Source organism: Saccopteryx bilineata, chromosome 2 (assembly GCF_036850765.1).
Source record: "Saccopteryx bilineata isolate mSacBil1 chromosome 2, mSacBil1_pri_phased_curated, whole genome shotgun sequence".
Classification (NCBI taxonomy): Eukaryota; Metazoa; Chordata; class Mammalia; order Chiroptera; family Emballonuridae; genus Saccopteryx; species Saccopteryx bilineata.
The window spans coordinates 317,091,274-317,235,452 of record NC_089491.1 but is presented as its reverse complement, the minus strand read 5'-3'; the positions used below and the strand labels follow the sequence as shown (position 1 = coordinate 317,235,452).

The following is a 144,179-nucleotide window of genomic DNA, read 5'->3' as shown; positions in this document are numbered from 1 at the left end:
ATAAATTGGAAAAAGCTAAAAACTGTATGATTTCACACATAGGTGGGATATAAAGCTGAGACTCATGGACATAGATAAAAGTGAAGTGGTTACCAGGGGGAGGAGGACATAGGGGAGGTGGACAGGGGAAGAGGCAGGAAGAAGTTTGTAAAGAGGGGCAAATATAAGGTGGCGGAAAATGATTTGACTTTGGGTGATGTGTATATAACATAATCAACAAGTCAGCCTGACCAGGTGATTGCGCAGTGGATAGAGCATTGAACTGGGACTCAGAGGAACCAGGTTCAAAACCCAGAGGTTGCTGACTTGAGCAAAGGCTCATCTGCCTTGAGTGCAGGCTCACCAGCTTGAGTGCAGGGTTGCTGGCTTGAGCTTGGGATCATAGACATGACCCCATAGTCACTACCTTGAGCCCAAAGGTTGCTGGCTTGAACTGCAAGGTCGCTGGCTTGAGCCCAAGATCGCTGGCTTGAGCCCGAGGTCACTGGCTTGAGCAAGGGGGTCACTCGCTCTGCTGGAGCCCCCTCATCAAGACACATATGAGAAAGCAATCAATGAACAACTAAAGTGCCGCAACAAAGAATTAATGCTTCCCATCTCTCTCCCTTTCTGTCTGTCTGTCCCTATCTGTTCCTCTCTCTGTCCCTCTCTCTGTCTCTGTCACAAAATAAACAAACAGTTCAAATGCTATAGAAATGTTTATCTGAAACCTATGTCTTTTATTGATCAATGTCACCTTGTTAAATTTAATTTTCTAAATAAAAAAAGAGATCATAAAAAATAAAATAAAAGTTTAAAAAATCTATCTGTCTAATCTATCTAAAAGAAGAGACATGAACTGAGTTTTAGAGGAAATGAAGTAAGGGGAGCCAATATTTGATGTACGCTCTCGGGTTTTATAATTTCGTTCTGGATAGAGTGGTTGAGTAGAAGACACTTGGACTTCTGAATTAGTGGGTCTGACTTGAAATAGCCACTTTTCTGGTTACCAACTGTGTGGCTTTCAGGTAGTTTTTTAAACTTCTCTAACTCTCAATTTTGCAAGGTTGTTGTAGGGAAAGTCCCTGAAACATAGTAAGTAGGCATTAAGTAAATTTTTGTTTTTTTCCTTTAATTCACATGGGAATAAATAACACAAATATTTAATATTTTGTATTAAGTAGTAGAAGTAGACTAGAACTGTTTTTTTGATTCTCAGCTCTAGAGGACTCTAGAAGTAATAATGACTTTAAGCTGAGGGTAATCTGCCTGTACAATACTGTATCTGGGTCTTGAGCTCCTTAAATCTTGTTTTTTATTGATGTGTGTGTGTGTTTTTAGACCAAGCAGATCATTCCATTCATATATTTTAGAGCTTCTCTATATTTCATATTCTCTAATAGCCCCTTCTATGGAAAACTGCTTCTCCTGCCTTTCAAGTATATGTTTTAATAAAGAGCTGATAACCAGTCAAGCCTTAATCCTGGAGAAATTTGATAAAGCCAGAAACATATTTAAGTGATCAGGAATCAGTGGGTGATTCTTCTTTTATTCTTTTCCTAATTATTGTATTTTATCTGTAGACAGTAGGAGGACATAAAATTTTTGTCAGTGGAGAAATGAAAAAAAAAAATCAGCAATATAAGAGACAGTTTAATATATCTAAATAACATTTTTGAAATGGACATATTTTTTTGTGCAAATTCCATACTTTCTTATGCTAGGCTTCTTCATAATACAAAAAGAGTATTTGTAATCTTTTCCTAATGGTAACTCTATGTACTTGTAAGCAGAGCTTCACTCACTTTCATTTACCAAGCTTCCCTAATAATATTGGATAAGATGTTGCTTAAAATAGGTTTCCAGTCTGGGTGAATGGTTGGGATTTTTGCTGGTGACAAAGTTCATTATTAGAAAGGAAGGGAAAGATATCTATCCCTCTCTCTCTGACTCTCTCTCTCTGTCTCTGTAAAAAAATAAAAATAAATAAATTAAATAAATAGATAGAAAGGGAGGCGCCCTCTGCTGGCTTGATTCATTTTCAATCAAATCCAATGTGACATAAATTTCATCTTTTTCTGTTTTTGCTCATTGCCCCTACTGCTTATATATTCACTTTTGATTGCATTAGAGGGCTCAACACAGATTTTACTCAACATATAGTATTATTTTAAAAGGCCTTTCTGGTTATCAAAAACCCTTGGAACATTGGGGACTATGAAATATACTCCAACAAAGCAATTGATGCATGCAAGGAGCTTAGAACACAATGACCTTCAATTTCCCACATCCAAAGGTCATTTTTATCTAAAAAGTTAGGAGAAAGAAGAATTTTATCTTTTTTCCCCAATTTGGCCATTGAAAGTTTCTTCTCAGTCTAGTGTGCTCTCCTCTCTGATGGTTACAACCATGCTTTGACATCTTTTGGTATTCTTTGACACAGAGATATATTATCTGTAGGATCCTGGCACTAGGTGCTGATAGAGGAGAAATCTCTAACTGTACACACCATATGACTCTTTCTCTTTCCAGTAAAATAGCATCTAAGAAATTCAACTGTTCACAAGGGTTCCACATGGGGACACCTTTTTCCTTGTAGACCACACCTGCTCTCTCATGTTTATCTTTCCTTTTATCTTAGAAAGGGAGTGTGTAACTTTCTTTGAATTATTTTAGAATACTCTTTGTGTAATTTGTAAGGAACAATTGCCTTCAATTTGATTAAAACAAATTATTGAGGGTCTTAGCAGTTTGGAATATACAATTTTTCCATTGTATTTAAACTTCAAAAGATTGTGGTCAAGGGATTATGGGAATCACTCATAAATATTTGAGGGTAAAAGTAGGTGAAATTACTAGCCATCATTACCTAAAAAGTAAATCAAAGTTAAAAATACTAAATAATAATAAAAATAATAAACTAATACAAATAGATAATACAATAATAAATAATAAACTCTGTTCTGTATACTTGCAACTGTAAACCTACTTTTGCTCACCTTGTATTTAAACATATGCATTCACAGAAGCATTCATACAGTATAGGCAATTTAACATTGATTCAGGGGACTGGTGGAAATTTAGACATTCCTAAATTTAGATGTAGAGATTAAAGAATGTGGAATTGTAGATGTATACAATGAGTATAGACCCACTGGCAGGATTTGAGGATCAGAAAACCTATACCAGTGTTTCCCAACGTGGAGCCCACACCCCACAGGGGGGCAATTCGATAGTTAAGGGGGGCAATTTGAAAATGGACTCGACACGACTTTAACTCTTTCGCCCGGGCCATTTAAATGCAATGCTAGATATCGGTGCCAAATGTAACAAAAAATGCAATTCTTAAATAATTGCAGTAAATAATTATTAAGTATAATTTCGTTTGATGAGACCAAAATATCAACTGGGTGATTGGCGTCGTCAAGTAAACTTCGTCCTGGGTTCACCGCGAAGCTGCCGTCTGCCACGGGGAACCCCGGACGTTTTAAAAACTCGCTAAACAACGCAGTTATTCTCACCTAATTGGCCCATCACAACTTCTGTAGTGTTTCACATCATTCAGTTGGTGTTAATTTGAAATAAGTGTCAGTCAAAACTGTTGTAAAAGCTCATTGATTTAATAAGTATACATATATATATTGTATAGATATAATTGGTAAGTATTTGATTTTATTTTTATCAATATTAAACTCTTTATTAAGTACTTCTTGCATTGGGGCTAGAAAGCAATAATATTTTATAAATATTATTGGGGCTATAATAGTGCATGCACGACAATTTTAATTTTAGAAGCATAACTTTCCAGAAAATTTTGTCAAGTGGAAAAAATATAGATACCTTTTGATTTGCGGTGGTAGTGTAGTAAATGTGTTATATACATTTAAATAAATATGAATTTTTAGTATACGTTTACTCTATGTCACATTGAATATATTTTAACACATATTTTAATATTAGTTTTTAATTGATCTTATTTTTATTATAGCCCATAGTAAAATGAGTGGTGCAAGCAAGAAAAAAACTTGTTCAATATTCGGAGGAATATTTAAAATTTGGGTTTATACCCGCTGTTCACGATGAGCAGATTCCTTTTTGTCTTTTATGCCAGCAATGCTTGACCAACGAATCAATGAAATGAGGTCATCTTGAGGCGCATTTGAAGGCAAAACATAGTGCTCATATTAATTCAGATTGGAGTTACTTTAAAACTTTAAAGAAAAATTTTGAAAAAAGAACATTAAAGTCTCTATTTACTGCTCATACTTCAACTAATAATCGTGTTCTTGAGGCTAGTTATCAAATTTCTTTATTCATCGCTATAACTGGAGAAAATCACACTATAGGAGAGAATTTAATAAAACCATAAATATCACTGTTTCTTAAAACGGTTCTTGAAAAAGATGACAAAGATGTAAAAGCTATGCCACTCAGTAACAATTCTGTTAGCAGAAGAATAGATGAAATGGGTGAGGATATTGAAAAACAACTTATTGAAAAGCTGAAAACAAGAAAATTCTCCTTGCAAATGGATGAATCAACTTTGAGAGACAGTGAGGCAGTATTGATAACTTATGTAAGATATATTGATAAAGGACATTTTGCTGAAGAAATGTTGTTCTGTAAAAGATTAGAAAGCAGCACTACCTCCAAAGATATATATATATATATATATATTTATATAAGCTAAAAAACTACTTAGATGTCAATGATATACCAATGAAAAATATAATACTTTGTGCTGCAGATGGTGCTCCCAATATGATGGGCAAGAAAAATGGCTGCTTAAAATTGATGAAAGATGCGAATCCAGAAATGATTCTTGTGCATTGTGTTATTCATAGGAAAAACTTGGTAGCTAAAAACATCTCGCCTGTTCTGAATGAAGTATTACATACAGTAATAAAGTGTGTTAATGCTATTAAAGCTAGTGCCAAATGTGAGCGTCTTTTCAAGCTATTTTGTGAAGAACAAAATGAAGACCATGTGAGACTTTTACTTCATAGTGAAGTAAGATGGCTATCTAAAGGAAACTGTTTGAAAAGATTTATGGAACTGTTTGATACTCTTAGTGATTTTTTAAGCGACAAACCTGAAATGAAGTATCTGTTAACAATAGATGGTAAAGCATTTGTGAGTTATTTAGCCGATATCTTTGAAAAACTAAATATATTAAATAAGCAAATTCAAGGAACAAATAAAACTCTTGTTGATGCAAAAGCAAAGATATTTGGTTTCATTACCAATATTGAGTTATGTCAGAAACATATTAACAACAAAAACTTTAAACAGTTTCATTGGCTCTAAAAATGTGAAGTAACTGATACCGCTTTATTTGTCAATCATTTGAATATTCTATCAGCTGATTTAAAAGAAAGATTTTCTGATTTAAAACAAATTGATTTTCCAACATGGATGATGCAGCCAATGTTAGTGGATTTGTCTGATATATCAAATATGCAGTATCAAGAAGAACTCGCAGAATTGCAAAATGATGAGTCAGTTAAAGCTTTATTTAATATCAAAGGAGCGATGGCATGGCTTTGTGAGGAAACAGAAATCAAATACCCAAATTCAACCAAATGTGCAAGAAAACTATTGCTACCGTTTCCATCTTCATTTTTAGCTGAATGTGGATTTAGTGCTGTAAATGATTTACTGGTAAAAAAAAGAAATCGGCTGGATATAACACAATGTGGAGACTTGAGACTAAAGCTAACCAAATTGGAACCTAATATAAAACCTCTGTGCAGCAAGCATCAAGCGCAAGGATCACACTAAATTAAAATAATAAATGAATATAAAAAAATCTGTATTAAAATTATTTAGAATTTAAATTTCTGTTTTTCATTATATGTTTTGAAATTTTACTTACTGTGTTTTGTTAACAATTTCATAGTGATTTCTTCCTAGAACCTATCATTTATGTTTATTAAGTGAACAAATCAATTTTTTAATATTAAAAATTATGTATGTTACATAGGGGGGGACATAAAAATTTTAGAAAGGTTAAGGTGGGGCATGGCACAAAAAAGGCTGGGAAACACTGACCTATACGCTGGTCACAGTAGCACTTACTTCTAAATGGCTGCATGATTTGAGCAAGTTAATCTATTTGAATCTCATTTACCTATACTAAAAATTAGATGGGATTAACTACAGTGGTACCTTGATACACAAGTTTAATTTCTTTCATGGCCAAGCTCGTGACTCAATTTGCTCGTGTGTCAAATTGAATTTCCCCATTTAAATTAATGGGAATGCAATTAATCCATCCTGGCCCCCAAAAACCACACAAATTTTTTGTTCTATATGCTTTTAAATAAGAAAATGTACTTTATAAATAACAAATACATATATATAAACACATAATAAGAGAGAATGGAAAGAAATAAACTGGTTTATGCAGTGTATTTAACTTCAAGTTCAGGCAAAGATGCTGGTGGAGGGGGAGAAAATTGGCAGAAGAGGCTTTTTCATTTCGTATGCTATCGCTTAACACAACTTACTCTCTACACAGTTAACGCTACCATTTAATTGCAAAATTTAACTTACACACTAGTATGATATGTAACTTTATTGCTAAGCTTAAGTGCTATTTTTTTACTTTGCTTAATCATCATTGTATGGCTTCCTTCTCCTTCCTCTTCTCCTCTGCTCTTTTCAAAACTTTTTGTTGCAAAAACCCCTCCTCCAGCAACATTAGCATAACAGTGGCCCTTCCCAATCAGGAAGATAATTAGTAATTTTACAGACAGCTGTCCAGCACCATTTTTTACAATAAAAGTGAGCAAACTCAGAAAATACAAATTTTACAAACTCATTTGCCCAACAATCATTTTCTTCACTGACTTTTGGCTCTTCGCCACACTTTCCTTGCTTTCACTTAAAGGCCATTCCAACAAAAATCTTTCCATAGAAGTTTGTTTCTTCCTCCCTTTCAGAACGTTCGGCAGGCTATCTAGTGGAGGGTGGTGGAAGGTTGTGATTCAAATATCTGCTCGTGACTTAAAGTAAAAAATCCCGTGAGTGACTGCTTGTCTCTCAAATTGCTCGTGATTTAAAGTGTTTGTATGTCAAGGTACTGCTGTATATCTAATAATTTTTTGATATTAGATTTTATTCAGTTAATGAATGGTGATAGATTTGTATAACTTGGTTATATTTAGGGTTAACTACCATATACGCTGTTATCTTTTATGTTTATTATTAATAGTATAACAAAAATTTTATTTTCTTTCACTAATTAATATGACTAGTGTTCTGTTGATCATATACCATGGTTCAGAGTTCAACCTGATCAGTGGTGTCACAGTGAAAAGAGCGTCCGCCCAGGATGCTGAGGTCCCCAGTTTGAAAGCCCTAAATTGCCAGCTTGAGCACAGGCTCATAGGCTTGAGTGTGGGCTTGCCAGCTTGAGCACGGGGGTGGCTGGCTTGAGTGAAGGATCATTGACATGTTTCCAGGGTCACTGGCTTGAGCCTAAAGTTTCTAGCTTGAGCAAGGGGTCACTTGGTCTGCTGTAGCTCCCCAGTCAAGGCACATATGAGAAAACAACAACTAAAGTGAAGCAACTATGAGTTGATGCTTATTATCTACCTTCCCCTCTCTTTCTCTCAAATCAATAAAAAATATATAGATATATATAAATAAAGATGTGTCATATTTTTTTAAAAGTTCATATAGTCCTAAAAATAAAATATTATAAACTAGATAGAACATCTTCTGAGACTAGTCAGAAGAATGAGCCTGTCTTTTTGTTTTTTCATATAACATCTTCCCTCAATAGGAAAGAAGGGGCATGTAATTATAAATACCCATTGATGAATGTCACTTGAGTTTGAATTTCAAAATTTACAGTGAAAAAAAAAATGGCTTGAGTTTTTTGGGGAGGTGATGGTAAAGCACCAAATTCTGATTTAGGGAATTGTCACTCTTTTTTATTAGATAAAATGTGCTTTGCTTGCCTTTTTTTTTCTTTTTTCTTTTGAGGGTATGCTTTTTAAAGCTGGGGACGAGGAAAGGTTTAGAACAGAAGAAGCAACAAAGGGGGCCTTGGAGACAGATTCAGAGGTTAGCCTGGAACAAGCTGCTGCTGCCTATTGCTCCCCTGGTTTCAAGTGTTGTGGGGTCCTGAGAGTTTAGGAGATGCACGCCTGTGGGGAAGAGGAGGGAAGGGGAAAGGAAAGGCACAGACATGCTTCAGGGAAGGACAGCTTGCAGGGTTTTCTTTTAATGTGTAAACTGAGGGGGATGATCTTTAAAGTCCTTACTAGCTCTTACATTCTGGACATTTTCTGTGGGTCTTCTTATAGTAGTAACCTGCTACTGAAGTTAGTATTTTTTGTACATATTTTTCTACTTTTTGTTACTTCTTTTGCTAATCATAAAAAATTCATATATTTTTTTCCTCCTAGACAGGATTATATTTTTAACTGTTTTACTTTCACTGAAAAATTCAGGACCCTATTAGCTTCCACTGCCACTAGCCTACTTTGGCAGGGGTATTTCAGTTAATATCTTTGACAAAATTTGTGATACATAACTCATTTCCAGAGCTTTAGTTATCTCAGGGATTATGTTGGGATTATGTTTAATGATTGCTGTGATGATCATGATTAAACAAGCATCTGAGGTCAACCCATCAGTATAAAGCATTTCTTTCTGTAAATGCTTTGGACAGTATTAGAGTGAGGAAAAGATAAGATGTGATTGAGTTCTGCCTTCTTTGGATTCCTTATTATTGTTACCTGATGCTCTTTACTGCCATCTAGGGGCTCAGTGGCAGAAGGAAATGTGCACCTGACGTCATGACAGGGAGCTTAGTTTGTGTTTGTGAGGATGAAAGAAAAACGAAATTATACCTTGATGAAAAGTTTATTGTCAATTTTTATGCAATACAATTTTTTTTGGATTCTATATCCAGAAGGTCATGACAATAAATTCAGAAGTAGTAATACTGAGTTACAGTGATGGCACAAAAGAAGCAATTCTCTGAATCTTCAATACCATAATATTGTTTGCTTAGGACATGGAATATGTTACAACGTTATTAGAGAAATTTTGGCTCCTGAACCATGTTTCTCTGCTCTCTGGATAGGATTGTAAATAATTAATTAAAACAAAATTGGAAAATCTAAAATTTGAAATTCAGAAAAAATTTTAAAATGTTCATTTTATCCCAAAGCACCCATGTCACTTTTGTCATTTGTATTAAGCATAGTCCCAAATACTATTTATTTCTTCCATTCATTATTTTCCAACCAAAGAGCTCAATGGTTATGAAGCTTTACAAAAAAATCTTGCACCAAACCAGAGAAATACAGTATAATACCACAGCTAAAATACTTATACCACCCACTACCAAAAGAAGGGATCATGTAAAATATCTTAATTCCATGTGTGTATCTCATTTCTTCACTGGGTTAGTTCTTAAGTTAGTTTTCTATTGTCTTCAAATTATTATTCATAGTAGTAGTACTTTTGTTTTTGTACATATTTATACAGTGGGGTATTGCTATCTAAGTAAAAGTGACCCGAGTCTGTTCTCTCCCTTCCTTGGTAACCTCTGGCCTCAGAGTCTCTTGCCTGCTTATCATCCATATGCTGACTGTATCTTCTGATGCTCCCTAACATACTTGATCCTGACTCTTGCTTTTGCCTTTCTGTGCCCTGCCTTCTAGTTGAACTAGATTCTGGATTACTGTAAACTGAGATGGATTGTCCAAGGCAAGATACAGAGTGGTTTCTTAATTGACCAAGACTAGATCCCTGCCTTCCAGATTGAAAATGGGTGTCATTTGATTGTTCATGAGTTACTACTGAGTTCCCATTACTAGATTCCTGACTTCTAGTTATACCAGATCCAGGCTGATTATAGAAACCAATTGACTGTGCATGACTTGCTTCTGCTGGTCTGTGGCTTGAACCTTGTCTTCCTGTTCTTTCAGTTTCATTTGATCCTGTTTGGTCAGAAATAGAAACTGATTGCCCATGTCTAGACACTTCTGTGTCTCTAGTTGTATCTCTTGATGTAACAGGACTAGAATTGCGGCTACTTATTCTGCTGCCTCCAGAATGTCCATACCCTGAATGCCCATAGTCATATCCTGAACGTCCATAGCTACCATGTCTCAACCTCTGACTTGATCTATCATTTTGTCTTCCACTAACTTGTGATTGAGAATGACTATATTGAGCTTGGTCATCTCCATGATTGGATATTGAGTGTCTCTCTGATACACCAGAATGGTCTTCTCTTTGACTAGATTCTCTATGACTAGATCCCCTTCTTCCACCTCTGTCAGCCCCAGAGTGTGAAGATTGCCCATGACGAGACTGCACATTTCTGCTGGTGTCTCCTGACTGTCCGTGAGTAGTTCCCTGTCTCCCTCTAACAGAGGATCCTGACTCTCTGTGCTGAGATCCTGCCTGGTTTTGTCTGGACGCTGACTGTCTCCCAGAGACTCCTGACTGCTCTTCAGCATCACTGGCTTCACTATGACCAGATCCCCTTCTTCCTCTTTGGCCTGACCCTGACTCTCTGGATTGCCCACGACCCGACTGCACATGACTGTTGCTGTCCCCTGACTGTCCGTGAGTAGTTCCCTGTCTCCCTCTATCAGAGGATCTCGACTCTCTGTGCTGAGATCCTGACTGGCCCTGTCTGGACCCTGACTGTCTCCCAGAGACTCCTGAATGCCCTTCAGTGTCACTGGCATCAGCGTGACCAGATCCCCTTCTTCCCTTTTGGCCGGACCCAGACTCGACAGATTGCCCACGGCCAGACTGCACATGTCTGCTGGTGTCTCCTGACTGGCCATGACTACTTCCCTGTCTCCCTCTAACAGAGGATCCTGACTCTCTGTGCTGAGATCCTGCCTGGCCCCGGCTGGACCCTGACTGTCTCCCAGAGACTCCTGAATGCCCTTCAGTGTCACTGGCCTCACTCTGACCAGATCCCCTTCTTCCCTTTTGGCCGGACCCAGACTCGGCAGATTGCCCACGGCCAGACTGCACATGTCTGCTGGTGTCTCCTGACTGGCCATGACTACTTCCCTGTCTCCCTCTAACAGAGGATCCTGACTCTCTGTGCTGAGATCCTGACTGGCCCTGTCTGGACCCTGAATGTTCTTCAGTGTCACTGGCCTCACTCTGACCAGATCCTCTTCTTCCACTTCGGCCGGTCCCTGACTCTGCGGATTGCCCACGGCCAGACTGCACATGTCTGTTGGTGTCTCCTGACTGGCCATGACGACTTCCCTGTCTCCCTCTAACAGAGGATCCTGACTCTCTGTGCTGAGATCCTGCCTGGCCCCGGCTAGACCCTGACTGTCTCCCAGAGACTCCTGAATGCCCTTCAGTGTCACTGGCCTCACTCTGACCAGATCCTCTTCTTCCACTTCGGCCGGTCCCTGACTCTGCGGATTGCCCACGGCCAGACTGCACATGTCTGTTGGTGTCTCCTGACTGGCCATGACTACTTCCCTGTCTTCCTCTAACAGAGGATCCCGACTCTCTGTGCTGAGATCCTGACTGGCCCCGGCTGGACCCTGACTGTCTCCCAGAGACTCCTGAACGTTCTTCAGTGTCACTGGCCTCACTCTGACCAGATCCCCTTCTTCCCTTTTGGCCGGACCCAGACTCGGCAGATTGCCCACGGCCAGACTGCACATGTCTGCTGGTGTCTCCTGACTGGCCATGACTACTTCCCTGTCTCCCTCTAACAGAGGATCCTGACTCTCTGTGCTGAGATCCTGCCTGGCCCCGGCTAGACCCTGACTGTCTCCCAGAGACTCCTGAATGTTCTTCAGTGTCACTGGCTTCAGCACGACCAGATCCCCTTTGTCTACTTCTGCCGGACCCTGACTCTGCAGATTGCCCACGGCCAGACTGCACGTGTCTGCCTGTGTCTCCTGACTGGCCATAGGTAGTTCCCTGTCTCCCTCTAACAGAGGATCCCGATTCTCTGTGCTGAGATCCTGACTGGCCCTGTCTGGACCCTGACTGTCTCCCAGAGACTCCTGAATGCCCTTCAGTGTCACTGGCATCAGCGTGACCAGATCCCCTTCTTCCCTTTTGGCCGGACCCAGACTCGACAGATTGCCCACGGCCAGACTGCACATGTCTGCTGGTGTCTCCTGACTGGCCATGACTACTTCCCTGTCTTCCTCTAACAGAGGATCCTGACTCTCTGTGCTGAGATCCTGACTGGCCCCGTCTGGACCCTGAATGTTCTTCAGTGTCACTGGCCTCACTCTGACCAGATCCTCTTCTTCCACTTCGGCCGGTCCCTGACTCTGCGGATTGCCCACGGCCAGACTGCACATGTCTGTTGGTGTCTCCTGACTGGCCATGACTACTTCCCTGTCTTCCTCTAACAGAGGATCCTGACTCTCTGTGCTGAGATCCTGACTGGCCCCGGCTGGACCCTGACTGTCTCCCAGAGACTCCTGAACGTTCTTCAGTGTCACTGGCCTCACTCTGACCAGATCCCCTTCTTCCCTTTTGGCCGGACCCAGACTCGGCAGATTGCCCACGGCCAGACTGCACATGTCTGCTGGTGTCTCCTGACTGGCCATGACTACTTCCCTGTCTCCCTCTAACAGAGGATCCTGACTCTCTGTGCTGAGAACCTGACTGGCCCTGTCTGGACCCTGACTGTCTCCCAGAGACTCCTGAATGCCCTTCAGTGTCACTGGCATCAGCGTGACCAGAGCCTTTTCTTCCTGACTCAGCAGATTGCCCACGGCCAGACTGCACCTGTCTGCTGCTGTCTCCTGACTGTCCGTGAGTAGTTCCCTGTCTTCCTCTAACAGAGGATCCTGACTCTCTGTGCTGAGATCCTGCCTGGCCCCGGCTGGACCCTGACTGTCTCCCAGAGACTCCTGAATGCCCTTCAGTGTCACTGGCATCAGCGTGACCAGAGCCCCTTCTTCCTGACTCAGCAGATTGCCCATGGCCAGACTGCACCTGTCTGCTGGTGTCCCCTGACTGTCCCTGAGTAGCTCCCGGTCTCCCTCTAACAGAGGATCCTGACTCTCTGTGCTGAGATCCTGACTGACCCCGTCTAGACCCTGATTGTCTCCCAGAGACTCCTGAATGCCCTTCAGTGTCACTGGCATCAGCTTGACCAGATCTTCTTCGTTCACTTCTGCCCGACCCTGACTCTGTGGATTGCCCACGGCCAGACTGCACATGTCTGCTTGTGTCCCCTGACTGTCTGTGAGTAGTTCCCTGTCTCCCTCTATCAGAGGATCCCGACTCTCTGTGCTGTGATACTGCCTGGCTCTGGCTGGCTGCTGGCTGTCTCTGAGAGTCTCTTGAATACCCTTCATTGTCACTGGCTTCAGCACGACCAGGTCCCCTTTGTCCACCTCTGTTGGACCCTGACTCTGCAGATTGCCCAGACCCATATTGGCCATAACCAGAGGATTGCCCTGAGCCTGACCCATGTTGTCCAAAGCTAGAGGACTGACCTGAACCAGATCCCTGTTGGCCAAAGCCAGAAGACTGACCTGATCTAGGTCTTTGTTGTCCAAAGCCAGAAGACTGACTTGAACCAGACCCATGCTGGCCATAGCCAGACTGACTTGAGGTAGAGCCATGTTGGCCAAAACCAGAGGACTGGCCAGAACCTTGTTGTCCAGAGCCAGAGGTTTGGTGTGATCCAGACCCGTATTGGCCATAACCAGAGGATTGCCCCGAGCCTGACCCATGTTGCCCAAAGCTAGAGGACTGACCTGAACCAGATCCCTGTTGGCCAAAGCCAGAAGACTGACCTGATCTAGGTCTTTGTTGTCCAAAGCCAGAAGACTGACTTGAACCAGACCCATGCTGGCCATAGCCAGACTGACTTGAGGTAGAGCCATGTTGGCCAAAACCAGAGGCCTGGCCAGAACCTTGTTGTCCAGAGCTAGAGGTTTGGTGTGATCCAGACCCGTATTGGCCATAACCAGAGGATTGCCCCGAGCCTGACCCGTGTTGCCCAAAGCTAGAAGACTGACCTGTACCAGACCCATGTTGGCCATAGCCAGACTGACTTGAGGTAGAGCCATGTTGGCCAAAACCAGAGGACTGGCCAGAACCTTGTTGTCCAGAGCCAGAGGTTTGGTGTGATCCAGACCCGTATTGGCCATAACCAGAGGATTGCCCCGAGCCTGACCCATGTTGCCCAAAGCTAGAGGACTGACCTGAACCAGACCCCTGTTGGCCAAAGCCAGAAGACTGACCTGAACCAGACCCATGTTGGCCATAGCCAGACTGACTTGAGGTAGAGCCATGTTGGCCAAAACCAGAGGCCTGGCCAGAACCTTGTTGTCCAGAGCCAGAGGTTTGGTGTGATCCAGACCCGTATTGGCCATAACCAGAGGATTGCCCCGAGCCTGACCCATGTTGTTCAAAGCTAGAGGACTGACCTGAACCAGACCCATGTTGGCCATAGCCAGACTGACTTGAGGTAGAGCCATGTTGGCCAAAACCAGAGGCCTGGCCAGAACCTTGTTGTCCAGAGCCAGAGGTTTGGTGTGATCCAGACCCGTATTGGCCATAACCAGAGGATTGCCCTGAGCCTGACCCATGTTGCCCAAAGCTAGAGGACTGACCTGAACCAGACCCCTGTTGGCCAAAGCCAGAAGACTGACCTGATCTAGGTCTTTGTTGGCCAAAGCCAGAAGACTGACTTGAACCAGACCCACGCTGGCCATAGCCAGACTGACTTGAGGTAGAGCCATGTTGGCCAAAACCAGAGGACTGGCCAGAACCTTGTTGTCCAGAGCCAGAGGTTTGGTGTGATCCAGACCCATATTGGCCATAACCAGAGGATTGCCCTGAGCCTGACCCATGTTGCCCAAAGCTAGAAGACTGACCTGAACCAGACCCCTGTTGGCCAAAGCCAGAAGACTGACTTGAACCAGACCCACGCTGGCCATAGCCAGACTGACTTGAGGTAGACTCATGTTGGCCAAAACCAGAGGCCTGGCTAGAGCCATGTTGTCGAGAGCCAGAGGTTTGGTGTGATCCAGGCCCATATTGGCCATAACCAGAGGATTGCCCTGAGCCCGACCCATGTTGTCCAAAGCTAGAGGACTGACCTGAACCAGACCCATGTTTACCACATTTAGAATATTCATTTGGTGCACACCCTTTTTGATGAGAACTCACAGGGTATTTACAAGAACCATATCTTTGCTGACCAGAACTAGAACACTGACTTGCTCCAGAGCCATATCGTCCACAGCAAGAGGACTGACTTGATCTTCTTCCTTGTTGTCTTCCACAGTTTTGTGGTTGACAACATGTCCTAGATCTATGTCTTCTATGACAACCAGATTGACTACGGGAGCGAGGCTTACATTGGCCATATCCAGAGGACTGACTTCTTGAGATACATCTATGACCTTGTCCTCCACTATGTCCTGACTGACAACGTGACTGATTACAGCTAGATTTAGTTCCTTGGCCTCCAAATCTACCTGACCAACAAGAGCTAGAAACATATTGTGGTGTTCTACACCCATTTGAATTGATAGAACCACATACATAGCTTTGTCTTTCACTGTCTTCTGAACCATTAGAGATAGATGCAAACTTTTGTCTGCCACTTCTTCTTGATTGATTAGAATCTGATTCATACCAACTAGCCTCTAATCCATGTGACAGACCACTATGATCATTCCTTACCCCACTTTTAGATCCAGATCCAAGTTCATATTCCTCCCCAGATTCACTAGAAGAGCTAACATGTGAATTGTTTCTTCTTTCCTCTAACTCTCCAGAGCTGGAACCATGTCTTTCTTTGCCATCCCATGAGTAACTAGAGCTAGACCTATGGTGCCTTTTTTCAAATCCCTCTTGGCACCCTGAGCTAGGTAAACCACTTTGCATCCCCAGCCTCCTGGATTTGGATCCATATCTATGTTTTACACCTCCCCTCAAGCCCTCAGAGCCATAACCATTCTCTTCTTCCTCACTCCAATTTGGATTGCTGTAACCTGATTTTTGTCCTGGTGTATCCTCATCTTCTTCCTCTGTTTTACTTTCTTCCCTTTGGTGTCGACCATGCCTATGCTTCTGCTTCTTTGACCCTGAAGCTTTGCAGTATTCTTTGCTGAGAACCTTGTTGCAGGCCAAAACCAGCTTGAATACCATCAGAAGAAACTCAGTAAAGTCCAGTCTTCGGTCGTGATCTCGGTCCAGCATGTGCATAATAACATCCACTGTGTCTGGATCATCTGGGTTCTGCATATGAGCAACACATCAAAGGAGTCTTGGTTAGCCTATCCCATATACTCAGCTAAAATATTTAGGTAAGCCTGTGGAATTGTAGGTATTTGACACTGGATATTTTTAATCCAATCAAGGATTACTTTTGGTGAAGGCAGCCTAATAGGTCTCAGCAGGTGTGAAGAGGAAATAGAAAAAATAAAACTATTGTAATCCTCAGAAGTATACAGTTTAAGGACCTAAGCTAGAGAACTAGGTACCCAAGTATGGCATACAGGAAGGCATTCAGTAAATCAAGTTTAATACCTGGTGTGTTTTAGTTTTACATACAGTTTAGACATACATGTCTAATATATGGTATGTTAAAATTTATAATTTTGAAGTTAATAGCTGAATCATTTCCAAGTGGATGGAAAAAATCACATGAATTTTGTTTTTGGTCTTTAGTCATTCTGGCTACTTGGTCAAGTTCCCCAGGAGATTACTTCCCTCTCTCTATTTTTTCTTTCTCACTGGATAGGGTAATTTATTAATGCACGTCTTAGTACAAGTTTATTTTCTGCTTTTTCAGAATGGGAAGCCAGAGACACGAAGAAGTCTAAGGGTCCATATGTTGTGAATGAACAGTAAAGTGAGGAAAATTCCTTTACTTTTCTAAAAATTAACATTGCCTCCACAGCCTTTCTGATGTCCCCCAAAAGTACTACTCTTAAGGTTTGCTCAAAGACCACCGGAACTATGCACTTTTTAGCTAATGTTTGGTTACATAACAAAACATATCCAGTACCATAGGACCCTTCAGTCCTAGCACAGGGTCCTCACCTTCAGAATTGGCCGAAACTCTTTCTCCAGAAGTTCCTTCAGCTCATCCTTGCTCAGTGTGCCACACTCCCCATCTTGGTTGGTGTATTTGTAGAAAACGTCGATGACAGTGACAACGCTTCTCAAGAGGTCGCTCATCTTTCTGCACGTTTCAATGAACCTGAAGAGAAAAACAAAACAAAATATTCTATCGTTCATTTTCTTTCCTTTTAATTTATAAACTGTTCCGATTTTAATAATTTCCATCACGATTTTTTAAATCTTATCTCTTTAAACTTTAAAATACCTCAAAAAAGTAAAGATGGGTCAAGGATGATCCAAAATCTTTCAACAGAATGAAAAATCACTTTAACATTAGTCATGGCATGTTACTGGCTGAACTGGGATGACATTTCAGGTCTCCGTGTCCTGGGGGAATAGATCTTTTCCTAATGTCTCTATATTTTGTTTACTTTGGTGTCCTGGGTGTTGTCCTAGGGCTTCCAGAGTTTTCAGAACCACCCAGACATATTTCTCCAGTTTCTCTTGCTAATTTCACTGATTGTCTAGAGTCAAAAGTGACAGACCTTCTATCATGCATACCAAAAGCTAAACTTGACCCTTAAGGCTTTCAGAAAATAAAAAATGGATAAAGTGGGCCAATGCATTCTTGGTTTTTCAGAGGCCTGAGATAACCCTTGTGAGAGTTTAGGAACTATCTTATTCTCAGCCCTTGACCAAACAGTTCTTTTTCATTAATCAGGGACAAAGGCTCAGAAATCCAGGCAGCAATTTAACTAGTAGATGATTTGATCTGGAACCTCTGGGAACTGCCACTGAACAAGGAAGGGAATCTAAGACAGTGCCAGCCTCCTCCCTGTTTGAGCTGGACATCCCAGAAAAGATGACATGTGCAAAATAGGAAGAGAGTATGGGATGGCCTGTGAGAAGAGAAACTTCTACTTGAGTTATTCTCCACAATGACAAATTTATTCTAAAAAATGTCCCAGAATAAATTAAACTAGCTAAACAAATAAGCAAAGAAAAAGAAAAAAGAAACAAAAATGGAAAGGCCAAATATATATTAATTCTGCCTTAGCTCCAACTCTTAGATTTCTGCTGTGGACAATGACCAACCAAATATCCATCAGTATAGCTAGATGAATTTTTTCTCACCTGGTTCACCAAAGGAACAAGTAGGAAAAAAGCCTGATGAAGCTTGCAGGGTGACAATGATTGAGATAGTAGCCCTTTTATAGCTAACATGTGGGTGCTGCTCCCTGTGGATGGACTGATTCATTTCCAATCAAACATAACTCCACCCCTGTCCATGTTTACCTTCCTACTTCTTTGCATTCTCATCTTTGAGATGATTGCAAAAAGGCTGGTACCAACCTACCTTCCAGTGAGGACATGTTGCAGGGCACTTTGTTCAGGATAATATACTTTTGAAAAGCAGTTACTGTGTTTTAGAGGACTTGTGCAGTTCATTCCCTTTATCTGGTATCCACAAAAAGTAGCAAACTGTAAGCTACTTGGTGAGTATGCAATAAATTCTTATTTAATTGAAAATGAACCGAGGCTAATAGGCTCACATAACTCATGTCCTTTTTGCAGTAATAACTGCCATTTATTGTAAAGAATACTATGTGCAAGATATTATGCTGAATACTTTTCACATATCATCTATTTAATCTCCACCAACACTTCTATGAAGTACATATTGGTTTTTTCCCCTCCATTTTACAGATGAGGAAATAGGTTCAGATAACTTGAGTCATATCCAAGGTCACATAGCTAGTAGGTGGAGGAGCCAGGGTTTGAACCTATACCTTATCATAATGTCCTTTCTCTTAACCATTATAGTAGGTTATCTCTGTGTATTGATTACATATGCTTATTATACAAAAACTATGCACTGTATTAGGAGTGTCAGGTCCCCTCCCCCCCCACATAGAAAGAATAATATATAGAATATGAATATATATAATATAAAGAGTGGTATCAGCCAGTAAGAGAAGAAACATATTCTCTGGCCATTTGAAGGCTCTTTTCTAGATTATGAAAGTATAAGTTAATGGGCTAAACACAAAACTAATGTTTTCAGAAGTGTTCAGGGTGAATTTAGAGTGAGCTTTCTTCTTGGGATTTCTGCTATTCATTGGTAGTCAGTCTGGCAGCTTTGGACATGAACCCCTAGGAAAATGTCACTTATATACATAAAGTGTATCAAATGTAATACCCGAAGGAAGCAAAAATAGTCAGAAAGCTATGTGAGGCATGAAGAACCAGCTTTTCTGTACCTTGCCACCAGGTGATGAATATGATGATGATGATGATGATGATGATGATGATGATGAAGAAGAAGATAGCAGTTACCATTAAGTGCTTCTTATCTTCCAGACAACATGGTTTTACATGATCCTCTATTTATTTCTCACAGTAAACCTGTAAGGTCAATATTAATTTCATTCTCTTTGTACTAAGAAGGAAATGAAAACATAGATAAATGTAATAATTCATCCCAAATCACAGCTTCAAGTGGCAGCGCTAGGACAGAAACCCATGCTGTCTGAAGCAAAAGCCTTGAACTTACCACATATATTTTACATATATGGTGTCGACCGGTTCCTATCTGGGCACTCTTTTAGGGGAGCCATCATATCAGATTCACCCCTCTATCTCGACAGGGCATAGGACCTAGTAACACTTAGAATGGTGTTCACAAAATATTAATGGATATATCACTGAGTTATATCCATTGCTCGCAGAGCCAGGGAGTCGTAGAACAAAGTGACCACACAAAGAATTATGTTGTCCCTTGGATATTATGGTCATTTTCAATTGTATACTTTTTTTGGAATTATGCTTGTTTTTGTTGCAATGTCTGCTACACCAAGAGGACTTGGACACTCCCCAGTCTCCATACTGATATTTTTAAATACATCCTGCACTACAACTCCAAGATTCTAGTTCAGAACTTTGAAAGCAATTCCATAGTTTGACTCCTCATAGAACTCCACCATTCACTCTTTTCTATTCTTTGTGTTCAGATTTCTCTTCCCTTTATAAATTGCTTAGCATAATAGATAAAAGTATAAACCTAGCAGTTAGAAATATTTGAGCTCAAGTCTCAGCTGTCTTTTATAGGCTGTGTTCCTTGGGAAATTATCTAATCCTCTGAATCTCAGCTTTCTAAATTATTTAATAGGAATACTAGTACTTACCTAACTGGTGAATATTACTTAATAATATGTGAAATTGCTTAGTACCTACGTGGTACATATAAATGCTTAGTAAACTATATAATTATTGTAAGATTTTTTTTAAAGCCAGTGACATTTGGGCTCAAGCCAGTGATCATGGGGTCATGTCTATGATCCCACGCTCAAGCCAGCGACCCTACACTCAAGCTGGTGAGCCTACGCTCAATCCTGTGACCTTGGAATTTTGAACCTTGGTCCTCAGTGTCCCAAGTTGATGCTCTATCCACTGTGCCACCACCGGGTCAGACTGTGAGCTTTTTAAAAAATTATTTTATAGCATCTAACACAGTTTTTAAAAATTTATTTAGAAAATTAATTTTAACATTGATCAATAAGTGTACAGAGATTTCAGGCAAACATCACTCCATCATTTGATGAGTCAATTATGTTGTATGTGCATCATCTAATGCCAATTCATTTTCTGTCACTTTATATTTGTCTCTCTTTACACCCTTCCCCAGCCCCCCTCCCCTACATCTCCCTCCCCTTGGTAACCACTGCACTCTTATCCAGGTCCATGAGTCTCAGCTTTGTATCCCACCTATGAGTGAAATCATACAGTTTTTAGCTTTTTCTGATTTACTTATTTCACTTAGTATAATGTTCTCAAGGTCCATCCATGTTGTCGTAAATGATCCTATGTCATCATTTCTTATGGCTGAGTAGTATGCCATTGTGTGTGTGTGTGTGTGTGTGTGTGTGTGTGTGTGTGTGTGTGTATACCACATCTTCTTTATACAATCCTCTATTGAGGGGCACTTTGGTTGTTTCCATGTCTTGGCCACTGTGAATAATGCTGCAATGAACATGGGAGTGCATGTGTTTTAGGGACCAATGTTTTCAAGATTTTGAGGTAGATATCCAGTAGAGGGATTGCTGGGTCATATGGTAGTTCTATTCTTAATTTTTTGAGGAACCACCATACTTTCTTCCATAATGGATTACTACTTTGCATTCCCACCAGCAGTGAATGAGGTTTCCTTTTTCTCCACAGCCTCTCCAACACTTGTTGTTACCTGTCTTGTTGATAATAGCCAGTCTAACAGGAGTGAGGTTTTGATTTGCATTTCTCGAATAGCTAGTGAAGATGAGCACTTTTTCATATATATGTTTGCCATTTGTATGTCTTCCTGAGGGAAGTGTCTTTTCATGTCCTCTCCCTATTTCTTAACTGGATTGCTTGTTTGTTTGTTTCTGAGTGTTGTGAGTACTTTGTATATTTTGGATATTAACCCCTTATTGGAGCTGTCTAACATGGGGTTTTATACATAGGTCCCCCAATCATGTGATTAAAAATAAATTAGAATCCAACAAGGGACCTTCAAAGGCAAAAATACTACTTCTCTGTCAAAATCATCATGCCCCAGAAGGAAAGTCATTATTCTGTTTTATTTTTAAATAACACTTTTATTGAGATGTAATTCACATACCATAAAATTCAACTTTTTAAATATGTGGTTTAGTGGTTTTTAGTATATGCACACTTTTCAGTGCTTCAGTTTTCCCTCTATAATGACAATAAGGTATTAGTGCCAGGGTACAAGTGGACACACATCACATCATTTTCACTGAAATTCTGGAGAAGAGTTATAGTCCTACTAGAGACCCACACACCATCTGGAAAAGAACTAGAGTTTTTGAGGATCAACTTGATGACAACTGTAGAGATTTTTTGCCTGCCTGGGTTCTGAAAGGCTGTTTGGTCCAATGAGGCAGAGGCTTGGAGTCCGGAGCTAGTCTCAGCCACACCATTTCTCTGGATGAGAGCCTCGGCCCCATCTCTTCTATTCATCTCCTGATCCTCTGCCTGTTCCACATCCATACTGCTCTAGGTTCTCAGGAGCCACCAGAGTTTGATTTTAGACCCATGTGGTAAAACTTGTACATAACTGGCTACTGGGTTTTCTTGAGGGGGAAGCTATACCATACACAGAATGTTAAAAATCATTTTACTTGTACCTGTGAAAGTCTCAGATTTTGTTTTTTCCACTGAATGCCAGCTGAATTTTGTTTTCATGTCACATCCTATTCAAGAGGAACCTTCTTTAGGTTAAGGTTGGTGCCTATCATAAGAGCTGAACATTCTTTTTGTGCTGGAACCCCTATATCGAGGTTTCTCGATGAACTTAACTTAGAGCAGATAACAGAATTGATCTAGGGAAACAAATACATATTAAATGTCTCTTTCTCTAAAAGTTTAGGAAGCTGTTCTTGGCTCACAGTATGATGAAGTAGGAAGAATGTTGATTTTGCAGTCAGACAGATAGTCTTTTTATCACAGCTCTAACATAACCACCTGTAACACCTGGGGCAAGTTTCTAAATCTGAGTCTCTATTTCCACACCTGTGAAATGAGGATAATGTTAGCTATGTGAGAATTAGATGAGATCATATTACATTATTACTGAGCACAGGATAAGGGTTCAATATATTTTATTTTATTTCCTTATTCTCAAATTCAATCTGATTAGGAGAAAGTTATCAATAGGTTTCAGAGGCAATGGTTCCTGCAGATGATTCTTAACACTGTTTCTTCCTGGTAGTTTCTCTCCATAAGTGAAATCAAAGACCAATTGGGTTGAACTATTGGAACCCAGCCTTCCAAGGGGATTAAAATTTCTATTACAAGTGCATGAGGAAGATAAAATCACTTAGCTAGACCAGCTGAGAATGCTCCCACCCCCAGATTCCTTTCTTATTTTGTCACATCACTGTTGATATATCAAGTTCCAAGCAACAGTCTCACAAGAGATGCCTGCTGACACACCCAGGCATTCAGGCTGTGATTTGAGGCATCAGAGACTTGGTGTGTCCAGATGTAACTGAGAAGAACCATCTGGGACCTTCGGGCACTTGCTAAAATCTACTGAGGGCCACAAAAGGCTGGGTATCAGAAGCTCAAATGGTCCTTGTAGCCACAATATCAATAACCTATGTTGTCAATAGGGAGGAAAGATTGCCTCCTGATGGATTTGGAAACTCACTGACTTGATAAACCTCACTGGAGGGGGAGGAATTTAGATTAGCAAAGGAACTCTGGAATTCACTAGATGATATAGAATTTGTGTTTTGACAGTTTGCAATATGTGATTACTAATTCAGGCAACTTATTTTTTTAAAAATGGTTTAGAACCTGCACAATCAAAATTATTTCCCTGAAAGGATGTGAATGTATGTTCAAAATGTTGGGAAGAGCTGTTCTTTCAGAGGATTCAATGCTTTTCTTAGCAAATTCCCTATCATATGTTAGATGGAAATATTGGCATTTTAAGCACAAATCTGACTTTTGGAATCATACATTGGAGAATAATTCAGAAGGCTAAAAAAACAAATAAACAAACAAAAGAAAGGAATCCACTGTTAAGTATTAATTTAAAATAACCAGACTAATTTTTCCACCAGTGACTCTCAGCAATTCTGAACTAAATTTATGTGAAAACTTTCTGTGATCCCATGATTCTTCTCATTGTGGGAATGTGCTTCCAGTGGTAAGGCAGTCCAAGATTGTGTGAAACAGCATACTGAAGCTAGTTCAGGGTTAAAGCTTGTCTGGGTTTGGACATCAAGGGAAAATGGAAGATTTATGTATATCACACATGCACACACATGCACACACGCACCTCTACATTTACTTCCACATACAGTTAATATACATTATTGAAGATCTGTAATGTGCAAGGGCCTATGCTAATCACAGTGTCTTCAATAAAACTATATTGGTTTGGGATTATTTACAAGCCTGGAATTTTCCCTCACTTCCTTTCAATGACGTTGGTACTCTCCTGTTTGAAAGGGTATTGAGGGTTTGTCATTTGGGATTGCCCAGGATGCATTGTGCATGCATGTGCACACATACAAAAATATACATACAAATATACATCTATCCTTAAATCATCATAAATTTTAACTAGGGACAGACTTGCTCTATAATATCCAATAAGTCTGATTTTTCATGCCTTCAGGATGAAGAGAGAATTGACAAAAATGTATATCTTGGGCTATCTATCAATAGGATGACATCTTTCAATAGGACTAGGGAAAAACAAATCCAGGATCTCTATGAGTTATAGATGTCATGCTTAGATTTAATTTTAGATTAATTAATTTTATTGATTGTTGCCATTATCAATGATAATTTCATTTGTACTCTCTTTAAAAATCATGATTACTTATAAATAAAGTCACACTACACCTCTGTTCATTAGTTGCTTCTGGCGCTAATTATGCATCAGAGCTTGGATCTTCTGGGATTATTCGGTTTCAGTCACCTCTGAGCATTTGGACGCTAAGAGGAAGTATAGTAAAGTGGAATCTGTGGAAAACCATGTCTGCAGTGTCGCACTTTTGCCTCAGTAAAAGGTTTTCTTCCTTGGGGCCTGGTGTCTTGAACTAGGAACACAGCTTACCAGCTTAGCAAGATAATTGCAAAAGACAGAGTAATTATTTTATGGCACTATTATAAGGTGACTAAGATTAGAGGATCGACTGTGTCCTCTAATCCATTTGCCTCACCCACTGTCCCCAGTTTTGTGCAGGTCAAAGACATTTGGGCAGAATCTGATCCTTGAGGCTTCAGGACCCCTTACCTAGGGGGACTAAGTTATCGCTCTTTAAGATGTTCAAAGATGACATCTACTAATTTCTGAGATACATATGGCTTGAAAGGCAGGTGTACTCATGGAGAATGGAGCTTTTGGGGCCTTTGCTACAGGAGGAGAGGTTATTAGCTTAGATTTCTGCCAAGGCCTTTCTCACACCTGTTACATAAGCTTGTTACACATAGAATTCATAGCACACACAGGATAGAACTCAAAAGAATGTTTCTTTACTTCCCCCTAAAAACTAAAACAAAATATATAGCAAACTTGTTTAGCCCAAGAATTAAAAACATAAACCTTGCAATTTGACAGATCTGGGTTGAAATTCTGCCTCTCCCACATCTAGTTATATGAATTAATATCTATAAATATGAAGATTTTTTATAGAGTTGTTATAAAGCTTAAAATAATTAAGTCAAGTGCCAGGAACAAACCTGCCATTCAAGAAGAGATAGAAATAGCTGGATTTTTAAACTAAAAAATACTTTATTTTTACATTTGATTGAAATACTGAACTTTCTGTGTCTGTTTATAGATGATATCACTGTGAAAATCTCTCTTACCAGTTTTATTTTGAGAGCTGAAATATGCTAGACATTGTGTGTGGGTTTAATCAGCATCTCTGAGCATCTAATACTGTAAAAAGTAGCCTATGATTGGTCTGCTAGGAAGAGGGCCTTGGTTCTGGCTCAGTTGACTGGTGGGCTACATTGATTAAGGGTGATTATGATGCCAATATCTTGATGCTCTTTATGGTGATAATAATGATGAATTCTCAGATCAAACACATTTAATTTTACGGCATCAGGGAAAAACATAGGCCCTAGATCTGTTTGCAGGATACACAGATTGTATCTTTTTTTTTTCAATTTTCTTTATGACTGATCTACAGGGGAGAGGAGTTCTAGTGTGTACTTGTCTTATTTCTCCAGTCTATAACCTTTCTTTCTCTTGTTATACTCCAGCCCCTGGAAGCCCCTTCCTGGTTGTACATCATTCTTAGCCATCTCATCCTCACCAGGAAGGGTTACTCTTCCAAAATCTGGAGATATGAATTCTTTGGAGTTTTATAGATAGAAATTTCTTTCTGTCTCTTTCCTGAAGAAGCCATAGAGTCCCAGAAATCTCTAATGGATTGTGAATGTATGGATTTCTCTTCTTCTTGACAATCTGATTGGTTCAGGTTGGTCTAAGTGACAATTGCTTACTGAGGTATATTCTGCCACTTTACAATCTTCCTCCAGGTACATGTACAGCTAACCTATCAAATTCAACTGCTTCTTTCTCCTACAGACTTCCAGTGGCTAGAGTTCAGTTAAAACAAAGCCCAACCCAATTTAGGTCTTTATGTAAAGCCAGAGGCAAGTTGAATCAAGTACATACCAAACAAATTCATATCCTACCTACTGTAGGACTGGTTCCCTCACTAATAGTTCCACAACCCAATAATCTGGAGGCTAGGCTGAGCTATTTGCCAAACAGCATTGTGATTATAAGGCAGGCTGAATCTCTATTTTGAGAATGGTAGTGAAGGGAGGGCCCTTTGATATTAATTTAAATATAGATCCTGTGGCTCTCACCCTAGGAAACCCAGAGGTTGGCTACTCTGATCCACATCTGCACCAAGTCCATGGTACATCAACCTTTTAGCCAATTTGGAAAGAAATTCTTATACCCAAGAAATATCCATAAGACACAATTTGTGCTGAACCAGTGGAAAAGGAATAGGAGGAGAAAAAGTATCAAATACACATCCATTGCTTATTCTACACAGCATCAATAATAGGAGAACTAACCTCCAAACCTTTTTTAGAAAATAAAAAAGATGAATATGGTACAGAATAAGGCAAAGAACACTAGACCATTCTTGACTTCTTTCTTTTGTACCTCAAAGGCACTGAGGTGTGATTCTACCTTCAGATTATAACCAGAAACCAAACAATTCTCACCATCTCCATTACTACCATCCTGGTCCAACTGCCATCATTTTTTTTTGCCAGTACTCTTAGGCTCCGAACTGCCATGACTGCTTCTACTCTTAACTCTTTATAGTCTATACCAGCATAGTAGACAGAATCAGCATTTTAAAACAGAATTTTGAGCATGACACTCCTCTCCTTAACATCCTAGAGTGAATTCCATCTGGGTCAGAGGCCCAACAGGGACTAAAAGATCTCTGACCTCATTTCTCTAAACTCATCACTTATTTTACGTTAGCCACACTGGCCTCCTTGATAGTTTATGAACTCGCCAGGTACACTTCCACCTCAGAGTTTCTCTCTCTGGAGTGTGCTTTTCCAACTACTGCTCCCTTATCTCCTTCAACCCTATCCTCAGTTATTGCTTCCAGGATTTTCACTGCTGGCCAAGATGGAGTAATATGGATTGGCTTTACCCTCTTACTTTCATCAACTAAAATCTAATAAAAAAAGGAAATAAATGTTTCACCCATTGGACAACAGACAACACAAGGAAAATAAATGAGCATTATAACTGCCACAGCTTAAAGCCTGGAGGGAGTTGCCAGGCTGCAGCACAAGAGAAGAAACCTAGGCAGGGTTAATTAATCAAAAGGACATAATGGTTCTAAATGTTATATGAACCAAAGATAGAACTGCAAGAAGAATGAGTTTTTTATATTTAGAGATTTCAAAATTCCTTTCTCAATACTTGATAAAACAGGTAGACAAAAAAATCACTAAGAATATAAAAGTCTTAAAGAACACTCAGTTGACTTTATCTAAGTGACAGCTATAGAATACTTAACAGCAGAATATACATTCTTTTAAAGCACTCATGGAATATTTATCAATATAGATTAAATTCTGAACCATAAAACAAGTACCAATAAATTAAAATGATTCAAATACTACAAAGTATGTTCTTTGATCACAATAGAAGTAAATTAGAAACTAACAGAAATATCTGGAATTCTCAAATATTCAGAAATTAAAGCACACTTTAAAATAACTTATGGGTGGGGCAAAGAACAAATCAAAGAGAAAATTAGAAAGTATTTTGAAATGAGTATAAATGTAAAACAATATATTAAAATTTTTGAGTTGCTACTAAAGCAGTGTGTAGAGGAAAATTTATAGCACTAAAATGCCTATATTAGAAAAGAAGAAAGGTCTCAAATCAATGCCCTAAGCTTCTACATTAAGAAACTAGAAATAAAGAAGGACAAAATACATCCAAATAAAAACAAAAAAGGAGATAATAAAGATAAGAGAGTAAGGCAAAGAAATAGAAAACAAAAATATTAGAGAAAAATCAATGAAAACAGTATCTGGCTCTTAGAGATCAATAGAATTGAAAAACCTTTAGACAAACTATTTAGGGGTAAAAAAGAAAGATGACACAAAATTTTAATGTTAGGAATGAGAAAGAGGATGTCACAGATAGTCTGCATGCTTAAAAAGATAATAAGGAAATACTATGAACAACTTTATCCCAGTAATTTCAACCATTTAGATAAAATAGACAAATTCCTCAAGAGAGACCAACTGCTAAAGCTGACTAAACAATAAATGCCTAATCTGAATAGCTTTATGCCTAGTAAATTAATATGTTAGTAAGTTAAATATGTTAAAAATCCACAAAGAAAACTCTAGGAAACCCTGGCCGGTTGGCTTAGCAGAAGAGCATTGGCCCAGCATGTGAAAGTCCTGGGTTCAATTTCCAGTCAGGGCACACAGGAGAATCTGCTTCTCCACCCTAAAAAAAAATTGGAGGACTCATTGGTTGACTTCAAAGTGTTTTATTGTCAAAAGTTTAGTCATATAGAACAATGGGTTAGAGTGGAAAGTCTAGAAATTGACCTATCCTTATATGGTCAGTACATTTTCAATAGAGGTGTAAAGTTCATTTGAAAAAAAAAATGTTTTAACATATGATACTGGAACAATTGGATATCCTTATTTTTTAAAAAAGAAGAGCCCTAGCCGGTTGGCTCAGTGGTAGAGCATCAACTTGGTGTGCAGGAGTCCCAGGTTCAATTCCCAGCCAGGGCACACAGAAGAAGCATTCATCTATTTCTCCACCCCTCCCCCTCTCCTTCCTCTCTGTCTCTCCTTTCCCCTCCCGCAGCCAAGGCTCCATTGGAGCAAAGTTGTCCTAGGCACTGGGGATGGCTCCATGGCCTCTGCCTCAGGCGCTAGAATGGCTCTGGTTGTGACAGAGCAATGCCCCAGATGGGCAGAGCATCGCCCCCTGGTGGGCATGCCAGGTGGATCCCGGTCGGGCACATGTGGGAGTCTGTCTGACTGCCTCCCCGTTTCCAACTTCAGAAAAATACAAAAAAAAAAAAAAAAAAAAAAAAAAAGAAAATAAACTGATTTATACTTTGCACCATATACAAAAATTATCTTAAAATGGACCATAAGCCTAAATGTTAAACCTAAAAAAAAATATTTCTATAAGAAAACACAAGAAAAAAAACAAACCTTGTGACCTTGGATTAGGCAAGGTTTTTCAGATGGATTTTTTTTAAAAGATATGACACTGAAAGCATAATCCTTGAAAGAAAAAAAATAATAAATTAGGCTTCAAAATTTAGAATTTTGAAGACACTCTTAAGAAAATGATAGAACCAGCCACAGACTAGGAGGAAGTATATACAAATCACATGCCTGATAAAAGACTTGTATCCAGCATATATAAAGAACTCCCAAAACCCAGTAATAGGGAAAAGAGGACTCAATGAAAAAATTAGCAAAAAATTTGAATGGACCCTTCACTAAAGATACACTACTGGAAAATGAGCATTTGAAAAGATGTTCAACATCATTAGTCATCAGAGAAATGCAAATTAAAGCTGCAATGACATGCCACTTACCCATATATGAGAATATATTTTTTAAAGTTTTTATTCATTTTTAGAGAGGGGAGAGAGAGAGAGGGTGAGAGGGGGAGAGAGAGAGAGAGAGAGAGAGAGAGAGAGAGAGAGAGAAGGGGAACAGCAGGAAGCATCAACTCCCATATGTGCCTTGACCAGACAAGCCCAGGATTTTGAACCAGCAACCTCAGCATTCCAGGTCGATGCTTTATCCACTGTGCCACCACAGGTCAGGCAAGAATCATTTTTTTTTTTTTTTTAAATCTGGTAATACCAAGTGCTGGTTAGGATATAGAGCAACTGGAGGTCTTGGATGGGGGAAAAAAACAAAACAAAACAAAAAAACAACACCACCAAAAAAACGGTATAGCTACTTTGGAAAACTAACAGTTTCTTATAAGGGTAAATGTACAATTCTCCGTATAATCTAGCAATCCCTCTCCCAGATATTTACTCAAGGGAAGTAAAAATTTATATTTGTACCACAATCTGCATTCAGATGTTTATAGCAGCTTTACTCATGATAGACAAAAACTGGAAACAACTGAAATGTCCTTCGTTTGGTAATTATTCATTCAAATGAAACTGTGATATACTCACAGTTACATACAACAAAATTGCTAAGTCTCAAATTCAGTTTGCTAAGTGAAAGAAGCCAGGTTCAGAAGGCTGAATTCTGTATGATTACCTTTATATGATATTCTGAAAAAGACAAAACTATAGGGACAGAAATCTGATCAGATGTTGACAGATCCTGGGATTGGAGGGACAGGCTTTCCAAAAAGAGACAAGAAAAGTTTTTTGTTTGTTTGTTTTTATAATGGAACTATTTTATATCTTGATTATAATAGTAGTTATATTATTATTTGCATTGTCAAACCTCGCAGAACTGTACATTAAAAGATTAATCTATGTAAATTACATCTTAAAAAATTTTAAATAAATTTAAAAATACTGCCTAATGGAAGACCTTTTCTGACCACCATTTAACATCACCTTTCCTTTCCAGCACTCCCATTTCCATTTCACTTTGCTTTATTTTTTTTCCATAGTACTTATCATCCTACATACTATATAATTTACTTACCTGTTATGATGATTTTCTCTCCCAACACTGGTATACAAGTTCTATGAGGGTAGAGCTTTATCTCTTTTATTTACTACTGTATTCCAGGTACCTACATAGCAAGAAAAATATTTTGTCAAATCATGTGTTGATAGGTTTAGAAAATATGGTCATTTTTTTCTCTTTTGTTTAATTAACATGATAGACATTACAAGTGCTGAAGAGTTAGTCGGTAGATTTGAATTCCTGTATTACCAGGACAAAATGTCCTCTTGAACAGTATAAGTTCATCTCATTTTTGCCTTTGGGCCTGTGGGTAGAGACACACCTGGGACCTTTTCCAGCTGGATGTTTTAGTTGTGAAATGGCCAAGTTTTGTGGCATAATGCCTAGGGCTGCGGTTTCACAAACGCCCTTCTAGTGTTCTCGTGCTCTGGGCTTGTTTACCAGTCATGAGCACTCGGCCCAGCACGTGGAGACTCCTGTCAGTGTGCAGTGCTCATCCGGGCCTCTGCACAGACCAGGCCCTTGACCAGCACTCCCACCGGCTGCTTGGGGTACAGTTGGGTTCCCCACCATTGATTTACTTTTAGTGTCTGGAGAATTTTACTTATCAGGGAAATTCAGGCTTCCAGGGCAGCAGTGAGGGCCTCACCAGAAGTGAATTTTCTTCAGCACAAATACTGAAATCTGAAATGAACTAGATTTAGATTTGATTCTCCATTCTGCTACAGTGTCACCCTGGGAAAGTGACTGAACCTCCCTGACCTTGAGTTTCCTCAAATGTAAAATTGAGATTCTTTTATTCAATCAGTCACTCACACAAAATGTATTTGTTAACAGTAAGTTAGGCCTTGTGCTAGGTGCTAGGAAGAAAATGGTGAATGAGTAGACATGGTCTTTGCCATCAGCATTTACAGTGTGAGAGATAGTAATAATAAATACCTCATAGTATTTATCCTCTGAGGACAAATAAGAAAGGTTGTGTGTAGTGGATACTTTGTGTCATCTCCATTATTGCTACCTTTTTTGAGAACTGCCTGCTTTTTTCCAGGCCCTCTCCACAGTTATTTGGTCCAGGTTGTCTGCCTGATTAAAGCTAGGGCAATGAATATCTTCCCTTGGAATTCAGTATTAGTACTTTGTGATTCCATTCTTATCTCTGCTTTGAACGGAGGCAATATGAAGTATGAAGAGGCAGGTTGTGTGAGAAGCAGGAAAAAAGTCATCTCCAGCAAGAGAGAATAACGAACCAGGGAGCAGAGTCACAAAGAAGGCTGGGGACAAAGGGCCAAGAGTCCTGATGTCATGGCCCTCCCTGGCTCCAGTACCAACTGAGACCAGTTGCACCCCACCCAGCCCTTGAATGTATTGACACATCTATGTATCTCCTATCTATTTAGTAATTGTGCTTAAATTAGCTCTAGTTACTTCCAGCCAGTTCCAACAAACTGAAGGCACTCCAGAGTGTTCAGAAACATGCAGAAATTGTTCAGAAACATGCAACTTCCCATATTTCTTCCATCCCCTACACTTTTGTGCAGAATATCACTATCTCTGCAATTCTGACCTACCGCCAAGTTCTGGACAGTACCCGGGAGAGCTCCCTCTGGGTCTCTTACGGAAACATCGAACACAAACCAAACATATCCCAAACAGAAATTCCCTCTTCCAATCTACTCATTTAGCTTCCTTGTACTTCTGTGTGTCAGCATTAAAATCATTCAGTTGCTCAAAATCCTGTGTTATCTTAGATTTCTCCTGCTTCCTCATTTTTCACATTCAATCATTCAACAAGTTGTGTAGATTTTGATTTCTAAACATGTTGGGAATTCTTTCTCTCAACTCTAGCTTCCCCACAGTTACTGCTTCAGATTAGGTCCTCATCTCTCCCCAAGATTATAACTCTAGCCTCCTGTCAATATTTGTTCTTCTATCCTGCTGTTTTGTGGCTCAACCTCCTCATTTTAGCTCCAATGAATTGTATGGGAAGTAAATTGATCAAATCATGTCTCTTGCAGGGTGACCAATAATTCTAGTTTGCCCAGGATTCACTGATTTCCTGGATCACAGGACTGTCTGTGATAAAATCAGGACTTTCCCAAGCAGACTGAGACGGTTGGCCACCTCCCTGATTAAAACATTTAAATGAGTAATACTTATATTCCAATTACCTCAGGGGCTCAAGGAATGAAGACTATTAATTAGATTGAGCAAAGATTCTTTTTGAGTTAAAATTTATATCCTGACTTTGTAATTATATTTACAATTCTTTCAGTGTTTTTTTTTAATTATAGAATTTATTTTATTATTTTTTATTGATTTTAGGGGGAGGGAGAGAGAAACATAGAAAGGGAGAGAGAGGGAAGAGAGAGATAAGAAGCATCAACTTGCAGTTGCTTTACTTTAGTTCATTCATTTCTTCTCATACATGTCTTTACTGGGGGGTCTCAAGCCAAGCCAGTGACCCTTTGCTCAATCCAGCAACCTTGGGCTCCAGCCAGCGATGATCCCACACTCAAGCTGGCATGTCCATGCTCAAGATGACGTGCTAAGCCTAACCCAGTGATCTCGAGGTCTTGAACTGGGGACCTCAGCATTCCAGGTTGATGCTTTATTCACTGTGTCACCATAGGTCAGGCTCCTTTTTCCCCATCTGTCCTCTCCTCTCCTCTCCTCTCCTCTCCTCTCCTCTCCTCTCCTCTCCTCTCCTCTCCTCTCCTCTCCTCTCCTCTCCTCTCCTCTCCTCTCCTCTCCTCTCCTCTCTGCTCTTCCTTCCTCCCTCCCTCCTTTCCTCCCTCTGTTTCTCCCTTCCTTCCCTCCTTTCCTCCCTCCCTCCCTCCTTCCTTCCTTTCTTTCTTTCTTTCTTTCTTTCTTTCTTTCTTTCTTTCTTTCTTTCTTTCTTTCTTTCTTTCTTTCTTTCTTTCTTTCTTCCTTCCTTCCTTCCTTCCTTCCTTCCTTCCTTCCTTCCTTCCTTCCTTCTTTCTTTCTTTCTTTCTTTCTTTCTTTCTTTCTTTCTTTCTTTCTTTCTTTCTTTCAAAACAGACCAGGGGGGAGAGAGAGAGAGAGAGAGAGAGACAGAAACATTGTCTGGTTCCTGTATGTGCCTGGACTGGGGGTTGAACTGGCAACTTCTGCACCTCAGGAGGATGCTCCAACCGAGTTATCCAGCTAGGGATTAATTAATTAATTCATTCATTCATTCATTTATAGAGAGACAGAGCAAGGAAGGGAGAGAGAGGGGAGGGGGAAGGGAAGCATTCATTTGTTGTTCCACTCAGTTGTGCGTTCTTTGGTTGTTTCCCGTGTGTGCCCTGACGGGGGATCGAACCTGCAACCTTGTCATTTCAGAAGATGCTTTAACTGACTGAGCTAATCAGCCAGGGTGGATTCTCTCCAAAAGCCTCCAGAAGAAACACAGTTTTGCCAGTACCTTGATTTTAGCCTGTGAGACCCATTTTGGACTTTTTTCTTCTTTTCCCAGTGAGAAGAGGGGAGATAGAGAGACAGACTCCTGCATGTGCCCCACCAAGATCCACCTGGTGACCTGTCTGGTGCCATGCTTGCAACCAAGCTATTTTTAGCATCTGAGGCAGAGGCTTTAGGGAGCCATTCTCAGTGCCTGGAGCCAGTGCACTCAAACCAATTGAGCCATGGTTGCCACAGGAGAAGAGAGACAGAAGGGGGAGGGGGAGGAGTAGAGAAGCAGATGGTTCCTTCTCCTATGTGCCCTGACCAAGAATCAAACCCAGGACATCAACACATCAGGCTGACTCTCTACCATTAAGCCAACAGGCCAGGGCCCATTTTGGATTTCTGACCTCCAGAACTATAAGAGAAAATTTTAGTCCTGGCTGGATAGCTCAGTTGGTTAGAGCATTATTCTGATACACCAAGGTTGCAAGTTTGGTCTCTGGTCAGGGCATATAGGAACAAATTGATATTTATGTCTCTCTTTTTCCCTCCCTTCCCCTCTCTCTAAAATCAATCAATAAATTTTTTTAAGAAGAGAAACTTTTGTGGTGTTTAAAGCCACTAAATTTTTGGTAATTTATTTTAGTGGAAACAGGAAACTAATACAGTAGTAAATTTGTTCATCTGTGTCAGTGTTGCATATTCCCAGATGGCATGTTCCCTGCCTGTTCACTTCCCAGATCCTGTGTTGTCCTCAGCCATCAATTTTTAAAGTAGGAATGGTATAATTTGAGAATTACCTATTGATTGATTTCAGTAACATTGATGTAGACCAGCGATTTTCAACCTTTTTCATCTCGTGGCATACATAAAAATAACACTGGGGAACAAAATTTTTGTTGCATCCACAAAAACACTTGTACTTACCTAATTTGAGTGTGCTGATCTCAAATCTGACATCAGTTTTTCTCTGTAAGCTACAGTTTTTTTGCAACTCAAGATTTCAGGTTTTCATCTTATTGTAAAATTTTCAACATTTAGTTGAACATAATGAAGTAGAATGTCTTCTTGGGCATCATCTTTGTGAATATATAATAATTTATATAATGCAGTAAATACACGAATACACTAAAAGATATGATTGCATCAGAATTTGTCTACAATTTTGAAACAGAACATATTAAAACATTTTAATCATAAAATTTGCACAAAACTTATTTAAATTCTATTCAGGCAAAAATTTGCATTTGTAGCTCTTGCGTTTGTGTACTTGTTGAGGACAATCTCGTTTGATGCTCCAGCAGTAGTCTGCTCATCACTAACAGCTCCAAGATTTTCGGGAAACTTATCAAAGTGACTGTTCAGGAAGTGAATCTTAATGCTTATGTTACATCCAATGTTGCGAAAAGCCAACAGCATTCTTGGAACCAGAAGTTCATAGTTTTCTGCTTTTTTGTTGCCAAGGAAGTTCTTTGTAACTGCCACAAAAGACCGCCATGCTGCTTTCTCCTCCTTATTCATCTTCCTGGCAAATTCTTCATCACATATGAGGGTTTGAATTTGAGATTCATTGAATACACCTGCTTTTATCTTCTCAAAAGACAAGGCAGGAAAAGCAGAAATAATATGCTGAAAGCATTCACTTTCTCTATTCAAAGCCTGAAAAAACTGCTTCATTAAGCCAAGTTTGATGTGAAGTGGGGGGGGGGGGATGATCCTGCCTCAATTTACTACAGGTTCATTCACAATATTTTGCATCCCTACTTCCAGAGTTTCATGTTTTGGCCACTCCTTCTGTGCCCTGTGTTTCTCCCGAGCTCGGCTGTCCCACAAACACAGAAAGCAAGGATACTTTATAAAAACTCTGTTGTCCTAGCAGAAAATTTACCATTTTAAGATCCACACAAATGATCCAGTTATGTTCCTCATACTTCATAAAGTCGAGGACAATTTTTATGTCATTATAATCTTCTTGCAGATGAATTGAATAACCAATTGGAACTGCTGCATAAATATTACCTTTGTGTAGAAGAACACATTTCAGACTCCATTTAGAGCTGTCAAGAAATAGCCACCATTCTGTTGGACTGTAAGTGGTAATACCTAGCTGGCTGAGAAGACTACTGATATCATGACAGTAAAGTGTTTGTCTTCAGGAAAAAAGTCCACAAAAATTTGTTCACGCTTTCTGAAATGGGATACCTTAGCTGACCTAGGTAAAGTACATTCTTTTCTTGAAATGTGGAGGCTAATAACTCAGCTGCTTTCTTTGATAGGCCCAAATCTCTTATTAACTCATTCAATTCAGGTTGGCTAAACTGCTGAGGGGTTAATGACTGCTTGGCATCAGAAGAAGACCCTTCAGATTCTACAACCATTTCCTCATGCATCTTATCAAAATACACTTGAACACCATGTTCACTTTCTTCATCCTTAGAAGAAATAAAACCATTGAAAACTGGAACTGGGAGTGTCTCAGAGTGTGGGATAGGTCGTATTGCTGAAGGAATGCTAGGATATGTGATCATATGCTTTTTTTTTTTTATGCCAATGCCCTTTGTATGGATCAGACAGAAATAACAGTCACTGCTGTGGTCCTTAGGTTCACGCCAAACCATGGGAATACCAAAAGGCATTCCTTTGCATTTTCCTTTTACCCAGTCACAAAGCATTTCCTCACAATTATGACACAATATGAGGACCCCAATTCTTGTCTTGATCACCAAGGGGAACTTGAAAATAGGCAATATATGTATGTGTCACAAATGATGAAATATTGCACCTTTGATGTTGAAGTGTGTTAACAGCCACATATATAACAGAATTCTTACATTTACACCTACTCGAAGAAGCTATGATTCAATCTTAAAACAAAATAAAAAAGTGTTTTTATAAGATAATATTGATAATTTTTTACATTTAAAAACAACTACAGTTATGTAAAAGTGATGTTTGTAAAACATTAATTGCCTTGTGGTTATGTTCAATCCAAGAGTTGTTGCCCTTTAACTCCAATTTAAAAACCAATGCATGCCATTAACTGTAACAAAAAAAATTAAAATTGCATTAAAAACTAGAGCATGCACCAAAAAATGAATTTCAGATTTGGAATCAACAATGCAGAAATATATAGAAACAGTTCTAAAACCTCATGCAACAGAAAATGAAAAAAAAATTTGTTCCCCAGTGTAATTACTAAAATTCTGTGGCTATATATATATATATATATATATATATATATATATTGCCTCTCTGACAAAAAATGGGCATGATTTTCATTTATTTATTTAAAAAAACAATAACATCTACTCTTTTTGCTCCAAACTGACTTTTAAAAAAAATCTGGTACCTATACTTGTATATAAGGATTTCTGGTACCAAGAATTAACCGATCAGACACAACCTTATTATACAATGTAACAAATAAGATGAAACACTATTATATGACCAATATATTTATGGTTTGAGATGGGACATTCACTTCAGATGGCCATTGTTGTGTTGGCTGTTGTCATTTTTTTATTTGATAATCTAAGGGAAAAGATGTCAGTGCCCCTGACAAAATAGTTAGGTATTGCATGTTTTAAAAATTCTTGTGGCACACTGGTTGAAAATTTCTGATGTAGACATTCAGTAAGTATCTCCTGGTTAATTGACATACTTTCTAAATGCTATGGATGTGAATTTTTAAAATCAGATGCAGAAAGTGATCTCATGTTATTCATCTGAATCTCCCTGAGCTTTGGGACAAGGTTTGTTTTTCATTTCTTTATCAGAGAGATTTACTCAGTATGGAATGATCTCCAATAGGGAGATTAACGTAGTAGGCATGGACAGTATCACCAAGGCAGGTTTTCTAAGGAACCAATGATGAAATCTTTCTGCAGCCAATCCAGTGTGTTACCACTTTTGACTTTGGCATAAGTGAATTTGTACAATATCTCAACTTTAGATATCTGCTTATCAATATTCCTTATTCCTATAACTTATACACATATACAAATAGTCTTTTTCCCATGTAGTATGATATTTACCACTTCTTTCCACTGTATTCTTCTAGTTTCTCATTTAACTATTGGTAAAAGGTAAGAGAGTGACTATATTAGACAATACATTGTTTTGCCTGGTTTGGGAAGACTGAACTCTTCCACCACATTTTAAAAGGTATATTTGAGCCTGACCTATGGCAGTGCAGTGGATAAAGTATCCGACCTGGGATGCTAAGGTCACCTGTTTGAAACCCTGGGCTTGCCTGGTCAAAGCACATATGGAAGCAACTACTATGAGTTGATGCTTCTTCCTCCTCCCTACCCCCTTTCCCTGTCTTTCTCCTCTTTCTAAAAATCAATCAATAAAATATTTTTTTAAATGTATATTTTTCTTTGAAGAGGGAGAAATTAGAGGAGTCTGAAGAGCTGTGCCAAGTCCTATCCCAATATGCTATTACTGGATGGAGTGCAGTGTCCCCCTCCCCAGTGATATGTGTAGGCACAGAAGCTCTGTTAGGAATGGGAATGGAGAGAAATAGATGATTCAGTGAATAAATATATGATGTGACAGATGGTGATAAGAACTGTAGAGGAAACTAAAGCAGAGTAAGAAGAGTAAGGAGGAGTAGGAACTGAACTTGTGAGGTGTAAGGTGTCCGGGGAAGGACTGAGGTGACATTTGGGCAAAAGCAAAAGGGTGATGAGGACTCAGGCCATGCTGCCAGGGGGAGAGTTTTCTAGGCAGAAAAACAAGGGTAAACATGTGGTAGGAGTTGTTTGGTGGATTTAAGAAACAGCAAGAAGCCAGTGTGGCTGGAGTAGAGTGAGCAAGAAGAGAGGATGGAAGAGAAGGTTAGAAAGGGAGGCAAAATCTTGTGTCATAAAACAGTAATTGGATAGGAAAGTTTTGAAGTGTAAATTAGGCCACTTGGCCACACACAAATAAAAAAGCTCTTTCATGATATGTATCAGGTGGAGGGGAAGATAGAGAGTAAGCCTGGCAAGCCTAGGCTGAAATATCCTTATTTGCCCCACATTTGAAATAAAATAGATGGAATGGCAATAAGAATGCACCTTGGAAGAGAAAGCAGATTTTAGTGCAGAGCCAATGAAGTAATTATTACCGTGTGTTTATTATGTGCCAGGAATGTATTAAGCAATTAAATATAGCGTTTCTTGAATTCTCACTATTATTATCTTTATTTTACAGGTAAGTTATAGAGAAGATAAGCAGCTTTTCCCAAATCAAACCAGGATTTCACTTCAGGCAGTCTGGCTGAACAGTAGTCAGACTCTCTATTCAAAATAAGAAACAGACAGAACTGGCTGTCAAAGCCAATTCATAAGGTGACCACCTTTTTTACAATGAAGAAGACAAAAATAAATTGAAGAAAACTATCGTAAATAAAAGAAACATTTTATTCATTGCAACAATAATACACTATAATATGATAAATGCATAATAAAAACATTTGTAATATTTTATATGCTTACATGCCTATTAATTTTTAATAATAATTGTAAGAACATTCATTTCCATTGAATAAATACTTTTTGTCAATGTATCATCTTGGAACAGTATATTGGAAATATCTGAACAAGAAATATCCTTCATATTAAATTTTAAGGCAAGTGCTGCAGCTAGAGTATCAACATTCAATCTCGACTTCTCACTTGTCCAAAAATCAGAGCAATTGAAAAAACTCTTTCAACTGCTGCATTAGTTCCAGGACAGCACAATGTAAATTGAACAAGAATAAATAAATTTTCACATGGAATATGTTCATTTTTGAAGTGGCTGAATATTTCCACCCATCTTTTATCAATTTCAATGTGTTCATTTTCCCATTGTATTAATTTTTCAGAATTTAAATATATATACATTCAGTCTTCTAATTTCTTCAAAGAGACAATTGTCATCTATTTTGATGTCTGGCATTTCTTTAGATAAAAACTCAAGACAAGATTCAATATCTGCCCAATATACTTGCAATGAAGTAAAAAAAACACCATTGAAAACTGTTTTTTTCCCATGACCATTCTTTGATATATTGAAAACATATCTGGTAAGAATACTGCACTTCTTTGATAAACTTTTCCGTTATGCCTGGATTTGATTTCTCTAAGTCTGACAATTTTTTTTTTATAATTAAAGGAAGAAATTTTTCTTCAAAAGGAGATTTATATTGAAGGAAAAAGCCATTCAAGACTAACTTCTGTAGATAAATGTGTTCACCTTCAATCTTTTGAATCTTTTTGTGAAAAATAGATGTTTGATTATGTAAAAAGTACATTAATATCTCAGATATGTTACTACTGAAAAATTATTCCAGGATTTTAGGACATTTGTCTAAAAAAATATGAATGGAGAGGCTCAAATAATTGTAGAGCATGCTCTATAGCAGGTGTTAGAGCAAGCCATCTAACTTTTGAAAATCCTGCTCTATAGCAGGTGTTAGAGCAAGCCATATAACTTTTGAAAATCCTAAAAGTTTTTTGTATTTAACATTTGCTTCTTCACAAAATTGTTTTAAATTAGCAACAAAAGTAGTAAAATGACTAAAATGGAAATAAACTGTAGTTATTATTACTTCTACATCAATTGGCATGGCACATGACACTGTGTTGACTGCATTTGACAAAATATGTGCATTACAACCTATTCCTAGTATTTTCTTTTGGAGTAACTCTTGTAATTTTATTTTATTTATTTATTTATTTTTCTGTATTTTTCTGAAGCTGGAAATGAGGAGAGACAGTCAGACAGACTCCCACATGCGCCCAACCGGGATCCACCTGGCACGCCCACCAGGGGGCGACGCTCTGCCCACCAGGGGGCGATGCTCTGCCCCTCTGGTGCGTCACTCTGTTGTGACCAGAGCCACTCTAGCGTCTGGGGCAGAGGCCGAGGAGCCATCCCCAGCGCCCGGGACATCTTTGCTCCAGTGGAGCCTTGGCTGCGGGGAAGAGAGAGACAGAGAGGAAGGAGAGGGGGAGGGGTGGAGAAGCAGATGGGCGCTTCTCCTGTGTGCCCTGGCTGGGAATTGAACCCAGTACCTCTGCACACCAGGCCAACATTCTACCACTGAGCCAACCGGCCAGGGTCTGACTCTTGTAATTTTATATACACATTATTTACTCCTTTGCATCTTCACCCACAAAAATTTGTATTTGTATTATCAGCCATTAGTGCAACAACTTTGAATTTCAAATTGTTTTCATTTATTACTCTGTATAGATGGTTTGACAAAATTTCAGAAGTTTTGCTATCAATGGATTTTAAATTTAAAATTTTTACTTGAATGCCCTTGGTAACAATAAAATATCTTACTATTATTGGATGCAATTTAATTTTATTATAATTTGATGCATCAGATAAAATTATTACAAATGCTGCAGTTTCCAAGTCCTCTGTAAGTATTTTGTCACAGTATTTTTTTTTTTTTTTTGTATTTTTATGAAGTTGGAAATGGGGAGGCAATCAGACAGACTCCTGCATGCGCCTGAACGGGATCCACCCAGCACGCCCACCAGGGGTGATGCTCTGCCCATCTGGGGCATCGCTCTGTTGCAACCACAGCCATTCTAGCACCTGAGGCAGAAGCCATGGAGCCATCCTCAGTGCCCGGGCCAACTTTGTTCCAATGGAGCCTTGGCTGCAGGAGGGGAAGAGAGAGACAGAGAGGAAGGAGAGGGAGAGGGGTGGAGAAGCAGATGGATGCTTCTCCTGTGTGCCCTGGCCGGGAATCGAATCCAGGACTCTTGCATTCCAGGCCAATGCTCTACCACTGAGCCAACTGGCCAGGGCCTGTCACAGTAATTTTTAAACACTGATTTTAAAATAGCCTTGCATTTTGTTCCGGCACATGAAAATTTTGCACTGTGAAACTTTTTATAATTTAGTTGAACAATCCATACTACAAAAACTTTGATTGTGAATTATGGTATAAAATGCAAATGTTCCCTCCATTGCAGCCAGCTGTTTTTCATCTTCAGAATAATTTGAAGTTTTAAAAAAACTTGTTACTTTACAACTGGAAGCTGATGCATCTAATGATTTGCTTATGTTTGTTGGTGGTCAAGTGTTTTGTTATTGCTTCTCTGCCCCCAACTGCAATACAAAATTCTACACTGCAAATACTGCAGAAAATGATAGTATCTTTCTTTGATAGGAGGAATGGAAATTCCTTTTTCAATTTATCATTGAAATGGCATTTTCTCTTTTTTGATTTTTTCATCCTTTAAATAAAATCAAAAATTAAAAATAAAATATAGAGCTACACGAACAATGCAAGCACATTAGGAACTGAAAATGATACATCATAGTAGACAAATTTTCTGGAAACTACATTAACAAAACCAATAATCAAACAAAACCACTAATTTAGAGTGATATTCGGGTGTATTTATCAGTTTAATTAAAAAACGCCTGTTTTAGGCAACTATTTAATCAAAATGCATTATTAATAGATATGGTTTGAGGTTAGATTTCCACTTTAATACTCAAATTTTGGAAAAATACTTGTAAATAAAATTATATGTATTTGGAAATTATTAAAAGATAATGAATTAATAAAACGTGAATTGTGCTCACCTGTCTATGATTGACTATTCACTAGAAAGAAATAATTGTGAGTCTACAATGTTGTATATGTGCTGTGTCATGTTTCAGTAAGAAGAACATAAAGTCATTTGCACGCTCGGTATACTGCGTGCTCTCTCAAGGTCTCCTGTGCAGAGTGCATGCGTCTCATAATTGCGTCTTGTCGCACTGTACTGATCCTTGACGAATTGTCATGTCAAATACAAATATGTCACATCACATGCAATGGATCGAATCTGCATCGATTGAATACAGACATTTACAGATTAGTCTTCCAATATCAAAAAGGATGACATGTGGGACATTTTTTGAGGGAGGATGCAACTTACAAAAGAAGGACTGTCCTCCCTAAAGGAGGACAATTAGTCACCTTATGATTGAGAAACACAGGTTCTATACAACTCAGGTAAATTAGGCATTCACTGTGTGCCCAGAACTAAGGAGAACTTTATCTGTTATGCTAGACAAGTTGGCCCTTTACACTCGGCCACATCCTTGTAATTTGCCAAACTCTGTGTATACAGCTGGCTTTGGAGCCTGCACTGCCTGAGGAATGAGGTAGTAATGAATGGTGTAGTAAAGAGCCTTCTTGTTTTCTAAACAACTGGCTGAGTATGACCACAATGAATCACTATTTAAGATGCTGTTAAAGAGGATTCAGAGTCAGCCCCATGATGTGTCCAAATCCCATTCCCCTTGCCTGGTCTCATGTTAAGAAGCACTGCCAAGAATGCAGTGGTTTGTCTGAAATGACAGCACCCAATTATGTGGGAGCACTGTGAGAATGACAGCACCCAAGAAAAGCCCTGATCTCAAGAATTCAGGAAGTTGTTTAGGGTGACAGGATTCAAGAACTCAAGACAACAGTGTCTGAGGTGTCCCAGCTCTTTTCCCAAACATCATTGGCTAGGAAAACAAAGTTGAATGGAGGTCAGAATGATTAGATTTTTTTCTTTTCTCCTTTTAAAGAAGGTGGGGGCAACTATGTCAACACTAGACCTACTATACTACACTCATCTGTACCATGGGGAAACTCTAGAAGTTGTTATGTTGGACTGCTTTGAACTTCTAGGAATAATGGCTTCCTCTTCGCTCCAACCTTCCAAATTTCACATAGGTCTCTTTCATTGGCAACTATATAGAAAGGGGTTCCAGAAAATGTAGTTTTCAGACTTAGAAAAGCATGAGAGTGGTGATGATGCCAAATTTGTAGCAATGTGGCAAAAACTCATGTAAAATCTTTTTTTTTTTTTTTGAAGCTGGAAACAGGGAGAGACAGACAGACTCCCGCATGCGCCCAACCGGGATCCACCCGGCACGCCCACCAGGGGTGATGCTCTGCCCACCAGGGGGCGATGCTCTGCCCATCCTGAGCGTCGCCATGTTGCGACCAGAGCCACTCTAGCGCCTGAGGCAGAGGCCACAGAGCCATCCCCAGCGCCCAGGCCATCTTTGCTCCAATGGAGCCTTGGCTGCGGGAGGGGAAGAGAGAGACAGAGAAGAAAGCGCGGCGGAGGGGTGGAGAAGCAAATGGGCGCTTCTCCTGTGTGCCCTGGCCGGGAATCGAACCCGGGTCCTCCGCACGCTAGGCCGACGCTCTACCGCTGAGCCAACTGGCCAGGGCCATAAAATCTTGAAGACTGCAAGAATCAAGTGATTTAGAAAGAAATCCAACTCTTCACCAATATCCTCCACTGTTTGACCTGCTTTTTTTGTAATTAATTAATTTATTTTTATTTAGTGAGAAAAAGAGAGGCAGAGATGGACTCCCACATGCACCCTGACTGGGATCCACCCAGCAGGCCCACTAGGGTGCAATGCTCTGCCCATCTGGGGCCATTGCTCCATTGCATCCTGAGCCATTTTTTAGCACCTGAGGCAGAGGCCATGGAGACATCCTCAGCATCCAGGGCCAACTCAATCTAATTGAACCATGACTGCAGGAGGGGAGGAGAAGAGAAGAGAGAGAGAAAAGTGAGAGGGGAGGGGTGGAGAAGCAGATGGGTGTTTCTCCTCTGTGCCCTGACTGGAAATCAAACCTGACATCCACACACCTGGCCAATGCTCTACCACTGAGTCAACCAGCCAGGGGCTCACTTGCTTCTTATACCACATTGATATAAGAATCTCTATTGCAGCTCAGAATTCCTATTTCTAATTAGTCTTCCCATCTACACCTTCCTACTGTTTACACATGGAGGAAATCTTTCAGCTTGAGCTTTACATTAACATGTTTTTCCACCCCCTGTACTTGTTCTAAACTATTACCACTTTCACTGAGCTATAACTCAAACACCAACCTCACTCTTTACTTTTAGAGAAAATAATAATAATTTCTGAGTTTCTTGTGAAACCTTTAGAAACTTACCTTCTTGTGTACTCCTCCTGATCTCCTCACATTCTCCTGCAGTGGAAAAGGAGTTCCAACTCTGGCCCAAGGAGAATCCTTGCTATCCTGAATCTCATCATTTCCCATATTCTCGTGAAACTTATTCCTCCATCTGTCAGTCTCTCTCTCTCTGTGTGTGTGTGTGTGTGTATGTATATATATATATATATATATATATATATATATATATATATATATATCTTTTTATCCTTATCCTTAGCATAAAGGTGTCTGCCATTTTAAGAATAATTTCTTCCTTCCTCTCACTCCATTTCTTTATTTTCCTGCAGATGAAGCTTCTTGAAAGAGTAGTCTCCCCTAGACTCTTCTTCCTCTCCTTCTAATTTCACTACAGTCAATTCAGTATGACTTTAACTCCTTTTGTGTCACACTTCACTGTAGTTTTAAAATCAAAGTCACTCTAATTTCTAAATTTAATGTCCATTTACAACCCTAACATTTTTTTTTTGTTATTCTTTGTAGCATTTGAATACTTGACAGCTCCATTGTTGATACTGTCTCCTCTCTTGGCTTCTGTAATATACCACTGTCCTCTAATTCTTTTATTTTATCACTCAATATTGTGTGTAATTTTGTCTTCTTTCCTCCATGCACATTTTAAAGATTGTATTTCCCTGTGTTTCATCTGAAGCTCTCTTCTTTATCTTTACACTTTTTTATGACTTATTCATATCTATGACTTTGACCTTAACCAGCATAATTATCTTCCTTTGTGATTTGATATTGATTGATTGCTTTTAGAGAGAGAGAAAGGAGTCACACACAGAGAATGAGAGGTGGAGAGAGAGAGGGAAATGCTGACTTGTTCTATTTATGTATGCATTCAGTGGTTGATTCTTGTATGTGTTCTGATCAGGGATTGAACCCACTGCCTTGGCATATTTGGACGGTGGTCTAACCAACTTGGCTACCTAGCCAGGGCATGATTTGATGATTTTTAAATAGTGAGATACTTTCTTTTCTCTTTATCTTTAAAATCTGCTGTGCATTTTTTCCTCATGGTTACTTTGAAGCTTCTTTTGTTATAATAGTCTCTTTTGAGCTGATAACAATTCAGCTAACTTCAATTTCATAAAAAATTTTATGCTTTTACTGCCTCCCCTATACACTTTATATTATTGATGTCAGAAATTTCTTTTTGCATTATGTATTCATTACCCAATTTTTTAAATTATATTTTATGTTTCTTAATAGTCTTGACTTTTAACTAAATTCATACAAGTTGGTAGCAAAAACCCCCCAAACAATTCATATAAAAACATGGGTAGAAGATCTAACTATACATTTTCCAAAGACATATAGATGGTGAATAGATACATAAAAAAATACTCAACATCACCAATCTTCAGGGAAATGCAAATCAAAAACCACAATGAGATACCACCTCAGACCTATTAGAATAGTTATCAAAAAGACAAGATATACCAAGTGTTGGCAAGGATGTTGGTGGGAATGTAAATTGGTGCAACCACTATGGAAAACAGTATCGAGGTTCCTCAAAACGATGAAAATAAAACTACCATATAATTCAGCAATTCCACTTTTGAATATTTATCCAAAGAAAATAAAAATACTAGCTTGAAAAGATATATATATATATATATATATATATATATATATATACCTCTCAGTTCTTTGCAGCCTTATTTATAAGAACCAAAATACATGGTCATTGATAGATGAATGGATAAAGAAAATGTGATATATATATATATATATATATATACATATACACACACACACATATATATAATTCTAGTCAATATGAAATATTATTCAGTCACAAAAAGAATGAAATCTTGCCATTTGCAACAACATGGATGGTCCTTCAGGGCACTATGCTAAATAAAATGAGTTAAACAGATAAAGACAAATAGCAGTGTGATTTTACTTATATGTGGTATCTTAAAAACACAAAACAAAACAAAAACCAAGCTCATAGTACAGAGGACAGATTGGTGGTTACCAAAGGTAGAGGGTTAGAAAGTGAGTGAAATAAGTAAAGGGAGTCAAAAGATACAAACATCTAGTTATAAAATAAATGTCATGGGGATATAATGTACAGCATGGTAACTATAGTTAATAATACTGTATTGCATATTTGAAAGTTGCTAAAAGAGGAAGTTACTTAAAGTTCTTATCAGAAGCCCGGACTATGTAGCTCAATTGGTTACAGGATCATCCCAATATGCCAAGGTTGTGGGTTTAATCACCAATCAGGGCACATACAAGAATCAACCAATGAATGCATAAGTAAGTGGAACAACAATTCAACGTTTTTTTTTCCTCTCTCTTTTCTTTTCTCTCTCTCTTTAAAGTAAAAAAATAAAATGTTTAAAAAATACTCTTATCACAAGAAAAAGTATTTTGTAACTATGTATATTGACAGATGTTAACTAGGAGTGTTGTACTAATTATTTTGCATATACAAATATTGAATTTTTATGTTGTACACCTGAAACTAATATAATATGGTAAATGTTAATTATACTTCAAAAATTAAAAAGTGATTTATGTACTATCATTAAAGTTTTATATTCTGTATTTGTCTGTCTACTTACCTTTCCAGTCATATTTATACCTTCATATACCTTTATGTTGCTGCTTAGTATTCTTTTTTTCAACTTAAAGAGCTCCCTTTAGCCCTTCTAGTAAGGCATGTATGTATAGTGTTGACAAATTCAGCTTTTGTTTGACAAAGTCTTTATCTTTCTTTCATTTTTAAAGAATAGTTTTGCTGAGTATACTATTCTTTGTTGGTAGCATTTTCTTTCAGCATTTTTAATATATCATTTCACTTTCTTGGCATGCAAAATTTCTGCTGAGAAATCTGGCGATAGTCTTATAGAGGCTCCCTTGTATGTGAAGTGGAGTTTTCTTCTGCAGCCTTCATAATTCTCTTTGTCTTTCAATTTTGACAATTTAATTATAATGTACTATAGTATAGACCTCTTTAGATTAAATCTATTTTAGATATTTTGGGCTGCATGAATTTGGGTGCTTATTTATCTCCCTGGATTTGGGGAATTTCAACCATTATTTCCTTGAATAAGCTCTCTGCCTCTTTCTCACACTCTTCCTCCTCTAGGACTCCCATATGTGTATATTGATTCACTTAATGGGGTCTCATAAAGTCCTGTGGGACTTCTTCATTCTTTTTTTATTCTCTTTTTGTTCCTCTGACTAGGTAATTTCAGATGACTTGTCTTCAAGCTTGCTAAATATTTCTTCTACTTAATCAGGTATGCTGTGTGTGCTTTCTATTGAATATTTCAGTTCAGTCACTGTGTTCTTCAACTCCAGCATTTCTGCTTTTTTTTTTTAATTTATGGTTTTTGCCTCTTCATTGAATTTTTTATTTTTTCCATGCATTGTTTTACTGATTTTCTTTGGTTGTCTATCTGTGTTCTCTTGTAGATCACTGAACATCCTTCATATTATTATTTTGAATTCTTTGTCAGAGAGTTTGTAGATCTCCATTTCTCTAGGGTTGGTTATTAAAGCTTTATTTTATTCCTTTGGTGATATTATATTTCCCTAACTCTTCATGATCCTTGTAGTCTTACATCAGTGTCTGTGCATTTAAAGAAGTAGTCACCTCTTTTAGTCTTTACACACTAGCTTCAGCATGGAATACCCTTCATCATTCAGTCCAACCAGAGATTCTGGGCAGGCTGACTCTCAGGGTCTATGGGTAGACCTACTGCCAGAGTCCTTGGGTGGGAAGACCTGGTACCTGGATCTGAAGGCAGGCAGGTCCAGTGCCAGGTTTCTAGGCAAGTGAACCTGCTTGCCCAGTGCCTGGATCAATAAACAGGTTTGATACCTGGGTCTATGGTGTTAGGTTTGGACCCAGGATCCTTGAGATAGTTTGACACCAGGATCCACTGGAGTGGGCATGTTTCCAGGATCCACAGTGAAGTTAACACCCACTTTACTTTTTTTTTCCAGAGGAGAACTCCTGAGCTGAGTGAGTTCTGTCAGTTTTGTGCTGCACAAACTGGGGTTGGGGGAGGGTGATATAATTAAAGTGATATTTTTATACCTTCTTTAACACATTTTTTCTCATTTCTGTGCTCTACCCAGATGCTATTATCTCTCAATTGGATTCTGAAGCTCTCATGAAGATACTTTTGTCTTTGTATGGTTGCCAAATTGATGTTTTCACTAGGAGGTGCAGATGAGGGATGGGACCTTCTATTTTGCCATCTCCTGATATCACTCATTCAATCCAATTTGATTCTAACTAGTAAGTCTACCTCTTTCTTGAACTTTAGACTAGTATAGTCATATCTAGTGTGTGTGGCAGAAGCAGGATTTGAACAAAGGAATTTTGGCTCTGGATTCTACTCAGGCCACTGATGCTGCATTACTTCTTTAGGTGTCACCTCCTCTGTGAAGCCCTGTTGGATTCACCATCTGGGTTTCCATAGAACTAAATTATACTTTCGTAAATAATTACATTGTATCTTTAATTGCCTCACATTTTTTTCTCGTACAGATGTGAGCTTCTCAAGAGCAGGGTTAAAGCCTTGTATTGTAATGGAATGGCAGAATCAGCTTAAAATGGTCCTATGAGATTCTGAGTTACTTTTAAGATACAACAGACCAAAACCACATGTAATTCAGCCCAAGGATGTATAGAGGAAAGAACTTTGACCTTCTTCTGCACCCAGAACCAAAGTCTTATGTTTGTCACTGCTAATCGGGACATAACTGAAACTTGAGTACCATAACCCTTTCAGAAGCCAAGGGTCCATTGTCCAGGAAGATCCAGTGCTGACATCCCTTTAAAGTACATGGCCAAAACCCAGGGCCCTCCAATTAAAACTTGCCTCACCAGCACCTTCATGTACCTGCTCCCTGTAATCCCTTAAAAACCCTTCACCTAGTCCAGTGAGCAAGATGGATTTGAGACACTGTTAGGTCTCCCATCTTCCTGGTTGGCCCCTTCTCAATCAATAAACTTTACCTTACTGTACATGAATTTGGGTTCAGTAACAGTATTTTACCACCACTCTACACCAGCACAGTGCCTGGAATTTTGTGACACTCAATGGCGCTAGCTGCATAGATGTCTTATAAGCTAGGATTACTGGTTGTAAGCTATAGCTTACTTAGGAAAGATAGCATTTAATAGGAAGTATATTGAGTGGTTTATTGAATCAACTATAAGATGAAAGAACTTTGTTAAAAGACAGGCAGGGAATAAGGGAAGTTAGACTGCAGAAAAAAAACACTTGCTCAGGACTTGGTTGGTGTGCAAAAAAAAAAATATATATATATATGTATAATTATTGATATTATAGGCAAAACACTTAGAACATTCTAGGTCACATTTTAAAGACTTACCATGTTTGCTATTATTATATGAGCTGGGTCTTGAAGGGTATCAGGTTCGCTAACTGGAAGAAGGGCCACCATATGCAAAAATCCTTGCCTAACAGAACATGATGTGTTAAATGGATTTCTGAGCCAGGGCATATGGTATACCAAGGGGGGGAAAGCAGGGGTGAAGCAGAGCAAAAGCTGAGTATGGCATAGGGCTTCTGGGTCTATCACAATAAAGTATCTGTTTGTAATTTGTTTTAAGGGCAAAAGGGAACCAGTAGTGGCTTCTGAATAGGGCAAGTGAAGTGCTCAGTACACACAGGGCCTGAATATGAGTTGCCTAGAGCCCATTTAATAACAGATCATTGGAATTCTCTACTGGGAATGTCAGGGCAGGCAAAGACAGTAAGACTTTATGCCAACCCCTTAGCACTGCTGAGGACTCACATGAAAATCACTAATGAACTTGCATGCAAAGTTTAACAACAACTTTACAGAGGTGCTTTTGAAGCTATGACTACTGAAGTGACCCTTAGAATGCATAAAAGTTTATCATGGAAGGCTCCCTAGGGGAGGTGAATAGTGAGCTTGATTTGAAGGAAGGGGCTGTGATTTGCCTGATCCCCTCATCTTATGAATGAAGAGTCACAGAAAGAGAATGTCTGGCCTATGGGCACAGTGTCAAATTCAATGGCTGGCTTCTATTGTGGTACCTTCCACACTGCATTGTGGAAGCCTCAACATGACTGTGCTGGCTATAAGTCAGTGATAATGGTCCCAATATAACTTCTGGGGCCATCAAGAGGAATCCTACCTGTAAACAGCCATAAATTCATCTATGAGATTCAGAAAAACCTTGTAAATGCTCTCCAACAATGCCTATGTGTATGTAAGATACTCTTTATGGGCTCTGTAATGTTGAAACTACCTTGTAAAGACTTGGGTCAGGGCCTAGAAAGGAGAAATTTTCATTATGTGTTCATCTGTAGGGCTAGCCTCTTCCTTGACCAAAGCAAAGTGCCTGTTCAAGGAAACTCAAATGGATTTAAAGAAATACACTTTTTCTTTTTTCTTTTTCTTTCTTTCTTTCTTTTTTTTTTTTAGGTGAAAGGAAGGGAGATAGAGAGACAGACTCCCACATGCACCTTGACTGGGATCCACCAGCAACCTCATCTAGGGCCAATGCTGTAGTACTGAGCTATTTTTAGTGCCTGAGGCTATCATGCTCCATGGAGCTATCCTCAGCACCCAGGACCACATTGGAACCAATAGATCCACTGGCTGAGGGAGGGGAAGAGGGAGGGAATGGGGAGAGGTGGGGGATAGAAGCAGATGATCACTTCTCTTGTGTGCTCTGACCAATAATTGAACCTGGGATGTCCATATGTCCAATGCTCTATCCACTGAGCCACTGGCCAAGGCTGCTCCCACCTTTTGTCTATTGAGAATAATGTTGCTGTGAACCGGGGTGCACAAATATCTGAGTCCCTGCTTTCACCCCTTTTGGGTCTGTACCTAGAAGTGGGATTTCTGGCTCATATAGTAATTCTACTTCTTAAAATATATTTTAAAATTGAAGATATGCTCATAATTTTGTATCAAGTTGTGAGCATTTTCCAATGTCCTTATAATCTCTTTTAAAACCTGACTTCATTAATGGCTGCCTAGTCTCAGTATCCTATTCTTAGGTATTTTGATTGCTTTCAATTTTTTACTATTACAGACCTATAATACACAAAAAGAAATCTTATTTTCTTAATATGTTATATTCCTAAAGGTGAAATCATTGAGTAAAAATGTGTGAACATTTTTAAAACCCTCATGTATATTTATATACCTATTTTCATAAGTCTGCTCCAATTTTCCGCCCCTCCAGGACTGTTTACCCCACCTTCTCCAACACTTATTAAAAATAATTTATTCTTTTTGCAACCTGGAAACCTGGCACCCCGGGTAAATGAACTATCAATCAGTCATTTCTGGCCCTGGCTTCCCAAGAACTTTATTAAACTGTGGTTGTGGGTATACAGGTTAGAAAGAGGATTTGGGAAGTATTACTAGAAGGAAAGAGAAACTGACAGTTTCTTGTATAAGAAAGTAAGAGGTAGATTGGTGATGGTTGTATAGGGATAGTGTGGATGGGAAAAGGGAAGGCACAAGGTGCCAACATTTACTGAGCATCTCTATGTGAAAGTTGCTTTACGTGTATTATAAATCTCCAAACAACTCTGTAAGGGAGATATGATGATTCTCATTTTTCAGTGGGAAAACTGAGTTCAGAAAGAGCCTCAGTTCCACACAGATGGCAGGTGGCAGAGCCAGGAGTCAACCTAGTTCTGTCTGACACTCAGGATCCAGGCACTGGCTTTGCTGTCTTTCCATGATACTCTCAGGAAAAGACCAGAGCTCTGAGATATGAGACAGAGATGGTAGGCAAAACTTCAAAGTCAAAACTGGAAAGCTTGTACCACTTTCAGTTGTTTCCATGTCTTGACCACCATAAATAATGCTGCAATGAACACTGAAGTACTTGTATCTTTGTGAATAAATGTTTTTAAATTTTTTGGTTAGATACTCAGAAGAGGGATTTCTGATAGTAACTATCAGATGTCAGATAGTAACTCTATTTTTTTATTTTTTGAGAAACCTGCATACTGTTTTCCATAGTGTCTGTACCAGGTTACATTCCCACCAGCAGTGAATGAGGGTTCTTTTCTTCACAGGTTCTCCAACACTTGACATTACTTGTCTTGTTAAGAATAGCCATTCAAACAGGGGTGAGGTGATATCTCATCATAGTTTTGTTTTGCATTTCCTAATAGCTAGTGAGTTGAGCATCTTTTCATGCATCTGTTGACCTTTTGTATGTCTCCTCAGGAGAAGTGTCTGTTCAAGTGCTCTGCCTATTTTTTAATTGGATTGTTTTTGTTGTTGAGTTGTATATTTTGGATATTATATATTTTGGGTATTAAATCCTTGTCAGAACTGTTGTTTGCAAACATCTTCTTCCATTTGGTCGGTTGCCTTTTTGTTTGAGTGATGGTTTCTTTTGTGGCTCAGAAGCATTTTAGTTTAATATTGTCCCATTCATTTATATTTGCTTTAACTTCCCTTGCCTTTAGGGCCAAATTCATAATGTCTTCTCTAAGATCGAGGTCTACAAGTTTAGTACCTATAATTTCTTCTATATAATTTATTGTTTCAGGTCTTTATCCATTTTGAGTTAATTTTTGTATACGAGGACAATTAACAGTCTAGTTTCAGTATTTTGGAGGTGGCTTTCCAGTTGTTCCAGCACCATTTATTGAAGAGATATTTCATAAGAAAAGATGGAATTCTGCCATTTGTGACAACATGGATGGATCTTAATGATCTTGCTAAGGAAAATAAGTCAGAGAGAAAAAGTCAAGAACCATATGATTTCACTCATATATGGGATATAAAACTGAAAGCAACAAATAAATAAATAAGGCAAACAAATAAACACAACCTCATGGACACAGACAACAGTATGGTGGTTACCAGAGAGAAAGGAGGGGTGGGGTGGAGGAGTAGTAAAGGGTAAAGGGAATCAAATATATGGTATGAGAAGGAGATAATCAAATATATGGTTATATCTTCTCCTAATTCCAATCAAATATATCTCCCAGAAGGAGATATGACTTTGGGTGATGAACATACAATATACAGAAAATATATTATAGAATTATACACTTGAAAACTATATAATTTTATGAACCGATAACACCTCAGTAAATTTCATAAAGAATAGAATTTTAGAAACTGGAAAATCTTGGCATAGACAAATTTTATTATCAGTGCTTAGATCTAGGGAACTGTGAGGGTTGCCATTCTGTGTTAAGGGGAATGAAAGGTGCCTCCATGTGGTGGATGATCAGATTCCTTATTGGAGGTGTGTAGGTTCAGCACTCGTGGCATGCCACTGAACTGGATAATCTGATTGATTTCAACAGATACCACAAATCACAACAGAGGTACTGCAGGCCCCACATCCACCCAGGGGAGGTGCTCTGTAAAGGTGGGGAAGCAGCTTAATCTGATGGAAAAATTTTAGAGGGGTGGCAGAAGGTCAGAACCAGTTAAGCAAGAAAGAATAGGTCATGGGTGGAAAACCATAAATCTGTGGTTTACCTCAAATTATGGCATTGCTGCTTAGTTTGAAATAAATAATACCTTATGTTATGTTAAGGTGTGAGTTAATCTTTCATTGATTGTAGGTCAGGCAGTGTAATTAAATTTTACATCATCTACTCGTAGGACAAACAACCACTTCAAAAACAGCTATGGCTGCTGATATTATCACAAAGTAGATGATAATTAGAGCAGTGAGTTCCTGGCTGGCGTATCATGGAAAATGGAAGTGGATTTCAGTCCTCTGTCTTATAAAGGCAACTATGTGTTTATTGTTAGTGACAAACAGTGGAAAAGATCTCTGATGAGATGAAAGAGAGTATTTAATATGTATATTAATTTTGTGTTAGCCCCTTGATGAAGAGACCAGGTCTGGTTCATTTATAATATGCCCAACACAAAATTGGTGCTCAGTAAAGTCATAGTAGTATACAAATGAACATGTAACATACCATTCATTTTTATTATTAGTGATTATATTTGGAACTAGGATTAAAGATAAGGTAAATTTTAGCTTGTGTATGGAAATTTAACTCTTTGGATGGTGAACCCAAATGAAGTATATGTCATGATATATGATATAATGAACATATCATAAAACAAAAAATTGATTTCTCTGACTATGGCCCAGATTGTTTTAGTTTGTTAAATGTTCCTCTTTAAGTCAGATGCAATAGGTGAGGCACTAAAGAAGACTATGCCTTCCTCAACCACACACACACCCTCCATTCCTCTGCCTGAGTCTTATGGAAAAATAAGCCAATTAGAGATCTACTCCCTACCTGTTTCTTAGGTAACAGCCTAATAAGCTTAGAGGGAAAGATGGACCAGTGAAACACTGATTTTTCCCTGATAGGCAGGATGGGGGCTTGAGAGAAAAGGGGGGTGTGAGTGTTTTGTGAGTACATTAAAAATAATACTCTGACATTCAGTTATAATCCTTAGCTTTTCTTTGAGATGGAAACCTTCACGGGTGGAGTCATGGTCCAGAGCAGCTCCTAAAAGCTACAATTATCCTCACAGGATGAAAGCCCAGCTCCTGAGAATCTTCATACTGGGTCAAGGCCAGGCTGGCTGATTAGTACCATTTGTATCTCCTCCTAATTCCAACATCCTTTGCTTTATAAATGGCTGACCTTAAAGAGTCCTTCATTCGGTTCTTAATATGTTTTAATGTTTATCATGCCGTGTGCCAGGTATACATTTACTTTCATATGTATGCACTTATTTACCCTCATAACTACTGTGAGGAAATACCATTATTTTCTCCACTTTACAGGTGGGATAACTAATACAGGTACCTTGATCAAGGGCATACCTCATGTAAAATGCACAGTGGAGGTTTGAACTCTGATAACCTTGCTCCCTAACACTTGGTCTTGACCATCAAATGCAATTGACATGGGATGCTCTAAATCATTGAAAATAATCCATGGAAACTATTCTGTAATCATACATGTTTGTAAAATGTTTATGTGTATATAAATATAAATATAATGTATATAGTGGTATAATTGATATGTTTAAAAATAGATATATAATTCATTGATATAATTTGCATATACATTTTCACATCTAATCATACACATACATTTTTATATATAGTTATATGGTAATTTACAAATACAAGAGGGTCTGGAAGGGATTAAATAACAATGGTAATTTTGGGGCAAGGGTATTGGTGTTTTTTGTATTCATCTGTTTATTTATATCTTTTATGGTTTCCCTATAATAAACATATAATAGTTTAAAACTAAATTTTCTTAATTTTTAAAAAAAGATTTTTCTTTATTTAAGACATTTAAAAACAGGCATTGACTGAGTTCCTGCCTGCTCAGTACAAGATTACACAAAGCCCATGCAGAACCTGGGTCCAGAGCGACACCTACCTGTCTGGTTACCATAACTGATTCACTTCCTTTTCTAGGACGGAGAGTGCAGGCTTCCAATGTCTTACATTACTCTCTTGGCCTTCAGGGCACTCACCAACAAGCATTCCTCTTAGAGTGGGTTCCATTTTTTCTTTGTGATGTCAGCTCTTTTACAGAGAATCCTCAGGTAAATTAGAACAAGTGTCTTCTCCACATTTCACCCAGAGCTGTGAGCCTCAAAACTGCCTTATCTCCCCACATAGCTCCAAAGAATGAGGGCCTCTTCCTCTGGACATCTATCTGCTTAGTGCTGTAAGAATAAGATTCAGGGGTCCCTTTCACCATGATGGGTAAGAGGTGATGCTGCCTTGAGATTTTAGCCTTGTCTGTGTCAATAGGCCCCAGTTCCACTCCTCAACCCCTTTGCCATTCCTGGGCCTTGCGGATGTGCAAGCCACTCACCACCCAAGTAGACTTGAGTCAAAGCCATTAGGCTTCATTTTTTCTTAGATTTCCCCTGTTAAATGGAGATATGTAAGGACAGGATGTACCCTGTCCACTCCAAACTTAGCCCACTCCCAGCAATGTGGAGGGGAGAACCACCATTTATTACTTGTAGCCCCTGTATAAGTGGGGAGAGAACACTCTACACAGAGCCCAGTGGCCCACATCAGTCCTGGGAGATGAATCCACCAGGTTTTTGCAAGTGGCCAGGAGAAGGGCAAGCCACAGCCTGGTCTCAGGACTCCCGGGAAAAGTGTATAGACTTATTTTCTGTTTTGAGAAGGGAGAACCAATAGGATGTCTTCTCCGCTGCTTCTCCACAGGAACTGCTTCGGAAATGAACATTGCCAGGTGAGATCAGTGGGTACCCATAGGGCCATCACGGCCTAGTAGAGCCAAAGCCCTGGCAAGAGGTCTAGTTCTACAGTGGGATCAAGGCAGGGCCCGCCCCAAGTCAGAGCCCAGTTGTTAGTAGGAGTGGTTCTGTGAAGGGCTCCGGCTGAAACAAACACACAAATAACACACACCCAGTATCAGTCCTCTGGCTCAGAGCAGCCTGGGGTGGGTCTATATTGAGATTTCAGGGCCACTTCCTCCAGGTGGTGCTGTGCCCAGTGTTGCATGGCTGAGCTTGCCCTAGTCCCATTCCAGCCAAGGAAGATTTATTGCAGGAGTTCCTTCAGAGGCATTAATCTTCACCACCACCAGGGGCAGCAGTGCAGTATACACTCCTGGAGGGTGTCTGTACAATGCTATTTATGTTATTTCTATTTTTAAATATTGTATTGAGGGTTCTTTTATAGCCTTATATTAAATATTCCATGTGTAGAAGGTTTTTATTGTTGAGCTATATGGGGAGTTATTTATATCATATCTTATTAATTTTGTTATTGAATTCTTCTCCACACTTACTGTCTGAATTGAGAGGAAATACCTAATTATTACTGTTTTTAAAATTTTTGTCCATATCTTGAATTGATATTTTTGCTTATATAGCTCCTTGCTCAAGGGAAACAAAAGAAAAAAATGGGACTACATCAAACTAAGATGCTTTTGCATAGCAAAAGAAACTATCAACAAAATTAAAAGGGAACGCATGGAACAGGAGGACATATTTGCCAATGATACATCTGATATATTCTTTTATATATATTCTTTTATTCCCAGTTTTTACTTGGAAGTATAAATTTATGTAAGACAATCAGTGGACTGACTCTATTTTTCATATGCTTTCTCCTCCCTCCATTTTGTATTAGCTGTATTATATATGCATTTTCAGAGCATATAATGTTAAATGCTATTCTTTCATCTTTGTCTCCATTATTTAGTCTTAGTTCTACAGTTAAATATTCATATTCCTTATTGTATTGTATGGAAAATGCTTTTCCTCTGATTCAGGTTTGTTTTGTTGTTGTTGTTTGTTTTTATGCTCACTCTCTAGTAGATTGCCCAGGAAGGAATTATGGGAACAATACTGTCTCAGTCCTTGCAAGTTCTTTGCTGTTCCTCTTTGGCCTTTATATCTAAATGTCAGTTTGGATGCATATAAAATTGCTTTGTCCTCAGAAGGGCAATCTTACCTTTCACACATGTTTACTCCTTCCTATTTTGGCTCTAACTCTGGGATTTTTGTTTTGTGTATTAGTTTTCCATTGCTACTATAACAAATTAGTATAAACCAAATGGCTTGAAACAATAAAAATTTATCCCTTCGCAGCCCTGGAGGTCAGAAGTTTAAAATTCAAGATGTTGCAAGGGTTGTGTTCCTTCTGGAAGCCCTAAGAGAAAATGTGTTTCCTAACCTCCTCCAGCTTCTAGAAGCCAGCCGCTCTCCTTGGCTCCTAGCACATTGTTCCAGCCCCAGGTTCCATCCTCCCTTGTCCTTTTTCACAAGGACGCTGTGATTACATCAGGCCCACCCAGAGGGTCCAGAATAATCTCACCTCGAGTGCCTTGACTTAATCCCATTTGCAAACTTCCTTTTGCCACAGAAGGTAACATATCCACAGGTTACTTGGAGTAGGACATGGACATCTTTAGGGGATGTTATTCAGCCTGACACATTTTATTTTTTCCTTGTATATTTCCTTGCTTCCTGTAAACCAGTAATGCAATGAAAAATATTCATTATGCAGAATCTAGTTATTTTGTTGTGGGAGCCCCTTCAGAGTTTCTGATCTGCTTTACTGTCAGAAGCAGAAGCCCCCTTACAATTTTCATAGGCTCCATTCAAACCCTTGGACTCAGCACCTCTAGGGTTAGGTTTATAAGTCTGTTTTAAAAACGACTCCCTGGCTCTGGCTGGTTGGCTCAGTGGTAGAGTATTGCCCAGCGTGTGGAAGTCCCTGATTTGATTCTCAGTCAGGGCACACAGGAGAAGCAACTATCTGTGTCTCAACCCCTCCCCCTCATCTCTCTCTCTCTCTATTTTCCCCTCCCACAGCTATGGCTTGAATGGTTTGAGAAAAGTTGGCTCTGGGTGCTATGGATGGCTCCATGGCTTCTGCCTCAGGTGCTAAAATAGCTCTGTTGCTGAGCAACACAGCAGTGGCCCCAGTTGGGCAGAGCATCCCCAGGTGGGGCGCTTACCAGGTGGATCTTGGTCAAGGCACATGTAGGAGTCTGTCTCTCTGCATCTCTACCTCTTACTTAATAATAAAAATTAAAAAAAAAACCCAACAAACTACTCCTGAGATGATTCTTACAATAAACCAGAGTTGAGAGACTATACTCCATAACCTGTTCATATCCAGAGGGTGAGACACCACGAAAAATCAGGGCTGTAGTGGATAAGGTGGGGGAGGGGAGGTCAGGTCTCTGGCTCCTGGCTCCATTGCTGGTAACACACACATTTCTTGTTTCTTACACAATCCCTGCAGCTTTATTTCACTTATTGGTTACCCTGAGTCAGCCTTCCTATGAGACCTTACAGGTGAGCAGAGACTTAACACTCTAGAATTAGAAGTCATGAAAGACTGAGAATAGCTTTACCTACCTAAATCCTGCTTGTCCTGCAAGGGCATTACAAAAAAAAAGCCTCTTCTGGTTGAAACTTTTCCTGATTCATCTCTTCCAAGTATAATATCTCCTCTCTTTGACTCTTTATAACTCTTGAAATTTCATGCAATAGTTTCTCAACTGGATGCTCTTCGAGGGTAGGGACCATGTCCAGTTAATTGTCACAGCCCCATGGCCCCCCGCCCATCACATCAATAGTGATTAAATTGGACACAGAGCCCAGTTGCTTAGACAGGTTTTATTGATGCACCAGGATGAATGGGGAAGTGGACAGATAGCAGAGAGAAAAGCAATTTTGAAAAAACCTACAGACCGAGGAACACTCAGTAAAAAGAATGATGTGCTCCATGTCTTCCTGTTCCTGAGACGGTCTGTACAGCAGGACAGGTGAGAGAGAAGAGTTTGGGATAGAAAGCACCTTGCAGAAATGCCCTCACTGATAAAGATCTAGGACAGAAGCACCATGATTAAGATCAGATGTCCAGGGAAATGTCAGTTGGAGTGGTCAGGGCAGGACAAGCCAACGTCTCTCTAGCTGTCTTCTTTTTGTACTGGGCACTGGAGTCCAGGCTAAGACACTCATAGCTAGTTGCTTTTGAAGTAAGAATACAGGCCTCTGGCTGTAAGAATTCGTTTCCCTTCTGGCTGGGCCGCTTCCTGGCCCTGCGCTGAAGGCACACCACTTTGCAGGCTGCCCTGGTTCTGCCTTTGGATCACTGTCTCCCTTGTGTGGTCATCAACCCACTCCTGCCTAACCCCTGAGGGCTCTCTGTCTCTCTGACCTCCTGTCACACTGCACCTTGGGTGAGTGCTGCTGTGGTCCTGTCTGCCTGGCAGAGTGCTTGTCCCAGTCTGGGCCTGTCCTCCCTGCACTGTCTCCTCTGCCTCATAGATGCTTACTTCTGTCCACCTTTGACCACTGCCTGACCGCATCTGTCCCTGCTCTATACCCCTTGGGTGGCTTGGAGTACGGCTGCTGTCCTGCTCCTCGGCCTGGATATGCGGACTTGTCTGTGTCTGAATGTGTCCTGTCACTGCCTGGCTCATCTGGCTCCTGTCTGGACTGTGGGGCTCAGTCCCTCTGGTCTGGCCATCGGTGGACTTCTGTGGCTGAGTTCTGGGGCTTCCTGTCTGACGGCTCCCACCCTGCTCTATGGTGTGGGTGTATGTATGGGTTTGTGACCCTGCCTGCGTTTGAATATGTTCGCTTGTCACCACTTGTCTTGTTTGCCTCCTGTCTTGACTGTGGGTCTCAGTCCCTCTGGTCTCAGTCCCTCTGGTGGACTCCTGTGGCTGGGTGCTGGTGCTTCCTGTGTGACAGCTCCTGTCCTGCTCTTTGGTCTGGGTTTGTGGCCCTGTCTGTGTCTGAATGTGTCCTTCTGTCACTACCTGGCTCATCTGGCTCCTGTCTTGACTGTGGGTCTCGGTCCCTCTGGTCTGGCCATCGGTGGGCTTCTGTGGCTGGGTGCTGGTGCTGCTTGTCTGACGATTCCTGTCCTGCTCCATGGTCTCAGTGACACCTCCTTGTGTTTGAACAGGTCCTCCTGTAACTACCTGGCTCATTTGGCTCCTGTCTTGACTGTGGGTCTCGGTCCCTCTGGTCTGGCCATCGGTGGGCTTCTGTGGCTGGGTGCTGGTGCTGCTTGTCTGACGATTCCTGTCTTGTTCCATGGTCTCAGTGACACCTCCCTGTGTTTGAACAGGTCCTCCTGTAACTACCTGGCTTGTCTGGCTCCTGTCTTGACTGTGGGTTTCAGTCCTGCTGGTCTGACCATTGGATGACTCCTGTGGCTGGGTGCTGGTGCTTCCTGTCAGCTGGCTCCTTTCCTGCTTCATAGTTTGGATAGCATCTGTCTGGGTCTGAGTTATGGTTCCAGGAACTGTCTCACTTGTCTGGTGGGCTCTGTTCTGTTCCCCACTCTGTGACTGTCTCTCTGATGTCCTCTCTCTGGTCTGATGACTCTGGTCTTCCTCTTTCTGGTCTGGCTCCACATGACCCATCTCTTGTGTCTGCGAGCTCTCACCTTCCAGTCTCTGGGACCCCTGCTGCCTGTCAGGATGACTGACCTGAGAAGGGCTGCTGTCCTGCCCCTGGGTCTGAGACCCAGTCCCACCCTGCCCTCTGGAAGCTGGCCTGCTCTGTCCACCATTGCTCCCCTCATGACGCTGTCCTTCTCCAATGCTTCCTTCTTCTGTGACACTTCTCTGTCCTTCTCCCAGATCTGGCAAGGCTCCAGGGGCCTCTTGAGGTCCACAAGCTCCCTCAGTACTCTCACTCAATGTCTTGAAACAGGCCTGTGCAACTTTAAACACCAAGACCAGGAATTCCTTGAATTCTACAGTCCCCGTGTGGTCTTCATCCAGTAGGCGCAAGACTTCATCCACAGTGGCTGGGTCGTGGGGTTTCTGGGGAGAAGATGAGGCCAAGTCAGCAGCCTTTTCTGAGGAAAATGTGGTTAGGCTGGTCCACTCAGCTACCTACCCTGAGCCGGAGCCCACTCATTCTGCTCCTATCCCCCTCCCCACACTGTTATAGCATCACTAACACAAAACAACCTCCATGGTTTAGTCCTGTCACCCTCGTGAGTAAGAAGCAGCTTTTATTTTGTATCCTTTGTGTCTGGCACAATTTCTGCCCACGGGAAAACTGGATAAAGATTTAACAAAGAATGAGTAAATAACTGTACTCCTAGTGATTCTTTGGGCTGTCCTCGGTCCTGGCCCCTGACACTGAGGCCATATTCCCACCAGCAAGACCAACACCAAGAAAAGCACAATGAAAACATGGCACCGTGGGAATTCTGTGATATCCTAACTGAGATTCAGGTGTTTTCCCAACACAGGGCAGGTGGAGAGCTCGAGGAACCACAGGTTGCTCTGAGCATGTAGAAGCAGCCCCTGCTTCCTGTCCCCAAGACTCTCACCATCCTGGTTGTTTTAGCTGTGAACCAAAGGAAGAAAGATGTGGGGAGACGCATCAGGTTTGGTTTGCTGGAGAGGGGCTGCCAGATGGGGCCTGTTAACAACCTGCTTTCAAAACCTCATTTCTGATGTGAGCACCCACCTAATATTTTTGAACAACTGCTTTGTACAAAGCATGGCGTTGTGCTTCTCATGAGTGTTTATTAATGGACAGCCAAATCTCTGATGGTGAATGGTTACCATTTCAGATTTAAGAAGCAGCAAAAGCAGCAATTGTTTTTATTTCTAGAATATTCAAAGGCTGTATTTCTCCCTAAGGAGGAAATACAGTCCCATTGGACTCTTTTGATCTTGTCTCCCACTTAGAATCAATTGAAGTTAAGGTACGTTCTCTAAGAACTGGTTGGTCACCTCCAGTGACCGTCCCTTGTTCCTTCCTGTTTCTCCACCTGCTCAGCCTCCAGTAGGACCTGCAGGCTTGGATCTAGCGCTGCCTCCTCAGCATCTGGTCTGCAGGGAAACCGCTTTCTCTCTCCCCTCAGCCCCTCCCTGCCTGGCTGGGCACATCATACCACGATGACGTCGGCAAACTCCTGCTCCAGGAGCCTTTTGAGCTCCCCCCGGGTGAGCACCGCGCAGCTGCCCTCAGTCCTGGCATAGCGTTGGAAGGTGTGGATGATCCCGTTAATGTTTCGCAGTAACTGAGGCATCTTGGTAGTCAAGCTGGACAAAGAAGAAAAGCCCCCATGGGGGCTCCACAGTCAACCTCTGCAGCTTTCCCCGGAGCACTCCTGCTTTAAGTCCTTTCCTTATGTTCTCAGCTCTGCCTCTGGGCTCTCCCTGTCTTCCTTCTTCCTTTGCTTCATAATATATTTATGGAGAGGACCAAGGGGCACCTGGTGGTTAGAGGCAGGCTCCTGAGTCAGCCCGCCTACCCGTCAGGTTAGCTAGGGCGGGTTACTTTGCTTTTCTGAGCCTCAGTTTACTCATCATGAGATGGAGGCAATACTAATATTTACTTCAGAGGATTATTCTAAAGATTAAAAGAGATAATTCATTTAAAGCACTTGATAGATGCTGGCTTATACAAAATGCTAGTTATTAAATATCACTATTGTATTATTATACACATATATAATTTTGTATGTCTATATATACTCTACAGCTCAGAAAGCACTTTCATCTCTTGTGATCCTTATTATCTCCACTTTTTATAGGTGAGGGCACAGACTCAGAGAACTTGAGTGATTTGCCCAAAGCCACACAGCTTTTAAGGGACCAAAGGATCCTAGAATCCATATCTCCTGAATCCAAAGTAATGACCTTCTAGACTCTGCCCTATGGACAGTCTATCTAGCCTATCTTTGCCTGTCACAGGGTGTTAGAGTTCTGCTGGGAACACCAACAGGCAGCAAGTCTGTAGGTGAGTCAGCTGCCTCAGGTGTGGGCCGAGCAGGAACCCAGGTGTGCAGCTCTACCCTTTGTGGGAGACTGCAAGCTGGCAAAGCCCTCACCGTTTAAGGCTTAAGCTAAAGGCTAAGCTCTTCCCCACAACTCCATATTGGCTATGAAGCTGAGTATTTTTATTCCTCACATCCCCCCATGTCACTTGCTTAAGTTGCTAGTGGCAATTTACATGCCCTTCCTCTCACCTCTGTTTGTTCTGATGTTGGTTGATTTCAGTTATGCATGGTGGGGGTATTCCTGTTTACTCCTTAAAAGGATTCCTGGCCTTTGAATATATGTACCCTGATTTATTGATGTCACCCCATTAAAATAAAATTTTATTTATTAAAAAAAAAAAAAAAAAAAAAAAAAAAAAAGGATTCCTGGACTTAAGAGAATTCCTATTTATGCCTCAGATGTGTGGCTTTGTATCAGAGACTTCCTTATTTGCATATGGCTCTGCACTATACAATAAAGCTGACCGGAGGCTTTTGCTCTGGCTTGCCATCAGCTTGCAGAGGCCTCTGATCCCATCCTTTTTCTGTCTGAACTCATTTCTTCATTCTACACTGTTCTCACTCAGGACCTGGACAATTACTAGCCGTGCTGGTCTGTGGCAACCTTTCCTGGCTTCGTTTTAGGAAGGTGTTTAGGAAGAGGTTGGGCCACCACCTGTTGGGGCTGCTGAGGAGGGGGCTCTCTCTCTGGGTGGGAGGGCTGGCCATCTGAGAGTCCAGGTTTCTCTGAATGTGAGCTCTGTCCTCAGCGCTGGGACCTGTGAGAAAGGTCGGCCTGCTCAGAGGTAACCTGTAATGCTGGTGGCCTGTGAGAAAGGTTCTCAATTGGTGGGAGAGTTTTTTTTTTCTCATCAGCCACTGGCTGGGCAGGGTTTGAAGTGAGTCTTGAGTGTGGCTGGTTGAGCAAGAGGCAGAGGCCTGGAGGTGCAGGAGCAGAACCTCAGGGAGACCAAAGGGAGGAGATGGTGTCCAAGGTGGCAGGGTTCAAATGCAGGGGGAGATGCAAGGTTAAAACTGAGGGGTGGGGGCACCATGAGAGGGAAAAGAGAGGGTGCAGGAAGAGGGGGGCCTAGCTAGAGAAGCCCAAGAATGAAGGAAGGAAGGGGTCCTGGTGGCTCTTCAGAAAGCGTCCTTTCTATGATCCAGTAGCCAAAAACTTCAGGCAGACTTTGTTGTATACATCATAGTACAAAACCCAGAATACTGTGCAACAGAGGCATGAAAGTCCCATTTTTGTGGTTAACCATGTGGCAGACCTTAGCTACTGACATACAAGCAGCAAAAATAATGAGATGGCCTTTTAGTTATACTTCAGAACCCTTAGAATAAACCCACAAATTCATCATGCCTAAATATCACCCTGGGGTGGGAGAGGGCTGCCACATAAGCCCCTTCCTCCCTGGGAAAGTTAAACCCTGTTGTCTGGGTTGGCAGCAGTAATTTGATTCTGGTTGCACAAACCCTGAGCATTGCCAAGAAGCTTTCAGAACCTTAAGAGACTTTGGCTGATCCAGGAAGGCATGTTGGTGGTTCCTTTGCTCCTGCCAACACAGCCTTCCAGTGACAGGAGCTGCTGCCCAGCCAGCTGGGGGCAGGGGTGGTGGTGGGCAGTGCCCTTTCCCATTCACTGGTTTGCCTGAGTCCCAGTCTGAGCGGACACTTTCTGCCTACAACCCTGGTTTTATGAGGTCAGACCACCAAGACACAGAGTGAGAAAGAGGTTCCTCTGGAGGGGACTTACCTAATGAACAGGCAGGATGAGGCAAGCGGCAGCTAAGCGGGGTGTGCAGTGCCAGGTCAGTGGGGCAGGAGCCTTTTATAAAGGATTTAACCGAAGTTAGCACTGGTATTTGGACAAGACGTCCCACCCCAACGCAAGGCCTGATTCACCCAAGGCTCAGATGAGCCCCACCTCCATTCAGTTTCACCTGTTAACGCTTGGCTGTGTCGGTCTACTTATCAGACCCCTCCTACCACACGTGGAGCTCTCTCTGTCCTCATCTCTCCTTGGGTCTGTCTCCTCATGACAGGGAGGTTCCTGTCTCATGCGATGGGCTCAGCAGTGCTTAGCACGGGTGGGGTTCCTGGTGAGCATTCTTTGTCTTGGTGTGACTGCAGAGTCATGGGGATTTTCAAAAAAATGTACAAACATTCAGGAACATATTCATCTATGGAGGGTTAGTTAACCTTTTCAAAGTGGTTGGTTTAGGAGGCTATACATATTTTCTGGTGATGTTGTCATTACTTAGAACATTCTTGGAATTCTTGGTTTGGAATAACCTTTTGCACCCAGTTTATGAGACATGCAAGGAATCCAATTTTACTTCTCTATATTTGAGTCTCATATTTGATTAAAACAAAGAAGGTTAATACCCCCATCCCCGCCCCATTTTAGGGGTAGGCACCTTTTTATAGCTGATAGAAGAGGCTCACGATGATTCATTGTGAAGACAGGAGACTGAATCAGTTGATTAACCAGTGAATATCTGTGGAGATTGGCATCATTTCGGGCACAGGGCTGGGCCTGAGGGATACAGAGTTAAGCAAGAGCAGTTTCACAGCAGCAATTTCAACCCTCACGGAGTCTGCAGTTTGGCGGTGCCAGAAAGAGAGGCCCCAGGAGGGTAACGGTAACAGAAATTATCATTTGACTTGTAGGACTTTCATTACTATATATTTTGGTGGATGCTCATGACAATCCTGAGGGGATGTGTGTGTGTGGCTGAGCCCCTAAGTGAGAACGCAGAGAAAGCCTCAGAGAAGTAGCGCTCAGTGGAGAAGGGAGGGGCTGGACCATCCAGCTGTGAGTGATGTGCTTAGAACTTACAGAAAGGTTTGTCAACTATGGGAAACTAAGATTGGAAAATAATAAACCAGATGCTTTAACTATGAGGTATATCATTACACCCAATTTACAGATGAAGGAACTGAGGGACAGAGAGGTCAAGTAAACTACCCAAGGCCACATAAATAGAAAAGTGAAATAAATGAATTTGAACTTAGGTCTGCCTGCCTCTATAGCCTTTGACTTTTCACGTGTCTTGGGCAGGTCTAAGCCTAGGTTGGGGTGTGTGGGGGCTGTGAATAGTTGTGGCTCCATAGAGGCAGAGAGAGGTAAATGGAGTGTCTGTGTGTTTTGGGTAGAGGGACGTTCCCTAGAGAGATGGTTGGGGTAAGGGAGATGAGGAGGTGGGAGAGATTGGGACTGGCAGTGTCTAATTGAATTTATAAATCTGTTAGTTTGTAAATTTCTGATGAGTTATAAATGAGTGCCTTTATTCTGGGTGGACAGAGGCTAGGGAGCCTATCAGAAGTTAAATCAAACACTTATCCTCTGCTCACTCTGCCTTGGAGTAAATAGAAATACCTTAATGAAACAAACTCATATTTGCACTTTGATTCCTTTGTACTCACTTGCTGGAAATCCATTATTTACCTCCACTTGATTTCTTTCTACAAATATCTAACAGTTGGCATTTGCTGCACGTGGTGGGCTGAAAATAAAGAGTAAAATCCTGCTTTCTAGGAAGTCAGTTTCATTGGGAGAACAGGACATGTGCACCAAAAATAGTTTTCTAATAGTGAGATGGGATTTTTGTAAAATGTTAAATTGTTGTAAAGTGACTAGCGAGTTCCACAAAAACACCTAAGTTTCAGCAAAATTTCAAAAGAGGAGTTTCTTACCCGGCTAGCTACTTGGGGCACAATCCCAAATCATGTAGGCCCCTGTACAGTTCTGAGCCTGCTTTTAGAGACAAAATCACATAGGGTTGGGGTGGGTAAGGAGGGGCTCGTGATGCCTTTGTCTAGGTATCTGTCACTCTCATGACTTTAGGATGGGAGGGTGAGTCAGAGTGTAGGAATTCTTAATTAAGGTACATAAACATTCTTTTCTAAAGGCTTTTAAGAAAAGAGACGAGGAAGGGGTTTTCAGATAAGTTCTATCTTCTTTTCTCTGTAATTAAATTATAACTTAGCTGACCCAGTTGCCTTTGCAAACTCTTCCTCCTGCATTCTTCTCTTTCCTTCCTCCACAGAAAGGAGAGGGTAAGAGGCCTGACTTTTTCTCTTTAAAATGGCATTCCTAATGCTAAGTTTTATAGTTTCTTGGCACCTTATCACATTCCCCACTGGTTTTATGTCATGAGTCAAATCGTTGACTCATTTTAATGAGGTGCATGAGGCTGTTGAGTAGACAGGGGCCTAAAGTTAAGGTTAGTGATCTAAAGACCCTTTAAGTAGGAACATTAACCTATAACATATAACAGAAAGGTGATGCCTTTTGACATATTTAACAAATAGACTTGATGTTATCATTAACAGCAATATAGTCTGATGAAGAAATAAATGCAACTGATTAACTTCCTATAAGCTGTAGAAACCTTCTGCAACTTACATAAACCCTTAACTTTTATGAACTTTAAATAACTAGCTTTTTAACAACTTTTTCCCTTTTTTCTTTTAAAAGTATTTCTATACCTTATACCATTTATTATTGAAACTATACCATTCCTTTTTAATCAGAACTCTTAATTTTAAAAATCTTAACCTTCAATGACAACGAAGCTGGCAACAAGCATTTTTTAAAAAAATGTAATTCTTTTTGGAGCTGTCCTCCCTCTAAGTAGCTCATATTTATAGGTTACTTTATAGGGGTAGCTATAAGCACATATATACTTTTCATTTACCTTGTAGCTTCCCTTCTAGCAAAGGAACTTATATCTCCCTTCTGTATGACATACAGTAGCACATGTATCAAACATTAAGATGACTTGCTCTGGCATTTCCCAGATTTTAATTTCCCTTCCTTCCCAAAGTTCAATTATAAGGAGTCCCATGATGAGGTTCTTCAAACTTCTGTTGTACGTAGACCAGCCAGCTTCTGGATTGTGGCTGGAGCAGGGCATGTTGTCCCTCTCAGGGTCAATTTACAGGGGTTGGTGGGATCTATTTGCACCTCTCCAAGGGGGTCTCAAGGGAGCTTAGGAAGAAGGGGTGTTGCCCTGCCTAGTACAATTTTATATGGGGCGAATTCTGCTTGGTAAGGGGTGCATTGTGTTTTCAAAATAACAAAGGGAAGGAGATTGACTCAGTTTTCATCCATTTCTAAAATAAATTTAGTTAAGACTTCTTTCAGAGTTCAGTTCATTCTTTCTACCTGAGGCCTGTAAGCACAATGTAATTTCCAATTAATATTGAGTGCCTTTCCTACTAGCTGTGAGATCTTGGATACAAATGCAAGCCCATTATTAGACCCAATATTAATGGGCAAGCTAAATCTGGGAATAATTTCATATAGCAATTTCTTAATAACTGTTACTGCAGTATCATTTCTAGTGGGAAAAGCTTCTACCTATTCTGAAAAGGCATCAATAAAATCTAATATGGTACTTATATCCCTGTGCTAATGCTCTCCTGGGAAAGCTCCTCTTTCCATGTTTCTCTTTGTAATTTCTTTACTTTGTTTAGTATCTATTTGGGCACAAACTAAACACTCGGACACTATGCCTTCTGCAATAGATTCTAAGTCTGGCTTTTCTAATTATTTTTTTCTTATTCTTAGTTATCCCTTTCTGGCTGGCAAAATCTTTGTCTAAGTGGTTGCAGAAAAAGAATCTTTGGCAACAAGGGTTCTAGTAAAGTTACTAAAATTTCTGAAGGCCCCACTGGTTTTAGGGCTACCTTATTGGTAGTATCATCAGCTGCTTGGTTTCTCTTGAGTTTCTAGAGAGTTCCTCCTCTTTTGGTGCTCTGGACAGTGGATGAAAGCCACTATTTCAGGGGAGCAGACTCCTGCATTGTTGGGGTGAGAGTTTGAGCCTCACCTTTGTTCATTCTTAAGCCTTCTTCTGATGGCCTCTCTTCGACTGTGCCTGTCTTAGGTTGTTCCTGCCTTCAGGAATCTTACTCATCTTTGGCTAACCAGCCATCTTAGGGGCCAGAGTTATGTGAGCGAGGGAGGAGCAATGCCCCTTCCAAAATGCTTAGTTGTGTGTTTTTTTTTTTTTTTTTAGCAGCTGATGTTTCTACCTTTTAAAAAACTTCTAATACATTTTCTTTCTAATTTCTAGAGTTGAATGCTAGGTAAAGGCTAAATTGGCTGTCTCTGTGTGTTCTGGCACCTCTGGGTCTAGAGGTGCATAGACTGTGAACTTTCCATAGTCTAAGAAAGCGGTGGGGGTCTTTTGAGGATCCAGAATAACTTCTGACACTTTAGACAAATTTATGGTTCTTTTTCTTAGTATCTTCCCTTATCCTGGCTAACAGAAACTGGTGGAAAGTATCCAAAATTTCCTCTTCTCCTTGGGTGTTAGGGTCCCGCTTAGGCCAGGCAACCAGAAACATTTTCTTAAGGTGGTCTCGGTTGTCCTAAGTGGGGCAGTGTATGTACAATACAGATTCTAACAGTCCTGTTAGAAAGAGGATCCCTAGAAAGAGGATTCTGAGCTTTTTAATTCTATAGGTCACTTGGGAAAATAGGGATTTAAACTATGTCCTATTACATTCAAGCCTCAAATTCTAAGATCTAGTTAAAAGCACCAACTGAAATGACCAATACTTCATAAAATAAATCTTATACTCTAATTAATCATAAATCCCTTTTACATTCAAAGAAAACATACCTTATTTATGCTGTAATTTTATGCACCCTAACAGATAATGTCTAAAAGCTCAAGAGAAACAGATTTCTGTTCACATAATTTAGCCCTTTTAATCTATCTGTGCACAAAGCTTAAATGTTTCCTACTATCAAAATTAGTCATTTATTTTTTCCTTTCCAGCCTCTATGTTGAGAATGCTACCATTAAGCTAATCAATAGCAATATTTGTCACTCTGAGTTTGGTGACTTAACATTGTACAATCCTGCTTCCATGGTCCACATGCTCAACGAGCAGACTGGACCTTACCCCTTTAACTGTTTCAGAAATAATAATAAGCTGAACATTTATATACAGTATAAAAAGATATCATTAATAATCATTACATATCTCCTAATATTTAGACCAAGATTTCAACATTACAGGACTATGAAATTGCAAAAAGGAGAATTAACAAAAGATTCTTGAAATAACATACATTTCTGTAAGGTATTTTTCCCCGCCAAGGAAGAAGAAAGGGCATAGCCACAAAGTGTGGATAAGCAAAAGCTTTAGTTAGTACAGTGCATCCCTCCAGATGAGGTTCTCTGGTCTGGGGGCCAGGGCCCAGAGAAGTCACATGGAGGAAAATGTATGGGGGAAGTTTAAAGGATCATTAGGGCGGCTGAGCTAATATGATGTGGCAAAATTTCATCGGCTGACAGATGGTTGCTCTTTTCCAAAGGACTCCTGGGAAGTTTCTTTTGGCGCGCATGGGTGTGGGCAGTTCCAGCCAAAGTTCCTGGGTCTGGTTCGTCACGTGACTTTCCCCCATTTCCCACTGACCTTACATTCTAACCTTTTATGTTAGATAGGGGCACTGCTGTTCATCTAGTTACTTCCTGCTGGTTAGGGGTGTCATGGGGAGGGGACGTCGAAAGGTGGGTGGTGGTTTTGAGGGGAGTTGAGAATATGGGTGTAGGAACCTCTGTTTGTGACTCGAGAAACCTTGCGGATGTGGTCCTGTAAGAATTTTTAAAAGAGGAGTAAATATGAGTAATATGCTGATAATTAGAAGAGGAATTAGGATAGGGACAGCCCAGGTGAGGATGGGTGGCTGCCATTAGGAGCCAAGCGGGTTGTAGAAGGAGAGGTCCCTGTGCAGTTTCTCCTGCAGACGGTGGAGGACCCCGATGCTTTCTTCCATCAGGCCAGTCTCATTGAACAGCATTGCTCTTTGCTTCAGCTTACTCTGGTGGCAGGTTCCCGGTGGGAGGGACAGGAGCAATGGGAGGATCTGCAGGGCCCAAACTTTTTGTGAGCTGGAGACAGGTATGGCCCCGTGGTTCTGACTGCCAGCAGTCCTGCATGGGGGCATGCTTGAGGCGAGAAACATGGTTAGAAATGAGGGTAGTATTGATTATGGGGGAGCCCTTGGTAGTGAGGAAGATATTGTCAGCTGGATAATGGCTTCGAGACTTTGTAGAATGTCCTGACCCAGGACGGGTACAGGGCATGAGGGCATAACTAAGAAGGAGTGTGAAAAGGGGATTCCGTCCAAACTGCATATCAGGGGTGGCATATGAAGGGGAAAAAAAGGGGGTCTCATTCACTCCTATAACCGAGAGCTGTGAGGGAACTAGAGGTTCAGAGTGTGATGGCAAAACAGACTTCCAATGACATTTTTTAAAGAAATAGAGCAAAAAATCATCAGATTTATATGGAACTATAAAAAACCCTGAATAGCCAAAGCAATCCTAAAGAAAAAGAATGAAGCTGGGGGCATTACAATATCTGACTTCAAACTCTATTATAGGGCCACGACAATCAAAACAGCATGGTATTGGCAGAAAAATAGACACTCAGACCAATGGAACAGAATAGAAAGTCCAGAAATAAAACCACATATATATAGTCAAATAATTTTTGATAAAGGGGCCAACAACACACAATGGAGAAAAGAAAGCCTCTTCAATAAATGGTGCTGGGAAAACTGGAAAGCCACATGCAAAAGAATGAAACTGGACTACAGTTTGTCCCCCTGTACAAAAATTAACTCAAAATGGATCAAAGATCTAAACATAAGACCTGAAACAATTAAGTACATAGAAGAAGACATAGGTACTCAACTCATGGACCTGGGTTTTAAAGAGCATTTTATGAATTTGACTCCAATGGCAAGAGAAGTGAAGGCAAAAATTAATGAATGGGACTACATCAGACTAAGAAGTTTTTGCTCAGCAAGAGAAACTGATAACAAAATAAACAGAAAGCCAACTAAATGGAAATGATATTTTCAAACAACAGCTCAGATAAGGGCCTAATATCCAAAATATACAAAGAACTCATAAAACTCAACAACAAACAAACAAACAATCCAATAAAAAAATGGGAAGAGGATATAAACAGACACTTCTCCCAGGAAGAAATACAAATGGCCAACAGATATATGAAAAGATGCTCATCTTCTTTAGTTATTAGAGAAATGCAAATCAAAACGGCAATGAGATACCACCTCACACCTGTTCGATTAGCTGTTATTAGCAAGTCAGGTAATAGCAAATGTTGGAGAGGCTGTGGAGAAAAAGGAACCCTCATCCACTGTTGGTGGGAATGTAAAGTAGTACAACCATTATGGAAGAAAGTATGGTGGTTCCTCAAAAAACTGAAAATAGAACTACCTTATGACCCAGCAATCCCTCTACTGGGTATATATCCCAAAAACTCAGAAACATTGATACGTAAAGACACATGCAGCCCCATGTTTATTGCAGCATTGTTCACAGTGGCCAGGACATGGAAACAACCAAAAAGCCCATCAATAGATGACTGGATAAAGAAGATGTGGCACATATACACTATGGAATACTACTCAGCCATAAGAAATGATGACATTGGAACATTTACAGCAAAATGGTGGGATCTTGATAACATGATACGAAGCGAAATAAGTAAATCAGAAAAAAACAGGAACTGTATTATTCCATACGTAGGTGGGACATAATAGTGAAACTAAGAGACATTGATAAGAGTGTGGTGGTTACGGGGGGGGGGAGGGGGGAATGGGAGAGGGATAGGGGGTGGGGAGGGGCACAAAGAAAACAAGATAGAAGGTGACAGAGGACAATCTGACTTTGGGTGGTGGGTATGCAACATAATTGAATGACAAGATAACCTGGACTTGTTATCTTTGAATATATGTATCCTGATTTATTGATGTCACCCCATTAAAAAAATAAAATTATAAAAAAAAAGAAAAGAAATGAGATGGACTTACCCACTACCTGCAGCATTATCCGGGGCTTGGCAAGGGTTATGGGGGTCTCTGAGTCTGGGCCGTGTCAGTCGTCCATGAGGCCTAGGAGTTTGAGCTGTGGGCCCGCCTGGCTGGCTTGGCCTCCCATTTGGGTGACTTGTCCTCCATGTAGAGGCACAAAGAAAAGCCTGTTGCCCAAAGGGGGCTATCACTCTGCCAGTGACTGGGCTGCTTGCAGTCAGGGCAGGGATTAGTGGGCAACTGTGGGCCACATTTAAAGCAAGCTTTTGGTGGGGTTCCTCTTTGTGGCCTGGACTTGGGTTGGGTACCTCCTATGCCTTGCCCCTGTTGCTCTGCTGGCCTCAGGGCTGCCACAAGAGCCTGGGTTTGGAGAGTTACCTTCTGCTACATGTGGGCCTGGTGAACAGCCTTGGCCTTTTTCTACTAGCCGCAGCCATTAAAAACTTTAAATGACATGTTCATCAGGTCTCAGATAGGGGTTTGGGGTGAGAATAAGAGGAGGGGGGCTCCTGGGGAGCCTGGCACCCAGATCCAGCCGGAAATGCTGGAGCCAGAAGCAGGACAGGGCCAAGCCTTCCTGCAAGAAGATCGGGGTTGGACGGTGGGGTCAGGAGCCCTGCAAACCAGCGTGAGAGCCAATGCCCGTGGAGGGTGGCCTGACAGCAGAGGGGCTGAAGAGCATAGTGGAGAAGGGAGGGGCCCCTGGCCAGCAGGGGAAGAGAAAGAGGGACTGTAATTTGCAGGTGAATGAGAAACATGATTTGGCAAAAGGAGAGGAGGAGCCTGATAGGATAGAGGGAGCTGTGCAGGAGGGGAAGAGAGCTGGGGGAGGAATGATCAGGAGTGGAGGGTTTAGCTGAGGTTTCTCTGGTCATAAAGGGCCTGTGCTGTGTATCAGGCAGCACAGAGATTAGGACGGGAGCACAAATACTAGAAGCCCTGAAGGTAAGGGATCTCCAACCAGTTCCCAGTTTTTTCAGCACTAGTTAAATTGGTGAGGATGTTAAAATCAAAAGTCCCTCAGGAGGCCACCTGGTTCAATTATCCAGTGGGTTCTGTGGCCTGGCTACAGCGGAGAAGAACAGTTTCTTCTTCTTTAGGGAGGGAGAGATTTTGGATAAGGCACTCCAAGAGTGTTTTTGAGTCAGGTTTAGATTCCTGTGCCCCCCATGGCTGCCCTCAGTTCTCGGAGTGATCAGAGATGAGGATTGGCATCTCCCAACTCAATTTCTGGCCACCAAACAGATAGGTAAAGTGGGAGTGACCAGGATGTCTCCACCGGCACATATGCACTCAGAACGGAAAAGAGGTCTCTGATGCAGCTCGATTATGGACAGGGAGTCTCAGTGGAAAGAGCTGATGGGAGGCTGGAGGCAGAGGACTTACTGCACCATGTGTGAAGTGGGTGGGAGTTCAGAGATCCTGGGTCTTTCTCGGAGGGGAAGGGGAGAGGAGCGGTTGTTGTAACTTCAACTTCTGCTGGGTTTTGGCACCAAATGTAAGGTATTTTTCCCCGCCGAGGAAGAAGGAAGGACATAGCCATGAAATGTGGATAAGCAAAAGCTTTATTTAGTACAGCGCATCCCACCCAATGAGGTTCTCTGGTCCAGAGGACAGGGGCCAGAGAAGTCAGGATTTAGCAGCATGCAATCTCAAAACTAGTTCTTTCTTACAATATGTAGATAACCTACTCCTCTGCAGCCCCTCCCTGCCTGCCTCAAGGAGACTCACCACCACCCTTCTTAACTTCCTCACTGTGAAGTGATATCATGTCTTCTCTACTAAGGTTCAACTTCATTCTCAGTCCCTAGTCTATCTAGGCATCACCTTAACCCCCACCACCTGAAGTCTCACCCTAGATCAGGGGTCTCAAACTCGCAGCCCACGGGCCGCATGCGGCCCGCCCACCAATTTTGTGCGGCCCGCAGACTGGCCTGCAGACTAATCCACGAAGTTTGATTAGTCTGCGGGCCGCACAAAATTGGTGGGTGGGCCGCATGCGGCCCGTGGGCCGCGAGTTTGAGACCCCTGCCCTAGATCAAACTAAGACCCTCCACAGTCTCCAACCACCTACCACCACAGATCAAATCTTTTCTCAGTCTAGTAGGCTTCTGTAAACACTGAATTCCAAGTTTTGCTCTTACTCAAGCCCCTCAGTGAGATCTTCTGAGCATGGCTTTTAAGGTCTATAATGACCAAGGAAGTAACAGAAAAGGCAAATAAGGCCCAAAAGAAGTCAGGAAATACCAGCTTTTGGTTCCAGCACCCTAAGGGGCTTCATAGGATTCCATCAGGGCCCTACTTCAAGAATGGAAAAAAGGCCATTGAACTGAAACCTGCTAGGCTCCCAGCCCTGTCAAGGGGCACTCCTGTGCTGTGGAAAAAGGGACATGAGAAGGTAAGCTGCCCCTTGCTTCATGTAGGGAGGGTTTAGTCTCTCCCAGCCCTGCTCCAGCTACCTGTGACCCGACCTTGCCCAGCATGCTGGGAATTGCCACTGAAGGCCCAAGGAAATTGTTCACGAGCCTAAGGTATTTCTTCCAAATAGCAGATAATCTAATCTCATTCCTTGTAAACACAAGGGCCATCTACTATGCCTCACTTGAATATTTAAGTTTTATTTATCCCTCAAAGATCTCTACTGTGGGTATTGACAGTCTAATTTTGTTACTTTATTTAATGTATAGTATCTCCTTTGTTCCTCTTATCTCAATGCCCCATGCCTATTATAGGCTGGGACCTGCTGCTAATTCCAGCTAGAAGCAGTAGTCACTAGGACTTAAACTCTAACTGCAAAGTGTAGAAATGTAACCACCCTTTCCCTAAGTACTTGCAGGATTTATAGTTTACTCAGCAAACTGTTCAAAGACTGTCCAAGAGGCACTTCCAGCATTACATCACCCAAGGACTGACTTTCACATGAACAGGTCCACACACCGTAATCCTGACAACTCACTCCCACTGCACCTCTCAACCTACCTCACCAAATCAGGAACTTTCTACTCCTGTGGGACCAACACCTATATGTATCTCCTTACTAATTGTACAGAAACCTGTACCCTAATCTGTCTCGCCCCAAATATCAACCTAATCCCACCCCATGAGCCTCTTCCATCAATCTAAGGACCAAACGAGCTATACAGGTAATTTCTCTTCTTGTTGCTTTAAAAATTTCTATAAAAGTAGATCTAGGGACAGGAGGACTAGCCACACTGCCCTGTCTTATTCCTATTCTCTCTCTGTCTCTGTCTCTCTCTCTCTCTCTGAAGCCCAGTGAATTTGTAAACATGGAGTCAGTGGTTTTGCACAACCTGGGTATCTTGACAATTGCCTTTCATAAGTCCATTCACTCTACTATTTATTTTTCTAACTTTTAGACCCTGCCTCTTATGTTTGTTCACTAGTTTCTTACAGAACCACATGCAGACCTTCGCCAATCTGAAAATTGAAAAAATCTACCTAACCCTACACACCAACCCTGAAACCTGCCCTTGCGAAACAGAAAAATCTAAAATCTTATATCAGCAAACCTCCTAAATCCTATCTTTCAACCCTTACAGGTCCCCTAACCCTAAAGTTCTTCTGTATCCCTGAAGAACTAGGAGAATGAATAGCATTCACCTCTTAATGCTTTTCAGTCTTTTTACCCTTCACATACTAAGAGGACAAGATCACTGGGTCTTCTTGGCTGAAGAAGAGCCTACAAATGGACATGAAACATTTCTTTTAGCTCAAGCTAACTGCTCTCTCCAGGGCTGCCAGGAAAAATATCTCTAACTTTACCATGAAAGAACTTTCACACACACCCCCTATACAACCCTCCTTATCTCTGCATTGCTAATCTCCAAATACTTGCCTCTTTCTTTATCAAGTTCCTACAGGCCTAGATGAGAGAAATTTCTAGGATTACCTACAATCAAATGCTCCTATTCCCCAATACCCCAAGGAGAACTTCACAAGGAAAATATCAAATAGGTAGGGATGACAGCAGGAAGAAGCTGCCCCTCAGCCCGAGAAGTTCCCTCCTGAATGTTCTCCAAACCCTCTTCCTTTTTAACCACACATATTCAATCCTTCTAAAAAACTTACACCAACAGGTTTCCTGTATCTTAAAATCTTCACATGTCCTCTCATTTGAGAGGAACCAGACCAGCACGTCTCATGAGGCTCATCCAGGAGACCATGTATCACCATGTCACTCTGTCCACTCAGCACTCACAGCAAGGAATTCACAGTTAATTTTTTACTTCTTCAAAATTTTACTTCCTCGCAAATTTTTTTACTTTTTCACTCAGGTTTTTGGAGACATCGCCTGGTTCAGACCTCACAGCATGGAAATTGATGACCTCCTTAACTGGATGAGGGATTGGCTTGGCAAGATTCCCTTCTTGAGTTCTCTCTGGAAGAAGCAATAATTTTCCAATTTTTTCTCCTCTGTCTCCTCATCACCCCTCACCATATATTATAAAATTATTAACTGCCTTTCTTTTTATGTAACCACAGAGTTGAGAAATGATAGATATGTAAATTCCAAACTGTCCTCTTGATGTTCTGCTTATCTGTCAGACCTCACCTTTACTGGATTATCACCCCTAAGACAAAGGAATTCCAAAAAGCTGAGAAGGTGCCCCAAGGAGGGGCTCTGGACATACCAGGACTTTTGCCTCAGTATCCCCTCAGGCTCTCCCAAACACTATATAACTAGCCCCTAGTCTGTAACTGGCACTCTTCTCCCCCAGGAGAAGTGCCCATCAGGGTTCCTTTCTTCCTTTCAATAAAGCCTGTTACTCTGGTCTTTCGGATTCCCATGGATTCCAACAATAACTGGTGGGCCATTACATTTAATCCTAGCTAGCACTTGGTGGGCAAGAAATACACACAGTGAAAAAACACTTCCCTTTTCATTTAGGGCTGCCAAAGCCACTGACTCATCTGAGTTTCCTAGAATCAAAGGTTTCTACCTCACCAGCCTTATTCACCTCTGTTCCCATCTCCTTCTCTCTGCACAAGCTGGTTTCTCCTTCAGCACTCCACCATCTTGGGTGCTTCTCCTCTGCAATGCCAATTTCAGGAACTACATGAGGGCCCCTGGTCTGACCCATTTTATAGTGTAGAAATCAGAACCTTTAAGCCAATATACAAATAAGAAAGTCTCTGATACAAAGTCACTTATCTGAGGCGTAAATGGGATTCCTCATAAGGGTGCACTACCCCACATCATGCAACAGTTAAGGGTGTGGGAAAAAGCTTAGTGTTGGGAAGATCTTAGGATTAAAAGTGTGGAAAAGGCTTAGTCTTAAAACTAAGCCTTAGGCTATAAGGACCCTGCCTGCTTATAGCTTGTCCCCCACACCCAATACAAACTATAAGCGAGCAAACATATACATCATATTTGCAAACTTATTTGACCCACATTCCACCCCATTTGCTTGCTTACAATCTAAAGCCCAGATATTCCTGCACAGGAAGTTAGGCACATTACACAAATTACAACACCAAACTAAAGAAAAAAAAAATCTAATAAATCCTCATAAAACTAAAAAAAAAAAAAAATTCTAATAAATCCTCATAAAACTAAAAAAAAATTCTAATAAATCCTCATAAAACTAAAAAAAATTCTAATAAATCCTCATAAAACTAAAAAAAAAATTCTAATAAATCCTCATAAAACTAAAAAAAAAATTCTAATAAATCCTCATAAAACTAAAAAAAAAATTCTAATAAATCCTCATAAAACTAAAAAAAAATTCTAATAAATCCTCATACAACTAAAAAAAAAATTCTAATAAATCCTCATAAAACTAAAAAAAAAAATTCTAATAAATCCTCATAAAACTAAAAAAAAAAAAATTACAACACCACAAATCATTCAGTTTCAACAATTACAAGGGCACATTTTACCAGTTTCTGAGTGCTTTGTGAAAAGCACAAAATGTCCTCAGATTTTTTTCTAGCCATATGAAAAGCTTCCCGGGGTCAGGGGAAGGCCTCTAGCAAAGCCACCCCCCACCCCCATCAGGGTATTTTACATTGTCCAAAATCTGTAAATCCATCCAGCAAAGGAGCCAGTGCCCACTTCGGTCGTAGTCCAGGAATCAGTCCACACAAATAGGGCCTCAGCCACCCCTCTCATCCTGGCAGGTCTTACACTTTCCCAAAAAGGAGCACATGGCAATGGCAGTCAACATTTCCATCTCTGCTCTGGAGAGCATGCGGGCATCTACCCCTATGTCCCAAAATCGCAGAATTACCAGGAGTGTAGTAGGTACTCCTTGCTGCTGGGCTCTCATTTTCTGGAGACTGTGGATTGCAACTCCAGCCCGATTCTCCTCATCCTCCAAAGAGGAACTGAAAACACCAGCTCCCGCCAGGCTTGAGCCCCAGGCCGCCACTGTCTTCTGCTCCATGGGCCTTGCAGCCCCAACCCTGGCCTCCTACTGGCTCTCAACAATGTCCAAGGCATACTGCAACTCAGGAGCCTGTGATTCCTTCTCCAGCGGCTGCTCTATTTCCAGGCAAATCTCACGAAGCTGGTCAGCCTCCTTCTCCAGTGCTTACTCAGCTCCAGGATCAGCATCTCTCTTTCTCACATTTGCTCCAGCTCCTTCCACTGCTCAATCTGCAGGTCCCAGGCAGCCTCTTCCACAGGGCTCTTGGTTTCCTCACGCATGGCTGTAAAAGTCAGCCAGCCCACGGCCTCAAAAGGACAGCCATGGAAAAACATAACAGCAGCCAGTCCTCTACTCCACCGCTCAAAGGTGGTGGTGTCTCCATACCAATCTGATTTGAATCCTGCCACAGATTATGCCAAATGTAAGGCCAGTCGCCATGGCCACCATCACAGCCACCTGGCCCATGTAGGTTCGCACTTGATTCAGACAGATGGTAATGAAACAACAGAGCCAATAACTGGTGGGCCATTACATTTAATCCTAGCTTGCACTTGGAAGGCAAGAAATACACACAGTGGGAAAATGCAAACTATAAGCAAGCAAACATATGCATCATATTTGCAAATTTATTTGACCTATAATCTATAAAACAAAAAGTTTGCTATTTACATCTACACTTGACTTTTCAACACAGTTTAATGAAAAAAAAAAGGGGATGCCCCATGAGGGGCTACTCAGATGCCCACCTGGCAGCGTCACTTGTGGGGACTTAGGCATCTTGTAGCATTGGTGGAGCCACAAACTGGAAACTCAGATGCAGGCACCAGAGATCCCCATTCACACACGAATCTCTCAGGAGTTTTTAGATAGAAACAATAAGAGCAGAGAATGAGATCTCGGCATAGACAGATAACACAAACGGATGTGTCCCGGGGAGCCCGAGACAGGACTTACTCAGTCCCCACTGATGTCTTTCCTGAGAACACATTAACTCTGCGCCAATGTCTTGGCCCTGGAGAGCCCATTGCATGAGTCTGATCATGTCTGATCCCCAGTCGCAACAGTTCCAGATTGACTAGTCCAGGGGTAGCCAACCTTTTTATACCTACCGCCCACTTTTGTATCTCTGTTAGTAGTAAAATTTTCTAACTGCCCACTGGTTCCACAGTAATGGTGATTTATAAAGTAGGGAAGTAACTTTACCTTATAAAATTTATAAAGCAGAGTTACAGCAAGTTAAAGCATATAATAATAATTACTTACCATGTACTTTATGTCGGATTTTTGCTAAGTTTGGCAGAATAAATTTTTTTTTAAATTTTATTTATTCATTATAGAGAGGGGAGAGAGAGAGAGAGAGAGAAAGGGAAGGAGCAAGAAGCATCAACTCCCATATGTGCCTTGACCAGGCAAGCCCAGGGTTTTGAACCAGCAACTTCAGCATTTCCAGGTTGGCGCTTTATCCACTGTGCCTCCACAGGTCAAGCTAGCAGAATAAATTTTTATAAAACAACTTACTATAGTTAAATCTATCTTTTTATTTATACTTTGGTTGCTCCGCTACTGCCTACCCTGAAAGCTGGAACTCCCACTAGTGGACAGTAGGGACCAGGTTGACTACCACTGGACTAGTCCCAGAAAACCAGAATATAGTAAAGCAAAAGATCTGCTTTACTTACCTCCAGAGGTCAGAATTTGTACTCCTCGATTCTGCTGAATCTGGGGACCGGTGGTGTCTGCCGGGATGTTGTCCAAGGCCCACAGGAAAACGAACCCTGGGACATCTCAGGAGCACCTCTCCTAGAGATCCAGCGGGGTTGGGCAACCTCCAAGAGAGGCCAGCTGGTCCAGGTATTTCTACCCGATGACACTGTGGAAGGAGGGACAGGCTCCTCTCTTCCCTGAGAAGGAAGAAACAAAAAGAATATAAGGGAAAGGATCCAGCTGGAGTAACCAAGTCAGCCAGTGATAAATCTATATTCCATAGTTACAATACAAAACAAGAGCAGCAAGATCTGTATGTAACTATGGCCCGTGATCTGGAAACCCCTTCTCCCTAGTTTGCCCCACTGAAACTTTCCCTCCACTCTCCTTGAGTCCTGGGAAACCTTAGACAAAGAAATCACATGCCCATTGCTTAGATATTGTAAAGGTATATAACCTGTAAGAAAATCAACTTTGGGAACCCCATGTTTTGGAGCTACAAGCCCCACATACTCTGCCAGCTTAATAAATTCTCCTTCCTTTAATAATTGAGTTATCTAAGTGTCTATCCTCCGTTGGGTCACTTCATGCAACAAATTTTGGTGCATTGGCCAGGAAGCAAGGAGGAGACACCTGCATTTGGCAGATTTCAGGTACCCCACCGGGGAACCCCCAAACCGTTCTGTAGACGTACCTGCTGAGTGCGCATCAGGAATTTTCCTGTGTGGACACATCACAGGGCGGAAAGGGGAATTCCCATCTGCCAGTCCCAGCAAGATTCAGATAACAAAGAAACGGGGACAGAGGCACATCTGAAGCATGGTAAGGCATACCAGACAAGGGAAGCTAGCTGAGGTCCTGCCCTACTGGGCAGAAGGGAGGCCTGATCACCCTCCGGGCAGTCACTAATTGCCCTCCATTGGTTAAGAGTGGCAACTGTGAACCTTTCACAGGTTGTGGGAATGGGCCACCCTCCAGTGGAGAGTAGGAGGTTGTGTGAAAGAGAGTGAGGAGTGAACGACATGGACACTGGGAGAGGGTTCTGACTCTCTTCCACAGGGCCAAAGCCGGTGTTGGGTCCCTAACTGTGGTTCCATAGGGCACCTCATATGGCTCAGAGGCAGACTTGCATGCTGACACTTTATATCAGCTTGCCATAAGCCAAGAGGGCCCGCCATTTCCTGCAAGGGGAACAGCCGGTGACGAACTGAAGTGAATTGCATCCCCTCCAAGTTTCCCCTTCCTTTCCCCCATTCCTTCTTGCGGCGTGACTGTTGTCTGTTGTGGGAGGTATGGGGGGTTCACAGGGAAAACCCACTCCTTTAGCCATGATGGTCAAGAATTTTAAGAAAGGGTTCTCAGGGAATTACAGAGTTACTATGTCCCCAGGGAAACTGAGGACCTTGTGTGAGTTAGAATGGCCCACTTCTGGGGTAGGGTGGCCACCAGAAGGAAGCTTAGACAAGTCTGCTGTACAGAAGGTGTGGCGGGTAGTCACTAGAGATCCAGGCCACCCTGACCAGTTTCCCTACATAGGCACTTGGCTTACACTAGTTATGAACCCACTCACTTGGCTTATAGGTCAGGCTTCTACAGTACTGGTAGCTAAGGCAGGGAAGCGTTCCACCAGACCCAGAGAGCCAATGCAGCAGACAAAGCCAAGAATTTTAACCTCTAGTGAACCAGAAACTCTGGCTCTTCCACCTTACGTAGCAGTGAGGCTCTACCCGTTTATACCTGACTCTGCCCACTCCAGAGACTGCCACTGACTCAGGCCAATCATCACCAGATATATCAGGTCCCAGCATAAGCTCACCCAAGCCCAAGCCGGAGGTGACTCCCACTGCACCACCAGAATCAGGCCCAGGTTTTTGACCCCTAACTGGGAGGTTATGCTCAAATACAATGCCTGGTATGCAGATACCTCTGAGAGAAGTAAGAAACACAGTAATAAATGAGCAAGGGAATATAGTGGAACAGCGAGTGCTGGTGTATCAACCTTTCACCACCACCAACCTCCTCAATTGGAAGCACCGTATTCCCTCTTATACATAAAAGCCTCAGGCTTTAATAGATCTCATGCAATCCATATTCCAGACCCACAATCCTATCTGGGCAGACTGCCATCAATTGCTCCTCACTCTGTTCAACACAGAGGAAAGTCGTTGGATAATGCAGGTGGCAACTAAATGGCTAGAGGAGAATGCTCCTGAGGAACACTAGAATCCCCAGGAATATGCAAGGGTCTAGATACCAGGAGAGGATCCTAAGTGGGACCTGAATGAAGAGGAGGGCTTGAGACAGCTCAAGAGATATAGAGAGGCTCTCCTCCAAGGCCTACAGAAGGGAGGCCAGAAGGCCAGTAATATCAACAAGGTGGCAGAAGCTTTTCAGAGGAAGGATGAAAGTCTGGGTGATTTTTATGAGAGGTTGTGTGAGACTTACAGAATGTATACCCTTTTTGACCGAGAAAGTCCAGAGAACCAAAGAATAGTTAATATGGCCTTTGTCAGCCAGAATGCAGGAGATATATATATATATATATATATATATATATATATATATATATCCTCCAGAAATTGGAAGGCTTTGTGGGAATGAACACATCCCTGATCCTATAAGTCACCAATAAAGTCTATGTGAACAGGGAGATTACAAGCAGAAAGGAAGATGAGCACCGAATGCAATAAAGGCTGAATTCATAGCTGCAGCTGCAACCCTTCAACCAAAGGGAAAAGGAAAATCTTTCCTGTTGAAAAACAAAAAGAAGACAGGCAAGGGCAAGAGAGGACAGTCAGGCAGGTGTCCCCTCCAACATGATCAGTGTGCCATCTGCCAGGGAACCAGTCATTGAAAAAATGAATGTCCCATTACCGTCTGGGACAAGGGGGAGGCATGCCTGCCAGCCACCTCCGAAGGGGGATGCACACTGTTCAACATAGCTGGGGAGTCCCTCTTGGACTAAGGGTGATGGGATTCAGGAGCCCCCACTGACTCTATGGTCCGCATGGAGGTAGGGGGCCAGAAGATAGACTTCCTGATTGGTACAAGGACTGAACACTCACTGGTGATCCGGCCAGTAGCACCACTCAACACCCATAGAGTGGACAGTATAGGAGCTACAGGAACACTGGCTGAACAGACATTCTGTCTGCCCCGTAAATGTACAATAGGAGGTCATGTAGTTATACATTAGTTTTTATACATGCCTGACTGTCCAGTGCCCATATTAAGACGTGATCTACTAAGCAAATTAAGGGCTACTATGTCTTTTGCTGACAATGGCCAGCTGGACTTACAGGTGCCTAAGCCCAGGCTTGTTCTAACTCTAACCATCCCCAGAGAGGAGGAGTGGAGGATTTTTGCTGCCCCATCTGGGAAGCCTCCAAGCCAAAACTAATTAAAAAATACCCTGGAGTCTGGGCTGAAGACCCCCCCCCCCCCCGCCAGGCTGGCAGTAAACCAAGTGCCAGTGCAGATAGAGTTAAAACCTAGAGCAATGCCTGTTAGCCAGAAACAATATCCGATTCCTAGGGGGGCCTTGGAAGGGATCCAGGTGCATTTACAAAAACTCAAAGAATACAAAATTATTATTCCATGCCAATCACCCTGAAATACTGCTTTGCTTCCTGTCAGAAAACCAGGGAACAATGATTATTGGCCAGTACAGGACTTGAGAGTCACAAATGAGGCAGCAGTGACTCTGCACCTGACAGTACCAAATCCTTATACACTCCTAAGCCTCCTCGCTGCTCCAGTCTTATGGTTCACTTGCTTGGACTTAAGAGATGCCTTCTTTAGTGTAAGACTGGCTCCTGAAAGCCGGAAATTGTTTGCCTTCCAATGGGAGGACCCAGCTACAGGGGCTAAGATGCAGTACACCTGGACTAGGCTCCCTCAAAGGTTCAAGAACTCTCCTACCATCTTTGGGGAAGCCCTCACTTGGGACCTCCAGAGGTTTCCAGCACAGGACATAGGATGTGTCTTCCTTCAGTACGTAGATGACCTGTTGCTAGGTCATGAGACTCTCCAAGGATGTGCTCAAGGAATGGATGAGCTTCTACATCCCCTAGAGAAGAACGGATACAAGGTCTCAAAGAAGAAGGCCCAGATCTGCCAAAGGCAAGTAAAATACCTGGGATTCATTCTCTAACAGGGGGAAAGGAGGCTAGCAGTAGAGTGGAAATAGGTTATTCAGAACATCCCAACCCCCACCACTAGGTGACAAGTTAGAGAGTTCCTGGATGCAGTAGGATTCTGCTATTTGTGGATCCCCAACTTTGCAGTACTGGCCAAACCCTCTATGAAGTCAAAAAGGGGGAGAAAAGGAGCCCATGGACTGGGGACCAGAACAGGACTGTGCCTTTCAGACTCTTATAAAGGAATAACAAGTTGCTCCAGAGCTAGGTCTTCCAAACTTAGCAAAACCTTTTGTGCTGTGTGTTTCAGAGAGAAGCAAGACAGCAGTGGGTATATTAACCCAGGATTTGGGGTCATGGCCTAGACCAGTAGCCTACCTCTCCAAGCAACTAGATATGGTTGCAAAAGGCTAACCACCCTGTTTAAGAGCCTTAGCAGCCACTGCCATGCTGGTGCAAGAGGCAGACAAACTAACTTTAGGACAAAACTTGAGAGTGTGGGTGCCACATGCAGTATTGACTCTGAGGAAAGCCAAAGGACATCACTGGCTCACTAATGCTCTCCTTGCCTCACTGAGTACCAGAACTTATTATGTGAAAACCCAAGACTAGTAATAGAGGTGTGTACCATTTTAAATCCAGCAATACTGCTCCCAGTGAATGAGGGAAAGCCGTGGCACAGTTGCTTGGAAGTACTTGACTCAGTATACTCCAACCAGCTGGTTTGCTAGAACAACGCCTGAAGGAGCCTGCCTGGGAGCTGTATGTGAACAGAAGCAGCTCCATCACCTCAAGAGGAGAATGGCAGGTGGGGTATGCAGTAGTAACTCTAACAGAAACTATAGAGGCACAGCCTCTACCCCAAGGCACTTCTGCTCAGTGGGCAGAACTGATTGCCCTGACTGGAGCCTTAGAGCTCAGTGAAAAGAAAACAGTGAATATCTATACAGATTCCTGGTTTGTCTTTCTCACTTTCCAAGTACAAGGGCAATTTACAAAGAGAGAGGACTCTTAATTGCTGGCAGCAAAGAACTTAAATATCCAGGAGAAATTCTCCAGCTGCTGGAAGCCGTCTGGAAGACAAAACAAGTAGCAGTGATCCACTGCCTAGGACACCAGAAAAGAGGAAGGGTAGAAGCCAGGGAAATGCCAGAGCAGATGCAGAGGTGAAGAGGGCTTCTACCCTAACCTACCTCAAGGGCACTGTTGGTCAAATAAGTTTGTAAATATGATATATATGTTTGCTCGCTTATGGTTTGCATTGGGTGTGGGGACAGACTTTAAGCAGGCTGAGTCCTTATAGCCTAAGGCTTAGTTTTAAGACTAAGCTTTTCCCCACACCCTTGACTGATTGCATGATGTGGGGTGGTGCACTCTCATAAGGAATCCCATTTTGTCTCAGATAAGTGACTTTGTATCAGAGACTTCCTTGTTTGTATATTGAATTAAAGGTTTTGAATCTACACTATAAAGTGGGGCAGACCAGAGCTTGCTCTCTCTTGGTTCCTGAGATTATCATTAGAGAGGAGAGCAGAGAAAGGCCATGTGGGGGAGAGAAGTAGCCGAGATGGCAGTGCTGAAGGAGAAGCCAGTTTGTGTAGAGTTTGTGCAGAGAGAAGGAGATGGGAAACAGAGGTGAATAAGGCTGTGAGGTAGATACTTTTGAGCCTAGGAAACTCGGATAAGTCAGTAGCTTTGTGAGCACTGAATGAGTGGGTTTTGGAGCCCAGTGTGTGTTTTTACTTGCCCACCTGGTGCAAGCTAGGATTAAAGATAATGGCCCACCAGTTCTTGGCTCCATTGTTTCTTTACCGACTGTCCAAATTCAATGTGAACCTGTATGGGCCAGGCGGCTGTGATGTTGGCCCTGGCTACTGGCTTTACAGGCACTATAACCCCTCTCATTCAATGGCACCAGAACTTGCACCCAGATATTCAGAGGGAGAGAAGAAGTGGAGATTAAGAGGGAGCCAAAGAATTAAAGGATGAATAGATGCAACTGCCAGATGGTAGATGTTGGGCAGATAAAATATATTATGCTCACTTTGTTAAAGATAGCGCTGCCCATGTGGAAGCCCATTGCCCAGGTGATGATATTAGTTGCCCTTCTTGCTTGGGAGGGGTGTTATTATGTTAATATATGTTGGTGGGATGGCTTTTGCTCTAAAAGGTTTTAAAAGGAAGAGAGATCATGTTGTTCTTGGAGAAGAGTAATTACTTTCTAGGAGGAGCCCACGCTGTGAGAGAGCAAAAGCAGAGAAAGGCCATGTTGAGGAGAGGAGAAGCAGCCAAGATGGCAGAGTATTGAGTGAGAAGCCAGTTTGTGCAGAGTTTATGCAGGGAAAAGGAGATGGGGAACAGAGGTGAATGAGACTGGTGAGCTAGAAACTTTTGATCCTAGGAAAACTTGGATAAGTCAGTAGCTTTGTGAGCACTGAATGAGTGGGTTTTGGAGCCCAGTGTATGTTTTTACTTGCCCGCCGGGTGCAAGCTAGGATAAAGCTGATGGCCCACCAATTCTTGGCTCTGTTGTTTCATTACCATCTGCCCGAATCCAATGTGAACCTGCATGGGCCAGGCGGCTGTGCTGTTGGCCCTGGCTACTGGCTTTACAGTAGAGTTGTTGTTCCTCGCCTGTTGGGGCCAGCAGTAGTCCAGGCTTTGCATGCTGCCACCCATCTGGGATAAGAAAAGAGAAAAACTGCTAGGGAGATATTTCTATATCCCTCTCTTGGCAACCTTATCCAAGAAAGTCAGCCTACGTGCTCAACCTGCTATCAGAATAATGTAAAACAAGGAATTTCAGTACCCTGCCGGTATTCAGTCATACAGGGCAGCCCCCTTTCAGGATATGCAGGTGGACTTCACCGAGATGCCCAAGAGTCAAGGTTGCCAGTACCTGTTGGTGTTAGTATGCACCTACTCAGGATGGATAGAAGCCTACCCCACCCTGACTGAAAAGGCTAGAGAAGTAACAAGGGCATTGCTTAGAGAAGTAATTCCAAGGTTTGGACTGCCACTTCAGATAGGCTCCGACAATGGCCCAGCCTTTGTGCTAAGATAGTACAAGGGACAGCTCAAGCATTGGACATCACCTGGAAGCTTCACACAGCATACAGACCTCAGAGCCAGGGAAAGGTTGAATGCATGAACAGGACTCTGAAGTTTGGGCTTAGCAAATTATGTCAGAAAACAGGTCTTAAATGGGTACAAACTTTGCCTCTAGTATTGTTTAAGGTTTGGTGCACCCCTTCCAAGAACACTGAGTATTCACCTTATTAGGTATTATACAATAGGCCTCCCCCAATATTACATAGCTTGCCAGGGTCTCCCTGAGAATTAGGAGAAACAGAACTACATAGGCAATTAGAAGCTTTAGTCAAGGTGGCTGATACCATATCCAAGTGGGTGTTAGATAGGGCTCTGATCAGTTTATTTGCCCCTGACCATTCTTTTTCCCCAGGAGACCAGATGTGGGTCAATAATTGGAATCCAGCTCCCTTCCGACCCGGGTGGAAGGGACCCTACACCGTGATCCTGACCACTCCCACTACTACCAAGGTAGAAGGCATACCCGCCTGGATTCACCGCAGCTAGCTGAAGCCTGCAGCCCCAGCAGAGACAGCGTCATGGACAGCAGAAACTGACCCTGCCAACCCTTGTAAGTTAACCCTAAGAAGGACAGCATTCCCTGCTCCAGCCACAAACCGGGAGCTGGCTGGTCCACGGACGACCAAAGCTTGAGGAACCTCATTATGGGACTCCTTATAATTGGCCTCTGGGGAGGGAGGGGAGCCAGTGCAGAGGACTGTGAAGTGTGCATCCATGTCACCAAGGAAGGTCAAAAGGCTCTCCACAACCTTGCTTTTCTATACCTTCTATGAATGCAAGAGAACTCAGAAAGAGACCTGTACCTCTAATCGGACTCAATACAGAGAAGTGTGTGACCCAGGGGATAACCAGCCCTATTTCTGTTGTAATCCTATAGATTCTCCTACTACAACATTTGAAATAAAAATAGCAGCAGGAGATGGGGAAAATGGGTAGAAGAACCAACAATAGCCCAGACCAAAGTTACAGTGGGTTTTGATGCATGTGCAGCTATAAGCCAGGCAACATGGGAGGAAGGAAGGACCTGTGGGTCTCTCAGCTGGGAGAGAAGCTACAGAGTAGAAGAAAAGTATATATGCTCACGAAGTTTCACCTGTGAAACCAGCTGTGTTTATTGGTCATGTGTCTTATGGGCAACCTGAGAAAAGGATAGTTCCAAGAAGAGGGAAGTATACCTGAGGAAAGGAACAGCCCGGTCAAATTGTACTAGCCATGGGTGCAATCCCTTAGAGCTAGTTATAACCAATCCTCTGGATCCCCACTGGAGGAATAATGAGGTATAAACCCTTGGCATTAATGGAGCTGGCTTAAACCCCTATGCCCAACTCATCATCTGGGGCCAGATACAGAACCACCCAGTGTGAGTCTTCCAAGTGTATAAATCCTTTTATGAAGAAGCAATTAGACTCCTACCACCACTCCCGCGAACAGCTAAGAACTTGTTCCTCAGGATGGCTGAGGGAATAGCCCATTCCCTAAATGTCACCTCTTGCTATGTATGTGGGGGAACTCTAACAGGGGACAGATGGCCATGGGAAGCTAAGAAACTAGTTTCCACAGAGGATAGGCCAAATGTAATGACCCCTCGCACCTCTGAGGACAGCCAATGGATTTTAAAATATACTATCATAAGGCAGTACTGCTTAGTGAGAGAAGAAGAAGAGCTGACTGATTCAGTGGGGGAATTGACTTGCCTTGGGCAACCATATTATAATGCCGCCTCCAAGCAAGTGTGTATTGGGGAAACCAGATGGAGAGAAATCCATTGACCAGATTTTCTGAGCTAACTAGAACTTGGCAGGACCCTGGCAGGGCTAGAGACTGGATAGCACCACATGGACTTTATTGGATCTGTGAAAATAGGGCTTATACCCATCTCTCCAAGAATTGGGAAGGAAGCTGTGTGATTGGGTATGATGAAGCCTTCCTTTATCCTCTTGCCTCTGAAAACAGGGGAACTGCTTGGTTATCCAGCTCCCCTGCCCTTACAATGGGTAAAAAGAGAACTCCAGATAGGAGACTGGAAAGATGATGAGTGGCCCCCAGAGCAGATAATCCAGTAGTATGGATCCGCAACCCTGGGCAGAGGGTGAATCTTGGGCATACCATACCCTCATTTATATGTTAAGCCGAATTATCCGATTGCAAGCAGCTTTAGAAATCATTACCAATGAGACTGGGAGAGCCCTAACCCTCCTTGCACATCAGCAAACTCAGATGAGAAATGCCATCTACCAAAACAGATTGGCACTAGATTATCTGCTAGAAGCAGAGGCAGGAGTGTGTGGAAAATTCAATCTTACTAATTGTTGCCTGCAAATAGACGACCAGGGCCAGGCAGCTGAGGACCTTGTCAAGAAGATGACAAAACTGGCACATGTACCCATACAAGTTTGGCATGGATGGAACCCTAATAGCCTTTTGGGGAGGATGGTTCTCAGTCTTTGGTGGGTTTAAAACCCTTACTACTCCTAGGAATTTGTTTAATAGGTCCGTGTTTGTCCCTATTATTAATAAACAGCATAAGGAATATGATAGAGGCAACAAACCACAGCCCATGTATAATTTAGCCACCACTACTATTAGGCCTTCCCTCGGGACCAGATAAAGAATGTGAGAATCCAGTATAAAAGAAATTCTGAACTATCAATGGGGGGAATGTGGAAGGAGGGGCAAGCCCCCCTCTTCCCTGAGAAGAAAGAAATGGAAAGAATACAAGGGAAATGAGCCAGCTGGGGTTACTAAGTCAGCCAGTGATAAATTATCTGTATCCCATAGTTACAATACAAACAAGAACAGCAAGATCTGTATGTAACTATGGCTAGTGATCTGGAAACCCCTTCCCCCTTGTTTACCCCACTCAAGCTTCCCCTCCCCTCTCCTTGAGTCCTGGGAAACCTTAAACAAAGAAATCACATGCACATTGCTTAGATACTGTAAAGGTATATAACCTGTAAGAAAATCAACTTTTGGGAGCCTGTGTTTTGGAGCTACAAGCCCCACATGTGCCACCAGCTTAATAAATTCTCCTTTCTTTAATAATTGAGTTATCTGAGTGTCTATCCTCTGTCAGGTTATTTCCTGCAACAACACAGAACACCTGGATCTCACTGAGGCCTCTAAAAATGTTGTAAAGTGACTAGTGAGTTCCACAAAAACACCTAAGTTACAGGAAAATTTCAAAAGAAGAGTTTATTACCCAGCTAGCTAGCGGGGCACAATATCAAATTATGTATTATACAGTTCTGAGCCTGCTTTTATAGACAAAATTATGTACTGGTTGGGGTAGGTAAGGAGGGGCTTTGTTTGGGGTGGGTAAGGAGGGGCTTGTGATCCCTTTGTCTAGAGCAGTGGTAGTCAACCTGGTCCCTACCGCTCACTAGTGGGTGGTCCAGCTTTCATGGTGGGTGGTAGCGGAGCAACCAAAGTATAAATAAAAAGATAGATTTAACTATAGTAAGTTGTTTTATAAAGATTTAGTCTGCCAAACAGCAAAAATCCAACATAAAGTACTTGGTAAGTAATTATTATATAGATATATGCTTTAACTTGCTGTAACTCTGCTTTATAGATTTTATAAAGTAAAGTTACTTCCCTACTTTATAAATCACCATTACTGTGGAACCGGTGGGTGGTTAGAAAATTTTACTACTAACAGAGATACAGAAGTGGGCGGTAGCTATAAAAAGGTTGACTACCCCTGGTCTAGAGGTATACTTCACTCTCATGACTTTAGAATGGGAGGGTGAGTCAGACTGTAGGAATTCTTAATTGAGGTACATAAACATTCTTTTCTAAAGGCTTTTAAGAAAAGAGAAGAGGAAGGGGTTTTCAGATAAGTTCTATCTTCTTTGCTCTATAGTTAAATTATGACTTAGCTGACCGGGTTGCCCTTGTAAGCCCTTCCTCCTGCATTCTTCTCTTTCCTTTCTCTACAGAAATAAGAGGGTAAGAGGCCTGACTTTTCCTCTTTAAAATGGCATTCCTAATGCTAAGTTTTATAGTTTCTTGCCACCTTATCACAAAATAAAATGAGCTGCTCCACCCAGGAGCACAGAATACAGATGTAGGAGCGGGGTCTGGCCATGGGGAGTGATTAGAGGGTGATCATTCAAATCTCTTCCAAAAAAGTAGAAGATGAGCAGATTCTATAATCCTGTGCTTTGCACTTAGGAAAGAACAAAAACAAGCCTGAAAGCCAGAGAGCTGTGGCTGTACAGTGGTCCCTCATCTATCACGGGGGTTAGGTTCCAGAACCCCCCAACAGGTAAAAATTTGCAAAGTAGCGGCCACATATTTGTTTTATTATTTATATATTTTTAAGACTTTATTTTGATTTAATAATTCTTTAATATGTAAATTAATATATTTTATATTGTTTTCAATTTTTTAGGCTAGAAAATGCTTATTTTACTGCAGAAATAATTAAAATAATAAATATATAAAAATATCTCTATACTGCAAAGTCTCGCAATACAGTGAAAAATCTGCAATACAAAGTTAGATATATACAATATAAAAATCCGTGATATAGTGAGACTGTGAAAAATGAACTGTGATATGGTGAGGGACGACTTCTTGGGTGATGAGAGAAATTACCTGTCCACTCTGGCCCACACATCCTGACTGAGGGACAGGATACAGGCATGAGTCTTTATTTATTTTTTTAAGGGACAGAAGGGAAGAGAGATGATATAAGGCCAGGAGTCAGGGCCACCATCACAGCAGCCCAGCCCATGCAGGTTCGCATTGGATTCGGACAGTTGGTAAAGAAACAATGGAGCCAAAAACTGGTGGGCCATAGTCTTTAATTCTAGCTTGCACCCGGCGGGCAAGTAAAAACACACACTGGGCTCCAAAACCCACTCACATTCAGTGCTCACAAAGCTACTGACTTATCTGAGTTTCCTAGAATCAAAGGTTTCTAGCTCACCAGACTTATTCACCTCTGTTCCTCATCTCCTTCTCCCTGCACAAACTCTGCACAAACTGGCTTCTCACTCAACACTCTGCCATCTTGGCTGCTTCTCTTGGCCTACTCCACGTGGCTTTTACTGCTCTCTACTCTGCTCTCTAATGCTAATCTCAGGAACCAAGAGCAAGCTCCTGTTCTGCCCCCATTTTATAGTGTAGAAATCAAAACCTTTAATCCAATATACAAAATAGGAAGTCTCTAATACAAAGTCACTTATCAGAGACATGATGGGATTGTACCACCCCACATCAAAACAGGTGGGAAAGGCTTAATCCCAAAACCAAGCCCCAGGCTACAAGGATTCTGCCTGCCCACAGCCAGCCCCCAACACACATTAATATCACCTGGGCAACGGCCTCCACATGGGCAGCGTCATCTTTAACAAAGTGAGCATAATACATTTTATCTGCCCAACAGATGATAAGCATCAATTTTTCTTTGCTGCACCTTAGTTGTTCATTGATTGCTTTCTCATATGTGCCTTGACTTGACCAGGGGGCTATAGCAGAGTGAGTGACCCCTTGCTCAAGCCTGCAACCTTTGGCTTCAAGCCAGTAACCTTTGGGCTCAAGCCAGCCATCATGAGGTTTCAAACCTGGGTCCTCTGCATCCCAGTCCAATGCTCTATTGCTGCATCACTACGTGGTCAGGCCAGACATGGCTCTTAGAGAGAAAAAGAACAATGGGCAGTTCCGTTCCAGACTTCCTTCTGTACTCTGTGCCCCACCTAGAGACTCTTCTCCCACACCTACCCTACTTGGGCCCTGGTCAGAGCATCTCAGAAGCCTAGATGCTCAAATTCAGCCCTGGAAATGCCAGAGAGGATTAGGCAATACCAAGATACCGCTGTTGACAGTTCCCAGTTACTTCGTGAATATGTATTAGACATTCTTGGCCTAATCCTCAATTTGGCAGGTTGTATTGGCCCACTGTTCTGAGTCCCCATCCAGGCCAGAGTATGTGACTAATATGGTTTAGCCTCCTTGGTTTGGCCAGGAGAGCTGAAAGCTGCCACTTAAAAGGGAGTTTGAATTTCCCAGACCTAAGTGCCCAACCCATAGGCAAAGCTCTTAGGGCAAGCAAACTGAAAGGGTTCAACCTCCTTATTGGAAAAGAGAAAGACTATCTAGGGAGGAGTGGGAGTGAGTGAGGAGAAACCAGAAGAATAAAGGGGAGAAGGGGCCTGAAATGTCTGGGGTCTTACACTCCAGCTTGTGTTCTTGACTGAGGGAACAAGGGCAGACAGAAAAGTTTGAAAAATAACAAAACAGGGGTGTGGACCTTGCTTGTTATCAGTTCCTTGAAATGAACTCTGCAGCTCCATCAAGAAGAATGAGGGATAGGTTTATCAAGGACAGACCCTCCGGCCTCCTCTCCCCTTCCCCTCCCTATGACATGAAAGTCACATAGGCCTGCAAACAAAGAAGTTATAGAAATCAGATGAAAGCTAAGCTGTAAAGGTATATAAGATGTGAGAAATCTAACTTTGGGGAGCATGTATTGTGTTGCCTCTTTTGGGGTCATGCAGCTTCACTGGCTAAATAAATCCTACTTCCTTCATCAAGTTGTCTGGTGTAAAGCCAGGAGCCACGGCCAGGGCCACTATCACAGCAGCCTTCTGGCCCATGCAGGTTCACATTGGATTCGGAAAGTCGGTAAAGAAACAACAGAGCCACAAACTGGTGGGCCATAGTCTTTAATTCTAGCTTGTACCAGCGGGCAAGTAAAAACACACACTGGGCTCCAAAACCCACTCACATTCAGTGCTCACAAAGCTACTGACTTATCCGAGTTTCCTAGAATCAAAGGTTTCTAGCTCACCAGCCTTATTCACCTCTGTTCCCCATCTCCTTCCTTCTCCCTGTACAAACTCTGCACCAACTCTCTTCTCACTCAGCACTCCGCCATCTTGGCTGCTTCTCCTGGCCTACTCCATGTGGCCTCCTTCTGCTCTCTGCTCTGCTCTCTCCTCTAATGATAATCTCAGGAACCAAGAGAGCAAGCTCCTATTCTGCCCCTATTTTATACTGTAGAAATCCAAACCTTTAATCCAATATGCATAATAGGGAAGTCTCTAATACAAAGTCACTTCTCTGAGGCATGATTGGATTGTACCACCCACATCAAAAAGGGTGGGAAAGGCTTAGTCCTAAAACCAAGCCCCAGGCTATGAGGATTCTGCCTGCCCACTGCCTGCCCCCAATACACATTAATATCACCTGGGCAATGGCCTCCACGTGGGCAGCATCATCTTTAACAAAGTGAGCATAATACATTTTATCTGCCCAACATCTGGGCATTTTTGTCCTCCTTTGATTCCTGCAATAGGAGAAGGAGAAATTCTTCCTTTTCCCGCTTCACCTGTGCTCCTGCTCTGAACGCCACGAAGTTTTGGTGGTACCAAGGTCTGTTGGCTTAATTGTAATCAGAACATACACTTCCCGCTATGTGCAGCCACCATCACAGCCGCCTAGCTCATGCAGGTTCGCATTTGATTCGGACAAATGGTAATGAAACAATAGAGCCAAGAACTGGTGGGCCATTAGCTTTAATTCTAGCTTGCAAGAAATACACACAGTGGGAAAACACTTCCCTTTCCATTTGATCCCAAAGCCACTGACTTATCCAAGTTTCCTAGAATCAAAGGTTTGTACCTCACAGCCTTATTCACCTCTGTCCCCCATCTCCTCCTCTCTGCAAAAACTCTGTACAAACTGGCTTCTCCTTCAGCACTCTGCCATCTTGGCTGCTTCTCCTCTTCTCCATGTGGCCTTTCTCTGCTTTCCTCTCTAATGCTAACCTCAGTCTGCCCCAATTTTATAGTGTAGGAAGCTCTCAGTCTGCCCCATTTTATAGTGTAGCAATCAAAACCTTTAATCCAATATACAAACAAAGAAGTCTCTGATACAAAGTCACTTATCTGAGGCATAATGGGATTCCTCATGAGAGTGCACCACCCCACAACATGCAACAGTCAAACATGTGAGGAAAAGTTTTAGTCTTAAAACTAAGCCTTAGGCAATAAGGACCCTGTCTGCTTACAGCCTGTCCCCCACACCCAATGCAAACTATAAGCAAGCAGACATGTATATCATATTTACAAACTTATTTGACCAACAACCCCATTCCATTCATCCTCTTTGGTAAAAAGTATGGACTGTCTTTTCCACAGAGCCCTGGCTCACACTGCCTTCTGGCCTCTGCAGACCCCTTTTCCAGGTGTGAATGCTTTCCTCTCCACCTCCATCCAATCAGGAAACTCAAACACCACTGACTCCATAATATATTTTCAGATTATTCTAACCAGAGATCTTTCTTTAATGTCTTAGCTTGATTTCAGTAGTCTCAAAAGTTGTTGCACCTTTTATAGCATTGATTTTACTCTGTCATCCTTATTGCTCCTCTATTTGCTTAATCCTCCTTTCTTGATCATGCCCCCCTTTGACACAGACTGGTTTGTAATAAATGTGTGATAACTTGGTGTGGATGCCCTGCTCACTCTTCCAGAGAACAGTTTTCATCTGAAATCATGAGGGCTGAGTGAAGTGTCCCCACATCATGACTGGCTCCCTGTTAAATCCCCCTAGAGCAGTGGTCGGCAAACCACGGCTCACAGCCACATGTGGGTCTTTGGCCACTTGAGTGTGGCTCTTCCACAAAATACCACATGTGGGCGCTACCTTGATAAAGAATATACCTACTCATATGTTGGGCAGATAAAATGTATTATGCTCACTTTGTTAAAGATGGTGCTGCCTACAAGGAGGCTGTCACCCAGGTGATATTAATGTGTGTTGGGGGCAGGTGGTGGGCAGGCAGAATCCTTGTAGCCTGGGACTTGGTTTTGGGATTAAGCCTTTCCCACCCTTTTTGATGTAGGGTGGTACAATCCCATCATGACTCAGAGAAATGACTTTGTATTAGAGACTTCCCTATTTTGTATATTGGATTAAAGGTTGTGAAGCTACACTATAAAATAGGGGCAGAACTGGAGCTTGTGCTCTTGGTTCCTGAGATTATCATTAGAGGAGAGAGCAGAAAGAGGCCATGTGACCAGGAGAAGCAGCCAAGATGGCGGAGTGTTGAGAGAGAAGCCAGTTTGTGCAGGGAAAAGGAAGGAGATGGGGAACAGAGGTGAATAAGTCTGGTGAGTTAGAAACCTTTGATTCTAGGAAACTCAGATAAGTCAGTAGCTTTGTGAGCACTGAATGTGACTGGGTTTTGGAGCCCAGTGTGTGTTTTTACTTGCCCGCCGGGTGCAAGCTAGGATTAAAGATGTTGGCCCATCAGTTTTTGGCTCCGTTGTTTCTTTACCAACTGTCCGAATCCAATGTGAACCTGCATGGGCTGGGATGCTGTTGTGGTAGTGGCCGTGGCTTCTGGCTTTACACCATATATCATAGTTTAAGTTTTAAAAATTTGACTCTCAAAAGAAATTTCAATTGTTGCACTGCTGATATTTGGCTCTGTTGACTAATGAATTTGCCAACCACTGCCCTAGAGCTACTTGGCTTCATCCTTGTGCTCATGGGGATAGAGTGGGATAGTTCAGCTTGAAGGCTAAGGGAGTTCCCAGGACTAAACGTGGAAAAGCTCCATTGCAGCATGAGTCAGGACAAACTGATTGGTGCTATGCTCTCTACAACCCCTACAAACCTGTCTGTGCTGGTCTCCACTAGTGTTAGTAGGCTTCTAACTATTTCCTCTTTCACTGATCAAAGTGCCTATCCTACCCAAGGAGGAAGAGAGGATTAAGGGATGATGACAGGGTGTTCTGAGCACTTTGAATGACAAAAGGAACACCAAGGGTGTGCAAAGGTAAAAGCCATTAAATAGGGAGTTACTTGTGGGGTTTGAAATAAAGTATTTAACTGGAAGAGGTTGACATGCAGTGCATTGTGCTGTGCACAATAGAGGTCAGGGACTATTGGCTATCGGTAAATGTGCACGCTCAGTGTCTTTAGACTGCTTTGCTGTTAGGAAGACAAGAAAGCACAGAGGCTTGGTTCTCACTCTCAGCAGCCGAGAGAGACTGATACATTCACCACTTCACTGGCTCCATGGCTTTGAGTAAGTTCCTTTCACTCCTCGGAGCCTTAGTTCCCCTATCTGTAAAATAGTAATACACTCTAGGTATGAAAGTGCATCAGAAACTGATGAATACTGAAATGTGTGTAGGGTGTTGTTATTTCAAGTAGCAGCAGTGCTCTTGAATGCAGAGAAGAGGAATGTATACAAAATGAATGTTCAAATGGATCACCCAATCTATCTTTGAAAGAACACTTATCTATAAATAATAAATACAAGGCACACTTTGAAATATCTAAAAATAAAAATTAGAAGAAAATAGTGGGAGAGGCCCTGGCCGGTTAGCTCAGTGGTAGAGCGTCGGCCTGGCATGCAGGAGTCCCAGGTTTGATTCCTGGCCAGGGCACACAGGAGAAGCACCCATCTGCTTCTCCACCCCTCCCCCTCTCCTTCCTCTCTCTCTCTTCCCCTCCTGCAGCCAAGGCTCCACTGGAGCAAAGTTTGCCCAGGGGCGCTGAGGATGGCTCTGTGGCCTCTGCCTCAGGTGCTAGAGTGGCTCTGATTGCGGCAGAGCAACGCCCCAAGATGGGCAGAGCATTGCCCCCTGGTGGGCATGCCGGGTGGATCCCAGTCTGGCGCATGCGGAAGTCTGTCTGACTGCCTCCCTGTTTCCAGCTTCGGAAAAATACAAAAAAAAAAAAAATATAGTGGGAGATTATTTACTAACAAAGGTATGTTTATTTTTCCACAGAATAATTGATCACAGATTTTATTCATTTACCTTCCTATTAGTTTATATACCATTAACCCTTTCAGAAGACATGAATATAAAGCTAATGTTAGGCATTATGGTTTGCAGATCAGTCCATAGTTATCTATAAGACAGAAGGAAATAATATTCAATTTATACAACCTTTGTGGTTGTTGGGCAGATAAAATATATTATGCTCACTTTGTTAAAGATGGTGCTGCCCATGTGGAAGTCTGTCGCCTAGGTGATATTAGTTGCCCTTCTTGCCTGGAATGGGCGTGATTATATTAATGTGTGTTGGGGCGGACTGTGAGCAGGCAGGATCCTTGTAGCCTGGGGCTTGGTTTTAGGACTAAGCCTTTCCCACCCCTTTTGATGTAGGGTGGTGTGCTCTCATGAGGAATCCCATTATGTCTCAGATAAGTGATTTTGTATCAGAGACTTTCTTATTTGTATATTGGATTAAAGGTTTTGATTTCTACACTATAAAATAAGGGCAGACCAGGAGCTTGCTCTCTCAGTTCCTGAGATTAGCATTAGAGAGGAGAGCAGAGAAAGGCCACATGGGGAAGTAGAGAAGCAGCCAAGATTGTGGAGTGCTGAGTGAGAAGCCAGTTAGTTCAGAGTTTGTGCAGGGAGAAGGAAGGAGATGGGGAACAGAGGTGAATAAGTCTGGTGAACTTGAAACCTTTGATCCTAGGAAACTCGGATAAGTCAGTAGGTTTGTGAGCACTGAATAAGTGGGTTTTGGAGCCCAGTGTGTGTTTTTATTTGCTTGCCAGGTGCAAGCTAGGATTAAAGATGATGGCCCACCAGATTTTGGCTCCTTTATTTCTTTACCGACTGTCCGAATCCACTTTGAACCTGTATGGGTCAGGCTGCTATGATGGTGGCCTTGGCTACTGGCTTAACAGTGGTGCAAAAAGCTAGACACAGCCTTGCAGTGAGCCTACCTCTGGTTATTCACCTGCGGAGCTGCTGTGTGTGGGGGAGACTCTCAGGGAAAGGGGAAAATTCTTCCTACATGAGTGCTAAAAACCTGCTTCCACTCCCTGATTCTTGAGCTGGAAGTTTCCGGTGCTTGGTGGCCTTTGTGATTTTTGTAAGAGTTACATGTACCTGCGTGCCTGCCAACCATTACTGCATAGGAAATCATGAAGAATACACATTAGACACATGTGTGATTCTTATTTTTTTCAAATATCTGTTGGCAAAGTAGAAGCAGTGGACAAGAGAGAAGTCACCCTTTTCCATACACACCAGTATGGGCCTGACTACTGTTCTGAGTCCCTGACCATAAAGGGACACTGGTCATAAGCTGGGGCTGGATGGCTGGATGATAGCATTGGGCAGCTCAAGGAAGCAGTCACAGAAGCCAAGGCCTCCCAGCTAACCCTTCACTCAGGAGCTAGGAGTAAATCCCAGGAGAAATGAATGCCCTGAGCATGAAAACTAGAAGACACTGATGAGGAGGTGGCGATGATCCACCAAGTCTGAAAGAGACCTTGTGAGTGCGTTGCTTCTTGTTGATGAAGAAGCTCTCGGCAACAAATGACTGTGCACAGATTGTGTGTCAGCCACTGGGCTAAGGTGACTTATTGCATCTGAGAACTTCTCCCAAACACCTTGAAAAGTTCTTATTCCTCATCCACAGGAGCCACCTGCCTTTCAAAGAGGTGATGTGACATGTCCAAAGTCACATAATTTTGGGGGAGATGGGACTAGAGCTACATTTTTTTTTTATCCCTGACTCAGGGGACTTCTTACTATCCACATTTGCCTTCATGCTGGGTTGGGAGGAGAGAGGATGGAGTGAATGCCCACGAATGATGATTACAGTGCTCTTTCTTTCTTTCTTTCTTTCTTTCTATCTTTCTTTCTTCCTTTCTTCTTCTTTTTTTTTTTTTTTTTTTGTCAGCATGCAGTCCACTTTCACAGCCCCTAAGCTATGTGGGAACAAAGATTTATGAGGAATATCACATTGGAATATTAGCATGTATTAGGGTGACTAAATAGAAGAGAAGATTCTCCAAAACAGCTTTGTGAGGCACAGATATGGTGGCTGAGGCATCACCTGGGACCACAGACAACAGATGGTTTTGGCCTCTTGCTGTCACCAGCAAGAACTTAGGGCAACTCTCCTTGTTTATGAATCTCTCTCTTCTTAGCCTGTCTTTACACAAGCATGACACTTGTGTTGTCGGTGTTGCTGTTAAAATGAAAACTGAGGGCTTCAAGGCCAAAGGACCCCAAGGTGCATCCTGGCTCTCTCTCATATGAGCTGAGGGCTTAGGACAAATTCCTCACCTTCTCTGAGACTTGGCCCCTTCTCTAAAAATGGAACTGATCTTGTTCTCTCCATTCATGGATGGTGTGTAATGTAAATAAAATAATTAGTCATAAATGGTTTTTCTAGTGACTGTTCAAAGTAGGCTCTCAATAGATAATGCATGGCTGATGGCAATTATGAAGGTGGGTCATGAACCCTGATGATGAAAGAACACAAGCTGCTCGGGCTTCAGCTCAAAGTTCTTACACAAAAGAACTCGATGTGGTTAAACAAACAAACTGTTGCAGGAGAGCGAAACCTCGGAGGATTGATGCTCAGATAACTTTAAGAGGAAAAAGAATTTATTAATAAAAGCCAGTGAAGCAAGCGGGGCTATAGCTCCAAAGACATGTGCTCTCTGAGATTAGATTTCTTACATCTTATATACCCTTTACAGAACACAAGTTCACATTCATGGGTCTCGTGATTCCTTTGTCTTGAGGTACATACGTCAATCACATGATTTTAGGACGGGAGAGGGCTTACAGGATGCCAGAGGATCATCATTTGTAAATTGCCTATTAAGGAGAAAGAAAAAGGGAGAGGAAAGGGCTACTCAAATCTCTTTCTCCCTCCTACATTCCTGGCTGTTTTACCTTCTTTCATCTACGTGTAGAGAAGGGAGGGGGTCCAAGTCTCCTTCCTTCTTCTATTCAAAACCTTCTAAGTATGAAAACCTCTTCATTTACAATATATAGCCCTTCCTAAGCAGAATTATGATTGATTAGCCACCTTGAGCTGTTGTAAATTACACAGAAGTATAAAAACCATATTTACAAACTCTCTCTGAATGCTTGGCCTAAATTATAAAATATCCTTGAAGCCTCTTAACTCAAGGAGGGTTTCCTTCCTCTAAACGAGAGGTTCCTATGGTCATGATGGAGGACTATAATGGTTTAAAATGTAACACAGTTGAATTATCTGGATGTGTGTGTTATGTATGTGTTCATCAGTAAGACTGTAAAGCCAGTAGCCAGGGCCACTATCACAGCCACCCGGCCCATGCAGGTTCGCATTGGATTCGGACAGTCGGTAAAGAAACAACGGAGCCAAAAACTGGTGGGCCATCATCTTTAATCCTAGCTTGCACCTGGCGGGCAAGTAAAAATACCCACTGGGCTCCAAAACCCACTCACATTCAGTGCTCACAAAGCTACTGACTTATCTGAGTTTCCTAGAATCAAAGGTTTCTAGCTCACCAGACTTATTCACCTCTGTTCCTCATCTCCTTCTCCCTGCACAAACTCTGCACAAACTGGCTTTTCACTCAACACTCCACCATCTTGGCTGCTTCTTCCCTCCTCCATGTGGCCTTTCTCTGCTCTCTTCTCTAATGATAATCTCAGGAACCAAGAGAGCAAGCTCCCGTTCTTCCCCCATTTTATAGTGTAGAAATCCAAACCTTTAATCCAATATACAAAATAGGGAAGTGTCTAATATCATACAAAGTCACTTATCTGGGGCATGATGGGATTGTACCACCCCACATCAAAAAGGGTGGGAAAGGCTTAGTCCTAAAACCAAGCCTCAGGCTACAAGAATTCTGCCTGCCCACAGCCCGCCCCCAACACACATTAATATCACCTGGCCGACAAGTTTCATGTGGGCAGCGCCATCTTTAACAAAGTGAGCATAATATATTTATCTGCCCAACAAAGACAAATCTTCTTAAGTTACAACAACTATATCTGTTCAGTATCACAACTGGACCAGAAGTAGTTTAAATTACAATTGATGAAACTTTTGGACTTTGACCAATTGCAAGTAGAATGCTAAAAATTTTCTGCATTTTCTGTAAAAGCTTGTGGTACAAAGGTGTGACTATTGGGAGTTATGCTGACAAAGAAGAGACTAACAGGTGACACAGAACCAGAATAGCACAAGAGGAAAATCCAGATAGGACCACACCTGCCTGGTTCACCCAGTCCAGTGAGGAAGGTGTAAGGTATTATCCCACCAAGGAAGAGAGAAGGGCGTAGCCACCAAGTGTGGATAAGCAAAAGCTTTATTTAGTACAGTGCTTCCCGGACGAGGTTCTCTGGTCCGGAAGACAGGGGCCAGAGAAGTCACACCGCCTCCCCTGTTTGGGGGTAATTTATAGCATCGGTAGAGTGGTCAGGTTGATATGATGTGATAAAATTTCATTGGCTGACAGACAGTTGCTCTTTTTCAAAGGGCTCCTGGGAAGTTTCTTTCAGCGGGCACGGGTGTGGGTTGTTCCAGCCAGAGTTCCCAGGCCTGGTTCCCCACGTGACCTTCCCCCATTGCCAACCGACCTTACAGAAGGAACTGTAACTCCTGAAGCACTGTTTAAATTGTTTTGTAGTTTGTTGAGAATGCAATTTTTCTTAAGTTAATATATTTTTAACAAAGTTCAAATAATTTATACAATAATGTAGGTTACATAATTTTTAATAAGTTTTTTTGCTGTCTATTTCTAAGAACTGAGTTCAAAGGTTTTACTAAGGATGGAGTCCTAAGTAGCTGGGGAGGAGACTTTCACAGAGCAGAGTGGAAGTGAAGTCCTCCAGGTATTCTGGCAGGGGAAGGGCCAACTCTGCTCCACTATAAGGGGTGTGCTCTTGTGTGTGTGTGTGTTTTAAGATTTTTTAAAAATTGAAGTATATTAGTTTCAGGCATATCACTTAGTGATTCTATATGTATATATATATATATACCTTATCATAGAATCACCACAATAAGTCTAGTAAGAGGTACCAACTTCCAGTTATAAAGTAAATAAGCCACAAAAAATAGTGTATAGCACAGAAAATATAGTCAATAATATTGTAATAACTGTGCATGGAGACAGATAATTTTTTTTGTTTCTTAACTAGGAAGATTATATTCTTACATACTTCCAGGCATGAACAGTGATCAGATTGGTTTTGTTTGAGAATAGTAATCACTGTCCCTATAGGTAGTAAAGGGGTTATAGACACCACTAACTGCAGGTCAGCTCACCAGTCCTGGGAGGCTATGAAGGTCAAGTCCTATGTTGGAATCATGCCCACTGGTTTCTTTATATTAGTCAGGGTTCACCAGAGAAACAGACTAATAGAGAATTTATTTTGAGAAACTATGGGGCTGGCAAGACTGAAATTCACAGGACAGTCAGCAGGTTGGAAATTCTGGCAAGAGTTGATGTTTTAATCATGAGTCCAAAAGCAGTCTGAAGGAAGAAGTCACTCTTCCTTGGGAAATCTCAGCCTTTTCTTCTTAAAGCCATCAATTGATCAGATGAGGCCCACCCATATTATGGAGAGTAATCAGCTTTACTCAAAGTCTATTGATTTAAATGTTTAAAAAAATTTTGCCCTGGCCAGTTGGCTCAGCGGTAGAGTGTCGGCCTAGCGTGCGGAGGACCTGGGTTTGATTCCTGGCCAGGGCACACAGGAGAAGCGCCCATTGCTTCTCCACCCCTCCGCCGCGCTTTCCTCTCTGTCTCTCTCTTCCCCTCCCGCAGCCAGGGCTCTATTGGAGCAAGGATGGCCCGGGCGCTGGGGATGGCTCTGTGGCCTCTGCCTCAGGCGCTAGAGTGGCTCTGGTCGCAACATGGCGATGCCCAGGATGGGCAGAGCATTGCCCCCTGGTGGGCAGAGCGTCGCCCCTGGTGGGCGTGCCGGGTGGATCCCGGTCGGGCGCATGTGGGAGTCTGTCTGACTGTCTCTCCCTGTTTCCAGCTTCAGAAAAATGAAAAAAAAAATTTTTTTTACAGTAACATCTAGACTAATGTTTGACCAAAGAACTGGGCACCATGGCCTAGCCAAATTGGTACATTAAATTAATCATCAGTGTCTGAATACTCTTTTTGATTTCCCCTGGTTTTGGCTTTTCATAGTCTAAGGCACCCTCACCCTATTTTTTTAGTAAATGATCAGTTCCTGTATCTTGGTCTAGATTTTTATTTCTTATCTTTTTTCCTAAAAAGTTGGCCCCAGATTTTTTTTTATTTTAATTAAGTAATATATATTTTTTCTTATTAAAGTCATTATGGTACATGAAAAAAAATTTAGAAAATTACGATATCAGAAAAAGAATAAACATTACTATAATATCACCTACAGAAGCAATTATTAGATTGTATATGTTCTCAGGCATTTTTTATGCACATATGTAAGTAGTGATCATAATGGCTAACATATAACTGTACAACTTACTATAGTGTGTTTCTTAACTCATTCAATCCTCCAAACATCAGTGAGGAAGGTACCATTATTATTTCTAAATTCCGATGAAAAAATCAAGGTCCAGAGAAGTTAGGTGACTTGCCCAAGGTCACGGAAGTTGTGAAAGACAGTTGCAGGCACAGACTCAAAGTTTGATGAGTATCAGAGTGGGAAGTTCTGGGGGGTCATGGAATTTGCAATGCCTAGTTTTTCCCTAATTTGTATCTCTTATTCCATTATTTCCCTAACCCCTACAAATAATCAATTTCTCAAATAGAAATAAAACATGGGGGGGAAAAAGCTCTCTGACTCTGGAACCTGGGATTTTACTCACTTTGTTATAGTGTCCCTCTATATGGATTTTTTCTTTTTATAATATAGGGATTACTTTATATAAAGTGCATTGTTTATTTTTATCTGGTTTTCACACCCTCTTTAAGATTCTAAAATAGCAAAGAATTTCACTAAATAAAGGTGCCATTGCTCATTGAATCATCCCCCTCTTTGCTATTTAAGTTGTTTCTTATAAAACACAGATCATGACTATTCTTAAATATATATTTTGTGCCTATTTATAAATTTTTCTTTAATAAATATCTAGAAATGAAATTGTGGAATCAAAGACAATCAATAACATTAAGGCCCTCACATGCCAGAGACCACATGACTCTCTTAAAAGGTGGTTTCAAGTTATACACCCATGAACACAGAGCCCCTACAATGTCGCCGTAACAAACTTTTTTTTTTTTTTTTTTTTTTTTTTTATTTTTCTGAAGCTGGAAACAGGGAGAGACAGTCAGACAGACTCCTGCATGCGCCCGACCGGGATCCACCCGGCACGCCCACCAGGGGCGACGCTCTGCCCACCAGGGGGCGATGCTCTGCCCATCCTGGGCGTCGCCATGTTGCGACCAGAGCCACTCTAGCGCCTGGGGCAGAGGCCACAGAGCCATCCCCAGCGCCCGGGCCATCTTTGCTCCAATGGAGCCTTGGCTGCGGGAGGGGAAGAGAGAGACAGAGAGGAAAGCGCGGTGGAGGGGTGGAGAAGCAAATGGGCGCTTCTCCTGTGTGCCCTGGCCGGGAATCGAACCCGGGTCCTCCGCACGCTAGGCCGACGCTCTACCGCTGAGCCAACCGGCCAGGGCTAAAGTTTCTACTTTATTTGATGCCACCTGAGTGCTGAACTCCCTACATTGTAGCAAGAACCCTTTTTTTCTCTACCTTTTTATTGGCCACTTGTATTATGTATATATATAATATATATATTACTATATATTATTACTATTATATTATATTATATATATTATTATTACATATAATAATATATTATTATATATATTAATAATATATTACTATATATTATTACTATATATAGTATTATATATAATTATATATATATGTATATACATATGTTCATTTCTTTTCTTTTTTTTTTTTACAGATGGAAAATTGCAATCTTCCTGTATGGCCAGAGGCCACGGCCACCATTACAGCCGCCTGGCCCATGCAGGTTCAAGTTTGATTCGGACAGACAGTAATGAAACAGCGGTGCCAAGAACTGGTGGGCCATTAGCTTTAATCCTAGCTTGCACCCGGCAGGCAAGAAATACATACAGTTGGAAAACACTTCCCTTTCCATTCAGGGCTCCTAAAGCCACTGACTTATCTGAGTTTCCTAGAATCAAAGGTTTATACCTCACCAGCCTTATTCATCTCTGTTCTCCATCTCCTTCTCTTTGCACAAACTCTGCACAAACTGGCTTCTCACTCAGCACTGGTGGCATCTTGGCTGCTTCTCCACTTCCCCACATGGCCTTTCTCTGCTCTCCTCTCTAATGCTAATCTCAGGAACTGAGAGAGAACAAGCTCCCGGTCTGCCCCATTTTATAGTGTAGAAATAAAAACCTTTAATCCAATATATAAACAAGGAAGTCTCTGATACAAAGTCACTTAGGGTGGGAAAGACTTAGTCTTAAAACTAAGCCTCGCCCTGGCCAGTTGGCTCAGTGGTAGAGCATCGGCCTGGCGTGCGGAAGTCCCGGGTTTGATTCCCCCCCAGGGCACACAGGAGAGGCGCCCATCTACTTCTCCACCCCTTCCCCTCTCCTTCCTCTCTGTCTCTCTTTTCCCCTCCCGCAGCTGAGGCTCCATTGGAGCAAAAGATGGCCCGGGCACTGGGGATGGCTCCGTGGCCTCTGCCCCAGGCACTAGAGTGGCTCTGGTCGCAACAAAGCACCGCCCTGGATGGGCAGAGCATTGCCCCCTGGTGGGTGTGCCGGGTGGATCCCGGTCGGGCTCATGTGGGAGTCTGTCTGACTGCCTCCCCGTTTCCAGCTTCAGAAAAATACAAAAACAAACAAACAAACAAAAACAAAAACAAAGAACTAAGCCTTAGGCCAGTGATGGGCAATCTTTTGAGCTTGGTGTGTCAAAATTTGCCAAAAAACCGAGCATAACTCGGGTGGTGTGTCACTTTGAGAAAAAAACCATAATTTCGCAATATTTATAGTTTAAATAACAAAAATGTATAGTTGTAATATATAACTGTATTCAATAAACCCAAAACTAATTTTTTAACTTACCTGCTTAGTTCTTTGTTCATCTTTTAGTCAGTTTTTTTTTGTTGGTCTTGATATTATTTAACTTGTGTGGGGTGCTGTGAACTAAGATAAGTGAGGGGGAGGGGGAATTCTTTAACTAACCTGCCTATTAGTGACTTTTTTGTTGACGAATTTTATTGGCTAAATCTTCAATTGAAGGTTGGTATTTTGTACACTTTGAGCCCAAGCATGTGCTACTAACTTCATCTGTCAATTTGTTTCTTTTGTTGGTTTTGATATTATTTAATGCTGAGAATAAGGTTTCACAAAAGTATGTAGAGGGAAAAATTGTGAATAAAGCCATTGCTATATTTTTCAGGGTGCTAAAAGCGTCTAGTAATCAGTTCCAGGCACTCCAAATTTTCTGTTCATAGTGGCACTCCTCTTGATTCTCCAAGAAGCACCTTTCAGATTCTTAAGCTTTGACTTCAAGTAGACAAACACCTGAGCCTAGATGCTGTCTTGAAATTCTTCAAGTTGCATCTTATGTAAATTAAGATGGCTGCTGCTATTTCTAATGGCGGGAAACAGCACCCATAGCGCAGGCCCTCGCCTCTCCCAGTCTCCCCCTCACTTATCTCAGTAATGATGGTCAATTAGAAATCCATGACACCCCAGAACAGTAGATTGGATGATGGTTGCTGTGGTTATGTGGTTGCTGGTAAAGGCAATCACAGGCCCCCCAGAGATGTGTCCCCCATGGCATTTCACTGCTCCCTGCTCTGCCAGCCGGAAGTGAGGTCAAATATCCCCTAACGGCCTAACCGGAAGTCCTAGAACTAGACGCTTTGTGCCAGAGTTCTGTTGTTTTGGGCTACAGACCTTCAGCACAGAGTGTCTACACTACAGCAAATGTTTTTATCCTCGGCTCCTGCACTTGGCCGTGCAGGAGCCAAGGATGAAATGTCCTTCTCGGCATGCGGCCCCATACTTCTCTGGTATGCGGTTGCATATGGCCACATGTCATGGAAAATGGCTACATGTGTCAGTGCTGACACGCGTGTCATAGGTTCGCCATCACGGCCTTAGGCTATAATGACTATGCCTGCTTACAGCCTGTCCCTCACACCCAATACAAACTACTAGCGAGCAAACATATATATCATATTTACAAACTTATTTGACCAACACTTCCAAACTAAACTTTTATTTTGCAAATTACTTTTGAACACTTTTTTTTTCCTTTATGGTAATGGTGGTCTTTTTCTTTCCTGTCATCTCTAGACTCTGGAGTCTTGGTCTATTTTCTCTAAACACCATGACCTTCTTGATGGTGGGTTCTGGGCAGAGGACTCCTCTAGAAAACAAGCTGTTGAGCCCCTGGGGTGGGGTGTAAGAGGAAGGTGCGGGGCTGCCGCCAATGGCCTTCTGCCCTGTGGCCCAGCTTTGGGCTGGAGGCTGCTGTGGTGCAGTGGAGGGGCTCTGATGGGAGCAGGGGTGTGGGTAGGGGACGTCTCATCACCTGTCTGGGTCTCAGGGCTCATCTGAAAAGCAGGGGTGATGATGGTTCTTTCCAAGATGCAGTGAGGGTCCAGCGTGACAGTGTGTCACAGATGCTTATGAATTATAACAAAGATACAGTTGTATTATTTGAATTATGAGTATGGTTCTGCTTCTTCAGGGAAAGCATTGGGTGGTTTGGGGTGGGCAGGTCTAGGTTTAGAGAACGTTGCCATTTGGGGGTAGATATGTTAATGATCTCTTTACCCATGCTCTCTTAACATCAGTTTCCTCATCTGGAAAGTAAGGATAATAACAATACCAACCTCACTGGGCTGTGTGAGGATTAAATGAGTTAATCTCTATAAAGCATTGAGATTAGCCATTGGCACCTAGTAAGAGGTTTACATAGATTAACTCTTTTAATCATCAATCCTGTAAGGTGGATACTATTATTATCCTTATTTTACAGGGGAAGAAATAGAGATCAGGTGGGCTACTGGCCAGCCCAAGATTACAAAACTATTAAGTGACTAAACTAGGATATACATCTAGGTAGTCTATCCTGAGACCCACTGCTCCATCTTGCCACTATCTATAGTGGATGGGAGAAAGGGTTAGTAAAGAAGAAAGGAAGACTGGTCTTTCCCTCTCAAAAGTTGACAGGCTTCCTTCAGCCTCTCCTTGCCTAGCCTCCTCCAGCCACACCTTCTCCAGGAAGTCTTCCCAGATGAACCCCACCCATGTGATCACTCCTATTTTCTTCATCTGCTTTTAACTTATAAACCTTGTTGTTTGTATAGTGCTTTGCAATGCTTTGAAGTTTTTATTCAAATCAATGGGCATTTATCAAAAGCCTAGAAAACAAGGCTAGAACCATAGATGAAGTATATAGACCTAGTTCCTCCTCTCAGGCATTTATAACCTTGTCAGGCACATAGACAAAGGCAACCATATCAATGAAGAGAAATTGGGATCAGTGTTGTAAAAGAAATATGAACATTGTACTACAGAAGTAGGAGAAAACAATGGTTAATTTGGAATGGAGGGGGATGGTTCTGGGACAGCTTCACAGCCCGTGCATTTGTACTGGGTCCTGAAGGAAGGGGAAGACTTTATTTATTTATTTATTTATTTTGTATTTTTCTGAAGCTGGAAACGGGGAGAGACAGTCAGACAGACTCCCGCATGTGCCCGACCGGGATCCACCCGGCATGCCCACCTGGGGACGAAGCTCTGCCCACCAGGGGGCGATGCTTTGCCCATCCGGGGCATCGCTCTGTTGCGACCAGAGCCACTCTAGCACCTGGGGCAGAGGCCAAGGAGCCATCCCCAGCACCCGGGCCATCTTTGCTCCAATGGAGCCTTGGCTGCGGGAGGGGAAGAGAGAGACAGAGAGGAAGGAGAGGGGGAGGGGTGGAGAAGCATATGGGTGCTTCTCCTGTGTGCCCTGGCTGGGAATCAAACCCAGGACTTCTGCACCCAGGCCAACACTCTACCACTGAGCCAACCAGCCAGGGCCGAAGGGGAAGACTTTAAAAGGCAGTGTGAGGGGACCATCACCAGAGACAAGAGCTTGGACTCGTCCAGGCTGTAGAACAGGCAGGCTGACGTATGACAGCTGCCAGTACTAGTCTGCTACTTCGGGGTCCTCAGGAACAGGAGCAGGAACTCTGTCCTGAGGACTTGTTCATGTGTTTGCATCTCATTTGACTTGTCAGTCGACACCCTGCTTTCTGTGTTCTTTTGCGGGGATAAACTGCGAGAGGCCAGCTGTCCTCTGGCTGTGTGCTCACCTGCGTCACTCCATCCCTGGCCTGGCCAAGCGTCCCTCTGGGCAGATGTGACAGTGGAGTTGGAGCCCAGCAGTAGCTGCATTCCACTCAGTGCCCAGCATGTTTGGAGAGAAACCACGGGAAGCTGCCCTGCCCTTGTGCCAAGGAAAGCATCCAGTTGTGGTCCTTCATGTTCTTCTGCAGGTCTGGCTTCATGGAATGGGTGCCAGGGGCTTGGGATTCAGGCGAGGAATTTAAATACTAGACCACTTCTGAATGAGCAAGGAGCTCTTCCTAGATGTAAAGCCAGTAGCCACGGCCACCATCACAGCCGCCTGGCCTGTGCAGGTTTGCATTTGATTCAGACAGATGGTAATGAAACAATGGAGCCAAGAACTGGTGGGCCATTAGCTTTAATTCTAGCCTGCACCCAGCAGGCAAGACATACACACAGTGGGAAAACACTTTCCTTTCCATGCAGGGCTCCCCAAACCACTGACTTATCCAAGTTTCCTAGAACCAAAGTTTTGTACCTCACTGGCCTTATTCACTTCTGTTCCCCATCTCCTACTCTCTGCACAAACTCTGCACAAACTGGTTTCTCCTTCAGCACTCTGCCATCTTGGCTGCTTCTCTTCCCCTCCATGTGGCCTTTCTCTGCTCTCTAGCACAGGCTCCTCTGCCCCATTTTATGTGTAGAAATCAAAACCTTTAATCCAATATACAAACAAAGAAGTCTCTGATACAAAGTCACTTATCTGAGGCATAATGGGATTCCTCAAAAGGGTGGGAAAGGCCTAGTCTTAAAACTAAGCCTTAGGCTATAACCACCCTGCCTGCTTACAGCCTGTCCCCCACACCCAATGCAAACTACAATCGAGCAAACATATATATCATATTTACAAACACCGGACAATTATTTATTTGACTAACACCGGACAATTATTTTTCATTTTCCCATCCATCCACCTACCTATCCAACAAACATTTGCTTAGCCCCTTTCCTGTGTCAGGCAATGAACTTGATGCTGGGATCCAAAGACCAAAAATACATGATTCTTGACCTCCAGCTCAGAGTTTGAGTGCTGTGTGTGATCACACAATTATAACACTGATCACTTTGATCAGGTTAACACAGAGAAGGGCTCCTAACACAGAATTGGGATTAGGATGTTGATGATTCTTGAATAGAGTCTCAATGGACAAAAAGGAGAGAGGAGAGGTAGTGCAGGCAGAAGGTACAGTAGAAGGTGGGGGCATGGGTGCCCAGGGACACTTCTGCTGGGGCAGGAGGAGTTGGGGGTAGACACTGCTGAACTGCTGAGCTGTATGGCTGGAAAAGGCAGGTGAAGTCAGGTCCAGAAGGTTCTTCTGGGCCATGCAATAGTGTCGGGATGCTATTCTCAGGGCCTTGAAGGGTTCTGAGCACATAAAGAACTTGTTTAACTCTGCAATTAATAAAGAAAACTGACTTCAGTGAGCAGAATGTGATGTGGGGGGCAGGAATGAAAGCAGGGGAACTAGGTTGGAGGCTTCTGAAGTTGTCCAGGAAAAAAAAAGATGGGGACCTCGTCTGGGGTAAGGCAGGGGGACTAGAGACAAGAGAGATGTCAGAGGTACTGAAGGGGTAGGAGTCACAGGACATGGCTAGCGAGCAGATGTGGGTGGGGAAGGACAGGGAGGCATTAACAATGACTTCCAATGGTCTGTTTTGGCCACTGAGTGGCTGGTGATGCTCTTCATGATGACAGAAAACAGGAGGAGGGACAGGTGTGCATCAAGCCTGTTGATGGAAAGGAGTCCTGTCTCGGGCGTGTTGAGTCACCTGGAGATGGGGCACCAGAGCCCCATCAGGATACACGTCACAGGGAAAGAGTGAAGGAAGGATGTTGGGTGTAAGTGGAGTGTAGGAAGCAGATCAAGAAGGTCATTTTAAAGAGGGCTGGAGAAGAATATAAAGCTGTACCAAGGAGAGGGAGCAAGTGTGGCCTGTGTCAGAGGCAGAGAAGGGCAGGCTGGAGGGCTCTGGGTAGGCAGTGGGAGCAGGGCGGGTCCCAGACACAGCAGACGCTGGACAGGAGGAGGAGTCAGGATACAGTTGGTAGAGGAGTGAGTGGGAGGTGATGAGGGGAGAGGGAGTAAGGAGAACTTTTCCCATAAGTTTGCCTAAGAAGGGAAGGCCAAGAGAGGGGCGATGAAGAGAGAGACCAGATCCTTTTCAGGTGGAAAGGCTTGATCATGCTGTTATGCTGAGGGGAAGGAGTCAGTAGAGAGAAATGTGGAATATAGAAAGCCTGTGTCTCTAGACTCAAGAGGATCCCAGAGGGGCCTCTGGGCCACAGGAAACTTCAGTCCTTGTAGGTTAAGTAGCCTGATGGCCTGAAAGGCTGACATGCCAAGTCACTCTGTCATTACCCAGGCCTCAGCTCCTTGTATACTCCACCAAGGGCTGTTTTGGACCTTTGTTTAAAAAGGTAGCCTCCTCTAGCAGAAGAGCTGATTCGGAACCTAATCCAAACTTCCTCTTGTCTCCACGGCTTCAGCCTAAATTTAGCAGCAGGAAGTTTTCCTTGGGTCTCTGCTGCCAACAGCTGCAGCTGTGTAGTGGGGCGGGTCATGAGACACGCCTGGCACTAGAGTAACCCAGTTGAAGCCTCAGACCTAAGCCAGGCACAGGACTGGGCTAATTTAACAAGGACCTGTGGTCAGTCTGCCACCTAGTGTTCAGCTGTGTGTATAGCAGGAAGACTGTTAAGGCACCAATCATTAGTGGGGAATAGGAAAGAAAGATGGAAAACCAAAAAACCGGCAGAGGCCAGACTTCAGAGTCTCACCATCCTGAACCAGAAAGAGAATGCATTTCAGATGGTGAAGACAAAGAGTGAAGTTACCAGTTAGCCTGTGACCGGAAGCCAAATAAGTAAATAAAATAATAGCACAGAGACTTCAGAGTCTCACCATCCTGAACCAAAAAGAGAATGCATTTCAGATGGTGAAGACAAAGAGTGAAGTTACCAGCTAGCCTGGGACCGGAAGCCAAATAAATAAATAAAATAACAGCACAGAGTTATAGTTCACAAGACACATTCCCCTGCATTCATTTGACGAGTCTCAATGGATGCTTTGAGTTAGTGATTATTATCTCCCCTATTTTACAGATGTGACTTTATCCATGGAAAGTTCAGAAGATTTGTCCTTGTCAGTTGCTAGTTAAAGGGCAGAGCTGGGATTGGAACAGGGGTTTTTAGGCTTTGAGAAGTGGGGATGAGGCGGACACTGAGGTTCACTTTAGGAGCAATAGGAGCAGTCTAGGCAGAAGTAAGCATAAAGCGTGGAGCCTCTGGGGAAAACTGAGCAATGGAGACCTGTGCTGTGGCAGATGGAGGCAGAGAGTGAGGCTTGGAGGTGGGGAGCCCCAGCACTCCCCAGGATGTGCGCAAGTGGCTCCTGGGCTTCAGGAGGGCTGCCAGTGCAACGAGCTCCAGAAAGTTCTGCACAGGAGCCGTGAGAGGGTCATTACCAGACGTCAAGGACCTTGGGGAGGAGGGACCAAGGAGTACTGACAAACCGGTCAATGACAGATCCAATCAGTCATGTTTAGATTGCTAACCAGCAGCTGGAATGGAGGACCCAAGATCAAAGAAGTGCACCAGGCAGTAGGCAGGGCCCTAAGAGCAGGTAACACAGGGGAGTATGGGCTGGGTGTCTTCTGGAAAGGTCACAGGAGAAGAGCAAATCCAGCCAGTGCCCCTGTTTGCAGGCACCAGCTAGGAAGGAAAACCAAGGGACCTCTGAGGATGCTGGTGGGTGGGTAGAACTGCCTTCAGTTCAGAGCCCGAGGCGAAAAACAGCACAAATGTTCTGCGTCTCATCTGCCTGGACCATGCCAGTAAAGGTGTGAGGCCAGCACCTGGGGGCAGGTAGCAGACCCTTGCCGAGAGTAAGAAGGCAGAATCCTGGGTAGCACATGCCACCAAGCCAATCTGCACCTTCAAATGCTACACAGTAGGGATTCTGTACCTGCCACACCCTCCCACTTCCACCATTTCCCAGTTACTCACTTTTGTTTTAATCTTCTGTTGGTTTCCCAAATGAAGTTCCCTGTGAAAAAATCACACATCCTCCCTTTTATCTAAACAAGAAGGCAGAATCATTTGTTCCCAAGCAGAACAGGGTAACTGAGAGACAGAACATCTCTTGAGGCCCAGGCCTGAGAGTTTGAATGGGAAAGTTGGTAATCTGAGTCAGAGAGAGGAGCAGCTTGAGAAGAAGCCGGGCAGCTTGGGCTCTGATGTCACTGGTGGTGACAGCCCCGCTGAGGCCTCTTCAGTCCTGCTCCCTCTACCCTCCCGGGCCCCACCAGCCCTCTCCTTTCCACACACACTCAATACCTCCTTACCTCTGTTCATGTCTAATGGCTAATTAGGTATATAGCGAATCAGTTCCTAGTGGTAATCTATCAATAATATTAATCAGTGACTATGTGCCTCAACCTTTGCTACTCCCACTCAAACTGTCTTAAAATTTTCTTTTAAATGAAAATCTAGCTACACAAGTAATATGGCCCTACTGTGGAAAATCGGGGAAGTATAACAAGGACAATATAAATCAGATTGTCTTGTCTTTTGTTTTAATTAAAAATATGACACAGCTCTGGCCGGTTGGCTCAGCAGTAGAGCATTGACCTAGTGTGTGGAAGTCCTGGGTTTGATTCCCCATCAGGGCACACAGGAGAAGCACCCATTTGCTTCTCCATGACCCCCATTCCCTTTCCACAGCCATGGCTCAAATGAGCAAGTTGGTCCTGGTGCTGAGATGGCTCCATGGCCTCGCCTCAGGTGCTTAAAAAAAAAATAACTTGGTTGCTGAGCAACGGAGCAACAGCCCCAAATGCGCAGAACATCAGCCCCAGATGGGGGTTGCCGGGTGGATCCTGGTTGGGGTGCAATTGGGGGTCTGTCTGCCTCCCTGCCTCTAAGTAAAAAAGAAGAGAAATATGACACAGACAATAATGTGGTGATTATGAGAGGGGAAGGAGGGTGGAGAAAGAGGGTGGGGAAGGAAGAAGAAGGTAAAGGGGGGATAAATGGTGTCGGAAGGAGACTTGACTTCAGGTGATAAAGTGCAATGCAGGGTAGAGATGATGTATTATAGAATGGTTCACCTGAAACCTGTGTGATTTTATTAACCAATGTCACCCCCATAAATTCAACTAAAAAATAAATAAACATCCTTATCGTTGATGACTAGTTAGTTCTTCCCACTTCTCTTCTCAGACACTAAAGGGTCCCAGTGCGATGGCACCTTGTTTATGGTAAATGCCCAATCAGTACTTGTAGAGAGGCTGATTGTTGCCTGGTGCCCAGTGAGCTCCAAGTTTCCGATAAACATTGGATAATGAGGTACATGCCGGAGGTGGTGACTCGTCAGTAGCATGGTGGTTAAGGAGCTGGCTGAATTCTGCACAGATTTGTTTTCTCCAAGTTTCCTGCCATGACAACAAGCTCAACCCAGCAGGAAGTGACTTTGGATGGTGCTTCTGGATCACCTGAGTGTGAGTCAGTCTTGAGAAGAGTTAGTTTCTCAACAATCAGGTACTGAGTACCTACTGTGTGCCAGACACTGTGCAGGCTACCGGGAATATGACGATGAAGTTGTTGGAGACAGGATCCACACACATTGGATGGCTACCTGATAAATGTGGTCCCGGAGTTAGATACAAAACACTGGGAGAGCAGAGGAGGCTGTCTCTAGGGGTGGTCACTCCAGGAAGGCTTCACAGAGAGCTGGCCTGAAAGTTGGGCCTTGGATGATCAGTGCAATGCAGTAGATTGGAGGGCTTTGGGGCCAGGTGGAAAAAAGAAAAGGTATTCTTGAAAAAGTGATGAATAAAAGCCGTGACCTGGAGGTATGTAGGCTTAAAGTGTGTTTCAGGAACACCCGAGGGGCCTTCCACGGCTACATGTTTAAATCCAAGCCGCACTGTCCAGAGGGCCTGAGGGCAGCGAGCTGCTCCGGGACTGCAGAGGGCCTTCCTCTCGCTGCCCCTCGCCTCTCCTTGGGTTTATCTAACAAAGAACAGCCATGTCTGCTCATGCAGGCCAGGCCCACTTCCAATGCCTCCTTCCCTGAGGCTGAGACAGAGCGTCCAGACAGATGTGGCCACTCCTCCTCTGGCCTCCCCAGCACCCTGTCCTTGCTGCGGTCATGGACCCTAACACACCAATAATTTCTCCTTTCGGGTCTGTTTTCTCCACCAAAGTATGTGCTTCTCACAGGCAGGAAATGTACTGGGTTTGTCCCTGGATTCCCGGCATCGGGCGCTGACCTCATATACAGCACACACTCAGGAAATTCATTAGGCAGTTTGTTCCGGGAGCACAGCCCCATCACCCAGGAGACCCTGGCCCAATGTCCCCCCTGAACCTCTTCAGGGATGGAGGTGGAACTGTAAGCAGTCTGAGGCAAGGGTGAGATGATCCCGGGTACCTTGTCCCCATCAACACCAATTAATGCCTGCTTGAGAAGGGCACAGTGGAGGCTTGTGTAAACAAGAGTCAATTGTTTGATGAATGGAAACAGGTTGTCAGCTGTCAGCATGACAGGTACGTGTTCCACAACCTCTCCCTCTCTGTCTGCTGAGCTGGCATGTGACAGATTTCAGTGACAAATGCTTGGAATGCCTTGAAGATCCTGCTCCAGCCAGCAAGCTGAGTGCTATTGGCACAGGGAGGACCCTGGTGACAAGTGTGACCTGATTATACTGGGGCCCTCTGTCCCTAGGATAGGTCTTGGGAGCCTGCCCAGTTGCTGAACCAGCCACTGAACAGCCCACCATGGACTCTCCTGGGTCCTGTCCTGTTGCATCATTGACCCAGTTTGGGAACCCTGACCTTGACTTTTTATACTAATAGTCAGCTGAATGTTCAGGATACTTTTATAAAGTCCTAATACCTACAGGGGAGTTTGTGATGATGCCTTCCCAAGGAAGTATAGATGAATGAATGGCTAAGCACAGGGATGGGATATGGATGGACAGATAGATCATCAGGTGGATTAGCAGGTGGGGGGTTGAGGAGGAGGACAAATGGTGCATGGGAGGCAGCCTGTGCTCATGGCCATCCTAGAGACATCAAGTCCTGCAGTTGGTGGATGTTGTCATAGAGTACCTTGGCTTCTGAAGGTTTGCTATGAATAACCAAAAAGCAAAATATAAACAGATAACTCTTCAATTTACTTTTCAGGAAACAGCAACAAATTGAAGGTAACTGATACCTCTTCAAAGATTTGCTACTTATCAACACTTTCAACAAAGGCTGACTTAACAGCAGGTGCACTGGGCATGTGCCCTGGACCTCCACTTCTGAAGCACCCCTCAAAACTCCAACTTACACTTTTTTCTACTGACCCCAAGTTTGGTTTCATATGTGCAATTTTAACATTAATAATACATAATATTTTTTATTTATTTAAGAATATGGTTAACATGTATTTTTATCTTCCCTGTCTCTCTCTCTTCTCTTTAAGGGACCCAATATTTTCTTCTGTGTCCAGGGCCTCAACTGATCTTAATCCGCCTCTGACTTTCAAGCATGAAAAGTCTGTATCTTCCCCTCCACAGGAGAGAGAGCAAGATAACCTGCCGATAGAGCATTCTAAGAAGAGTACACCCGTGAAAATAATATAACAAACAATAAAACCAGCCTGCAAACAGTTTGACACGTGTCTCCTCCATGAACCCATCATTCTTTGTTCTGTGTGGCCGTGCTCGTGCACGGGGACTGTGTATTCTATAACCTGCACTCTGTAACCTACTTTCTTCACCTCCTATGATGTCATGTGCATTTCTGTGTTGCTACATAGTCTTTATAATTACTTTAAATGACTGTAAACTATTCCATTCCTTATAAATATTTAGGTTGCTTGTATTATTTTGTTTTTCCTTTGATCATTTTCACAAATTAATAAGTGTTAGGTATTTCACTGAATGCCTGGAAAAACGTATTTACTTAGCCGGTGCTTTATTTTCTTCCTCTGTCTCTCTCTCTCTCTTCATGTATATCTTCAGATTTGTTTTTTTCCTTTAGGATACATTTCTTAGCATAAATATTAAGTCCAGGAGTTGCATGGCTTTTCACATGTATTGCTGCCATGTTGTTTTATTAATAACAATAATGATAATATAAATGGCTCCACAATTATACATATTATCTCATAAAATCCTCCCACCATCTCGAAGGGGTAGCCATTACTCCATTTTAAATGAAAAGCAGAGGCCTGCAAGTTTAAATTAATTTGTCCAACATCCATGTCTGTTCTGTTTTCTTTTTTGCCAGGGTCTGGTACAGTGTGTGGCACAGAGAATGACTTCAGTAAATATTTGTTGAATAAAGTTCACAAATGAGGGGTCATAGTTCAACCTCAGGTGCTTTTCCCCTTAAAACAAACCCTCTAAATTTACTGTAGCCATGAAGCACATTCACTGGGATCAAGGGGGGTAAGAATGCAAGTGTTGCTATACCTTTTCATTAAAAGACTCAGACTTAGCCTGACCAGGTGGTGGCGCAGTGGATAGAGAGTCGGACTGGGATGCGGAAGGATCCAGGTTCGAGACCCCGAGGTGGCCAGCTTGAGCGCGGGCTCATATGGCTTGAGCAAAGAGCTCACCAGCTTGGACCCAAAGTCGCTGGCTCCAGCAGGGGGTTACTCGGTCTGCTGAAGGCCCGCGGTCAAGGCACATGTGAGAAAGCAATCAATGAACAACTAAGAAGTCGCAACGCGCAACGAGAAACTGATGATTGATGCTTCTCATCTCTCTCCGTTCCTGTCTGTCTGTCCCTGTCTATCTCTGCCTCTGTAAAAAAAAAAAAAAAAAAAATAAAAATAAAAAAAGACTCAGACTTAGTGAAGCACCCAGTTAGGCTCAAGGCGAATATGCAAGAACTAATGTTGTGTTGTGGGTGAGAGTTTAGTACCCTAAGTATAGTTACTGGAACTATAAGTATAGTATACAGCTGGAACTGTACCTGCTTGACTTTTTCCTGAGAACACCCATGCAGAGCTATTATATAGTTCTGAGAACAGTGCTGTAGGAGAATGGTCCTAAGTGCTTGGTGGCTACATTAAATTTAGAGGGCTTGCTGCTGTCTTCTGGTTGTGTGCCTTGGTGATGCTTTTACAGAAATACCATCTTTATTGGAATCATTCTCTAAAATCCAGCTCCATGGGATGAAGAGGTAGAGTAGCTTCCTGGACTGAACTTCCTTCACTTCTATCATTCCCAGTTTCAGAGAATGCATCCCAAACAGCCCCAGCCCCAAGAGTCCTAAGTAGTCACTTCCTAGGGTTGTGTCTTCATGGCACAGAGAAGAAACCTTTGCTCCTTTCTGTTGCATTGGATGTATGTGTTAAGTGACAGAATGGTCTTCAGTGACCTTTTAAAGAATGAGGTCTGTCCACTGATGCTGCCTGGGTCAATGACAGGGTTGGCCCAGGGTTATGGAGGATACCCATTGTGGTAGGGCTTCCTGTGAATTGAAGAGCTACTTTAAACCCTGACTGTATATTGAAAAGAATGTGGAAACTTGGGAAGTAATCACAGTTAGGAGGTAACAGTGGGAGTAGTCATTAAAGGGACCAGAGATAGCAACATAGCTAAAAGGTCTGGTAACAAAAGGCCAGGCCTCCCAAGCAATCCCACTCACATGTATTGAGCTCCTGCTATGTATATATCTGTCTTCAAGACAGATACATAGACTTTGCATCTATGCCACAGTCTACCTGGGAGGCAGGTGCACTAAACAACAGCAGCAATAACAGAATACAGCATAATAAATGTTCCACTAGTGCCCTGGTTGGCAAACTGCGGCTCGCGAGCCACATGTGGCTCTTTGGCCCCTTGAGTGTGGCTCTTCCACAAAATACCATGTGCAGGCGCTACCTCGATAAGGAATGTACCTACCTATATAGTTTAAGTTAAAAAAAATTGGCTCTCAAAAGAAATTTCAATCGTTGTACTGTTGATATTTGGCTCTGTTGACGAATGAGTTTGCTGACCACTGCTAGTGAGATAATCTATGGGCTCACAGAGAAAGGAACAAGATACCAAGGATCTGCAAATATTTCAAAGAAATAATGTTTGGACCTTGCACTGAAGAGTAGAAGAGGGTTAACTGGTGTAAAAGAACTGGAAGAGCATATTGGTCAGGGAAAAGCAAAGTCCCAGAGGCTCACAAAGACATAGAAAAATCTAGCCTCTTGAGTGAGGAGGGGTTTCCAATGGAGGAGATGCCAAAAGGGGCTAAGGCATGTAAGAGGCTGAGCTGGGTAGAAAGGTTGCCATCAGAGCCAAAGCAACCTTGAGCTTGAGCATGTGTGTGTGTGTGTGTGTGAGTGTGTGCACTGAGCGATCTCAAGCCCCACTGCTGGGGGTAAAGATGGATAAGATGTGAATAAGTGAGGCTTCTCTATTCCTTCCTTCAAAGAATGTTCATTAAGCACCTGCACATGCTAGGCACACAGAGAAGTGGGATGAATGAGGGAGACCACGGCTCCTACCCTCATGGAGCTTATACTAGTGAGGGAGGCAAAAATACACTAACAGGCAAAGTCATTACAGAGTGGTGGAACTGGGGAGGAAGTGAACAGGATGGTCTGATACTTAATTAAGTGTATCTAAGGAGGCACTGCTTCAGGGAGCCAGGCCTGCCGGCCTCCCCAAGAAGGGAGCATTTGAGCAGAGGCCTAAAGGTTGAGAAAGAGCATTATAAGAAGAGGAAAACTTCAAAACAAATGGGAAAAATGGTGTATTTGTAAAAGAGAGAAGAGGTGAGCAGGGTCTGAGTGTGGTGAGGAGAGAGGGTAGGAGATAATGTTCAGTGAGTTTGCATTTTATTCTAAGAGCAAAGAAAAGCCATTGAAGGGTTCTAAGAAGGGAGAAGAGATTTTTGTTTTATGAGTAAAACAAGTGCTCTGCACGCTGCATGAGCTGAGCTGGCAGAGCTGGAGGAAGGGCAGAGAGGCCGGCTGGGAGGCCACTGCAGCGGTTCAAGCAGAGAGAAAGGCGGCTTGGACTGAGGTGGTGGAAAAGGAGACAGAGACAGGCAGGCAGCTTCAAAATGTACTTGGTGATTAAATGAAGGGACTTGATGTGTGGGCAGTGAAGAAAAGGGAAAAATTAAGGGTGGCTTCTAGGTTTGGGGTTTGAGCAAAATAAGAGTAGGGTCTTTTTAAGAAGCTTGGGTGCTGGGTTCTGCACATCTTTCCAGAGAGGGACACTGCTCCCGCAGCATGGCCCGTGGTGGAGAAACTGTGTCCTTCCTCCGGGTTATGGAAGATCAGAGAGATGACTCTCCCCATGCCTTCTGTAAAAATGGTCTTCGATCTGGAAAGTGGATCCTCCTGGGCCATTAGCTCATGCTCATATAGCCAGGGAAAATGGAGGCCTTTTTAATTTATCTAACATGTATTTATTAAGCACCTATTGTGTGCCAAATTCTGTTCTGGGTGTTAGGGATATAGCAGTGTGCAAAACATGCAGATGGCCTACCCTCATGGAGCTTTTGTTATAATTGGCCAGAATAACAACAAACAAAAGAATGAATGAAGCATATCAAAGAGACACTAGCACTGTGGAGAAAATGCAGGGCTGGGAGGGAGTCCGGAGATAGGTGGAGGGAGGTATTGGAATGGAAGATTGGCACGCATGTGGTTGCAGGAGGGGCATGCAGAGGCAGAAGCCCGTGCTACTGCAGAATGCACGGGTGACTGCTCCAGAAAGTGGTCTTTCTCGGTTTATTGTGGCCAACATGGCATCGCCTCATCCCTGCCGCCAGTCTTTACACCTTATTCTATTTGTTTTCTTCCAAGTAATTATCACACACTGTAATGATCTTGTTCTTTGTTTATTCCTTCAGTTGAGTTCTGGTGTGATTCCAAATGGTGTCAGTTTGGGGAGGAGATGGAATTGAGGATGGGATTGTGAAAGTCAAACCATGACCTGGGGTGCTCAGTTTAAGTTGAGACACTTCTAGCCTTGGATATTAGGTTCACAGTCCTGGGTTCAAGTTTTGAAGATTTTCCTGACTGGGGAGAAGGGAAGTATACTCATGTGAGAGGGGTTTGGATAAATAATTTGGATTGGAGATCCTGAGAACTGGGTGAGATGGGTGGGCCTCTCCCTTCTTGACTTGGGCAGGGATGCAGGAGAGCAGGGTTTCAAAACAGGGCTGTTGGATAGTTGCAGCCTGGCTTGTTCCTGATCTAATGCTAAGATGCTAGAAGAGTTCAAACAGGAGGGACCCCTGCTCCTGTGCTGACCTTAATCCTGTCCTCCTCTGTAGCAAGTTGCAACAGACTCCTTATGGGAGCCTCAGCCAGGGAGGAGTGTCCTTAATCAGCAACTGAAACTCTGAGCAGGTGGCAATTAGGTCTAGGCAGCTGAGAGATGATCCTATCTTTCCATCATTAAAGATGAGGAGAATGCGCGGGGCCCCTGGCAACTCCCTGGCCCCTCTCCAACTTCCAGACAAGGCTCAGCAGGGGAAGTTGAATGGAAGATCTTGTACCAAGCAGAGCCCTGTCCCACTCGGTGGGCCCAGAGGAAAGGTTTCAACTCAGGTCCTGAGAGGAGGGAGGAGGAGAAGGACCCTCAGAAAGCCCTGGACTAGGAGAGTTGGTCTCAGTAGGAAAGGAAGGGTCTTTCTTGCTGCTGATGCCACTTGTTACTGTTCCATGCAGCTCACCTTATTTTAAGCATTTTTTCTTGTCATTTTCCTCTTATCATAAACATGATACACACACATGTCCTAACACACACATTGCTTATTTCAGACTTTGGAGGTAGAAAGTGGCTTAGAAGAGCTGTGATAGAATGCATGAGAATTGAGGAATTAAAGTTACAGTTCTTATTGGTTGACTTCCAGTTATGTGATTGTGACCAAGTTACTTAAACTTTGCTGAAATAACCAGATCTATAAAGAGCATATTTTTAAAAATTCATTTATATTTCCAACATTTGTTATGAAGCACTGAGATCATAATCAGCAGTTACATGTAAACTCTGAGGTTCTAGTGCAGTAGAAGATACAGAACTATCATAGGCCATACTCTTATAAGAATGGGCCTAAAATTTTTTTTAAAAGATTTTATTTATTGATTTTTATGAGGAGTGGAGGAGCAAGAAGCCATCAACTCCTAGCTGCTTCGCTTAAGCTGTTCACTGATTGCCCGTCATATGTGCCTCAACCAGGCAAGCCCAGGGCCTCGAACCAGCGACTTCAGCATTTCAAGTAGATGCTTTGTCCACTACGCTAACACAGGCTAGGCTTAAAATTTTTCTTTTCTAATAGGAACAGAAGTGGTCAGGTGTAAGAGGTTCTAAACATTTAAAAACTCCATTGAACTAGTTTCTTCATATGCAAAATGAGAGTTGGACCAGCGCCCTGCCCTTCCAGGTTAGAATGTGATTCTGAGGAGCAAACAGCAGACAGATGCTCTCCTTGGGAGGGTCAGGGCAAAGGTCATGGTGGCCCTGAGGAGCCCAGGAGCCTTTGAGCATGATCACATGTGTCAGGGCATGGCCTTTGGCTCAAATACCAGCCCCACCTCTTATTAGCTGTTTGACTTTAAGCAAATTTCTTAACATCTTTGGGTTTTAGTTTTCTTCATCTGTAGAACTGAGATAATTATTTCTATCTCCCTTGCTTTGGGGTAGAAATGGAGAATGAAAGGAAAGAGCATTATATAAAGTGCTTTGCATGGTAGTTGTATTTGGGAAGTGGGGGTGGTGGCTGAAAGACACGGGGACTATCTGAGCTTGATTTTCAGGTTTTGATCTCTCAAAGCCTTCTTGCTCTAACCTGTCCCCAGAGGGGAAGTCTCGCCTCTCCTGGCCATTGGAGGTTCCGCCAGAGCAGACACTGAGGGGCTCAGCTAGCTCAGAACAGGGTTATAGAGTTACAGAGCATGGGACATGGAGGGCCTTCAGACATCACCTAGTATGACCTTTCATGTCATAAGTAAGGAAGCTGAAGCCCAGAGATGTAGGGGCCCAAAATTTCACAGCAAATTAATGGGGAAGTCTAGATAAGGACGCTGGTGGCCTCAGAGTCCATCCATTCAGGTTTTATAACTTATCCTTGGGGGATCCCACCTCCGCCTCTGTTAGAGAACCTGTCCCACCTGGCCCAGGGAGTTTGTCATTCCTGAAGGACAGACCAGTAGGCTGGCAGGGTCTTTCCCAAAGTCCACAGACTCCCTCTGCTGGGAAAGAGCTGAGGGCTGCCACGCTGAACCTGCTCATGGGCACTTCCCAGGAAGGCTGGGCGTTGTGCTGCTGGGTACCCTGGTTAGCTATTGTGATGTGTTCTTAGGTTTTCAGTATTCCAGGTCACTGTACCACTTTAAGAGAGATTAAAATAATTTTTTTTTTGTATTTTTCTGAAGCTGGAAACGGGGAGAGACAGTCAGACAGACTCCTGCATGCGCCCGACCAGGATCCACCCGGCAGGCCCACCAGGGGCGATGCTCTGCCCCTCCGGGGCATCACTCTGCCACGACCAGAGCCAATCTAGCACCTGGGGCAGAGGCCAAGGAGCCATCCCCAGCGCCCGGGCCATCTTTGCTCCAATGGAGCCTCAGCTGCGGGAGGGGAAGAGAGAGACAGAGAGGAAGGGGGGGGTGGAGAAGCAAATGGGCGCTTCTCCTATGTGCCCTGGCCGGGAATCGAACCCGGGTCCCCCGCACACCAGGCTGACGCTCTACCGCTGAGCCAACCGGCCAGGGCCGAGATTAAAATAATTTTTAAAAACTGTTTTTATATTTCTCCACATAATTACCATTTTAGGTACAGCTTCAGATTTTCTCTAATATTTTCCTCCTGCCTAAGGACTTCTTTTACCATTTCTTATGGTTCAAGTTTGCTGGTGATGAGTTCTGAGCATTTGGATATCTTTAAAAGCTCTTAATTCTTCATTTTTGAAAGATGTTTTTTACTGGGTATAAAATTCTAGGCTGAAAGTTACTCTTTCAGTAATTTAAAAATATTTCTCTACCATCTTCTGGCTTGAATTATTTCTGATGAGAAGCTCTTCTCTTTCTTCCTCTAAAAATGATGTATTTTTTCACTGACTGCTTTGAAGGTTTTTTTCTTTCATCACTGGTTTTAAATAATTTGATTATAATGTGCCTTGGTGTAGTTTTCTTTATGTTTCTTGTGCTTGGGTTTATTGAAATTCTTAGGTGTATAGTTCTTTTAAAATCAAATTTGAAAAAAAATTTGACCATTATTTCTTTAAATACTTTTCCCCATTCCACCACATTCTCCAATGAACTAGATCCAAACCCAGGCATGAAGTTGTCCCATGTGAACCACTCCTGTTTCTCAGTTCTTGCTTTTTCAGTTTCATTTTGGGTAGTTTCTGTTGCTGTGTGTGCAACTTTATTCATCATTATTTCTGTAGTGTTCAAGATGCTGCTAGCCAAGGCTCCATTGGAGCAAAGATGGCCCAGGCGCTGGGGATGGCTCCTTGGCCTCTGCCCCAGGCACTAGAGTCGCTCTGGTCACGGCAGAGCGACTCCCCGGAAGGGCAGAGCATCGCCCCCTAGTGGGCAGAGCGTCGCCCCTGGTGGGCGTGCTGGGTGGATCCCGGTCGGGCGCATGCGGGAGTCTGTCTGACTGTCTCTCCCCATTTACAGCTTCAGAAAAAAATAAAAATAAAAAAATAAAAATAAATAAATAAAAAAAAGATGCTGCTAACCACATCTGGTTATTTTTCTCCTCAGACATTTTAATTTTTATCTCAAGAAGTATGATTTAGGGTTTTAAACATATATTTTATATCTTTATTCTTTCTGTTGACATTTTGAACATTTAAATTAGTTATATTAACTTTTCTAATGCCTTCATCGACTAATTCTATATCTGTCATCATCAATCATTTCTGTGTTAATATTGATTGATTAATTTTTCTTTTTAATTTATTTCACATTTTCCCGCTAAAGAGCATGGCTGGTTAATTTTTGATGGATGCCAGACATTGTGAATTTTACCTTGTTGAGGGCTATCTATCTATTTATCTATCTATCATCTATCTATCTGACTTATAAATATTCTTGAGCTTTGTTCTGGGGCACAGATGAGTTGCTTGGAAGCAGTTTGATCTTTTTCAGATTTGCTTTTCAGGATCTGTTAGGTGGGACCCAGAAAATGTAGTCTGTGACTAATTTTGCTCTGCTACTGAGGCAGAACCTTTCTGAGTACTCCCCACATGAATTAGGGCTTCCCACTCGAGCTGGTGGGAACTGGAGCTCTTTCTAGCCCTGTGTGATTCCTGGTGTCTCCCCTCAGCCTTGGGGAGTTTCCTTACACACAGGTGCTGATCACCACTCAGCTAGAGATTGAGAGCAGGCCTCTCCTGACTGGTGGAGCTCCATCTGTGAGCAGCTCTCCCTCCCCTCCAGCTCCTGCCCTGCAGACTCCAGCTGTCTTGGTGTTTGGGGCCCAGCTCCATTTCCTCAAATCAGAGCCAGCAGTAGGTTCTGCCTGGTTCCCCTCCCTGGGCCGCAGCTGGGAAACTCTGTCATGGCTCTGAGCTGGGTAGCCCTAGGCTCACTGCCTTTGCTTCTCATCCTTTGATAGCATGGTTCTTTACTGCTTGATACCCAGTGTTTTGACAATTATTTAATTCATTTTGTCAGATTTTGTCATTGTCTCAGCTGGGAAGATAAATCTGTCCCTGTAACTCCATTCTCATTGGAAGAGGAAGTCTCCACTTTTTATTTTCACTAGCTTAATATCATTATCCTATTTATCAAAACTAAAATAATACTATTTATCAAAACCAAAATCTAGAATTGTAACTAAATTATACATCACTTTCAATTTTCAGACTGATTGAACAAACATGCAGTCTCTCCACTGAAAACCCTCTCGAGAAATAGGCTTTGGTCTCTGGTGAGGCTAAACTCCTCACCAGACTGTTCATCAGTCATTCCTAATTGTCCCAAAGCCAGCTTGGGTCCCTCTCTACTTCCAGAGGTCTTGACGGACTATTCTAAGCTGGAGAAATGAAGGGTGGAGATAAGACACTAAGAACAAATGAAGAGCAGCGGGGGTAGGGGGTGCAGCCTTTTCCCAGGGCCAATGGCCGGCACCCATCACCCCAGCCTGACCACCGCCCTGCCCTCCAGAGCCAAACCTCTCTGCTGCCCTCCACAGAGCCTCTTTAGTTAACCTTCAGTCAGATCTATTTCCTTAGGGACTGGCCTCTCTTCCTCTGGGGTAGTTCAGTGTGATCAGGGCTTCTTCCGCAGGCATCCTGACTGGAAAGACTTGCTAAAAGAGGAAGAGGAACCACAGCCCCTCTCAGGTGGGTTACCCACTGCAGAGAAAGACAAATGAATGGGAACTCAGTTCCCATTTGAAATAAAATATGAGGTATTTTTATTGCTGAAGGTAAATGTGGAAATACCAGCACTGTCATATGCATCTGGTATCACAGTCACTACTTTAGCTGTGTGGAAGGGGCTGATCCCAGGGCTCCAGGACAGAATGGGACAATCTCTCCATAGGGAGTTGCTGAGCCCTGTCCCCAGGCACAGCCCAATCCAGTGCCCTAATGATCACAGGCTTCTTGCCTTTAAAAGCAATAATTACAGAATGCCTGATGAACAAGGCTTGACCACATTTGACAAGATGGTAAACTGTGGGGACAATGAAATGGATTTTAGGGAAGGGTGGTTGGGACAACTAGGTCGTTTTGGGGACATTTTCTTTTTAGACCGTGTTTGTCATCTTCTAGGCCCAGTGCTAGGTTTTCTACAATCATTACTCCGTTCATTCCTTGTGACAACCTTATGTGGTGGGCATTATCTTTTTACATTTCAAAGTTGAGGACAATTAGATTCAGAGGGTTTAAGATAGTTGTTCTGTTGAACTTGCACTTTGGGAGGGCCAGCAAGTTTGCTGGGAGCCCAATATAGGGCACAAGGCACATCTGGTGTGACAGACACCGAAGCCTTCATGCCCCCTGCTGGATGAAGCCCTGCTGTGCCCCAGGGGTGTGCACTGGTGGGGCCAAGCCCATCACAGCAGCCGCCCCGCCCCACTGGGGAGATGCCCCACAGGGTCAGGTATGGCAAAGAGCAAGAACCTGAAACTGTAGGAGGTGAAGGGGTGAGGTATTAATTCAGACCACGTGATATTACTGTTTTTCAGGTATTAAGCTTATGAACAGTTTCATTTGTTTAATGTATACTCACCAAAGGAAAGCACTGAATCTTCAGTATTCCCCATGAAGCATAGGTCTGAATAAGTAGCACTTGATTTTAGCATCTGGAATGCCCATCTGTTTGCAAATACATCTTCAAAAGGCCTCTGTTAAAATCCACATTTTACCTGAGAGTAACTATACCTAGAACATCCAGGCACAATTGATTTATCCAACCGTTCTGTCACATACCCAGAACAAGAGTTACTACATAAAGTGACTGAAAAGAGCATTGGCATTTTGAATAGATGGCACTGGGAAGGGGAGCTGCCGGGCAGCCTGTGGGCAGTAGGCTGATATGGGATAGGTGGCTTGGGAAGAAGGTACAGAGGAAGAGGAGACCAAGGTCTGGGACCCAAGGAATCTTGGCTGACTTACCTTGCCCACAGACTGCACTTCAGCCCCATGGCAGCTGGTGAACCAGGATTCCTTGGTGCTCTGGCGCCCTCTTCAGGGGAGGTCCTGACATGCTTGGCTATAGCTCAGGAAAATGGATCTCTTCTAGACCAATTCCAGAGCTCAAGATAGAAGGGAAGGGAAACAGTTTTTATCAAATGCATACTGTGTTTAAACAGTGTGCTGGGCACTCAAAATCTCCTCGAGCAGTGGCCACTATTATCTCTGTCTGACAGAGGTGTAAACTCAGGTTCAGAGAGATTATGTGACGTGTGTAAGATCATAGCTCAGTGGTGGCGGAGCTGGGATTCAAATCCAGATTTGCCCTTCTCCAGAAGACAGAGGTTGACCGTTGGCATTTCCAGGGGAAGGAGCATTCTCTATTAATTTCTGAGTCCCCAATGGGGTTCAATAAGTGTCAATACCCACAGACCAGACGCTTAGCCCTGCTTAAACACTCCACCCTTTGATGTTTCTCCCCAGAGCTGAAACCCTGCAAATTTGTGCCCCTTGGCATAGGTGGTGAACCTTGGTCCCCAGGTATCCCAGGTATGTGTCTGGGACAGCTTTTGACATCTTCCTTCTAAACACTGCTGACAGCCACCTGGAAAGCTGTCTGCATGGTGCAGTCCCTTCCCTCCGCCCCTTCATACAGAGAGCTGTCTTTTATCTTGCCACATCCCAGTCAATGTTGTTGGCCCTAGGGATGTAGCAGTGAACAGAGTAGATAAAAATGGGGTGGAAAAGTGTGTGGGGGAGAGTAGACAGGAAACAATATACCTCACAAATACGTAAGTTATATAAAATGTTAGAAAATGATAACAGCTATAAAAACAAAGCAGAAATAGGAGAATTTGGAGTGTATGGGGGGCAGAAAAAGGAGGTAAACTGTAACTTAACGGACTGGTCAGATCAGCTTCATTAAGAAGCCTATTTTTACACAGGTACTTGAATGAGGTAAGGAGTGAGCCAAGGAGATATCTCCAGTAAGAACACTCCAGGCAGAGGAAATGCTAGACCAGGGGTCGGGAACCTATGGCTTGCGAGCCAGATGTGGCTCTTTTGATGGCTTCATCTGGCTCACAGACAAATCTTTAATAAAAAAAATAATAACATTAAAAATATAAAACATTCTCATGTATTACAATCTATTCATTTCCTATCGCTCATGTTCATGGTTGCGGGTGGCTGGAGCCAATCACAGCTGTCCTCCGGGACAACAACAAATTTTTATTGGATAATATGTGATGTACACAGATCATTGTATGGCTCTCACGGAATTACATTTTAAAACATGTGGCATTTATGGCTCTTTCAGCCAAAAAGGTTCCTGACCCCTGCGCTAGGGCATCGGCCTTGAGATGAGAGATTGCCTGACCATTCACAATACAGCAGGAGGGAGTGTGAGAGGAAAGTAACGGGGACTAGACATTGCCATTTATTGAGTGGCTGTTCCATGCCAGGCACCATTAGGCACTTCCATATGCTGATCTTGTCAACTCTTCTGGGAAGTCATTTATACATTAAGAAATGGAGGGAGACTCAATGGGAATGGGTGATTTGTCTGTGGTTACAGGGCTAGCAAGTCTGGTGTTCCGGCGGCAGGGCCCTTGCTTTCCCCTCTGTGCCCGTTTGCTTTCTCCGTGTGTGTTCCTCTGTGGGTTAGCAGCCCCTGCCTGCAGCCCCTGCCTGCAGCCCCTGCGGTGATCTGCGCCAGCCTCTCCTGGGGGCTTCGGTTGCAGTGCCTCGGGCTGCTGGTGCTGGGTTTCTCACCATGCCTAGCCTGCTTCCTTGCACCCCTACTTGTTCTCTCACTGCTTTTAGTTCCCACTTTTTTTTTTTTGGCACCCAGTAAACATTATTTCCTGAAAGAGAAAGCACAGAAATTACATTCTTCTGTAAAATGAAAGTAAATATGAGGCCTTGTTCATCATGGCTGTTTCCATTCTTGTTTTCTAGGCAGTAGGTACAGAATAACTTGAGTATATGTTGTGGAATGTTTGTGTGTGCGTGGATGTGTGTGTGTGTGTGTGTGTGTGTGTGTGTGTGTTTTATGGGGTGGGGGTGGCCCAGACAGGCACCTTTATTTGGCTCCTTCCTGGGTGGTGTGCTTGGGAGAGATACAGCCAGGCAAGATGCTGTGGAGAAGGGTAGGTATCACCTGCTGGTTGTATATACAAACCACCTTTCACCAAGTGAATCTTCATCATAGAAATGGCCCAGAAACTTCCTATAGGTGTTTCTAGCAAATTAATTCTTCCCTTTCCAGTCTTCCCCAAGTACTTTATTATGTCTGGTACCTTTATGGTAGCACCATGCTAATGTCCCTCGTCATTGCTCGTGTTGGTGTGTATTAGGGAGAATATTCTCTACACCTAAGATGTCCTTCATCTCTTGTTCTCAAATCTCACAACTTTAAAAAGCACATTCCCAGAAACCATTTCTTACTCTCTGCTCACCAACCCTGTCCTCTGTGGCTCCTGCGATATTTTTACTGACTATGTGGTTGTTGTGTCTGTCAGTCCCAGAGTGTCAGTCACTTAAGGCAGGGGTCCCCAAACTTTTTACACAGGGGGCCAGTTCACTGTCCCTCAGACCATTGGAGGGCCGGACTATAAAAAAAAACCCTATGAACAAATCCCTATGCACACTGAACATATCTTATTTTAAAGTAAAAAACCAAAATGGGAATAAATACAATATTTAAAATAAAGAACAAGTAAATTTAAATCAACAAACTGACCAGTATTTCAATGGGAACTCTGGGCCTACTTTTGGCTAATGAGATGGTCAATGTCCGGTTCCATATTTGTCACTGCTAGCCATAACAAGTGATATGATGCATTTTCAGAGACTTGACGCGTGCGTCCGCATCACCAGCAGTAGTACTGTATGTGAGTGACACCGCACTTTGCTTCGCTGACCCCCAATGAAAGAGATGCCCCTTCTGGAAGTGCGGCGGGGGACAGATAAATGGCTTCAGGGGGCTGCATGTGGCCCACGGGCTGTAGTTTGGGGACCCTTGACTTAAGGAAAGGGAATTAACATAATTTACCTCAGATTGCCAATGCCAACACAGGATCTGGGTCATGGTAAGGCACTCAGTGACTGTTGAAATAAAAAATGAATGGATAGCAACAGACTGCAATAAATAGAAAAAAGACTGCACTGTGATCTGTGGAGAGGTGTCAGGTTTATTAAATGGAAAAAGAATGTTCTCTTTTGGTGGGACATTTCCAAACAGCTATTGTACTTTAAAACTTTTCATATTAAATACTGATGCCAGAAATTCAATCATATCCCTTCTAAAAAATTGTAGGAGTCAAAATCCATACAAACATTCCCAGATGTTAAGGATTTAACTTTTAAGCAGAGCCAGATCACATGCACACAGATTCCTTACCAAATCTTATCTAATTGTTGGAAAAAACATTTCATTGCATCACTTGTCACATATTATTGTGATTATCTAACTACATGTGTGCCACCCACAATAGTGACTATGAGGGAAAATGGTTGGAGATAGGTTGGAAAGCCAGGGTGGAGGAGGCCGCCCAAACCTTACTAGGGCCTACTGTTGTGCAGGGGTGCCCTCTTGTGGAGAAACAGCAAATTAAAAACCAAAGAAATTTTAAAAATATTTTTTACTCTATAACTAATTAGCCCAACAATAGAATACTCAAACCATTACCCATTTTCTTTTTTTAATGTTTAGATTTAACTTTTAAAGTGCAGATTTCATAAATTTTAAATGTATAACTCAGCACATTTTTATATTTTACCTGTGTAATCACCACCTGGATCAAGATAAAGAAAGCACCAACTTCTCAAAAAGCTGCTTCTGGGCTCTTTCACTCAATATAAAGGGACTCAATACAAACCACTATTTTGAACTCTAACTCAACAGATTAGTTTTGCCTGTAATTGAACTTCATATAAATAGAAATAAATAAATAAATCATAAAGTATATACTATTTTGTATTTTATTTTTTTACTCAACAATATATCTGTGAGATTCATTTATGTAGTCAGTTCTGTTATCTTTATAGCTGTGTAATAAATATTTCATTTTATGAATATACCACATATATTTGTAATATTAGTTTCCTGTTGCTGCTATAATTAAATTATTACAAATTTAGTGGTTTGAAACAAAACCAATTTATTATCTTACTGTAGTGAAGTAACCCATTGCTTGGCCTTGGATGGGAACATGGCCAACAAGAAAAGAATGTTTTGCCAAGAGAATTGTTTTGTGACTTGAAGGCCGGTCACTGAAACAGATCTATGTGACTGAAGGCAGTTACTGGGCTTTTTTCTCAGTAAAACATTCTCATAAGATTTCTGTTCCTTTCAAGGTTATCCCTTGAGATAAAGAGAGGAATGTTGTGGGAACCATAGAAGCAATAGCAATTAATGCCTTTGATATTATATTGTTATTAAACTATCATGCAGATGTATTCCATGTATTTTTAAGTAAAAGTTATGTTTGATGCTATGCCAACTTTTTAGTAAATAAGCTCTTTGAAATCTTGTGAATAAAAATAGGACACAGTGCAAACTTGGCACCATTTGCCTGAGCAAGTGGTGGTCCTTTGCTAGTTTCTGATGATTTTGTCTGCTGGTCTCTCTCTTTGCATCCCGACTCACTACAACATTTGGCACCTACCATGGGGGCCTTAAGAAGAGATTAGGAACAGGCGGAACCCCAAAAGGGTAAGTTGGACATGCTGTGTACACGAAACTTTTGGGAAAACTAGCAAAGTCATGGGAAATTCCCATTCATTATTGGACAATTATGTACAAGTTTTAAAATCCCTTTTAAAAGGGTCTGGGATTCAGATAAAAGACAAGGTTTTGTTACATCTTTTAAGTCTTTTAAATGCTATTCAGAAACATTGTTATTGGTACACTCCTGAGCATCGTAATTAATTGAATTTGAATGTTTGGCAACAAGAAGGAAAATCTTTACACCATGCTCAACAGCACGCAGATCCATTTGATGCTGAAATATGGGCTGCTTATAATCTTATTGCTACAGCCCTTAGCCCTTTGCAATCAGATGGAGATTCTGTTAAAGACTTGAGTGAGGTTATTTATAATGACCCTGAAGGACTTGATTCAGCACAGAATGAACAGAATAATGACTTGGACAATACTGTCTCTGCTTCTGAAGTTACTGATAATGTTAATGAAATTCAGCTGTTCACAGGCTTTCATCCTTCTTTCTTAAAAAATGAGGGAGCCCCTATGGATGATGTTGCCTGTCTAAAACATTTGTTAAATAAATTACAACTTACGCTGGAACAATAGGAGATTGGAAATCAGTATATTGCTTATCCTGTTCAAAAGCAAGATATATGTGAACTACGGCTCCTCCAATTCAAGGTAAAAAATTAATTGGTACTGGCAGGGGAAGGATTTTTCAACTCCCTGAAATCTCTGAAATGCAACAGGTGCTTTGTGCATCATGATGATTTAGAATCTAATTCTAGTAATTTTTCTGCATCTATTTTTCCAAATATTCAACAGCCTTTTCCTCTTAATGCTCCAGATCCTGGGGGAGGGCATAACATCCAATTTGACCAAATTGAATTTACTTTTTTAAAAATTTTTATTAATTTTAATGGGGTGACATCAATAAATCAGAGTACATATATGCAAAGAAGACATGTCCAGGTTATCTTGTCATTCAATTATGTTGCATACCCATCACCCAAAGTCAGATTGTCGTCCGTCACCTTCTATCTAGTTTTCTTTGTGCCCTTCCCCTCCCCCTCCCCCTTCCCCTCTTCCTCCTTCCCTCCCCCCATAACTGCCACACTCCTGTCCATGTCTCTTAGTCTCGTTTTTATGTCCCACCAATGTATGGAATCATGCAGTTCTTGTTTTTTTCTGATTTACTTATTTCACTCTGTATAATGTTATCAAGATCCCACCATTTTGTTATAGATGATCCGATGTCATCATTTCTTATGGCTGAGTAGTATATCATAGTTCATATGTGCCACATCTTCTTTATCCGGTCTTATACATACATACATATATATATATATATATATATATATATATATATATATATTTTTTTTTTTTTTACTGTGATTAAAGCTTTTAAGCAAACTCTTGGCCAATACAACAAGAATTCATAAAAGAGTAGTGTCCTTAACATGTTCACACCAAGACCAAGTTGGCACCAACACCATTCCAAATGCCTGCGAATGCAACCCAACCCAGTTCAGTCCAAAAGTCCACATCCAAAAAAAAGTCCGCATGGCACTGGAATTGTTGTAACAATTCTATACTTTGTAGCTCACGTCCAAGTCCCAATGACCACTGCTTCTAGCTGGTAATGATTCAGATAGACTGGAAAAGTCATCTGCAGCATGTGTGGAGATGAAGCCTCTGTTCTCTGCCTGGAGAGATGAGACCAGGGTGCTTTTCCCTGTAGCTCTGCAACTGTGGCATGGTAAAGAGAACCTTGGGATACACTAAGCTGGGTGGCAAAGGTAAATTCACAATAGAAGTTGGCAAAAGGGGGAGAGAGAGCTCTAAATTAGGAGTAGGTCCCAGCCTGAAATATGAGTGGGGCATTGAGGTAGGAGGAATAAAGGAAACACTATATATTAAACAAAGCAGCAGAATATAGGACTATCAACACCCACAACAGAGATCTTTTTGGGAAGAATAAAAAACCTGACTATTCAGGCAAGACATAATTAAGTGGCCTTTGTGCAAATGAGATCAGTTTACCCACTTCTTGGAATAAATACCCTAGGCTTGTCCACAGTGTCGTAGATGGGGCCAATGGCCCTGGGCACCTTCAGCCTTCAGTGGCAAACTCCAGCATTCTGGGCAAGGTTAGGTCATAGGTGGCTGGAGCAGGGATGAAAGAGACTGAACCATCCCTTTGAGGAGCAAGGGAGAAGCCTATCTTCCAGTGTCCCTTTTTCCTCACAGCAAAGGCATGTAAGCCTGGCAGGCTTTAGCTCAATGACCTTCCTTTTCACTATTGAAGCAGGACCCAGATGGATTCCTATGAGACCCCTTAGGGGCGTTGGTGCCTTTGAGGGCATATCCTAAAAGCTGGTAGTTCACCTGATCTCTATTGGGCTTTTTCTGCCTCTTGGTACCTTAAAAGCCATGCTCAGAAGATCTCGCTGAGGGGTTTGAGGATCCTCATCTGCCTATATAAACCTTTTCTGTATATCTGGAGCTATTTGGAAAAAGACAAAACAATGTTATTAGCTGGATCAAATAAAAGAAGGTAGAAGTTTGCAGGAGAAGAAGATTTGGTATCTCCTGTTCATCCACATTCAAAAAAAATTTATATTTTTTTAAGTAAAAAGCATGATACGGTAGATCAATAGGAGTTCCAGGATATGGCTCCTCCCTTTTAATTTTTTTTAAATTGACATTAAAATATTTGCTGGGTATGCTTTAATAATACCTTGACTTTAAAGATTGTAAGAAATACCCATAATTTGAAAGGTTTGACAAAATACAGTAAATGCTTTTGCTACATATGCAGAAGCATTGTCAGTTTTAACCAGTTTAGGAAATCCAATAATAGAAAAATGCATACAGACAATGAGCTATAACCTGCTTAGCAGCCTGTCCTGTTTTGGCAGATGTTACTATGTATATAAATCCAGAATAAGTATCCACTGTAACGTGGACATAGGGCTGTTTGCCAAATGAAGGTATATGAGTAACCTCCATTTGCCAAAGTTGTCCTGGTAGGAGTCCTTGAGGGTTAACTCCAAATGAAGGGACAGATTGTAGTATAGAACCCTTTGGACAGGACTTACCAATCTGACATGTTGCTTCCTGAGAAAGTTGAAGCTGTTTACACAGGGCTGCAGCATTCTGGTGATGAATAGTATGAGATTGAATTGTTTGATCTGTCATGGTTGCTCCAAATAATTTTCTTTTGGGTAGCTTGATCAACAAGGGCATTCCCTTGTGCTAAAGCTCCAGGAAGCATGGAGTGAGCTCGAGTATGTCCTATAAAACATGGAGCTCTATGTTGACATACAAGTCTTTGAAGAAGGAGGGACTGCTGAAATAGTTCATCTGCAGTTGTCCCTAAGACAGCAATCGTTATAGTGAAAACAACCATAAGTAAATATTTGCTGTCTGTATATAGATTAAAGGAGAAATATAGCAAATGCTGAAAAGCCATGATAATGGCATATATTTCTAGTCTTTGAGCTGATTTTAAGTTGACTGTTTCAGTATAAAGTTGTCCATTGATTTGCAAAAGCAATTTGCCATTTAGTGGAAGTTTCCCAGAGCCATTGTTGTTGATCCTTTGAAAAAAGGGACAACAGTAATTTTGAGGCTCAAAACCTATAAGGTGTAGGGGTCACCTATGCCCCTTGATAATCAAGGAGGTGACAAGATCAAAATATGGAAGTGCATTTCCATTGGCTATTAGATGGTTCAATGTGCCCAAGCAGTAGGTGCTCTTGTACCAATTGAGCAGCTGCCCTAAGTTTCTCCTGAGAAAGAGGCCATTGGTCTACCCATACAGGATTATCTGATTTTCAAGTAATTCGGTCTGCACAATGCATTATTGTGGTAGCAGGAACTACCAAGGCCCCTATGCTAAATTTTGATATCCTAACCCACAGCTTCTGGTATTGGGTGCCATTTCTATGAGGGTGAGAATTCCTTTCTATTCTTTCCCTAGTCCCTTAGTGGGCAAAAATCCCGATCAAGCATCTGAGTACTGACTAAACCATTAGGACTGACAAGCAATGCTCTCGTATTTTTCAAAACATTTCTGCCTCATAAATTAACTGGCCATCCAGGGAGCACATAAGACTTAAAAAAAAATCCAGAATGACCTTCTTAATCTTCCCAATGTAAAAAACTAGAACTTTGTTGAGGGGATTTACTCTGCCCTATATCTTGTAATTCTGTGGCTGCTGCATGAGTGGGCAAGGAAGGAGGCCAATGTAGCTTAGCAATAACAGATACATCAGCTCCAGTATCTAAAAGTCCTTTAAATTTATGCCCTTGTATTGTTAGTTCCATTTCAGGGTGTTCCTGACCTATTTTTTTTTTAATCCAATTGACAAAATCAGAAGAGTGAAATCGCCAATTTTCTTGGGGCCCCTTTTGCAGGATGTGGCCTGAGAAGGAGAATTAGCATCCTTATACTATTCTTTTAACTGCCTGAATTAGCTCTGAGACAAATTTTTTTATTATTATTAATTTTAATGGAGTGACATTGATAAACCAGGGGACATATGTTCAGAGAAAACAGCTCTAGGTTATTTTGCCATTTGCTTATGCTGCATTCCCATCACCCAAAGTCCAACTGTCTTTCGTCACCTTCTAACTGGTTTTCTTTGTGCCCCTCCCCTCCCATACCCCGCTCTCTCCTCTCTTTTACCCCATAACCCCCACACTCTTGTCCATGTCTCTGAGTCTCATTTTTATGTCCCACCTATGTATGGAATCATATAGTTCATAGTTTTTTCTGATTTACTTATTTCACTCAGTATAATGTTATCAAGGTTCATCCATGTTGTTGTAAATGATCCAATGCCATCAATTCTTATGGCTGAGCAGTATTCCATAGTATATATGTACCAAAGCTTTTTTAATCCACTCGTCCACTCACAAACAATTGGGCTGTTTCTAGATCTTCGCTACTGTGAACAACGCTGGCATAAAAATGGGAGTTCATTTCTTCTTTTCAAACAGTGCTATGGTGTTCTTTTAGGGGTATATTCCTAACAGTGGGATAGCTGGTCAAAAGGCAGTTTGATTTTTAATTTGGAGAAATCTCCATACTGTTTTCTACAGTGGCTGCACCAGTCTGCATTCCCACCAGCAGTGCAGGAGGGTTTCCTTTTCTCAACATCCTCACCAGCACTTATGCTGTGTTGTTTTGTTGATGAGCGCCATTCTGACTGGTGTGAGGTGATATCTCATTATGGTTTTAATTTGCATTTCTCTAATGATCAGTGATGTTGAGCATTTTTTCATATGCCTATTGGCCATCTGTATATCCTCTTTGGAGAAATGTCTATTCATTTCTTTGCCCATTTTTGGATTGGATTGTTTGTCTTCCTGGTATTAAGTTTTACAAGTTCTTTATAAATTTTGGTTATTAACCTCATATCAGACGCAATGTCAAATATATTTTCCCATTGTGTAGTTTATTCTTTTTATTCTGTTCTTATTGTCTTTAGCTGTGCAGAAGCTATTTAGTTTGATATAGTCCCATTTGTTTATCCTGTCTTTTATTTCACCTGCCTGTGGAGACAAATCAGCAAATATATTGCTGCGAGAAATGTCAATGAGCTTACTGCCTATGTTTTCTTCTAAGATGCTTATGGTTTCATGGCTTACATTTAAGTCTTTTATCCATTTTGAATTTATTTTTGTGAATGATGTAAGTTGGTGGTCTAGTTTCATTTTTTTGCAGGTAACTTTCCAATTTTTCCAACACCATTTGTTGAAGAGGCTGTCTTTACTCCATTGTATTTCCTTACCTCCTTTGTCAAATATCAGTTGTCCATAGAGCTGTGAGTTTATTTCTGGGTTCTCAGTTCTGTTCCATTGATCTACATGCCTGTTCTTATGCCAGTACCTGGCTGTTTGGAATACAATGGCCTTATAGTATAACTTGATATCCAGAAGTGTGATAACTCCCACTCTATTCTTCTTTTTCAAGATTACTGAGGCTATTCGTGTTCTCTTTTGGTTCCATATAAGTTTTTAGAATATGTGTTCTATATCTTTGAAGTAAGTCATTGGTATTTTAATTGGTATTGCACTGAATTTATAAATTGCTTTGGGTAATATAGACATTTTAATGATGTTTATTCTTCCTAACCATGAGCACGGTATATGCTTCCACTTGTTTGTATCTTCCCTGATTTCTTTTATCAAGGTTTTATAATTTTCCGAGTACAAGTCTTTAATCTCCCTGGTTAAATTGATTCCTAGGTACTTTATTTTTTTGGTTGTAATGGTGAAGGGGACTGATTCCTTAATTTCTCTTTCTGACAGTTTATTGTTAGTGTATAAAAATGCCTCTGATTTCTGAGTATTGATTTTATATCTTACCACTTTGTTGAATTCATTTATCAGATCCAGTAGTTTTTTGACTGAGACTTTAGGGTTTTCTATATACAATATCATATCATATGCAAATAATGATAGTTTTAATTCTTCTTTGACAATTTGGATGCCTTTTATTTCTTTTTCTTGTCTGAATGCTGTGGCTAGGACTTCCAGGACTATGTTGAATAAGAGTGGTGAAAGGGAGCACCCCTGCCTTGTTCCTGATCTTAAGGGGATTCCTTTTAATTTTTGCCCATTGAGTATGATGTTGGCTGTGGGTTTGTCATAGATAGCCTTTATCATGTTGAGCTTTGTTCCATGTATTCCCACTTTGCTGAGAGTTTTGATCATGAATGGGTGCTGGATTTTATCAAATGCTTTTTCTGCATCTATTGAAATTATCATGTGGTTTTTCTCCTTCCTTTTGTTTATGTTGATGATTCACATTGATTGATTTGTGAATATTGTACCAGCCTTGCCTCCCAAGAATAAATCCCTCTTGATCATGGTGTATGATTTTTTTCATATCTTGCTGGATCCAGTTTGCTAATATTTTGTTGAGGATTTTAGCATCTAAATTCATCAGGGATATTGGCCTATAATTTTTTTTCTTTGTGTTGTCTTACCTGGTTTTGGAATCAGAATTATGCTCACCTCATAAAAGAAGCTTGGAAGTCTTCCTTCCTCTTAAATTTTCTGAAATAGCTTGAGAAGAATAGGAGTTAGTTCTTTGAATATTTGGTAGAATTCACTTGTGAGGCCATCAGGCCCAGGATTTTTCTTTGTTGGGAGTTTTTTGATAACTGTTTTGATCTCATTTGGTGTAATCGGTCTCTTTAGGTTTTTTGATTCTTTCAGATTAATTTTTGGAAGATTATATGCTTCAAGGAATTGGTCCATTTCTTCTAGGTTGTCTAGTTTTTTGGCATACAGTTCTTCATAGTATTTTCTTACAATATTTTGTATTTCTGTTGTGTCAGTTGTTATTTCTCCACTCTCATTTCTAATTTATTTGAGTCCTCTGTTTTTTTTTTTCTTGGTGAGTCTGGTTAAAAGTTCATCGGTCTTGTTTACCTTTTCAAAGAACCAGCTCCTGGTTTCATTGATCCTCTGTATTGTTTCCTTAGCCTCTATGTCATTTATTTCTGCTCTGATCTTTATTATTTCCTTCCTTCTACTACATTTGGGCTTTACTTGCTGTTCTTTCTCTAGTTCTTTTAGATTCAGGGTCAAGTTTGTATTTGAGCTTTTTCTAGCTTCGTAAGGTATGCCTGTAATGCTATGAACTTCCCTCTCAGGATTGCTTTTGCTGTGTCCCATAAATTTTGAGTTGATGTATGCTCGTTATCGTTCGTTTCTACGAATTTTTTTATTTTTTTCTTTGATCTCATTGTTAACCCATTCATTATTTAATTACATGCCATTTAGTTTCCAAGTGTTTGAGTATTTTTCAGTTTTTCCGTTGTGGTTGATTTCTACTTTCATGCCACTGTGATCAGAGAAAATGCTCGATATGATTTCAGTTTTCTTAAATTTGTTGAGACTGCTTTTGTGCCCTAACATGTGGTCTATTGTAGAGAATGTACCATGAGCACTTGAAAAAAATGTATATTCTGCTGCTTTAGGGTGAAAGGTTCTAAAGATATCTATTAAATCAAGTTGATCTAGTGTGTCCTTTAAGTCTGCTGTTTCTTTGTTAATTTTCATTCTTGAG

General features: G+C 42.1%; 2 protein-coding genes and 2 long non-coding RNA genes across 4 annotated transcripts; 2 read left to right on the top strand and 2 right to left on the bottom strand.

The window, feature by feature from the left end:
- Nucleotides 1-15,058: 15,058 nt before the first annotated feature.
- LOC136322587 (filaggrin-2-like) lies at nt 15,059-17,163 on the bottom strand. The gene is made up of 3 exons (XM_066254521.1): nt 17,026-17,163; nt 15,122-16,218; nt 15,059-15,071 (listed from the first exon to the last, which is right to left on the bottom strand). The coding sequence occupies exons 1-3, from the start codon at nt 17,161-17,163 to the stop codon at nt 15,059-15,061; spliced, it is 1,248 nt and encodes a 415-aa protein (XP_066110618.1).
- A 43,119-nt stretch (nt 17,164-60,282) lies between these two features.
- On the bottom strand, nt 60,283-66,347 carry CRNN (cornulin). Its single transcript, XM_066262104.1, has 3 exons — nt 66,190-66,347; nt 63,558-63,708; nt 60,283-62,469 (listed from the first exon to the last, which is right to left on the bottom strand). The coding sequence occupies exons 2-3, from the start codon at nt 63,693-63,695 to the stop codon at nt 60,649-60,651; spliced, it is 1,959 nt and encodes a 652-aa protein (XP_066118201.1). The 5' UTR covers nt 63,696-63,708; nt 66,190-66,347; the 3' UTR covers nt 60,283-60,648.
- Nucleotides 66,348-66,859: 512 nt separating this feature from the next.
- Nucleotides 66,860-109,455, top strand: LOC136326325 (uncharacterized). Its single transcript, XR_010729425.1, has 3 exons — nt 66,860-67,078; nt 90,003-90,200; nt 108,344-109,455. It is a non-coding gene; the product is annotated as an uncharacterized lncRNA (long non-coding RNA).
- Nucleotides 109,456-112,670: 3,215 nt separating this feature from the next.
- On the top strand, nt 112,671-120,561 carry LOC136326326 (uncharacterized). The gene is made up of 3 exons (XR_010729426.1): nt 112,671-112,921; nt 119,962-120,048; nt 120,245-120,561. It is a non-coding gene; the product is annotated as an uncharacterized lncRNA (long non-coding RNA).
- The last annotated feature ends 23,618 nt before the right edge of the window (nt 120,562-144,179 follow it).

What these genes read in the sequence shown, in the direction of transcription:
- LOC136322587 (XM_066254521.1), bottom strand. Translation starts at nt 17,163, where the DNA reads ATGAGCGACCTCTTGAGAAGCGTTGTCACTGTCATCGACGTTTTCTAC. An exon ending in AGTTTCGGCCAATTCTGAAG is followed by an intron (nt 16,219 to 17,025) that starts GTGAGGACCCTG and finishes GCTCATATGCAG; the next exon opens with AACCCAGATGATCCAGACAC.
- CRNN (XM_066262104.1), bottom strand. Translation starts at nt 63,695, where the DNA reads ATGCCTCAGTTACTGCGAAACATTAACGGGATCATCCACACCTTCCAA. An exon ending in AGTTTGCCGACGTCATCGTG is followed by an intron (nt 62,470 to 63,557) that starts GTATGATGTGCC and finishes TCTTCTCCCCAG; the next exon opens with AAACCCCACGACCCAGCCAC.